General features: G+C 53.8%; 2 protein-coding genes across 5 annotated transcripts; both read right to left on the reverse strand.

Annotated features, from left to right (window-relative positions):
- Window positions 1-4,900: 4,900 nt before the first annotated feature.
- AHRR (aryl-hydrocarbon receptor repressor) lies at window positions 4,901-91,127 on the reverse strand. Its single transcript, XM_027520306.1, has 11 exons — window positions 90,731-91,127; window positions 80,586-80,658; window positions 72,246-72,427; window positions 48,159-48,274; window positions 25,647-25,736; window positions 18,441-18,570; window positions 17,493-17,629; window positions 11,914-12,113; window positions 7,262-7,323; window positions 6,922-7,063; window positions 4,901-6,591 (listed from the first exon to the last, which is right to left on the reverse strand). The coding sequence occupies exons 1-11, from the start codon at window positions 91,125-91,127 to the stop codon at window positions 5,622-5,624; spliced, it is 2,499 nt and encodes an 832-aa protein (XP_027376107.1). The 3' UTR covers window positions 4,901-5,621.
- Window positions 91,128-104,375: 13,248 nt separating this feature from the next.
- On the reverse strand, window positions 104,376-120,241 carry PDCD6 (programmed cell death 6). 4 transcript variants are annotated; one of them, XM_027520124.1, is made up of 8 exons: window positions 120,067-120,177; window positions 119,256-119,317; window positions 116,777-116,982; window positions 116,573-116,685; window positions 113,443-113,487; window positions 112,435-112,593; window positions 108,126-108,235; window positions 104,376-105,114 (listed from the first exon to the last, which is right to left on the reverse strand). In XM_027520124.1, exons 6-8 carry the CDS (start codon window positions 112,589-112,591, stop codon window positions 105,016-105,018), a joined length of 366 nt encoding a protein of 121 aa, XP_027375925.1. In that variant the 5' UTR covers window positions 112,592-112,593; window positions 113,443-113,487; window positions 116,573-116,685; window positions 116,777-116,982; window positions 119,256-119,317; window positions 120,067-120,177; the 3' UTR covers window positions 104,376-105,015. The 4 variants fall into 4 exon arrangements, with proteins under 4 accessions (XP_027375925.1, XP_027375922.1, XP_027375923.1 ...); XM_027520121.1 differs by lacking the exons at window positions 116,573-116,685; window positions 116,777-116,982 and having other exon boundaries at window positions 120,067-120,241; XM_027520122.1 differs by lacking the exons at window positions 116,573-116,685; window positions 116,777-116,982 and having other exon boundaries at window positions 112,441-112,593; window positions 120,067-120,235.
- Between the last annotated feature and the right edge of the window lie 5,412 nt (window positions 120,242-125,653).

Genomic DNA, 125,653 nt, shown 5'->3' on the forward strand with positions numbered 1-125,653 from the left:
ATCCCCATGGGCAGAGGAGCCTGGCGGGCTACAGTCCATGGGGTCGCAAAGAGTCGGACGCACTGAGTGACTGAACACTAGAGGAATGAAGAATGTAAACAAATTATAATTATGTTTGAAATTCTAACTGTACAGACATTTTGAAACATCCTCAGTGTACGAGTGGACCAGGGGAAACAAACAACAGAACCCCAATAAGCAATGTCTCCCAGGTGCTGGGGTCCCTGGGTCAGGAGAGGATCCCAAGAAGACAGAGCTGGGGGCCTGTGCCTCCCTGGGTTTGGTGCCTTCCTCAGCGGAAAAGCTCTCTCTGAAAGTCACCTCAGCAGAAGACACCAGGAGCAGTTCTTGAGAGGCTCTAACCCGGCAGACTAAAGAAGGGAGCGAGGTACATCTCTGAAGCGTTCTGAGAGAGCAGAGATCTTGTTAAGCTGTAGCTTACAGTTTGTTAAATATGAGAAGAAAGTGCAAGCAATGCCATAGTGATACTAGGAAAAGAAAAGCCAAAGGATCATCGGTAACTAAAACACAAAAGGAGGAGTGGAAACATGTTCAAATCTATCAATTATCAGAACCCAAGTTTAAAACAACTAGTTATTGTAAGAAAAATATGTGAAACATGAAAAAACAGGATGGTTAAGTTTGGAGGAGGTTTGCACACCCGTCTGGGCCCGAGAAAGCGGCTGTGGTGATGTTGCTGCTGCTGCTGCTGCTGCTAAGTCGCTTCAGTCGTGTCCAACTCTGTGTGACCCCATAGACAGCAGCCCACCAGGCTCCCCCGTCCCTGGGATTCTCCAGGCAAGAACACTGGAGTGGGTTGCCATTTCCTTCTCCAATGCATGAAAGTGAAAAATGAAAGTGAAGTCACTCAGTCGTGTCCGACTCTGTGCGACCCCATGGACTGCAGCCTACCAGGCTCCTGCATCCATGGGATTTTCCAGGCAAGAGTACTGGAGTGGGGTGCCATAGCCTTCTCTGGTGGTGATGTTAATACCAGACAAATGGGCTTTATGTCAGAGGCACTGCCAGAAAGAGTTATTTTAAGATACAAACACATAAACCACCAGGAAAAAGATAGTTTGCTGTGCCAAGATTTTAAACTCGTGTCTATTTTAGTCCTTAAATGAAAAGACAAGCCATAGACTGAGAGAGAAACTTTAACTGACAAAGCACAGCTATCCTGAATTTTAAAATAATGCCCACAGTTCAACTAAAAAGAGCAAACAAGTGCAGGACAGACAGCAGAGGACCTTTCACCTCACTGGGGAGGAAATCAAGATGAGGGTGCCTCGCGGCACCAGCATGGTCTTTGTGGAGGCTGGGGGCCCTCGCCTTCCTGTAGCCTATCTGGCCCTCAGACCACCGCCCGGCGTCATTTTCACCGCAAGCCCTCTGGTGGCCCCCTCACCCAGACCTGCCTGTGACCTGCCACCCCTGCCTGGCCTCTTCCCCACTCTCTCCTCATCTTCTCACTCCAGCTTCCTCCACGCGCGATCCGTGTTTCTGTCAAGTCTTGGCTGGAGGCCGCCTCACCCACAAAACCACCACCTGGGTCATCAGACCCCAACCGACCCGCCTGAGCAGCACCCAGCCCCTCCCCACGCACCACAGAACCTACGCAGTCCTTTGGCCACTTGTCTGTCCCTGCCCCCTGGCTGTGTGCACGGGAACGCGGCTTCGGCAACCTGACTCTGCGTCTCTTCTTCCCCAGCGTGGCCCCAGCACCGGCCCTGCGGCTGCTGCTACGTCGCTTCAGGCGTGTCCGCTTCTGTGCGACCCCATAGACGGCAGCCCACCAGGCTCCTCCGTCCACAGGATTCTCTAGGCAAGAATACTGGAGTGGATTGCCATTTCCTTCTCCACAGCGCCATCCCAGGACCTGGCATTCAGCATGGACTCAACAAGCCGTTGAATGAAGGAAGGAGATGCGCATGAAACAGCTGAGTGCCCCCTCACGCCTCAGAGAGACCCAGCGACCTGGAAGCTGGCCGTCAGCAGACCCTGCCGCCACCCAGGTCTCAGACTCCCGGCCTCCGAAACCGTGAGAAAGAAATGCTTGTTGTCTATAAGCCACCCAGCCTCTGGCGTCTTCATTCCACAGCCTGGAATGGGCTGTGCGTATCTGTGGCAGGGTCCCTTGGGTGCCGAGGAGGACGCCTGGGCAGTGCCTGGTGAGGGGAGTGCCATCAGCACCTTGGGGGGCGTCCTCAGTCTCACGGAAGCACACAGAGGGCGCGGGGCAGCTGCTGGGCAAGCGGAAGTCTGGAGACAACCCACACATCCGCTGGTGGCAGGCTGGGTGGTGGGAGAGTCATGCGGTGGGGTGACGCCAGCCTCCAGGTCTCCCCGTGATGAGACTGAAGAACACAGGGAGAGGAGGTGGGTGTGGGGACGGCAGGCTGGACTGCTGGCCCCCAGGGCCAGGGAGCAGTTGGCTGGGACCCAGCAGGCGGGGGCAGGCTGGCCTAGTCTCCCCAGGAGGGACACGGAGTCGTGGAGAAGGGAGGGATATGGCCTGTTGGGCGCAGGAAGGGGCTGGGCTGGGCTGGACTGGCACCGGGGCAGCTCCGAGTGCCATACGGGGCGCTGAGTGCTCATTCGGTTTGGAGGTGCTCTGCAACCAAACGAAAGAAATGAAAACATGACTCCCTTGACCCTGGGGGGGCGGTTTCTGCCTGGACCCAGATGACCTCCTGGCCCTTCCCACACACTGGTCCCCGGGTCCTGGGCAGAGACACATGTGACATTGGGCCAGGCGTCTGCTCCTCACAGCGCAGTCTGAGTCTGGGGTGTCCTCCAGCCCTCGGTGCTGGGCAGGAGGTCTGGCAGGAAAGGGAGACGGGCTGACAGCACAGCTGTGGGGGCTCCTCCTGGGACCCCAAGTCCACTCTCGCTCTTATCATGGCCCTGAGCCTGGCGGCAAAGGACAGTCTTAGAATGTAAATTTGCCTACACACACTGTAAAGGAAATAAGGTATTTCATTTGGAAAATTAAGAAGATGTTTCCATTTACAGTAAACACATACAACATATGATTTTATTTTACATCAATATCATAAATTTAATACAAACCACAGTATTGGAAATTGAAAGCTCTTTCTAAAGGCACTGAGGAAATAGTACGAAAGGCTGCATTATAGTGCATCTGTGTTTAAAAATTCAACAAGTCTGTCCAGATATTAAACACTTTTTTCATCCAATAGAAACTACAAAAATATAAACTATAAGTTGTGTTTATCGCCTCCCTTCCATCCCATTCCTACATCATCTTTGATTTTAATATTTTTCAGCTATATAGGCAAAAGCTACCAGCAACAGAAAATATAGGCCTGAAATTGGTGCTGTCACTGACATTTTAAAGCAGGGACGGCCACATCTGCAGAAATGGCCACATCTGACATTCCACGTTCCATCATCACCTTCTGCACAGTTTATCAGGGGGGCAAGGCTGTAAAACAGCAAAGTGCTGATGGAGGCAGGCTCTGTTGCCACTGTTCCAGCGCGTCAGGGCCTGGGCCTCCAGCGTGACAGCATCTCTGGAGCACGAGACTGGAGCGCCGATGTCCAGGCGCTGGATTCTGCACCAACAAAGCGTGAGTCGCCACGCGCCACGCACCTGCTGGGACCAAATCGGCGCACGTAGTCCAGGGGAGTGGGTGCATCTGAACGCTCGGGCACCATGACCCTGGGGGCAGACTGCTGCACCTCCTCAAGCCGCAGCTGTCCTTCGCTGGGTTCCGGCTACAGTGTGCAAACACGCAATGACGCCTCTCCACTCCATCTTTCTGGTCCAAGGTTGCACACATGCAGACTGCCGGCTACCACACCGAGACAGGAATGGGTGCCCCTGTGCAGAGGGTGCATTTGAGGACCCTCCCTTCACAGAGGGAGCTCCAGAGAGGCTGACAGTCACTTCTGAGAGATGGCACAGTGCTTCCATGAGGAGCTGGGCACTTGGCGTGAATAGAAAGGAAGGAGGAAGTTTCTGAAATTCCACGCCATATCTTAGGGATGAAATGTACACAGTGGGCTGGGCTCAGTATGAGAACCAAGAAGAGAGGGGTGCTGAGCCGGCTGAGGGTGGGAAGCAGGTGGTCCTGACAGGCAGCTGTGCTGCCATCAAAACAGGGGAGGGGGAGACTCTGGCAAAGGCGGGGGCAGCATGGCACCAGCGTCACTTTCTGTAAGGGCCCTGCAAGGGGTGGGCACAGAAGAGAAGGCTGCTGGGGATCCTATGAGGCCATGAATTGACAACGCCCAACCCGGAGTCTGACGGGTAACTTCTGTCACTCTGGGAAGAAACCTTCCACCCCCACCATGCCCCTGGCGAAGCCCTTCCAAGAAGCAGACCGCTGAGGGGTAAGAGCACCCCCAGGTGTGCCTAAGAGTCCAGCAGACCCAGTCCTGCTGGCCCTGTCCTGAGTTCGACAACGTGAATGAAGCAAATAGCTTCACCACCAACTCAGGAGCTGAACACTGACACCCCAAAGCCACAGATGACAGAGAGAAAGACCCCTTGCTGAATGCGGTGGGACTGCAAGTCCCCGCTGGGCTCCCGCACGTCCTGAGACTCTTGGGGCAGGGGGTGACTGAGGACAGATGCTCGTGCTGTAAAGAGGAAGGGTCTCCAACCAGCTTCCTCCTGCCCCGTGGTGGCTCTGTCCCTTGGTGTCACATCCTGCACAGACTGCACCCGTGGGGTGGGGTCGCCCCGAAGGTGTGGTGAACTTTGCCCTCCGCCAGAGCTATCCATGATGACTGCGGGTGGCCTTTGCCTTCTGATTTCTTCTTTTGCACCTAAATTCCCTACATTCAGAATGTGTTCCCTTCACAATTTTTTTTCTTTTTTTCTGGCCACACCCTGTGGCATGTGGAATCTTAGTTCCCTGACCAGGGATCGAACCCACACCCCCTGCAGGCATTTAACTGCAGGACCACAGGGGAAGTCCCCACAATTTTTTCCTTTTTATAAAATGCTGCCTGTCTGTCTGGTCTCGATTAATTCCTTCTGGGATGATGATCAGAGTCATCTGAAGACCTGCAGTCAGCAAGGCAGCCTGACACCTGAACCAGCTCCTTCCTTCCCCTCATGCTGTGCTTCTGGACTCCACCCTGTGCACCAGGTGACATGATGCAGCGGGGGGCAGATAAGCACAGACCTCCATCGGAGGCCGCTGAAACCCCAGAGACTGCAGCAAGAACCGCACAAGATCTGGCCAATCCCAGCTCCGGGCCTGCCTTGGCCTAGGCCAGCGTTTTGAGCACACGCTGTATGTTGGAGTGGAGGGTGGCCCGGCGCCATCAGCCTCTTCTGGCTGAACTTCTAGATTCCTCCCAGGCGTGAGCATGTGGCCACCTGCCATTCAGTGAGCCTTACTCCCAATTAGCTGTCTTGGCAGCGGGCCACCAGGGTGCGGCTGTTCCCTGAGGTCTGCTCCCTGCGAGGCGCTGGGGAGATGACCTAGGGTGGGGATGGGGAGCTGTGCTCCTCAGAGGAGAACCCTCCGCCCTTGAGCAGCTGACGACCACCCTGCACTTAGGACCTTCGGTGAACTTGCCATTGCATGTGCTTCCCTCGGGGAAGGCTCGGGCAAGAGCACTGTCCGTGGGGCCCGGCAGCTCTAGGGCAGGAAGGCGCACTGCGTGTCCCTGGGGGGCATCCCCGCGGCCGGGGCGCTCTTGGAGAACAGCCCAGGCGGCCCGCCCTGGCCATGAGCTGCCCACAGGGGCGAGTCTAGGGGCTCGAGCTTGACTGCGGGAGCTGGCCCGGGAGCCCGGCAGTTGCAGCCCAGGTTGAAGGGCTGGTGGCCCCGCATGCAGAGGCGGGGTGGGGGCTCCAGGCAGGCACAGGACGTGGGGTGCAGCGGGGCCAGCCCCCTGCCGGGTCTGGGGGGGGCGCCCAGCAGGCCAGGCCCTGGGGGTGGGGTGTACAGGGGGAGCCTGGCGCCCGGCTCCGTCTTAAGGTGCATCCTAGTGGGGAAGGTGACCAGCTGTCTCTTGGCCGGATTGCCGGCCCCCAGCCACACCTGGGCTGGGGACATGCGGTAGCCGTCCGCCGCGTCCTCGGACCCTGAGTCACTCTCCATCTTGATGGGCACATCGAGTGACAACGCGGGGTGACTCGGGGCTCCCGGGGGCATCAGAAGGCCTCGCAGCTTGTCCTCAGCGGGGTAGCCGCCCACCGGGAGACGCTGGACTGCTGGCCGAGGGACCCTGCTGTCCAGGCCCCCCTGGGGGAAGGGGCCGGGTGTGGGGGGCGGCGCTGGGCCCTGGTGCCCGTCCCGCAGGGCTCTGCTGGTCCGGCTGGCGCAGGCCCCGGGGGGCGGCCTGGGTGGGTGAGAGCTGGGTGAGCTCCGGAGGGAGTGGACGGTGCCTTGCGCACCCAGGTAGGGCAGGCAGGCGCCGTGGGCCGGGGCGGTGGGGAACGGGTCAGCCTTCCCGGGCTCCAGCTTCAGCTTGGCGCTGCCATCGTCCTGACCGTGCCTCCCGGCCGCCCAGTCCAGGTGCTTCACAGGGCCCAGGGACTCCAGGCGGCAGCTGTAAGGGGGCGCGTCCCGCGGGAGCCCCCCGAGCTCCTCTCCTTCCTCTGCCCTGAGGGAGGGGACTCCCGTCAGACGGGACAGGCCGAGGGGGCGACCCTGCATTGGGCGGTGCCACCTGCAGCTCCGGACCACGGGCCAGCCCCTTCCTTCCCCGAAGGGCCCTCCCACAGTCCCCCAGCACCCCGGGATGCGGTGGAGGGGCCTGGGATGGGAGTAATGAGGACAGAGGCTGGGGCGTCAGTGTCCCCGCCCAGTCCCCACGCGGTGAGGACAACCTCCAGGGCGAGGAGCGGCTGTGGGTGCCCTCTGTGTCCGCCTGTCCCACCCAGGGAAGCTCAGCTGCTGAGGGCGAGGGCTGCTGACGCCCTGACTCACTTACCCTGAGGTGCCATCGGGGTCAAGGACAAGGTCAGGGCCACCCCGGAGGCACAGGCAGGGGCCCCGGGCTGTGACCCGGCCCCAGCGGCAGGCGTCCTCTGGTGTCCTGAACAAGGAAAGGCCATTTTCTCCATTGCTTCTCCCTGTCAGGATTTGGGAAAGTGAGGCTGAGCAGAGCCTGGAGTGGGTGGACACTCACCTTCCACAAGGTGACAGACACCTGAGAGCCCGGCTCTGCACACCCGCCCCGTGCTCCGGACAGTAGTGAGCCCATGCCCGCCTCCAGGGATTCGCTCATTTCACCCATTTGAAAAGGTGGTCGAGAGAATTGTGAGGAGTACCTGCTGAGTAATTGGTGTTTCCAAGCAATTCTGATTCGCAGAGACTTGAGGCAGCTTTTGCTCTGCAAAGGACAGAAGAGAGCAAAGCAACAAGCAGATTAAATGTGTATCAAGGGCAGAAATTACACACCACGGTTTTGCTGCCACCCAAGAGCATAAGATACAGTAACTCCCTGTGTGAAAGTCTGTAGAGATTGGAAAGCCTTCTCTCAGTTACAGATTTGCTGGAAATTCCGATTCACATCATCTTTCAGGCCAGTGAAGCACTAGCGAATTCGCTTCAGAAAGCAGACACTCGTGGCTGCCGGAATGGGCTTCGGCGTGTTTGCTTTCTTCTGGATTTCAGAATGAAGACACAGATCCCTGTGACCTGCGGTAGCTGTTTGCTGTAGTTTACAAAGTCACTGTGAGCACTGAGCTAGTGACACTAAACACTGACCGCCCAGGGCAGTGCGCGCACACACACACACACACACCTGCATCTCATAGAACTTACAGTCATAGATCCTAGGGCAACTTGCAACTTGTCGTGCAGATCATATTTTGTTTATATTTCCAAAGAAAAAGACGAGGCTCTGAAGTGTTAAGCGACTTGCCTGAAGCTGCCCCCACAGCAGGTGCAGGAGTGGGATTCAAACCCTGGCCAGCTGGCTGCACAGCCAGAGCTTCCTGCCCTGCAGTGGCCCTGACTCTCCATCTCGTGGGTGTCTCTGCAGGAGCTGAGACGGAGACAGAGGAGGAGATGGAGACACGGGAGAGACAGAGATGGAGACAGAGATAGAGGAGAGACAGAGGAGGAAGACAGACACAGAGATGGACCCAGAGACACAGCAGAGACAGGACAGAGGTGGAGAGCATGCGGCTCGCACACAGGACCCATGAACATTCAGGAGCGAGGCTCTGTCACAAAGGCCCCTTCAGGAAGACTTGTAAAGGACCTGAACTGGGTCCAGCGAGCACGATGCTCCATCCAGAGCCAGCCTCCTGGGCCTCAGACTCCCTGGGTTCGCTCCTCACGGCCTCTGAGCTCAGAGGGGAGTGGACGGGAGGAGGTGCTCCAGCAAGGAGTTCAGCTCAGGGCAGGATTCGGTTCCAGAAAACCCCGAAGGCAACAGAGGATTCTTTCCCAAAATGTTGGAGGGCTCTTCCTCTCTTCCAGTTTTTTTCTTTATTTTTAAAATTTTTACAACGTTGGCTTCTGCCACACAACAATGTGAATCGGCCATAATTATACACATATCCCCTCTGCTCCCCCCAGCTGAACCTAGAGCTTGTTATACAGTGAAGTGAGTCAGACCGAGGAAAACAAGTATCACGTATTATCGTATATATGGGAATCCAGTAAGACGGTACCGATGAACCTATCTGCAGGGCAGGCATGGAGACGCAGGTGCGGAGAATGGACTTGTGGACCCAGTGGGGGAGGGGGGCCCGACGGGGAGGACTGCGTCCACACACATGCACCGTCCCGTGTAAAACCGAGAGCAGACACGAAGTTGCTGTTAACACAGGGCGTCCAGCCTGGCACTCTGTGATAACCTCCCTGAGTTTTAATGATATTTACAACATGTGTCTAGTATTCGCTCCACAGTCCCCCTCTGTACAGCATCCTAGCCTCACCGTGAAGACCCTCGCCAGCCCTCCGAGGGACATCCAGGCGTCCACGCCACCCGGGGCAGTGGCAGGTGGTCCGGGACTCCACACCTGCCGTGGAGGCTGGCCCACCTGCGCTTCCCCGCATGGCCGCCAGGGGACAGCACGCCTCCTGGAGAAGCGATCAGTCCAGTTCAGTTCAGTTGCTCAGTTTTGTCCAACTCTTGGCAACCCCATGGACTGCAGCACCCCAGGCCTCCGTGTCCATCACCAACTCCCGGAGCTTGCTCAAACTTATGTCCATCGAGTTGGTGATGCCATCCAACTATCTCATTCTCTGTCGTCCCCTTCTCCTCCTGCCTTCAATCTTTCCCAGCATCAGGGTCTTTTCAAATGAGTCAGTTCTTCACATCAGGTGGCCAAAGTATTGGAGTTTCAGCTTCAGCATCTTTAGGATGGACTGGTCGGAACTCCTTGCAGTCCAAGGGACTCTCAAGAGTCTTCTCCAATGCCACAGTTCAAAAGCATATATTCTTCAACTCTCAGCTTTCTTTATGGTCCAACTCTCACATCCATACATGACCACTGGAAAAACCATAGCTTTCACTAACAGACCTTTGTCGGCAAAGTAATGTCTCTGCTTTTTAACATGCTGTCTAGGTTGGCCATAGCTTTTCTTCCAAAAAGCAAGCATCTTTTAATTTCATGGCTATAGTCGCCATCTGCAGTGATTTTGGAGTCCAAAAAAATAAACTTTCTCACTGTTTTGCTTCCCTGATAGCTCAGTCGGTAAAGAATCTGCCTGCAATGCAGGAGACCCTGGTTCAATTCCAGGGTTGGGCAGATCCACTGGAGAAGGGCACGCACTCCAGTATTCTTGGGCTTCCCTGGTGGCTCAGCTGGTAAAGAATCCACTTGCAATATGGGAGACCTGGGTTCGATCCCTGGGTTGGGAAGATCCCCTGGAGAAGGGAAAGGCTACCCACTCCACTATTCTGGCCTGGAGAATTCCATGGACTATATAGTCCATGCGGTCACAGAGTTGAACACAACTGAGTGACTTTTACTTTCACTGTTTCCATTGTTTCCCCATCTATTTGCCATGAAGTGATGGGACTGGATGCCATGATCTTAGTTTTCTGAATCTTGAGTTTTAAGCCAGCTTTTTCAATCTCCTCTTTCACTTTCATCAAGAGGCTCCTTACTTCTTCACTTTCTGCCATAAGGGTGCATATCTGAGGTTACTGATATTTCTCCCGGCAATCTTGATTCCAGCTTGTGCTTCATCCAGCCTGGCATTTCGCATGATGTACTCTGCATAGATGACAAACTACAGCCTTGACGTACTCCTTCCCAATTTGGAACCAGTCTGTTATTCCATATCTGGTTCTAACTGTTGCTTCTTGACCTGCATACAGATTTCACAAAAGGCAGGTCAGGTGGTCTGGTATTCCCAACTCTTGAAGAATTTTACAGTTTGTTGTGATCCACACAGTCAAAGGCTTTGACATAGTCAATAAACCAGAAGTAAATGTTTTTCTGGAACTCTCTTGCTTTTTCGATGATCAACAGAGATTGGCATTTTGAGCTCTGGTTCCTCTGCCTTTTTAAATCCAGCTTGAACATCTGGAAGTTCTTGGTTCACATACTACTGAAGCGTGGTTTGGAAGATTTTGAGCATTACTTTGCTATGGAGAAGCAATGGAGGGAGGATTTTCCCTCCGTCTGATCACAGGGCTGGGAATTTGAGAGTTCAGCGTATGGGCTCAGTCACCATCGCCAGCCCAGAGAGTGTGAACACACAGAGGACTCTGAGAGGCAGGGGCAGGCGGAGAGTGCGCAGGTCTGGGGTGTGGGCAGGGCCGTCCCGCCCCACGAGACACGCCCAGGTGTGCTGGGGGTGTAGCCTCTGTGCCTTGTTGCACCTCATGTTTCAGTTGCTTCATCAGTTATTTTTACAGTTTTTTCCCATGAGTATCCTGTTTTTCCTTCCTCCTATTTTACATTTTCTACCTTAAAAAAAAAGCATATATATTTACTTTTTAAATGCTCCAGAACACTGCTGCCTTAGGGTGTGGGTCCATGGGACCTGGAGGCTGTGATGAGGTGCCTGTGCCTGAAGGCAGGGCTCCCCCAGATCCCCATGAACCCCAAGCAGGAATGGGAGGTTTCCCGGGCCTGTGAACTGGTGCTGAGGTCCAAGGGGAACCTGAGTGCTGAGGAGCGACAGAGAAGCGGGCTGGGGACTCGGTCTCCTAGGAGTCTGTCCCTGGACAGGGCACGGCAGGGGGCACTGAGGAGGAAGACAGGCAGACCTCAGACGTGGCCCTCCCCAGGGCCTCCTCACCCAGCAGCAGGCACAGTGTCCAGGCACACAGAAGCTCGACCTGCCCCAGAACCTGACCCCACGCAGATCCAGCCGTCCCAGAGAGTGTAGCTGGGAACCTCCTAGAAAACCTAACTCTCTGAAAGTGAAAGTGTTAGTCGCTCAGTCATGTTCAGCTCTGCAACTCCATGGACTGTAGCCCGCCAGGCTCCTCTGTCCATGGGATTCTCCAGGCAGAAATACTGGAGGGGGTGGCCATTCCCTCCTCCAGGGGATCTTCCCAGCCCAGGGATTGAATGCAGGTCTCCTGCATTGCAGACAGATTCTTCACCCTGAGCCGGAGGGACAGGACACCTGTGGAGTCCCTGTCCCCAGCATATGCCCCTGTGAGCCTGGAGTCCATGGAGGGGACAAACGGAGGCTGCAGCCTCGCCCCCAGCCCCGTGGGGTCCGGGGTCCCGGCACTGCCTCCGAGGCTCTGAGTGGAGGGTTGGGGGATGACAAGAGGCAGGGAGAAGTGTTCGCTGCTGCGGTTGACAAATACTAGTGACAGGCTTTCTTTTTTCTAATAGCTGCTTCTCCCATGATGTAGCAGCTTTAAAAACAGCCAACTTTTTTTATCTTACTCCTTGCTGGAAATGAAGTGAGAACAGGCAGAAAATGCACGTGTGCAGACAGCGTGTGTGGCCCAGCAGTAACGAGGACAGGTTTGGCTGCCGGGGCCTCTACTCACTTTGCGTCGGTAGAGGCCGGGACGTCCGCCCTGTGCTTCGCCCTCAGGTACACGGTCTTCACCCTCACCTCCACGCCCGGCGGCAGGGCCAGGGGGGCCACCACGCAGAACAGGGCCAGCCGCGGGAGCAGGGCTGCGCCCGAGGGCGCCCGCCTGTTCTGACCGAAGAGGAACTTCAGTCGTCCTTGAAACTGCATCGTCTGGTGTTTCAAAAACAGAAACGAAGGCACAGTCACAAGATGTATTAGCTAGGCTAACTGGTCAACGGCCAAAGGCCTCAGAACTCACATTCCCAAGGACGGAACCAACACGTCTTCCATGCCGGCCCCTGGGGACAGGTGCTCCCCACTGCTTTCGAATCATCGGGGTTTCCCTGTAGCTTTCTCTAAACTTCCAGTTGTGTGCATTCGTGGGCATGTGAGTCCTCATTCAGGCGCGTGAACATCCCTAGACTCGGCCGGAGTCACCAGGCAGCACCCTGGGAGGACGTGCTGGAGCCAACCACCTCTGAGGACTGGCCCCATCACCCTCCATTCCCCAAACGCCATCCACTCATGGCAATAAAACTCAGGGACAACTGGATTTTCCTGATCCAGAGCATATGAGTTCAGTTAGTCAGCTCAGTCGCCCAGTCCTCTCCGACTCTGTGATTCCATGGACTGCAGCACACCAGGCTTCCCTGTCCATTATCTCCTGGAGTTTGCTCAAACTCCTGTCCATTGAGTCAGTGATGCCATCAAACCATCTCATCCTCTGTTGTCCCCTTCTCCTCCTGCTTTCAATCTTTCCCAACATCAAGGTCTTCTCCAGTGAGTCAGCTCTTTGCATCTGGTGGCCAAAGTACTGGACATTCAGCTTCAGCATCAGTCCTTCCAATGAATATTCAGGCTTGATTACTTTTAGGATTGACTGGTTGGATCTTCTTGCAGTCCAAGGGACTCTCAAGAGTCTTCTCCAACACCACAGTTCAAAAGCATCAATTCTTTGGCACTCAGCTTTCTTTATAGTTCAACTCTCACATCCACACATGACTACTGGAAAAACCATAGCTTTGACTAGATGGACTTTTGTTGGCAAAGTAATGTTTCTGCTTTTTAATATGCTGTCTAGGTTGGTCATAGCTTTTATTCCATGGAGCAAGTGTCTTTTAATTTCATGGCTGCAGTCACCATCTGCAGTGATTTTGGAGCCCAAGAAAATAAAGTCTGTCACTGTTTCCACTGTTTCCCCATCTATTTGCCATGAAGTGATGAGACCAGATGCCATGATCTCCATTTTTTGAATGTTGACTTTTAAGTCGGTTTTTTCAGTCTCCTCTTTCACTCTCATCAAGAGGCTCTTAAGTTTCTCTTTTCCTTCTGCCATAAGGTTGGTGTCATCTGCATAACTGAGGTTTCTGATATTTCTCCCAGCAATCTTGATTCCAGCTTGTGGTTCATCCAGCCCAGCATTTTGCATGATGTACTCTGCATATAAGTTAAATAAGCAGGGTGACAATATACATCCTTGTCATACCCCTTTCTCAATTTGGAACCAGTCTATTGTTCCATGTCCAGTTCTAACTGTTGCTTCTTGACCCGCATATAGATTTCTCAGGAGGCAGGTGAGGTGGTCTGGTATTCCCATCTCTTGAAGAATTTTCCACCGTTTGTTGTTATCCACACAGTCAAAGGTTTTGGCATAGTCAATAAAGCAGAAATAGATGTTTTTCTGGAACTCTCTTGCTTTTTTGATGATCCAGCAGATGTTGGCAATTTGATCTCTGGTTCCTCTGCCTTTTCTAAAACCAGCTTGAACAACTGGAAGTTCATGGTTCACGTACTGCTGAAGCCTGGCTTGGAGAATTTTGAGCATTACTTTACTAGCATGTGAGACGAGTGCAATTGTGCTGTAGTTTGAGCATTCTTTGGCATTGCCTTTCTTTGGGATTGGAATGAAAACTGACCTTTTCCAGTCCTGTGGCCACTGCTGAGTTTTCCAAATTTATTGGCATATTGAGCGCAGCACTTTCACAGCATCATCTTTCAGGATTTGAAATAGCTCAACTGGAATTCCATCACCTCCACTAGCTTTGTTTGTAGTGATGCTTCTTAAGGCCCACTTGACTTCACATTCCAGGATGTCTGGCTCTAGGTGAGTGATCACAGTCATAGTGATCGTGATTATCTTGGTCGTGAAGATATTTTTTGTACAGTTCTGTGTATTCTTGCCACCTCTTCTTAATATTTTCTGCTTCTGTTAGGTCCATACCATTTCTGTCCTTTATGCCCATCTTTGCATGAAATGTTCCCTTGGTATCTCTAATTTTCCTAAAGAGATCTCTAGTCTTTCCCATTCTATTGTTTTCCTCTATTTCTTTACATTGATCACTGAGGAAGGCTTTCTTACCTCTCCTTGCTATTCTTTGCAACTCTGCATTCAGATGGGTATATCTTTCATTTTCTCCTTTGCGTTTTGCTTCTCTTTTTTCTCAGCTATTTGTAAGGCCTCCTCAGACAATCATTTTGCCTTTTTGCATTTTTTTTGGGGGGGGGTGGTCTTGATCACTGCCTCCTGTACAGTGTCATGAACCTCCATCCATACTTCTTCAGGCACTCTGTCTATCAGATCTAATCCCTGTAATCTATTTGTGACTTCCACTGTATAACTATAAGGGATTTGATTTAGGTCATACCTGAATGGTCTAGTGGTTTCCATACTTTCTTCAATTTAAGTCTGAATTTGGCAAGAAGGACTTCATGATCTAAGCCACAGTCAGCTCCTGGTCTTGTTTCTGCTGACTGTATAGAGCTTCTCCATCTTTGGCTGCAAAGAATATAATCAATCTGATTTCGGTATTGACCATCTGGTGATGTCCATGTATAGAGTCTTCTCTTGTGTTGTTGGAAGAGGGTGTTTGCTATGGCCAGTGCGTTCTCTTGGCAAAACTCTGTTAGCCCTTGCCCTGCTTCATTTTATACTCCAAGAACAAACTTGCCTGTTCCTCCAGGTATTTCTTGACTTCTTATTTTTGCATTCCAGCCCCCTGTGATGAAAAGGACATCTCTTTTTGGTGTTAGTTCTAGAAGGCCTTGTACGTCATCATAGAACCATTTAACTTTAGCTCTTTCAGCATTAGTGGTTAGGGCATAGACTTGGATGCCTTGTGAGCATTTGGTGAGAATTAAAAAGCCAGATAGTAACTCTGGAGTGTGTGATAAAGAAAATAAAAGCTCTCTCTATGATGAAAAGTTGATCTGTAACTGAGTAAGTTCGCATGGCTTCAGGGCACCCTGCCCTGTGTGGACAAGTAACGCTGCACGCTCTTCTTGCCCCTCACTTGTCAGTCAGTCTCTCCCTCCATCCCTCCATCTGTCCCTCCCTCCATCCACCCACCTATCTTTCCATCTCTCCATCTGTGCATGAATTTATGGGGTGAACAAATGCCTGAAATTCTCTATGTGTGCTGGCCACGAGCTTGGTGTGGAGCAGTTTCTGGCCATGCTGGGACAGCTTACATCCAGCTCTGGGGGAAAAGCTCTGATCTGTGGCACTGGACAGTTTCTTTGGTGTGAAAATTCCCGCCATGGCTGACTTAGAGCTAAAAACCCAACATCAACTGCATGTCCTGAAGTTTCGACAAGGGCTCTCGGGGGCAGCCCTGGCCGCTGGGTGTGAGCAGGCTGAACGCAGGCAGGGGGGCTGGGGTGAGCCTGGGATCTGAGCTGCCCACCCCACCCCGTACTTGGAGCCTCAGTCCCTACTCCAGAGCCCTTCCCTGCATGTGCCGTGGCCAGCCTTGTGGGAAATATGACAAGACACTCTAAACTGAGTTCTGTGCTCGTTTCCTCTACTCTGTGCTTCAGACATGGCCTCACTTCAACCTAGGTTTCAACCTCTGCCTCAGTGTTAGGTAAAATCTATCTACATCATGTGGAACAAAAATCATCTTCAGATCAGATCAGATCAGTTGCTCAGTCGTGTCCGACTCTTTGCGACCCCATGAATCACAGCACACCAGGCCTCCCTGTCTATCACCAACTCCTGGAGTTCACTCAGACTCACGTCCATCGAGTCAGTGATGCCATCCAGCCATGTCATCCTCTGTCGTCCCCTTGTCCTCCTGCCCCCAATCCCTCCCAGCATTAGAGTCTTTTCTAATGAGTCAACCAAGTATGATCAAAACAAAAGGCCTTCTGGACAACCAACCAACCGCCTGAATAAAGGATGAGCAGGGGTGGGGGGGTGTCACCCCTGAAGATGCCCCACTTCATTCTCATTAACCTGCCGTGACTCAGCCCTGCCCCATCGAGGCCAGATCCCCCCTCCCTGCAAGGCACCCACACCCCACCCCTTGCTTCGCCAACTGTTCCCATGGACCTTGGAGCCCTGTGCCAGGCCCAGGCCTGGACTCACGCAACACTGGCCCTGCAGCCACTCTCTCACCAGGAAGCCTGAGGTGCCATTCTGCACCCACTCTCTCATCAGGAGCCCCAGGTGCCATCCCCACCCTCTCACTCACCAGGAGCCCTGAGGTGCCATCCTGCACCCACTCACTCACCTGGAGCCCTGAGGTGCCACCCTGCACTCTCTCACTCACCAGGAAGCCCAAGGTGCCACCTTACAGCCACTCACTCACCAGGAAGCCCGAGGTGCCATTCTGCACCCACTCACTCACCAGTAGCCCCAGGTGCCACCCTGCACTCTCTCACTCACCAGGAGCCCTGAGGTGCCGTCCCCACCCTCTCACTCACCAGGAGCCCCAAGGTGCCATCCTGCACACTCTCACTCACCAGGAAGCCTGAGGTGCCATTCTGCACCCACTCTCTCACCAGTAGCCCCAGGTGCCATCCCCACCCTCTCACTCACCAGGAGCCCTGAGGTACCATCTCCACCCTCTCACTCACCAGGAAGCCCGAGGTGCCACCCTGCACCCTCTCACTCACCAGGAAGCCTGAGGTGCCCTCCCCACCCTCTCACTCACCAGGAGCCCCAGGTGCCATCCTGCACCCTTTCACTCACCAGAAGCCCGAGGTGCCATCCTGCACTCTCTCACTCACCAGGAGCCCCAGGTGCCATCCTGCACCCTGCCACTCATCAGGAAGCCCAGGTGCCATCCTGGACCCTCTCACTCACCAGGAGGCCCCCAGGTGCCATCCCCACCCTCTCACTCACCAGGAAGCCCGAGGTGCCATCCTGCACCCTCTCACTCACCAGGAGCCCCGAGGTGCCATCCCCACCCACTCACTCACCAGGAGCCCTGAGGTGCCATCCCCACCCTCTCACTCACCAGGAGCCCTGAGGTGCCATCCCCACCCACTCACTCACCAGGAGCCCTGAGGTGCCATCCTGCACCCTCTCACTCACCAGGAGGCCCCCAGGTGCCATCCCCACCCTCTCACTCACCAGGAAGCCCGAGGTGCCATCCTGCACCCTCTCACTCACCAGGAGGCCCAAGGTGACATCCTGCACTCTCTCATTCACCAGGAGCCCCCAGGTGCCATCCCCACCCTCTCACTCACCAGGAGCCCCGAGGTGCCATCCTGCACCCTCTCACTCACCAGGAGGCCCCCAGGTGCCATCCCCACCCTCTCACTCACCAGGAAGCCCGAGGTGCTGTCCAGCAGGCAGCGCACGCGGCAGATGAAGCAGCGTGTCAGGAAGGCCGAGTACTCGGTGGGCGGGTCTGTGCCCCCCTCCTGGGCCCGGAGCAGCCTCCCCAGGATGGCATCCTCTCCTGGGCACAGACGGCAGGTACCAGGGAGAAAGCAGAAACACACCCTGGTCAGCAAATTCGTGGTGCCAACAGCAGCTCTTGGCATGTAACGCACAGGCCTCCCTCCTGGAGCACTGCCCCCACTGGCCCCTCGTGAGTGTCTGTTAGCTTGGGCTTTCGCTCTGAGCTTGTGAAGCTGGCCGGCGCCTGGCACTGCATCTCCTCTGCCTGTAGAAGGCGACACGCGCTGCCGTGTGAAGGCGTGCCGGAAACTCCTGGAGTTCCTGACCGCCGTGGGGAACGCATGGTAGACCCAGGACCCCGTTTCCCTGCACTGCACCCCAGGGGCGGCCACTCACCCTGCCCCCCGAGCTCCCATCTGCTCTGCCATCTCAGGGACCTGGGCGCCTGCCTGGCATGTCCACTGGGCAGGGGCCACAGATCTGGGACACCTCGGGGGTCCTGCCCACAGGGGGCAACGTCCCCGAACAGACAGCAACATTTGGGAGACTGTTTCGGGTAAATCTCAGGTGGGTGGAGAGAATTTCCTAGAAGATGTGCATCTGAGGGGGCGTTTGCAAAACTAGAGACAGGGTCCCTGGCTTCTGGGCCTCACACCCTACAGAGCAGGAGACACAGGTGCCCTGGGAGCCAGAGAGCCCCCTGCGGAAACCGCCTGAGATGGGAGGGGGCATGGGAGGAGGTCTCCGAGGAGGAAGGGGTGTCAATGCCGCTTCAACAGGATGAGGGGGAAAGGGGCAACCGCTGTGGAGGCGTCCACGTGTCTCAGGAGCCTCCGAGTCTGCATCAGACCAGGGCCCCCCGGACCCACCTGTCTCCGAGAGTAGTGGCTGCCCGCACCCTGCCTGGGGAGGGTCCATGGCCCAGTGCAGCTGCCGGCAGAAGTCCTGGCGGTCATCCACGTGGATGTAGTCATAAATATTCTGGTGCATCACATCTGTCTGGAACATGAGTCAGTCATTTTAGCCTTACCCCAAGGGAATGTCCACACTGTATTCCAGGGTTAATGACCACAAAAACATCTCATCCATCTGTCAAAGGCAAGTCACAGCCGTGAAGAGAAAGTCCCTCCCCACAGGAGGCAACCAACACTGCCTGGAGTCCAGGCGTCCAGCCCACAAAGTGCCCCCCCAGGCCAGGCGGTGCCTCCAGGGGCAGATCAAGGGCTCAGAGATCAAACTTCATTTGGGATCAAGATTCCCACTGTTCAAAGCTGACTCCAACTGCATCGAGCTGTGTGCTTATGTCTGGTCACCTTCCAGCCTCTTTGTTACACTCGGATCACAAAGTTAATTAGGGAAGCACACCTGTACGGTGAGACAGGGCTGGGCTGGGGTCCCCTGGCCTGACCGCTGCCCCCGCAGGATGTTGCAAGGACTCTGACCCACAGCCCTCTCTCTGGTCCTGGGTCCCCCCACCTGCTCAGGCCCTGAGTGCTGCCCCACTGCCCAGGTCCACGCTGGGACCCCGCAGTCCGGGGCACCAAGGCCCTGCCTCGGGCTATGAAGGCAGATCTCAGCGGACTCGATTGTCGGTACTGTTGGTGAAACCATCCAGAGTGTCGAAAAACACCGAGGCTGGTGCATGTCTTCCCATCTAAACTGAACGGCACCGCTCATTAACCCCTGGGACCCCCGTCCCGCAGAAGCCCCTCGGCCCCTTCAACTGGCCCACTGCTGAGTTTCAGTTGTTTCTCAACTGGGTCACTGTAAAAACCAGATGGAGTAAAAGTTCCTGAGGATCAGGGCTTCACAAAGGATGCTACCTTCTTAGGAGGTAATAGGCAACCTCACTCAGAGTGGATGGGGGGCCACAAGGTGAGGGAAGAGCCTCCATGTGAGGGGGGGCTCCAGGTGAGGGGGCCTCCAGGTGAGGGGGGGCTCCAGGTGAGGGGGCCTCCAGGTGAGGGGGGGCTCCAGGTGAGGGGGAGCCTCTATGTGAGGGGGAGCCTCCAGGTGAGGGGGGCCTCCAGGTGAGGGGGCCTCCAGGTGCATGAGAATCAGAAGGTGCTGCAGGTGTCAGCAGGAGGGGTCTGGTGTGTCCCCGTCCCCCGTGAGTCCTCATTCATGCCAGAGCCCTGGACAACACTGACCAAGGACTACAGCACTTCTGACCTTAGCGTCCGCTTCTTTCTGTGAAACCTGTGTCTTAGACTGTGGGGGCGAGTGTGCGCACATGATTAGAGTTTAGCCTTCGAGTTACAATCACACTCATTTTCTACCTTCCTGGGGTTACCTGTTTGACATTCAAGGGCCACAGTTACAAGAGGAGCCCAAGGAGACAGGTGCCCACCTGGAGGCTCCCTCTCACCTGGAGGCTCCCCCTCACCTGGAGCCCCCCTCACCTGAAGTCACCCCTCACCTGGAGGCTCCCCTCACCTGGAGGCCCCCCTCACCTGGAGGCTCCCCTCACCTGGAGGCCCTCCTCACCTGAAGTCACCCCTCACCTGATGTCACCCCTCAACTGGAGGCTCCCCTCACCTGGAGGCCCCCCTCACCTGATGACTCCCCCTCACCTGACGGCTCCCCTCTCACCTGGAGGCTCCCCCTCACCTGGAGCCCCCCTCACCTGATGTCACCCCTCACCTGGAGCCCCTCCTCACCTGAAGTCACCCCTCACCTGATGTCACCCCTCACCTGATGTCACCCCTCACCTGGAGGCTCCCTCTCACCTGAAGTCACCCCTCAACTGGAGGCCCCTTCACCTGGAGGCCCCCTCACCTGGAGGCTCCCCTCACCTGGAGGCTCCCCTCACCTGGAAGCTCCCCTCACCTAGAGGCTCCCCTTCACCTGGAAGCTCCCCTCTCACCTGGAGGCCCCCTCACCTGGAGGCTCCCCTCATCTGGCGGCTCCCCTCACCTGGAGGTTCTAGAGTCATAAGGGCATGTCCCATAGTGAAGCTCTCCTCATGCAGTTTAGTGATGCAGGCGTAACACAGAATGTGAAACGTGCCCACATCATAGTCACGCAGCTTCCCCACCCAGTCAGGACTCAGAACCCTTCCCTCCGCCCTCTGTGGAGGCGACCACGGCACAGACCCCGCACCCCGGGCTGGTTCTGTTCTCAAACGGAGCCCTGTGCCCTCTGTGCCATCTCACGATGGTGGCGCGGCCCCTGGTGCCTGAAGCAGTGGTTCAGCCCCTCCGTGGTATGGCTCTGGGGAGGCCGCTGGGGAGTCCCTCCCTGCCGTCTGGGCCTCTCACCGGCGCGGCTGCTGTGTCTTCCAGGGCGGTTCTGCTGAGCCTGCACCCCGGCCTGGAATGTGGGCCATGGGGTGGACAGGGCCTCAGCCCCAGCAGAGCACGCCGCCAGCCGCCAGAGTGAGCGTGCAAGCACACCTGCTCCAGCCGTGTGCGAGCCCAGGCGCTCCGCGTTCTTTGTGAGCCGTGCGTCCCCACGTCACAATTTCTGTTTAGTGTTCAATCGGCACATCAGGAGGACTAACGAAGCGGAGCGCCTTCCCACAGGTTTATTGGTCTTCAGATGAATGTACGCATGCACACCGCCTGCTGCTGTCGTCCTCTCGAATCTCCACGGGGCCGCCTGGCTGCCCTGTCACCTTCTGCACCCTCCCGGGTGGGAGTCCTGTCTTGGGTGGACTCCTTGGCAGACATCTTCCCACTCCTGGGCCTGCTGTGCTCCTCATGGCTCTGACACGGCCTGATCTGTCAGTCTGTCCTCATGGTCAGGGCTTTAGGGCTTCTGTCCTCTCTGTGTGTTTGTTCCTCAGATACCTCCTGACTCTGCCCTGTCATCTTCTAGAAACTTCCACCATCTACCATTGACTCTGTGTGGTGTGAGGCAGGTGTCAAGATTCATTTTTTTCAAGAGGATCCAGTCCACGAGGCACCATTTACTGACAAGACCAGCACCTGCCCACCTCCTGGCAACTTCGGCTTCACTGTGAACCAAAATCTGCTGTGAACCTCCCCTGTCTTACGAGGCCGTGTGTCCTTCTTTGCACCAACCCCACTGGTCTCAGCCACTGAGCTGGACATGAGGTGCCGTGTCTGGGAGTGTATGTCCCAGAGACCATTGATGCCCTCTCCCATGGTGCTGGGTTTGCTCAGGTCTCTGCATTTCCAATCAGCTTGTCCAATTTCCTCCCAGAAAAGCACAGTGCTTGTTCTTTGGTGTGGTTGTTACGTCGCTAAGCTGTGCCTGACTCTTAGAGACACCATGGACTATAGCCCGCCAGGCTCCTCTGTCCATGGGATTCCTCAAGCAAGAAGACTGGACTGGGTTGCCATTTCCTTCTTCAGGGATCTTCCTGACCTAGGGATTGAACCTGTGCCTCCTGCATTGGCAGGTGGATTCTTTTCCACTGAGCCACCAGGGACGCCAGTTACTCTATAACTTGATCTGTCACCTTTATAATAATAATGTTAAGTTCTCCATTCACAGCATATCTTTCCATTTTCTTGTTGTTCAGTTGCTAAGTCATGCCCGACTCTTTGCAACCCCATGGAGTGCAGCACACCAGGCCTCCCTGTCTTTCCCTGTCTCCTGGAGCCTACTCAAACTCATGTCCACTGAGTTGGTGATGCCATCCAGCCATCTCATCCTCTGTTGCCCCCTTCTCCTCCTGCCTTCAATCTTTCCCAGCATCAGGGTCTTTTCCAGTGAGTCAGCTCTTTGCATCTAGTGGCCAAAGTATTGGAGCTTCAGCTTCAGCATCAGTCCTTCCAATGAATATTCGGGACTGATTTCCTTTAGGACTGACTGGTTGGATCTCCTTGCTGTCCAAGGGACTCTCAAGAGTCTTCTTCAGCACCACAATTAGAAAGCATCAATTCTTCGATGCTCTGGATCTTTAAATTTCTTTAAATAATGCTTTATATTTTCTGAGTGGAAGTACTATGTATGATTTGCTTGACTCATTACTAGGAATTTTCCATCCTTCTTTGATGGATGGCATTTTCCCCTCCATGGTTTTGATTAAAGGAAAAAAACTGTGCTGATGTCTGAGTGCTGGTATTTCTCACTGTAGACTAATAAGTAGGCACTGTGGTCCACATATTCCCTGGTGAGTTTCAGCAGAACCCCAGGGGCGCCCTGCTGCCCCATTTGCCGTCTCCGCACACCTCAGATAATCCACGAACGGCTGCAAAGGGTGGGTCCGCGGCTTAACTGACACAGGAGGAGATCGACTTGGAGGAGGACAAGCAGAGCTGAAGGAGGCATCGCAGATCAGGCGACTCTGAAGGTGTTAGAGAAGCCCGGAGGGTTACTGTGCACGGAGTCACAAAGAGTTGGACACAGATGAACAACTAACACACACACACTTAAATGTCGACACTTTCTGGGATGAGAAAACCGAGATCGTGGCAGTTAGCCTGGCTTCCCTTCGTCTTTCCTAATGTCTAGGGTTTGATTCCTACAAACGAGGTCAAGAAGAAATGGTGGGGGATCTGCGAAGCAGGGGAGAGTGACGTGTCAGCTGTTCACAGAGCACAGAACAAGCCCGCTCTGGTCAGGTCAGAGCGTCTCATCTTGGCTCCGAACCACCCTCCGCAGAGTTGAGGATAAAAGCACAGCCATTTTCACAAACAGCTCATTCCAGTAGTGACCATCTTTGTCTTTTGTGCAGAGAGAGCGTATATCCGCTCTCCATGCCCGTGGGCCCTTAACTGCTTCCTGCCACAGGCCCTCACATCCGTCCTGATTCACCTGGGGATGAGACGCTCCCACTGCAGACCTCGGAGAGAATGGACAACGTCTTGTAGCAGCAGAGGCCAAGGGCAACTAAAATATACATCTAAAGCCTATTTGTTCATCTCAAAGAGCACTGAAATGCAAGATGCTGAGCCGATGCACTCAGGTTGCCACAGGAAACGGCTGGTTCCTGACTTTTTGTAAAGCACTTTGCCCAAGAAGCTGACAATAATAGCACAGGGCTGGTCTAATATGTTCACGAAATGTTTTACATAAACTAGAGGCACTGCCTGATTTAATGGCATTTGGAAACAATTTCCTTATAATAAAAGGCAAAACTTTTTTTTTTTTTTTTAACTTCTAACACTTCAGAGGAAATAACCCAGTTCCAAGAAAACAAAAGCTCCAATTAGCAAGTTCAGACCTGGAATCGGGTCTCTACAGGGCACCTGCATTTCCCACAGAAACCCAACACAGGGGTGGGACCTTCGAATTACAGTCAAAGGCAGGTGGTGTGGGTGTCCCGAGAATTTACAGAGCAACTCAGGCAACAGCGATTGGGGCAAAAAATGAAAAGTCTCAAGGGGCACACGCGACCACATCACATTTTTCTAGATCCAGATGCTGCACACACCGTCCAGCGGCGCGAGGAAGGCTTCATTACTTGGGACTCGAATCGTCGCGCCCACGGCCTCGCTCCGCCCCGGCGGGCCTGGGAGAGGGGCGCTGCTCGAGAGGGGCCCGGCCCCGCGAGCGCGGCCTCCGCGGAGCGACCATGGAAGGAGGTCCCGCAGGACGCAGGCAGGTGCAGAGGCGCTGAGCGCGCGCCCGGAGGCCCGTCTGGCAGCTTGCGGGGGAAGGCCGGCGTCTAAGGGGCGGAGCCGGACGCCCGCAGGCCTCCCGACCTCCGACCTCCGGGCTTCTCCCCGAACCCCGAACCCAGGCCGGCCGGCGGCCGTAGCTTCTGGCCCATTGGGAAGATTTTCGGTATTAACTGCACGTCTTGTCCCCCATCTCCTTCCTCGCTGGGCTCTGACCCGGGTGCTGCGAATGTTTCGCCTGGCCCGCAGAGGTGCCCCGGCTCCGCGGGGTGGTCTCCAGCCTCCAGGAAAGCACACCAGCGGGCGGGCCCCTTGGTGGACTGTCCACCTCCCAGGGGCCACCGTGGCCTTGCCGGCGAGGGGGTCTCAAATATGCTCTAGGGCCGGCTCAGCCCCACTGCCCTCCACCCGCGGTGCCTGCAGCTCTCTCTGGCTCACCCTGTGTCTTTAAGCTTACAGTCATTCTCTATAGTCAAGTGCCCCCGGAGGAGGGCCTGAGCCCAGACACACTGTATTCTGGGTTTTTCCAGGTTCTGTCTTGTTCTCTCTCAAATCCACCTGTTTTTATCTTGAATTCCTCAGGGAAGGTGCCAGGGCTGGCAGTTGGTGGCTTCCTGGAGTTTATAACCCTGTGCTATGAGCTCCCTGCAGAGGGCTGGGGTGGGGGACAGGTTTTTTTTTTGGGGGGGGGGTGGTCACACTTGTGCCCAGCTTGTCCTCAGACCCCAGCCGCCCAAGTTGCAGAGCCAGGAGGTTTTACCAGTGTTTGACTCTGGGCTGGGATTGCTCGTGAGACTTTTCCCTCCCAGAGGCCAAGCTAGGTCCCACTTCCTTTCCTGGGGCTTCTCACTGAGCCGCCTCCTTGGACCTAGGGTTGGATGGACTCCATCCTGCTCTGCCCTGAGGTTCCTGCTCTGCCCTGAGGTCTGGAATCGTCCAGGCTGTGCTGACCCGGGGCAACATTCTGGGCAAGCTATCCGCACTCCAGCAAGAGCGGTTCTGGAGCACACTGCATCCTACTGTATGTCGCATCCGGGGTTTGAGACACTGAAGTGCAGCTCAGGACACGTCCCTGCCCTGGCCCTGACCAGCCTCTCGCAGCGAGGAACGCAGAGGTAGGGCTGCAGGCGCAGAAGTCGCTGCTTTGAGACCAGGAACACCCAAGACACCATCATGCCTCTCGCCATGACCCTGAGCCTCAGACAAAGCCAGGTGTGCAAAATCTCATCTGACAAAAGGTCGGTGATTTAAAAAAAGAAAAAGTTTGATTTTAGAGACATTTTAAACCTTGAAGTTTAAAAGTTCAAGGTCCTGGGTGGCTCAGACAATAAAGAATCCGCCTGCAATGCAGGAGACCCGGGTTTGATCCCTGGGTTGGGAAGGAAAGGCAACCCACTCCAGTATTCTTGCCTGGAGAATTCCCCGGACAGAGGAGTCTGATGGGCTACAGTCCACGGGGTTGCAGAAGCACACACACGCCTTGAAGACAGCGCGCCTTCAAGGCAGCGGGACTGAACCCAGCAGACGGGGCGCTGTGCTTACCTGGTGGAAGCCCAGGTAGTCCACGATCGTGGCCGACGCGTAGAAGATCATCCCTTCCGCGCTCACCACCAGAGCGAAGCCGTGGAGAGACTAGAACAAAAAGAACGCCGACGTCACTCGCATGACGTCACTCGCGTGACGTCACTCGCAGTAAAACCATCAGGCACTGTTTCTGGTTGGCTTTTCAACCATTTCCTCCCTGTTTTGTGGTCTGAATTCATAACCTCCAGAAAGGCCCGTGTTTAGTTTTTTATGACTATTCGCAAAGTGTCCTGAGCCAGCAGGTGACATGAGAAACTTGGTCACCATTTATAAGGCTCATGACTTGGGTTCTTTTTCTAATGATTATCAAACGATGTTTTATAAAATACAAACATCACCATGGTGAGATGAGACACATGGATACCTGGAACACAACAGGAACGTTTGCGCCACGAGGTGGGTTTTCCCGTCCTCTTCTATACCACGTTCTGGTTTGTCTAGGAATTTTTATCATGAAAAATGTTGAGCTCCAAAAAGGGCTATTTCTGTATCTACTGAAATCATCACATAGATTTTCTTTAGTCTATTAATGTTACACTACCAGATCTTCTGATGGTGCATCATTCTTGCCTATGGAGGGCAAATCTTATCTGGTCATCATTTCTAATATGTTCTTGGAACTGACGCATTTCACTTGGGAAATATTCATCTATATTCAAGGAAATCCACCTATAAGCTTCTCTCTTTATTTTGGTGTTCAAGCATACCTAAATCATTAAACATCCTTTCCCTCTTTTTTCATTTTCTATACCCACTTATTTATGATGAGAAAATGTATTCGTAGAACATCTGGTTCACCTCACCTCTAAGATCCTCCAGTCTGGGTGCATTTTGGGGAGATGGTGAGTGAAAAGGGGGTGAATTCTAGTATCATTATTCACAATATCTTAATGATTGTTAAATCTGTTATGTCTGTAACTATTGTGGCATGCACTGTTTGGGCTCATTTAACGTTTCCCTTTTTTTGAAAAGCAGGCCCTCCAGCCCCTCCTGCACAGGCTTCCCAGAGCCAAGGCTAGTGAGGGTGCGTGAGGGACCACAGGCACGTAAGCATGTGATCAGTGCCCACCCTGTCAGCCAGCTGTCTGCCTGCCCGTCTGTCTGGCGTCCTCCTCGTCCTGACAAGGCAGACAGCAGCCCAGGCGGTGTGGGTCCTGGCGAGTGCAGGTGCCACGTGTGGAGTGGCTCACTATGCTGTGTGCCACCCCCTGCAGGCGGGCGCGAGCAGTCTGACTCTCCGGGGCCAGGGCAGAGCCGGAGGTTAGGGAGGATTAGGCAGCTGGACGGTGGCGCTCACAATACCTCAGCTGGAATCTTTAACATGCAGACATTTAGAGACTTTGCATTAACTTCCATGAAGCTTGCAGCTATCAGCAATACATTATAATATTCATTTCTCTTAATTCTTGACCATGCTGGGTACTTCTTTCTTTTTTCTAATCTTTGCCAATTTTATGTGATAAATTATTTTACCATCATTATAATTTTCATTCTTTGACAATTAATTAGATCGAAAAACATTTCACACATTCATTGGTAACTTATATTTCTTTTTTGGTAAAATACCTGTGCATGTTATGTGCTGATTTTTCTATTAGGATTTATAAATATCAATTTCTAGGAGCTTTCAAATTACTGGTATTGAAGATTTCTAGGGAGCCCAGGATAATGTTGTTGTTCAGTCTCTAAGTCATATATCTTTGTGACTCCATGGACTATAGCCCACCAGGCTCTTATGTCCTCCACTATCTGCTGGAGCTTGCTCAAATTATGTCCATTGAGTCAGTGATGCCATCCAACCACCTCATCCTCTGTCGTCCCCTTCTCCACTTGCCCTCAGTCTTTCCCAGCATCAGGGTCTTCTCCAATGAGTCGGCTCTTCCCATCAGGTAGCCAAAGTATTGGAGCTTCAGCATCAGTCCTTCCAAAGAATATTCAGGACTGATTTCCTTTAGAATGGACTTTAGTTTGATTTCCTTGTAGTCGAAGGGACTTTCGAGAGTCTTCTCCAGCACTATAATTTGAAAGCATCAATTCTTTGGTGCTCAGCCTTCTTTATGGTCCAACTTTTACATCTGTACATGACTACCACTAGCAAAACCATAGCTTTAATTATACAGACCCTTCTCGGCAAAGTGACATCTCTGCTTTTTAATAGGCTGTCTAGGTTTGCCATAGCTTTTCTTCCAAGGAGCAAGTGTCTTTTAATTTCATGGCTGCAATCAAGGTCCACTTGGAGCCTATGAAAAGAGAATCGGTTACTGCTTCCACTGTTCACCTTTTATTTGCCATGAAGTGATAGGATAATGGCAGCCACCTAAATCCAAAGCCTCACACTTCTAAAAACTGATGGAGAACCACAAGGACAGGTAAAACTACAGAACTCTGCACCCCGTCATGATGAGGACACACAGAGGTGATGAACTGCAAGTTACATATAATCAGAAAAGGCACCGTAAAGTCCCAGTAAGCTTATGATGACTGCTTCAAAAGAACAAAGTGTGTAATTCCTCCTCAAGAAACTAGAGACAATTAAACACAATGTAAGGAGGAGGATAAAGCACAAGCTGGAATTAAGATTCCAGTATCAACATCAATAACCTCAGATACGCAGATGACACCACCCTTTTGGCAGAAAGCGAAGAGAAACTAAACAGCCTCTTGATGAAAGTGAAAGAGGAAAGTGAAAAAGCTGGCTTAAAGCTCAACATTCAAAAAATTAAGATCATGGCATCTGGTTTCATCACTTCAAGGCGAATATGGGGAAAAAATGGAAACAATGACAAACTTTATTTTCTTGGACTCCAAAATCACTGCGGATGGTGACTGCAGCAGTGAAATTCAAAGACGCTTGCTCCTTGCAAGAAAAGCTATGACCAACCTAGACAGCATATTAAAAAGCAGAGACATCGCTCTGCTGACAAAGGTCCATATAGTCAAGGCTATGGTTTTTCCAGTAGCCATGTATGGATGTGAGAGTTTGACCATAAAGAAGGCTGAGCACTGAAAAATTGATGCTTTCGAACTGTGGTGCTAGGGAAGACTCTTGAGAGTCCCTTGGACTGCAAGGGATTGAACAAGTCAATCCTAAAGGAAATCAGTCCTGAATATTCATTGGAAGGACTGATGCTGAAGCTGAAGTTCCAATACTTTGACCACCTAATGCAAAGAGCCAACTCATTGGAAAAGACCCTGATGCTGGGAAAGATAGAAGGAAGAGGAAAAGGAGACGACAGAGAATGAGATGGTTGGATGGCATCACTGACTCAATGGACATGAGTTTGAACAAACTCTGGGATATGGTAATGGACAGGGAAGCCTGGTGTGCTCCAGTCCATGGGGTTGCAAAGAGTTGGACACAACTGAGAGACTGAACAAGAAGAAGAAGAAGGAGAGAAAAATCAAAAATAAGAGAAGAAACGATGAAAACTCTTCAAATAGTTAAATAATAAAGATTGTTACAAAGTGGAAAATTGCTTCTTTAAAAAGATTAATAAAATTGATAAGCTCCTAGATGATTTATCAAGAAAAATACTACTGACACAAGGAGTTTTAAAGAATACATCATTACATCCCCTACAGATGCTAAAAATACAGTGAGGAAGTATTAAAAATGATACTCAAGAAATTAAATAATTTACCAGAATTAACCCGTTAGAGATGGAAACCTTGAAGCACAATTTCTGTAGAAGAAACGAAGTTATCAAGGCACTAACCCAGGATAACGTGCCTGACCCAGGTGCTTTAAAAATCTTTAAAAATAAGATAATAACAATGCCCCTAAATTGTCTCAGAAATAGAAAGTGAAGAAAAGTCTCCAATTCTTAAGAACTATAACATGGACAGTTAATTATGATAGGAAAACTCAATAAAAATAAAATTACAGACTTTGACTATTGATGCCAAATATGCTAAATAAAATATTAGCAAACAGATTTCAGTTTCACTTTATGAAAACAATACATTGTGACCAAGATAATTTACTCCATGAGTGCACGCTTGGCTCAGTATCGAGAAAGTCATCAATGTAATACACCAAGCTTATCAGTCCCTGGGTCAGGAAGATCCTCTGGAGAAACACGCTTGGCTCAGTATCAGGAAAGTCATCAATACAATACACCAAGCTTATCGGTCCCTGGGTCAGGAAGATCCTCTGGAGAAACACGCTTGGCTCAGTATCAGGAAAGTCATCAATACAATACACCAAGCTTATCGGTCCCTGGGTCAGGAAGATCCTCTGGAGAAGGGCATACCCTTCTCCCACTCCAGTATTCTAGCCTGAAACATCCTATGGGCAGATAAGCCTGGATGGCTACAGTCCATCTGACTCCAAAGGCAGACATGACTGAGCAACTAACCAGACAAGCAAGTTTATAGATTTAAGGAGAAAAATCTATAACTTTTGCCATCTTCATAGATGGCAAAAAAGCTTTCAACAAAATGCAACACTAATTTCTGATTAAAAAACACTCAAGAAAATAGGAATTATGAATACCTTGTAACATGATACTGCGTGTGGACGTGTGTGTGTGTCCACGTTATTCCTAAGGTAGCAACTTAATTAATGAGGAAAATGCTGGAAAACCCTGGCTTGCCTGGCTTCCTGATCTTCCAGGAGGATCAGGAAGCCAGGCAAGGATGCCCTGACATCCCTCTCCAGGGGTGTGTGACCTACAGTGCCCCTCCAGTCCACCGTACACTGTGGCCAAACCTGCTCATTTACATATGTGCACTACAAGAGCAAAGCTAAATAGTTCCGAGAGAGACAACATGGCCCGTGGAGGTTGAAACACCACCTGCCACTTACAGAAAAGGTTTGCTGAGGCCTGTCCTATAGTTTCTGGGGTGTTAACTGTTGCAACTAGAAGGGAGCTCAATGGGAGGTTTAACACTGAGAAGGTAAAAGGATTACTACCTGCAGAGGACTCCTTCGTTTATTTGGAAAACCCTAGAGAATCAATGATAAAGTGACCCAAGTGAAAGAATTTAGTAAACAGGAAGGATATAAAATTAAATACATAGTCAATAGCCTTTCAGTTCAGTTCAGTCCCTCAGGCGTGTCTGACTCTTTGTGACCCCATGAATCGCAGCACCTCAGGCCTCCCTGTCCATCACCAACTCCCGGAGTTCACCCAGACTCATGTCCATCGAGTCGGTGATGCCATCCAGCCATCTCATCCTCTGTCGTCCCCTTTTCCTCCTGCCCCCAATCCCTCCCAGCATCACAGTCTTTTCCAATGACTTAACTCTTCGCGTGAGGTGGCCAAAGTACTGGAGTTTCAGCTTTAGCATCATTCCTTCCAAAGAAATCTCAGGACTGATCTCCTTTAGGATGGACTGGTTGGATCTCCTTGAAGTCCAAGGAACTCTCAAGAGTCTTCTCCAACACCACAGTTCAAAAGCATCAATTCTTCGGTGCTCAGCCTTCTTCACAGTCCAACTCTCACATCCATACACGACCACTGGAAAAACCATAGCCTTGACTAGACGGACCTTTGTTGGCAAAGTAATGTCTCTGCTTTTCAATATGCTATCTAGGTTGGTCATAACTTTTCTTACATACTGGAATAATGACCATATTAGAGGACAGTCTGATGGATAAAGTCCTCTTTAGAAGACCTAACACTTGCAAACTCAATCAGAAAAACACAAAATTTATGTAAAGAAAACGTTAAAACATCTCAAGAGACACCAAATTATATGTGAACAATAGAAAGACATCCTTTGGTCTTGGACAGGGTGACTCACCATCATAAAGATGAATTTATCAATGGAGTGCAATGTCCCGCCCAAAAGGAAATTGTGTGTTCTGCCCAACCTGACATCACACAAGATTCCCAAGGAAACCCCCAGAAAGGGACACAGCCTCACAGCTGCACACGGGACCTTGCTCTGCTGTGAAGCCACACCTTAGCTGCTAGAGTGTAACTCAGAGAAGAAACATCACAGCACTCAGGCAAACATACAGTAAACACTCAACAAAAGATCTTATTCAAGAGGGAAGCACTAACCGGCTCCCTAGTGGTTCAGTGGATAAGAGTCTGCCTGCCAATGCAGGTGACACGGGCTCGACCCTTGGTCTGGGGAGATCCCACAGGCCAAGGGGCAAAGTCCACGAGCCCCAGCTACTGAGCCGGAGCACCTACAGCCCATGCTCTGCAACAAGAGAAGCCAGCACAGCGAGAAACCCAGGCGCCACAACTAGAGAAACCCATGTGCAGCACTGAAGACCCAGCACAGCCAAATAAAGGAATAAATAAACAAAAAATTTTTTTAGAAAAAGAGGGAATCACTAAGATGTTAAAGCAGCCTAAGACATATCAGAGATGCCAGGGGCTCACAGCTGAGATCAGATTGCTGCCTCAGATGCAGACGTCACATTCCCCCGGAGAATCCTTGCGCAGCCTGTGCCCACATGACTTGAAAAGCCACAGCCCACGTGAGCTGTGACACCCAGCGGCTCGCCTCGGTGCACAGTTCTGGGTGAGTTTCTGACACACAGGTGCAAACATCAGGGTGGTGATCTGCAGTCAAATTTAGACTTTGCGCTGAGTCTCCTGCATGAGCAACCCAAGCTCACACAGCCCCCCGAGGCACCCCTGCCCCCAGCAGTCTGCCACCAGTGACCACATCTCACCAAAAGCCTGTTATCAAAATACCAGACAAAACGCCCGGACTCCAGTGAAGTGACAGTCAACCCTGTGCACTCTGTGTCCACCGGAACATCCGCGTTCCCAGACGGCAGCATTTGTCACGAGTTCCTGTGCAGTTCCAGGGAAGTGCCTGTTCCCACTGCCCACACACCTTCGGGCAGCGGGGGGGAAGGTCCAGTGTTTGCCTGCACTCATCCTGGTGGGGGGGTCACAAGTCTGTGACCATGTCCGAATCTCCCCCACGTGCCTCTGCTAGGAGGCCCCAGATTTCTTGGTGGGGGTGGGGAGATCCGTGAAACATCTGGGCTGTTACAGGGTGTAACAGAGGCCAGGTTTTCCTGTGTGCTGACCGGCAGGGTGTGGGTAGATCTCCAGGACAGGAGGCTGGGCACGGAGAGCCCCGTCTGTGAGTGGTCCCCAGGCAGACTGAACGCACCCCCGCTGGGCGGTGACAAGTCCGGACAGTGCCCCTCGTGGTTTCTGCACCACTTCAGACATACTTCGCCTAAAAACACAAAACCTGCGTGTCCATGTTCACCAGCCTGGAGGACTTTTGGAAGCACTATCAGCCTCAGAATCTACGATGAGCTGGACCCCTGAGGCTTGGACGCCCATGTCCCTCAGACACCAACACGTACAAGAACCGCACTTCGAAATACCAGCTCTTCTCATGTTGTGGTAAAACGTATGCAGCAGAAAGCTCACCATTTTAGCCACACTCACGCGCGCAGTTCATCCCCACAAGCCCTGTGGTTGTACAGCCACCAGCGGCATCATCTCCAGAGCCTTCTCATCTTCCCAGGCTGACAATCCGGCCCTCCCCAGTCCCGGCAGCCACCATCTGCTTCCTGTCTCCAGGAGCCTGACTCCTCCAGGGGCCTCCTGAGTGGACTCACAGGACTGGCCCTTCCGGGCCGGGCTCGAGCTCTCAGCACGATATCCTCAAGCTCATCCGTGCAGAGCCTGTGTCAGAATTCCCTTCCTCTTCAAGACTGACTAGTACTCCACTGCACCCACAGGCTGCACTGCATATCCCCTGCCGCTCAACGGGCATCTGGGCTGCTCTCAGCTCCTGGTAGGGGCTCCCGGAGACACGCGCGTCTGGATGGAAGATGCTGCGTGGATGGATGATGCCTAAGGCAAGGAGGAAAGGCCACCGCCTTCCCTTGCTGCAGCGCTGCTGGGCACCTGCTGGGCACCTGCATGGTGGGACCTGCTGCCCCCAGAGCTGGGCATCCCCCAGGACGAGGGCGGTGCTGGTGCTCACACCGCTGCCCGTGGCCCTCCTGCAATGGCTTCCAGAGCCTGCCCTGCAAACCTGGCCTCCTGTGACCCAGGGACTCGGCAGAACACCCGCTCAGGGTGCCTGCCTCCTTCCCCACCCTGCCCCGCAGCCGGCAGGTTCTGGTGGCCGAGGCCCTGGGGGCTGGTGCGGCCTGCTGCCTCTGCCACTGTGACCAAGCCCTCTGGCCAGGAAAGCCGGAGCGGGCAGCCATGGGCCTCGCGCCTGACCCAGAGCTGGCAGGAACCTCTCAGGAAAGGCCTGCAGGCTGCCCATCTAAGTCCCACCCCAGTAATCTGGGCAGAAGCAGGGTGGCCATGCTAAGGCCACCGCAGGCTTTGGTGGCCTTGTGGTGTGGCTCCATTACTGTGGCAACGAGGTTACTGTCCCTCCTTCTTATAGACTCACTGACCAGTGGCCACGTGGCCCAGACGCGCACGCGGGGCTGGGCGGTGGTGGCCCGAGAGCCTTGTCCCCCTGCCCCGGGCAAGCTGCAGGCGTGGGGACCCCCACTCGCCCCCAGCGGTGGGAGTGGGCGAAGTGGGCGCCACCAGCTGTCCACACAGAATTTCCCATCTCAGAGGCAGCCCAGACTCACAACATCCCACTAATAAGAGTCCAAAGACCAAAGAGATGCTCATGGTCTGAGTGCATCAAATGCCGTCTCAAAAAAGATTTTACGAGATTAGTCACAGCCGAAAACAACCTTAATTTTAACTCACCAGGCAGAAATTTTAAAAAGAAAAACGACCGTAAACGCTGTTTGCCGAGTCATATGGATTCAATATCAGATCGACATTCTGGCCTGGAAGCCTCACGCCAAATACTGCTGCACATGTGGGACCGGCCGGAGCAAATATGCATCGCAAACATTTGTTTGTTTTCTCTCTCTCTTTTAATCCTGCAAGACTTTTGTGTTTTTTTTTAAATATGGTACATGGAAAATGAGATCACTTCTCCAAGTGGAGAAAAGAATTTGGCCCCAAGCTGAAGGCTGCGCTTTTTTAAGAGCAGAAACAACCGCGTCCGCGCTCAATGACAGCCAGTCACGGGGGCTGCACCTGCCTCTGCAGGGCCGGCCCGCGCCCCGCCCCCGACGCCGCCGGCGGCCCCGGGCAGGGGTCGGCGCAAACGGCTGAGCAAGCGGGACTTCCTCTGGGCAGCCCTTGAACATCCTGGTGTCTTCCAACACAGGCAGAAAAAATAGCCGGCGAGCACTTCAAAGATTGCTCGTCAAGGTCACAGCAGAGGAAAAAGAAGAGGGAAAAGGAACAGTTCCAGCAGCCCCTCTCCTCGCCCCTCCTTGGAATGAAGGGAAGTTGGGAGCTGGGCCCTCCCCTGAGAGCTGTCGCCACGGCAACGGAGCAACACCACAGGCCGGGCCATAGGCCGCCAGTCACGCGAGCGGGGCACCGGCCGCTGGGCCTGCTGGAGCCAGATCACTCGCTGGGCCTCGCCGCGGGGCCCGTGTGCGTGCGAGGCGCTTCTGCTGGGGATGGCTCGCCGGCTGTTTATAGATCCCACAAACAGTAAACTTGGCCTTGGGCTCCAGCCTCGGAAAGCGACAGCGCTTGCAAACAGTTCTTGAAAGAGGCAGTGGGCTGCCAGGGCAGAGCCACGAGAGTGGAGGCAGGTGCGGACCCCCGGGCCCTGGGAGCTGGCCCCGTGCTAGCCCGGCCCTGCTCCGCCAGCCACGGCCCCAGGGTCGTCCTCTCCAGGTGAGCAGCTGGACAGTGCAGGTGTCTGGACGGTGAGGCTGGCTCTGGGCCCTCCTGTGGCTGGTGGGAGGGGAGCCCAGAACCAGACACAGAATGTAGCCACTGCAGACGTTGCTCTCCTTCCCTGGGTGGACGTGACCAGTTCAAAAACACCTCAACCAAGAGCTGCTTTTTCAACAGCTGTGTGACCTTGGACAAACTACTTAACCTCTCTGGGCCTCAGGTTCCTCTTCTGAAAAACATGGATGACAGCAGGGACCGTCTCTGAGCTCAAATAAGCACCCACACGGAGTAAGGGCAGAATCAATACCGGTCCTGTTAATTTGAACCTGGGGCTTTGTGCTGGAACGAGTGATTTACCAAAAGTGTTGGCAGTGTTTTCTAAAGAGAAAACAAAGCCTTTTTGAAGATTGGGACGACTCTGAATGTAAACTTGGTTTAGCTCCTGAGAAGCAGTTATGGTCAATCGATAAACAGGTGCTCCTGATGACCCTGAAGGAGCGGCAGTACTCTGTCTGAGAGGCAGGTCCATCCTGCCCGGCTCCTGGGGTGGGAGGGGTTGCCCCCACTCACCCCCCCAAATCTCCAACCGGGAGCCACCAGCCTCAGCCTCATAGCCGAGGGTCACTCCAGACCTGTGGACACGTTCTAGACCATTCCTCTGCCCCTGGGGAGCCCAAGGGGGCCTGCAGGAGGGAGGGGTGCCACTGGGAGCCGGAGAGAGCCCCTGTGGAAGAGCCATCACACAGGAAAGCCCAGCCAGGCTGGCCCGACGGCAACAAAGTGTGCTGCCAGCGCAGCCCTCAGGAAGGAGCTGGTGTGAGCCCTCAGCCTGCACGCGGAACACACCGGGGCTGAGCTGGGCTCCATGGGGGAGGACTGGGCTCCACGTGGAACAAACTGGGGGTAAACTCAGGCTCCACGGTGGGGGAACCCGGGCTCCACGGTGGGGGAACCCGGGCTCCACGGTGGGGGAACCCGAGCTCCACAGTGGGGGAATCCGGGCTCCACATGGAACAAACCAGGGGTGAACTGGGCTCTATGGTGGGTGAACCGGGCTCCACGAGGGGAAACCCGGGCTCCATGGCGGGGGAGGGGGGGCGACCCAGGCTTCATGGTGGGTGGACCTGGGCTCCATGGTTGGGGAACGCAGGCTCCACATGGAACAAACCGGGCCACAGCCTTGGCTGTGGGACAGGCAGGTTCTCAGGCCCCACGACATTCAGCTGCTCCTCCATGAACCCAGGGTGACCCAGAGCGAGCCAGGAGCTTTTCCCTAGTGATTAAACCCTGCAGATGCCGCAGGCCCGCAGCGTCTCAGTGCCCAGTGGTGAGCGGCGAGGCTGACAGTGAGGCCATGCAGCAGGCGCAGCCTGGCCCGCAGGTCGTCCTTCATGGGGCCGGCCTGCGTCCTTACCTCTGCTCAAGTCCCCACTGGGACCCTCCTTATGACCATGGGCTCAGTGAGGGCAGAGCCTGGGGCACACACGTCCAAGCCCGGGAGAGCCCAGGGCAGAGCAGAGCTTGAGTGGCCACAGGGGTAAGCTGACCAGGAAGCCCTGCTTGGGGACCACGGACGATCAGGGGCTCAAGGTAGACAGCTGGAGTGACCATGGACGGCCAGGAGGCACATAGCAGAGAGCTTTAGGTCTAAAAGCCACAGAGTAGCCCCAAACAGCTAAACTTATCTTCAGGGGTGGGGCCAGGAACTGTGGGCTTCTGACCGCAGGGAGACTGCTGGATGGACAGAAAGCACTACCGTGCATCACGGTGGACACAGCCTGAGGCCGATACCGCCCTGGACACTCAATGGATGTCAGATAGGCCCTGGGGTGGGGCCCGGGGTCTGCTAGGCAGTGAGGGCAGCCTGCCCTTCGGGGCTGTGTCCACCCAAAGGCCAGCCCCCAGGGAATTTACACTTTTACTTATGTCTGTCAAGTCCCTGAAAGAAGAGCCACATCAAAGAAGTTTGGGAACAACAGGGTCACAGCAGAAGGTGAGACAGTATTTCTCGGAGCACAGAGACCAGAGTGGGAGATGGAGCAGCCCCTGCAGCAGCCCGCTCAGCGGATCCAGAAAACGCGTGGATGCAGGTACGCGGACATCAAGGCGCTCTCCCCAGAGCCGAGGGGTAGGAGGGCCTGGGATGCCCACGCCATGCCTCAGACGCATACCTGCGACCTCGCCAACACCACCCTCCAGCAGTAGGGACCCCAGGTGTGCGACGCTCCCTCCTGCAGCCTGCACTGCCCCCACCCCGCAACGGCAACCCTGAGACCCCTCCCCCAGGCCGCCCGCCTCCCACCCCTGCCAGCTCACTCTGTGCCCCACTATGCGGGCTCTGGGGTTTTGTACCCCTGTCCCTAGAGAACCCGTGGGCCCAGCACCAAGTGGAGGGAACTGCAGCAGGGAGTCCTCAGCCACAGCCACCAGGAGCGGGCACTCTTGGCCCCCGCGGTTCTCCCAACCAGGGGAAAGGGTTTCTAGGTCTTCCTCTAGGATCGGCCCCCACGTTCTCCCAACCAGGGGAAGGGGTCTCTAGGTCTTCCTCTAGGATCGGCCCCCACGTTCTCCCAACCAGGGGAAGGGGTCTCTAGGTCTTCCTCTAGGATCGGCCCCCACGTTCTCCCAACCAGGGGAAGGGGTCTCTAGGTCTTCCTCTAGGATCGGCCCCCACGTTCTCCCAACCAGGGGAAGGGGTCTCTAGGTCTTCCTCTAGGATCGGCCCCCACGTTCTCCCAACCAGGGGAAGGGGTCTCTAGGTCTTCCTCTAGGATCGGCCCCCACGTTCTCCCAACCAGGGGAAGGGGTCTCTAGGTCTTCCTCTAGGATCGGCCCCCGCGGTTCTCCCAACCAGGGGAAGGGGTCTCTAGGTCTTCCTCTAGGATCGGCCCCCGTGGTTCTCCCAACCAGGGGAAGGGGTCTCTAGGTCTTTCTCTAGGATCGGCCCCCGCGGTTCTCCCAACCAGGGGAAGGGGTTTCCAGGTCTCTCTCTAGGATCGGCCCCTGCGATTCTCCCAACCAGGGGAAGGGGTTTCTAGGTCTCTCTCCAGGAGAGCAACAGCCTGGAGGCAAGAAAGTCTGCACTCTTGTTCTCGGCACGTCTCTTGTGGTTCCTGAGAACTTCCCGGGAATTGTGCTGGCTTTTCCAGAAACCGCGCCAGCTCGGTTGGCACAGGTCAACAGCCTGCTGAGTGAGCGTGGTCGTCGGGGCTCCCAGACATGCAAGGCCCTCTCACGGCGCTTCCTTGAGGCCCATGGGTGCCACAGGGTCGCGTGAGTCACCTGCCCGGGCCCAGGGCCAGTGGCAGGAACAGCAAAACCCCCTCACTCGGGAATCAGCACGCCTGCCCATTTGCCACCCCTCCCCAGAGGATCTTGACTGCTTTAACCCAAGGACACTGCTGTGGCCTCAGAGGCAGACACAGCACAACCCAGAGACGCTGTGTGTCCCTGCCTGCAGCAAGGTTCAGGCTTCTGTGTCACAGGGCGAGCCAGCATAGGCTCCACGCCCCTTGCAAAGTCACCCCCCTTATCCTAGTGGGGGCCCAGGGCTGCCTGGGTCAGGATGAGGAGGGCTGCGGCCCGAGCCCAGGGCGGGCGTTCGGGGGGAGCAGAGAATAGAAGAAAGAGCCCTTTCCTCCTCTGCTGGGCCCCTTGGGTTGCCTGGTGGGATAAGGGAAGCAGGGCTTCAGGACACAGCTGAGCTGCACCCCCAGGCACTCACTCCCCCACCCCGTGCACACCCCAGGCCAGGGTTCCTCCCAGGGCAGCCCTTCCTAGAGGAGACCGTCACCCAGGAGGCAAGTCCACCCGGCCCACCCCCCCGCCGACCCTCTGGCCCCCACCACCATGCGCCAGGACACAGTCCGGGGAATGCTGGCGGGTGGGGCAGCACAGAGCAGAGGATTAGACGAGCATGAGTTTAACATACAGATTTAAGGAGGTAAACGAATAGCAAAATGAAATAATAGGAAGAAACTGAGCAAATCAAGGGGAACCACTTGCTAGGTAAGACAAGGCAGGGAGGAAGAGGAGACTGGCGGGCCACAGTCCGGGGGTGCAGAGAGCCGGACAGGACCGAGCGATTAAGCAGAGCACAAAGGACCGCGGAGGTCCATGTGATGGGCGCAGCCTGGAGGACTGGCCCTGGGGCAGCAGAGAAGGACAGCAGGCAGCACGGGAGAAAGAGCTGTGAGTGGGAGGACCGCCCAGGGGCCCCGGGCGCGGAGCTCCAGAGGTGGAACCAGTAACCGGGAAAAACATCCAAACTGAAGAAGAAAGACCTCAGATGGAAAGAACTCAGAGCACCAAGCAGGAAAAACAAGACAAAAGACACATCACAGTGAAATTCAAGAGTATCAGGCTCTTGAAAGACAGGCTCGCAAAAGTTCCAGACAGAGCCAGAGCGGACGTGCCACAGAGAACAGGTCGCAGAGCCCGGTGGCAGACTGGGCTGCAAAGCGTGGGATGGGAGTGATGAAGGTCGAGGGGAAAACTTCGAACCTAAAAGTCTATACTCAGCCAAATTGTGATCCAAGTGTGAAAGCACGGGTGTGATGCAGAAAGATTTCACAGGAGCTCCACAGGGAAGCGCTCGGGGGCTGTGGAGAGCGGGGCCACGTGCGGAGCCTCAGAGGGGCCTGAGAACTGAGGACCGCGGCAGGACCTGTGCCGGCCAACTTCTGGACAGTCACTGTGTCCACGCAGGGCCACTGGGCGGTCCCCGAGAACAAAAGCGGAGTGTGTGACTCCTTTAGCATGAGAAAGCGCGACCTGAATGGGGAGCTAGAGAGAAGGACAAGAAACCCAGGAAAGCACAGTCAATAGAAATTACAAAATACAAGGGCAGAAATTAGCCCTCAGCAAGAGTAATTACATGAAGAATAAAGACGCTAGGCTCCCAGCCAGGGCCCATGGTGCACTGGCAAGGCCAGTTAACGAGAGCGGGAGCCTGGCGGTGACAGCAAGGGGCCGCCGCAGCTGCAAGAGCCGGAGAGTGGGGCAACCTGAGCGTCCAACGGACACCCAGCAGGACGAGGGGCAGAGTAAAAGCTCAGAGTTTGAGGGCTTCCTGCTCCGGCAGCCGCCCGGAGCCGGGGCAGTGGAGCGGCCTGCTCGCAGCTCCCTGAGTGGCTGCCCCCGGCTTCCCAGGGTTTCAGGTGTCCGCATGCTCTCACCGCCACCACAGCTCGCTTCTGCTCGATTGAGCGGCATCACGGCTCTGCTAGAACCTGAGCTGCTCGGTGCTCCAGACGTTCCTCAGTGGGGGTAGGGGGGTGCACTATGCTTAGTGACCGCTGGGCAATGACTTACCCCTGCCTCCCACAGCGAGCAGTGCACCACCTTCTCCCCACCTCCCGGTGAGCCCCGGGCTCCAGGTCCCCACTGCCACTTGGTCATGGCCTGTTCCACGTGGAGAAAGTGGAACTGGGAGGCCCAGGAGTGCCCCCACCCCTCCAAGGCAGGCAGGTGCCCCCTCCCCTCAGGCACCTCCCCGTGGCCTTCCCGACTCCTCCTCCTTGTCTCAGAGCCGACCCTCCCGTCCTGGGCGTGGAGTTTCAGAGAGGCGAAAGCTTGGTGTTGGAGCTTTAGCTCTAGCATCAGTCCCTCCAATGAATATTCAGGACTGATTTCCTTTAGGATGGACTGGTCTGATCAATACCTGACTCCAATACATTGGCCACCTGATGCAAAGAACTGCCTCATTTGAAAAGACGCTGATGTTGGGAAAGATTGAAGGCTGGAGGAGAAGGGGATGAGAGAGGATGAGATGGTTGGATGGCATCAACGACTCGTCGGACGTGAGTTTGAGTAAGCTCTGGGAGTTGGTGATGGACAGGGAGGGCTGGCGTGCTGCGGTCCGTGGGGTGGGACATGACTGAGCCATTGAACTGAACTGACCTGAAACACTTGGTCCTTCTCATTCTCTGTACTGGTCACCCATGGGGCCTTTGGGCCGGAAACTCAGTCCCGGGTTCTGGGAATCTTCTGGGTCACTTCCTTGACCATTTCCTCCCCTCTGATCTTTCTGGAGCTCTGAGTGCACAGGTCCCCGGGGCCTGGTGACTTCCCCAACTTTCCTGTTTTTCTCCGCCTGTTCCTCAGTTACGCGCGGGAGGACTCAAACTCTGGACCTTTCCACGGATTTCCAGGTTTTGCTCTCATGCCTTTAAGTTTTGAGCGCTGTTAAGATCTCCAGCTGGCCTCTCACGGGCGCGTGTGTCCCCCTGTCTGAGGAGCCCGAGGGCCGCCTGGCCTGTCTGTGCACCCTCTCCTCTCCACACGGCCGTCTCCATGCAGCTGCTTTCTCGTGGTTCCTGGGTTTGGCTCCATCAGCCTCTTCCCAGAGACCCACAGCCTCTGAGTGTGCCGGACCCGAGGAGCGGGCGTGAGCCCCTGTGCAGCCTCGGAGCTGCGAGCCCCGCGCGGAAGCCTGGACGTCCACACCTTTAGTGCTGCCTTTAGTTTTGTGTAAAGTAACAAGTTCACAGGCTCCAAGAACAGGTCAGGAACCCGTGCCTCACTCAGCCAGCCGCACAGCCACAATTACTGCACATGTATAGACGCAGAATGTGCGGGTCACACTCAGGAGACAGGAAGCAGAGGCCGATGGCTGGTGGTCAGGGAAGGGATGCAGGACGGCCAGCCTCCTCCAGGAGAGAAGGGGAAGCACTGAGAAAGGAAAACACCAAGAAAGATGCAACATCTCAGAAGAGAAACAGACGCCATGAAAAAAACTGAGAATTTCAGATGAGAAATAAAATACATGAAGTAAAAATTCCACTGGACGGGCTGAAGAGCAGGATGGAGGTGACAGAGAAGAGCCAGTGAAGACAACAGGAAGCGATCAGCCTGAGAGAGAAAATACGGGGAAAAAGTGAGGGGTGCCTCAGTCCCTGTGGACAGGATGAGAAAGCCTAACAGCTGGGCAGGGGGCTTTTGAAGTGAAAGAGACTGGGGCAATAGAAAATATTTGAAGACTACGGCTGAAAACTTCCCAAATTTGGTGAAAGACATAAATTTATAGGCTCAGGTAGTTCCCGCATGCTTGCTGAGTTGCTTCGGTTGTGTCTGACTCTTTGCGGCCCTGTGGACTGTGTAGCCCACCAGGCTCCTCTGTCTGTGGGATTCTCCAGACAAGAATACTGGAGTGGGTAGCCATGGCACTTCTCCAGGGGATCTTCCAGACCCAGGGATCACGCGTGAGTCTCTTGTCTGCCGCACTGGCAAGCAGGTTCTTCACCACTAGCTCCACCTGGGAAGCCCTCAGAAAGCTCAGCGAACCCTAAATAGGACAGTCGAATAAACCCAGCATATACAAGCCCAAGCATATCAAAATTAAGCAGCAAAGGTCAGCAGACATACTGAACTGGAATACTAATAAGTATTACTAAATCACAAGGAAGGTAGAAGAGAAACAAAACATAGAAAAACTACAAAACGGTAGACTGAGATCCAGTAATATCAGTGATTACTGAAACCCAGTAATATCAATGATTACTGCAATATAAATGCCCTAAATACACCAATTGAAAAAATGATGCTGTAGGACTGGACTCAGAAAAACAAAACCAAAAAGGCCCCAAAATATACCCTCAATACATTAAATGTAATAATACAGATGGGTTAAGATGAAAAGATGAAGCAAGGTATGCCAAGGAAACATTAACCAGAAAAAAGCTGGCACGACTGTATTAGTATCAGACAAAGCAGACCCTGGGAAGACTACAATAAAGAGGTGTTTAATGAGATGAGGTGTGTAATGATAATGGTAGAAAGGTCAGTTCAAGAAGAAAACATGACTATCCTCAGTAAGACAACAGAACTCCAAAGAACACAGCAAAAACTGAGAGAACTTAAAAGAGAAGTACAGAAATCCATAATTACACTAGAAGGTATCTTTCAGGTGAAGACCAGACAGAAGATCGGCAAGGACATAAAAGTCGTCAGCGTCATCAGACGACTTGATGTGGCTAAAGTTTCGCAGACACCTCACCCAGGACCAGCAGTCGGGCTCACAGACAGCCCTGTCCTTCAGGAGGGAGGGGCAGGGCCTCTCTGGGGCCTCTTACAAGAGCACCAACCCCATTCATGACCACCTCACCTCCAAACACTGCCACACTGGAGGGAGGTCTCCAGTCTAGTGTGAATCTGAATTATATTAATTTTGGTGGGGGTCAGGGGGACAGAGTATCCAGCCCATAACAATGATCAGTGAAACTAATAGCTGTGTGTCTTTGAAAAAAATGAATAAAGTGAATATACTTCTAGCCCAAGTGACTAAGAAAAAAAACAAGAGAAAACACAAATTACCAATGAAATGAAAAATGAGACATAGCTACAGAACCCACAGACATTAAAAAGGCAACATGTGAAAACAGTGGACAGTGCTGTACTCACAAAATCAATAATGTAGATGAAGTAGACCAACTCTTTGAAAGATGCAAACTACTCAAATTCACACTAGAATAGATAACATAAATAGTCCTTATTAATTAAGGAAAATGCACTCAGTTTAATCTTCTATGATTTAAACTAAAGAAAATCTAAAGAAAATCCCCAGATCAGTTGTTTTCTCTGGTGAATTCTATAATCACCTGAAGAGGGATAACATTAATTCTACACAAGCTCTTTCAGGAAAAAGAAGAAAAGGGAACACCCCCAGCCAATGTCACGAAGCCTGCATCAGCACGCCACCACAAGCAGACAAAGACATCACGAGGAAACAGCATAAACACAAAATCTCCAAAATACTAGCAAGACCGAGTCCAGCAATATATAAATAAGGGCATGCAAGGTTGAGTAAGCATTTGAAAACCAATGAATGTAATTCACAATATTAAATATAGAAAGACTCAGGAAGAAAAACCACAATCTCACTAGATGCAGAAAAAGCATCTAACAACACTTAATATCCATTCAAAATAAGAACTCTCAGAAATGAAGGAATAAAGAGGAATTTCTTAATCTAAGACATCTATAGAAAGCAAAATGAGCATGATAAAAGGCAGACACAAGACTCTGCTTAGACTACTAAGCTACGGTTTCTCCAGTGGTCATGCATGCATGTGAGAGTTGGATCATAAGGGCTAAGCACTGAAGAATTGATGCTTTTGAACTGTGGAGTTGGAGAAGACTCTTAAGAGTCCCTTGGACAACAAGGAGATCAAACCAGTAATTCTAAAGAAAATCAACCCTAAATATTCCTTGGAAGGACTGATGCTGAAGCTGAAACTCCAATACTTTGGCCACCTGATGTGAAGAGCTGAATCATTAGGAAAGACCCTGATGCTGGAGAAGACTGAAGGTAGGAGGAGAAGGGGACGACAGAGGATGGCATCACCGACTCAGTGGACAGAGTTTGAGCAAGCTCTGGGAGATGGCGAAGGACATGGAAGTCTGGTGTGCTGCAGTCCATGGGGTGGCAAAGAGTCGGACATGACTGAGCGACTCAACAACAACAACACAGTAATCTAGACAGCAAGGTGCTTATTTGTGAAAGGTTAGACATATAACCTGGAACCCTCCAGTGTTCTTGCCTGGAGAATCTCAGGGACTGGCGAGCCTTGTGGTCTGCCGTCTATGGGGTTGCACAGAGTCGGACACGACTGAAGCGACTTAGCAGCAGCAGCAGCAGACATATAACCAATGAACCTGATGAGAGTCCAGAAAATGTGACCAACTGATTTTTTATGAAGGTATAAAGGTAATTCAATGGTGAAAGGATCAACTTTTGAATAAATGGTCTGAAAAAACTAGAATTCATATGCAAAAATAAACAAATCTTGCCCTATGTCTCCTACCTTACCCTAAGGTTAACTAAAAACAGATCACAGACTTGAGTGTAAAACTTAAAACTGAATGCAACAGTATGAAACATTGGACTCAAACATATAAGAAAAGTCTTTATAACCTTGGAATAAGTAAAGAGTTCTTATATCTGACACCAAAATCATCATCTATTACTAAAAAGTGGATAGACTGAATTTTGTCAAAGTTAATACTTTCACTCTGCAAGACCCTGTCAAGAATGAAGACCAAGAAGAAAAAAGAAAAAACAAAAGAAAAAGAATGAAAAGACAAGCCAGGCTGGGAGCAGACACTACAGACCTACACACAGGGAGACACGTGGGGCATTCACACGAGCTCAGAGCTCAACAGTTCAGAGAGCAAACAACCCGATCTGTGCTTAACGGACAAAGACTTGAGTAGACAGCTTACAAAGAGGACCTGTGGATGGCAGAGAGACACATGAAAAGATGCTCAACGTTATCGGTCATGAGGGAAACACAAATTAAACCCACATGTGGCCCAGCTCCTAAAATGGCTTGGTACACAGTGCAAACCAGGGACGTGGAGCAGCTTAGAGCTCCGTCCCTGTGATGGGGACGCACCAGCACAGCCGCCCAGGCAAGCAGCGTGGCCGTCTCTTGCAAAGTTAAGCACACACACACCGATCTTCCGAATCAAAGGAAAACCTGTGTGCAGAGAAACTTGTGTGTGAATGTTCATCACAGCTCTCTACTCACAGTCCGCACAGCCTGGAAACAATCCGGAGGCCTCAGCGGCTGGGAGGGCCAGTGCGGTGAGACACCCACACCGCAGGTGCCGGCCGCCTGGCCACAGGTGCAGGATGTGGAGCCGGGGGCAGGTGGGGGTCTGGCTGCAAACGGAGAGCAGGAGGGAAACTTAGGGGGAAGGACCTGCTCAGTGCTGTTGCCCTACACCGCCAGAAAGAGCACAGTTCAGAAAAGCCCGTGCAGCTCAGGACACCTCATCTCTAGCCAGGGTCAAGGGGTCAGGGTCTCTTCAACCAGACAGGAGACACCCTCCTTGGTGGGGGTGGCCCAAGGCCCACGACACGGCTGTGAGCACAGAGGCCCAGGCCTCTCTCCCCCATGGAGGCAGGACAGCCCGGAGACACTGGGGGAGTGTGGCCCCGGCGGTAGCCCCGGATGCAGGACGGCGCCCGGCACTCTAACCAGCACAGCGGGCTGTGCGCGTTGGCTCCTGCGTTTATAGTGCAGAGTGAAAGTTTAAACACGATTTTATGGTTAAGATGTCATTTTAATCTTGAACGTGAATAGGGAAAGAGCGATGCCAGCTATCATCTGGCGAGAATGAAATCCAGGCTGGCAGGACGTTCTCCATGTTCACTAGCACTAACAGAAAAAAGCAGCTTCAAAGGAAAAATAACATTTAAGATTTGCTTCCTACAAACCCGATAAGGAATGAATACGGGAACGTTTCCTCTTCCGAAAGCACAACATTTCCAAAAGCACTCCACCTCAGGCCTACTCTCTGCTCCACAGGGCCCCGGGGTGGGAGGCCCCAGCACCCTGCGAACTCAAACGCAAACCCTGTCGCCTGCGAGAACACCGTCTGCCCTCACGTGTTTTCACCTCTTTAGGAAAGAGGTGGTCTGTAAGCTCCTAGGGCCTCCGAGCATCCAGACCCCTCTGCAGGGCCGAGGCCCGGGGGCTGTGGGGCGGGGGTGGTGGGGGCCGTGTGGCCTGTACGAGAAGGTGCAGCGTGACGCGGGCCGTCGGGGGGCCCGACTGGGGGCGGAGGGCTGCTGAGCAGACACGGGCAGAGCAGGGCCGGGAAGCAGACCCCGAGGAGTCGGTCGGCCAGGTCCGCCTGTCCCTGCCGTGCGCTCTTCCACCCCCTCTTCCTCGTCCACACCTCTGACTAAGAGCTGAGGCAGGAGCCTGGCTGAGATGAAAAGATGTCTCCTGGGCCCCCCTTCCTCACAGAGGAGGCTGCAGGGGGAGGAGTTGTCGGGGCCATGGGGGAAGGAAAGCCCTGTGGCCACTGCCAAGGTCACTGTGTGTCCCCACGCAACATTCAGACCCCGAGGGGGCGCTGGCCCGGCGGGCGGGGGACCCGAGTGGGAACGAGCTGGGGAGCACTCTCACGCCCACATGACTGGCAGGGAGAGGGATGTGGGCTGTGGAGCAGCCTGGGGTGCAGACCAGCCGCCTGCAGGGACCAAGCGGCTCTCAGAGGCGGGGCTTCTCCCAGCTGAGCAGCACCTGCCCTCCGTCCCATCACCTAACAGAGATGCCGAACTGGGGGGCCACGGAGGGCACGAGGCTGCGGCCGGCTTCATCTGGGGGCAGAACTGCCCACCAAACAAGGCTGGGGGCCCAGAACCAGAGGCTCAGCTCTGGGCCCACGGGCAGACACGCAGCGGACACGCGGGCCCGGGAGGACAGCCAGAGCAGCCTGGCTGCAAGGCCACTGCGGCCGCCGGTTACGGGGCAGCCTTCCGTGGGCTGCTCCCTGCACCCCAACCCCCCGGGGAGGGACGGCCTGCACCGCCGCCTTCCCGGGAGGCCCTGCGTCTCTGGTGGACATGTAGCACTTTCACCCTATGAGCAGTGACTGATCCCACCCGGGAAGCCCCACCTCCCTCTATCTTGTCAGGAAAAGCAGTTCAGAACCACCCAGCAGGCCCGGCTCTGGTGAGAAGGCCCGCCCCGCCCGTGATGTCCGGTGTGTAGTGTCAACAACGGGGTCAACCCAGGACTCACAATGCATGATTTTCTGTCCTCAGTCTGAGGGGAAAAGCCTGCTCGGTATTTTATTAGGTTCTCCCATTGACAAGTAAAAGCTGAAAATGCAGAAGGGAAAGCGAGGTTCCCATCTGAAGCCCATGGGCCTGGGGGTCAGCCGTGTGTGCTGCCCAGAGGTCCTGGAGCCCACCTGCAACCAAGCCCTCCAGAGACTGAACTCCCTGGTGGTTGTGAATGGTCACGACTGACGCCACAATGCAGCCAGGAGACCCAGGGGTGCGGGGCGGGGAGCTCACCTCCAGCAGCAGCCTTCCCTCCAGCACGGTCGAGCCTGCAGACCCTCCGCGTGGACCCCGGTCTCCCGGCGAGGGGGCAGCAGCCACCGGCTGCCTCGGGCACCTCTCCTGCAGGGCTGAGGGGGGCATGGTCAGTCACACTCTTCCTGTGTCCCCGGCTCCCACCCTCCGCAGGCACGCCGGCCCAGGTCTGCTCTCCTCCCGGGTACCCAGGGCAGTGCCGGGCAGCTGGTGGGGGACAATCAGGGACAGGGTTTCTCGGCTGGCCGCACCTCGAGGACCCTGCCCCACCCTGCTCTCCGCCTCCCCCGGTGAGCCTCTTAACCACCTTCCCTGCTTCAGCGGCCCTTCAGGGGTCCCAAAGCTCCCCTCTTAAGACCCAAGCCTGGGCAGGGCCCCAAACTGGACACCACTGTTCAAGGGAACCAGTCACCAGGAATCCTGCACACCCCCTCCCGTCCCTCCGTCCCGGAGCCCCGGCCTGACCCAGACTGGAGCAGCAAGTGCCCCGCGGACCCCCACCCCTGCCAGAGCCCCCTGCCGCCTCTGCCCCGACTCTGGCCTCATCTGCACTTGAGGTGAAGCGCTCAGACAGACAGACAGACGTCCACATCCTAGCCCTGAACTCCATGCTCTGTCATCAGCTCCTGGAATTATGAGGGTCCCGGCCAGGAGCCGGCCTGGCGCTGATGCCTCCATGGAGGCCTCCAGGACTGCGCTTCCATTCCCCCTGATTTGGGGGGCGTTAGTGCCACCAAGGGCCCTGCAGGCCATCACCGCCTCATCTGGTGTTGGGGTAAAATACAAGCACACCGCAGAGCTCCCCAACATTTCTTCCCAAACCAGAAGTTGTGCTGAACACTCCCTCCAGGGGCAATGGGCACCTCCAGGAGCTGGTCAGAAATGCAGGGTCCCAGGCCCCCAGTGTGCCCTCCAGGTTGGGTGGGGACCACTGCAGACAGAGACCCCTCACACACACATTCACACACAGACATACACACACACACACAGAAACAGACACACAGACACATATAGACAAACACACAGACACACAGACACACAAAGAAACAGACAGACACAGACAGAGACACACAGAGACACACACGGACAAGGGGACACACACACAGACACACAAATACACACAGACAGACACATACAGACAGACATAAACACACACAGAGATACACACACAGAGAGATATACAGACACACAGGGACACAAACACACACACAGACACATATAGAAACAGACACACACATACAGACATACACACACACAGACACATACAGAAACACACACAGACATACACACACACGGAGACAGACACACAGAAACAGACACACAGACATACACACATATATACAGACACACAGACACACACAGAAACAGACACACAGAGACACACACAGTCACGTACACACACAAGGGGACACACAGACACACAGAAATAGACACACACAGAGAGACACACATAGACACGCACACACACAGACACACACACACAAGGACACACACATACAAAGAGACACACACAGTCATGCACACGCACACACACACACAGATATGCACACACAGACACATACAGAAACAGACACACAGACACACAGAGACACGCACACACACAGACACACACACACAAGGACACACACATACAAAGAGACACACACAGTCATGCACACGCACACACACACACAGATATACACACACAGAAACATACAGAAACAGACACACAGACACACGCACACACACACACACAAGGACACACAGGGACACACAGGCAGCAACCAAGCTGACCCCTCCTCCACGCCCCTGGTCCAGACTGAGGGTGTCCACAGGGAGAAAGGGCTCCTCTGGAGGCGCTCAGCCCCACCCGTGCGGTCCCCTCGGTGGCCCTGCCGTGGCCTCTCCATCCCTCCTCCTCAGAAGCTGTGCTGCATCCCCTCCCTCCTCCTCGGACTGTGCTCCATCCCCTCCCTCCTCCTAGGAAGCTGTGCTGCATCCCCTCCCTCATCCTCGGAAGCTGTGCTCCATCACCTCCCTCCTCCTCGGAAGCTGTGCTCCATCCCCTCCCTCTCCCGCACTAAATGGAACGAGAGACGAACCCGTTTCCTCAGCAGAAGGTACTGAGTTCCGGGAAACAGGACAGTCCACTGGGGGCCTGGGCAGAGACACAGACGGCTGGCCTCCCTGCCCCACGAAAGACAAGGTTCTCTCTCCCTCCAGCAGCCGAGCCCTCCTCGGGGTTGCTGGTTTTCAAGGCACCAAAAAAGCTCTGAGCTCAGAAGCCAGAGGCGCTAACACTTAATCCCTTGTGTGTGCCTCTCTGCTCAGAAAGCTGAAAGGTGAGTGCCCAAGACTCCTGGAGCCAGTCCTCCCTGAACAGAGGCTCCGTGAGACCGGGAGCCATGCTGGGGTCCACAGGAACCTCCTGGGGCCCAGGAGCCCTCCGCCTCTGACTGAGGACCACACAGCCCGGCTCCGAGGCTGAGGAAGACCCAGGAGGGTGCGGGCTGGGGCCCAGGCCCACTCCCACCCCTTCTGCGGGCTTCCCAGAAGGTCCAGCCCAACAGCCCACCCAGAGGCCACGTCTCCCAGGTGGTCTGAGGCCAGGAGTGGGTGGCAGCGGGGGGTGGGGGGGGAGGCAGGACCCCACTTCCCCACCCAGTGCACCAGGGCCGTCCTCTCCAGGACCCAGACCAGCAAGGCCTCCCACCGACCAACCGCAAAGCCCACTGTGGGGGCGCCCCCCTGCCCCTCCCCAAGGGGAAGGGGAGGTTTGGGTTCCGGCTTCCGGGCTCTCCTGCTTGTCAGCCCTGCAGCCCCGAGTGGGGGTGCTGTTGCCCGCAGCTGGAGGCTGGGGCATCCCCAGGTGGTGACATCACCAAACTGGGGATTCACTGACCCCTGCTGGGACCCTGCCCCCCAACTCCAGAACACAGGCTTGCAGGGGCCAGAGCCGACACAGGCGGCCGCGGGGAGCAGAGGTCGCTTCCAGAGGCAGAAGTGGGGGTCCCCTTCCAACTTCCCTCCGCCCCCCTCTCCGATGGCGCGGCAGCATCGCGTGCGCCCCCAGCGGGCACCCCCGCTTCCCGCCTCCGCAGCCACATTCCGAGGGGCACGCCCGGCAGGGCCTCCGCGGGCCGCTGTCACGCGATGGGGCGTCAGCGCCGCAGTGACAGCCACCTGGCCCCCGGCCAGGGCCTCGCGTGCGAGCAGGGCCGCCCGCGCGCCCCACCCCCAGGCCTGCGGCGAGACTGGAAGAAGCCAAATGCGATTCCGAGGCTGTCCCGGAGGCCCCACCAGGGCGGGGGCGGGGCCGGGGGGCGGGGCGCGGCCTTCCGAAAACCCTTCTGAGGCACAGCCCCCCAGGTCAGGGGGCCCGGAAGTTGCCAGGGCAGCAAACTCTGGTGTGGGTGGGGGTCAGAGCCAGGGCCCGGGGGCTGGGGGTGCCAGTCCTCTTAATGGGGGGGATGGCACAGCAGTGGGGAGTGGGGACGGAAAGAGAGTGGGGAGCACCCCCAGGGGTGCGGGGGGGAGCAGCCCGCACTCCCCGTGGCCCTGTGGCCAGCATCTAGGTCTGCTCTTTCATCTCAGCATCTCTCTACAGGGCCCGCCTCTCTCCCTCCCTGCCATGGCGGGCAGTGGGGGGGGTCTCATCCACGATGACCTGGGACTGAGCCCAGCTCCGTCTGAGTGGGGCCCAGAGGGGAGGCCAGGGCTGCAGGCAGGGTCTCTGCAGACAGCCCCCAGCCCCACTGCTGGCACCCTCCCTGCCAGGCCTCCTCTTAGACAAAGGGTGAGCCCACCACCACGCTCCCCTGCCTAGTGCTCCTGGTTGCCCCCGGTAACATGCCAGGGAGAAGAGCTAGCGGAGAGCAGGTGTGTGTAGGGTAGGGTGTCCAGGGGGAAGTTTGTGGAAGTTGGAGAGGAGTCGCTGTGGCCTCTGGGCCCCGTGAGGAAGGTCTTGGCAGGGGTGCCCCATGGCCCAGGGCTCCAGGAACCCCCTGGGGTCCAGCCAGGGATGGAAGCCCGCACGTCTAAGGGCCTTGTGCCCCCTCTGAGCTGCTGTCCCCCCTAGCCGGCTCCTCGTTGTCCTCAAAGAGGGCCAAGCCACATGATGCAGGTTCTGGCCAGCACCAATGACCCTCCCGCCCCACCCCGCAGGCAGGCGGGCTCCTCCCCACAGCCTGGTCTCCGAGGGACGGTGGGAGGGACCATCAAGACCCCCAGCCCCACAGAAGCCATCCTGGCCCAGGACAGAGCCTGGGATCAGCCTTCGCACCGTCTGTAGACACAGCTGAGGGCCTGCAGGCAAGGAGGCCGGTCAGGGCTGCCCCCTCCCAGGAATGCACAGACTCCCTGAGGCTGGCACAGCCCAGCCTGAGCCCTGAGACTGCCCGTACCCGGGGCTCAGCCGGAAGCCCTGGGTTCCGTCCCCTCCACAGGCCCCAGAGCTCCGGCCATTACAGAGGTTCTCACTGCCCTGTCTGACCCGTCCACCAGTGGTCCACAGAACCAACCAGAACCAGCTTCCCTCACTTCACTGACTCCCTGCATCCCTGAGAGGCTTCCCTGATAGCTCAGTGGTACACAATCCGCCTACAATGCACAAGACACAGGAGATGCGGGTTTGATCCCTGGCTGGGGAAGATCTCCTGGAGGAAATGGCAACCCACTCCAGTATTCTTGCTGAAAAACCCCATGGAGCCTAGCAGCCTGTAGCCAAAGGGTCGCAAAGAGTTGGACACGACTGAATGTCCAAGCACATCCCTGAGCGCCTTGCCTGGAGAAGAGAGGATGTGTGTGATTGTCGGGCAAATGGCGGGTGTCCCTGTGTGGGCTGGGCTGCACACCCAGCCTAGCAGGGAGACTGGAGAGGCCACTGCCCTTGGGGGCTCAGCCCTGCCATACCTCACCTCCTTCCCTGTCCTTCACGCAGAGGAGACTCAGGGCAGCTGCCACTCTGGGCCGAGCCACGTGCCACAAGGACCCAGTCCCACCTGTCGCTGCTCAGGGTCCTGTGCTCGGGTCCGGCCGCCGAAAGCTGCCAAGGGTCCCTGGTGGAGGAGAAACCCGGAGATGCCCCGTTTCTGCCTCTGCAAGTGCATGATGCCCAGAAGCCACCTTGCTCCCGGCCAGCTGCCCAGGGACAGGACAGGCGAGTCCAGATTATGGACACAGGGAATGTGGGGTGGAGGGGACTGTCTAGGCTCGGGGTGCAGGAGTTCCGCCACCAGGGTGACGAGAGAGGAGCCAGGGTACCCCGGGAAGCTGGGCTGGACCTCAGCTCTGACGAGCAGCAGCTCCTGGAGTGGACAGGTCACCACACACACAGCCCGGCTCCGACCCTCCAGCCCTGGCCCAGCAGTGCACCACCCCGGCCTGTGCACCCAGGGCTGGGTTCACGCTCAGCTGTGTGTCCCTCTGGAGGCAGCTGCTGTGATCACAGCGCAGCCCGGCTCCCTCCATGCTGCGGAGGCAGGTCAGCGTGGAGGGAGGCAGAGAGCTTGGAGCCCCGGGGACCCCAAGGAGCAGGCCTGCCCCCCACTCCTGCACGCTTCCAGCCCAGACGCCCTTCAGGGCCTGCTCGGCAGAGGAGCACAGGCTCAGAGCAGCGGTCCGGGGGCCTCGGCGCCCCCTGAGATGGGGGTGGGCTGCTGGGGGTCCAGCACGCCACTCACTTGAGGTGCTTCGAGAGGGGCCTGGCAGCGGCTCCCTGATGTTCCGTGTCTTGCTGGCACCAACTTGGCACAGGCCTCCACGTGGATGCCTGTGTGCCCACATTCCTGTCCCCTGAGGGGGAGGGGCTCTGGGCCACGAGGGGAGCCCCACCAGCAGGATGAGTGTCCTTATAACAGACTCCAGGGGCACCTCACCCCTTCCCGGGTGAGGACAATTCAGAATTCAGTCCTCACCAGAGCCCAGCCACGGGGCGCCCTGACCTTGGAACTCCGGCCTCCAGGACTGAATGGTGACGTCTGTGTGTCTGTCACAGCAGCAGAGCTGAGACGGGAGTGACCGCAGCCATGTCCATGGTGGCTGCTCTTGGCCGTCTCCTGTCAGCAGCTGAGACCAGGCCCAGGAAGCAGGTGAACTCGACCCTCCGATGGGCACCCTGTCACTTCCTTCAGGGACCGCATGCCCTCCTTGAGACAGGGGCCCAGGACATGGAGAACCAACCTTCCTGAGAGACTGGGGGGTTAACTGGCTTCGCTCACCCCTGCCCCCACCACCAGCCCCTCTGGGTGACCCTGGGGACACCACTGAGGGGTCCAGAGGCCCACGAGTCCAGGAGCATGTGTGGGTCCCATGCAGTGCAGTGCACCTGCCGAGGGAACCAGTGGCCAGGCCTGGGGGGCAGATGGAGAATGCGGGGCCCCAGTCTGACCCGAGCTCCCACCCCAGCATGCCTGCAGACCCCGCCCCAATTCTGGCATCAAATTTATGGAGCACCTCAGTTTTCAGACATTCAAACTCTCGCCCATGCCTCGCTTTTCAAGAACTAAAAGATAAACTCCTTGTCTTGCCGTTGGAGGATGACCGTGAATCACACAGGCTGGCAGAAAATGCTGTCCTGTGACTCGACAGCAAAGGGGTCCACAGAGGGCGGTGGTTTTCTGCACCTGTGCTGCCGAGAACAGATGTGCTCGCAGGGTTATGTGCTGTCGTGCCAGGGTCTACCCACCCAGCTCAGGAAAGGTGACCGGAAGCACGTGGGCATAAGTGGCTGGGGCTGGACCAGCTCTCATCTCAGCCCCAAGGGAAGGGGTGGGGGCGTGGGTGCATGTCCTTCTGAGCCCCACAGTTAGACGGGTGCGGAGGAGGGACTCAAACTGGACTCAGAGCCCCAGGCTCGGTTAGGTGAGAAGAAACATCATGCGTGTGAATAAACATGCCTATGTTTAGAAAATAAGAGTCCACCCCAGGACACAGACCACATCAGCTTGTGGGTTTTCTACAGAAAGAATTTCCCTGTTTTCCACAATGACCAGGGAAGCCCCAGAGGTTTCACAGCTCAATCCGGCACCAGGAAAGCGGAGCCCCCGCCTCCACAGGTGCCCAGCCCACCCCTCTTCACTGGCTTTCTGGTGTCCAGCAGACAGGAGCCCAGGGCCGCAAGTCCTGCAGAGGAACTGTGCTCTCTCCTTAATCCCCATGCTGCAGTGCAAGACGCAACCATTTTAGGGAAGTTTTCAACTATTATCTCCTTGACTGTTATCTCCTCAAATACAGCTTTTGCACAACAAAGGAAACTATAAGCAAGGTGAAAAGGCAGCCCTCAGAATGGGAGAAAAGAATAGCAAATGAAGCAACTGACAAAAGATTAATCTCCAAAATGTATAAGCAGCTCATGCAGCTCAATACCAGAAAAATGAGCAACCCAATGAAAAAGTGGGCAGAAGCCATAAACAGACACTTCTCCAAAGAAGACATGCAGATGGCTAATAAATGTGAGAAGACGCTCAGCACTGCTCATCATTAGAGACGTGCAAATCAAAACGGCAATGAGATTTCATCTCACACCGGTCAGGATGGCCATCATCAAAAGCTTACAAATAATAAATCCTGGAGAGAGTGTGGAGAAAAGGGAACCGTCCTACGCTGTTGGTGGGAATGCAAACTGATACAATCACTATAGAGAACAGTACGGAGAGTCCTTATAAAACTACCATATGATTCAGCAATCCCACTACTGGGCACATATCCCAAGGAAACCAGAATTGAAAAAGACACAGGTACCCCAATGTTCATTGCAGCACTGTTTATGGAAGTGCTGCCAGTTGTTCACGGAAGCAACCTAGATGTCCATCAGCAGATGAGTGGATAAGGAAGCTGTCGTTCACATGCACAGTGGAATATTACTCAGCTATAAAAAGGAATGCATTTGAGACAGTCCTAATGAGGTAGACGAATCTAGAGCCTATTAAACAGAGTGAAGTAAGTCAGAAAGGGAAAGACAAACACCATATATTATGCATGTATGTGGAATCGAGAAAGATGGCGCCAATGATTCTACGTGCAGGGCAGCAAAGGAGACACAAACATACAGAACAGACTTTGGGACTCGGTGGAAGCAGGAGACGGAGGGATGATTCGAGAGAACAGCACTGGAACGTGTATATTACCGTATGTAAAACTGATGACCACTTTGAGTTTGGTGCCTGAAGCAGGGCGCCCAAAGCCGGTGCTCTGGGACAGCTTGGAGGGGTGGGGGTGGCTCAGGATGGAGGGGACACACGTATGCTCATGACTGATTCATACTGATGTATGGCTTCCCAGGTGGCCCAGTCGGTAAAGAACCTGCCTGCAGTGCAGGAGATGCCGGAGATACGGGCTTGATCCCTGGGTTGGGAAGATCCTGTGGAGGAGGGCCACTCCGATATTCTTGCCTGGAAAATCCCATGGACAGAGGAGCCTGGCGGGCTACCGTCCATAGGTCACAAAGAGTCAGACACGACTGAGCGACTTAGACGTGGCAAAAACATCACGATATTGTAAAGTAATTATCCTCCAATTAAACTAAATCTATAAATTTAAAGAGAAAAAGAAAAAAAACACAACCAAAAGTAGATCTTTGGGAAGAAAAAGAAAAGGGGATTTTATTTACACGCGTTTTGGTTCCACACGCTGTTCGTGGTCAGTCAGTTCAGTAGCTCAGTCATGTCCGACTCTGTGCGACCCCATGGACTGCAGCCCACCAGGCTCCCCCGTCCCTGGGATTGTCCAGGCAAGAACACTGGAGTGGGTTGCCATTTCCTTCTCCAATGCATGAAAGTGAAAAGTGAAAGTGAAGTCGCTTAGTCCAACTCTTAGCAACCCCATGGACTGCAGCCTACCAGGCTCCTCCGTCCATGGGATTTTCCAGGCAAGAGTACTGCAGTGGGGTGCCATCGCCTTCTCCGCTTCATGGTAGAAGAGGTCAACTATTCGGGTTTCTCACTAAGTTTCAACAATCTGAAGGGAAGTGTACAGTGGCAAGCCCAGGGCTCAAGAAACATTTTGAAAAAGCAGACAAAACCAAAAAGAAAAAAAACAGTGCTATAAAGTCAAGTAGTTATTCCATGAGTAACTGCATGCTGTCAAGATAAGCAGGACACGGGGACTTGCCTCATGGTCCAGGGGTTAAGAGTCCACCTTTTAATGTGGGGGACGAGGGTCCCATCCCTAGTAGGGGGAACCAAAACCCCACAAGCTCTGGGGCAAATAAACCCACCCACCACTGAGGCAGGAGGAGATGCCACCCCGCAGGGTAAAGCAATTGGACAGTCATTCCCTGTGGACTGAAACTCCAAAATGAGGATAGCAGGACAATTAAGACAGGAGGCTGGGCCCTGCCCAGACCACATATATCTCATTCTAGAAGTCAGGAGACCTCCCCAACCACATATGCACATAAAGGCCCCTTGGAGGTCAAAGGGGGAGTTATGTCAAGGGATGTCCGTATGCCTTGTAAAATCCATCTTGGCTAAGGGATGCATGCAAACACATGGGGGGATCTTGAGATACATCAAATGTGGACTGTGAACCAGGGAGATCAAAATGATTGGCCAAAGGAAACCCAGAAGAAATGCCCCATGAAAGTAATTCAAACTGCCACGAGGGCACAACTCTAGAGACTCTGAGTTCGCCCCTGTGTCTATCCACATACACTGTACTCTTATTCCTCCTAATAAACACTTGCTTCACTACTTTCCGTCTTTGTGGGAATTCTTTTCTGCAAAGCTGAAGGGCCAGAGGCCTGGTCACTGACCACTGGTCTGGCGGCCAGGATCTGGGGCTCTCACCGACACTACTTGGCCTCTCTCTGGCTGGGGACCCAAGCCCCACTGCAAGCCGTCACAGGCCGAGGCCAACCGCCACCGCTAGAGAGCCCTTCACCACAGTGAAAGAGCCCACAGAACGCAACGAAGATGGCACTGCTGCAACTCACAGACAGACAGATAAGAGGGTGCTCAGAGCACTCGCTGCCCTTGCACAAGGACTGGTCCCTTCCCCCAGAAGCTCGAGGGAGCTCTAGGAGCACCAGCTCCTGCCCGCCCCCACCCAACCCTCCCCGCTGCGCCTCCTCCAGCTCCTGCTCATCTACAATGACATCAAGTCAGGGACGGGGCAGACTGTCCTCAGGGCAGCTCCAGACAAGGACAGGCCGGATCTGGAGGAGTGGCCAGCTTGGCTGTCACAGTGTCTAATGCGTGTGCATGGGATGAATTTGTAAATAAAGTTAGAAAGAAGCCTCCAAGTACAGAACTTGCCCGTCACCCAACCTGGAGCCCACCAGTCACCACCAGTGACTCCAGGGGTCGTTTCCACCAGAGTCCTGCCCGACTCACCACCCACAGGCAGGGTTGATTGGGCAGTGGGTGTGGGGAGGTCTCTGCCCAGGTGCTTGGGGCCTTCTATGGCCCGGTCAGTCTCCACCCCTGTCCGGGGACACAGCCTAGCACTGAAGGTCCCTGTGTGGCTGGAGGAAGCCTCCAAAGAGGTGACTCTGAGCAAACGCTTGGAGAAGGGAAACCCCGGGGCCCGGTCATGAAGCGGCTGCAGGTGAGCTGGGTCAGATGCCCCCAGAAGCCCCCTCCACTCCCTCCCAGCACTTGTCCCCTCAGGGGCCCTTGGCTCAGCCTGTGGAACTGCTGGTGGTAACATGGCTGCAAGAAACCCTGCTGCTGAGAGCACACTCTTCCCTTGCAAAAGGACTGGTTCCTTCCCCTAAAAATTCGAGGGGAGCTCTAGGAACATCAGCTCCTGCCAGCCCCCAATCCCACCCTCCCCACTGCTCCTCCTCCAGCTCCTCCCCTTGACTCATACCCTCAGCAATTTCCCAGGTCCACAGTTTTCTCTATTCCTTCTTTTTGTTTGTGTTTTGAGACAATATCAAGCTTGCAGAAATGTTGTAAGAACGACACCCAATGTCCTCTGCCCAGAGACGCCCCTCCACCCCGGGACTTCACCGACTGCCCAGAGCATCCTCTCAGCCAGGCACGGGCCACTCTTCATCCAGATGGCCTTGGTCCTTCTCGACTCAAGATGGGACAAGACGCTCTGTAGGCTGCCCTGAGGTCCAGTTTGCTGATGAGTCCTCAGTATGTCCAGCGGAAACATCACAAAACTAAGAAGTGTCCTTACACACCCTGCGGCCTGGCACACGGTGTCAGTTTCTTCCGGGACTGGTGGGGCCATGTTTGGTCACGGGGACAGTGTGTGCTGGCTTTCCCCACTGTAGGGCTTCCCTCTTTGTAGCTAATTAATACTTTGTTTTTCAAGACTCAAACATTCCATTTCTCACTTTCACCAATTTTAGCATCCACTGACATTTCCAGCCTGAATTATTCCTACAGTGGTTACCAACTGGGCATCTTATAATTCACCTCCACTCAAAAGTCACCCATCTAGAATCCTCTCTCCTGGTAGTCTGGTCAGATATCCTGGTGTCCATTTAGTTGTTCATTTACTTATATCCATGCGGATATAGGGAATCCCATCTCATTTGCTGGATTATCATCTGTCACCACCCTCGTTCATCTTAATGCTGAGACTGTTCCGACGTGGCCAAGGGAGGCCCTCAGGAGGTCTGGGTCCTGGGAGAGCCCCTCAAGAGACCTGGGTCCCAGGGGAGGCCCTCAGGAGGCCCGGGTCCTGGGGGAGACCCTTCAGGAGGCCTGGGTCCCGGGGGAGACCCTTCAGGAAGTCTGGGTCCCGGGGGAGCCCCTCAGGAGACCCGGCTCCAGGGAGGGCCCCCTCAGGAGGCCCGGGTCAAAAGGGAGGCCCTCAGGATGCCCAGGTCCTGGGGGAGACCCTTCAGGAGGCCTGGGTCCTGGGGGAGCCCCTCAGGAGACCCAGGTCCCGGGGTAGACCCTTCAGGAGGCCTGGATCCTGGGGGAGCCCCTCAGGAGACCCGGGTCCCGGGGGAGCCCCTCAGGAGACCTGGGTCCCAGGGGAGGCCCTCAGGAGGCGTGGGTCCCGGGGGAGACCCTTCAGGAAGCCTGGGTCCTGGGGGAGCCCCTCAGGAGACCCAGGTCTCAGGGGAGCCCCTCAGGAGGCCCAGGTCCAGGGAGGGCCCCCTCAGGAGGCCCGGGTCCTGGGGGGAGACCCTTCAGGAGGCCCGGGTCCCAGGGGAGCCCCTCAGGAGACCCGGCTCCCAGGGGAGATGCTTCAAGAGGCCTGGGTCCCGGGGGAGACCCTTCAGGAGGCCTGGGTCCTGGGGGAGCCCCTCAGGAGCCCGGGTCCCGGGGTACATCCCCTCAGGAGGCCCGGGTCCCGGAGGTACGTCTCCTCAGGAGCCCCGGGTCCGGGGGTATGTCCCCTCAGGAGGCCCGGGTCCCGGGGTTATGTCCCCTCAGGAGGCCCGGGTCCCAGAGGTACGTCTCCTCAGGAGGCCCGGGTCCCAGAGGTACATCCCCTCAGGAGGCCTGGGTCCGGGGTTATGTCCCCTCAGGAGGCCCGGGTCCCAGAGGTACGTCCCCTCAGGAGGCCTGGGTCCGGGGGTATGTCCCCTCAGGAGGCCTGGGTCCGGGGGTATGTCCCCTCAGGAGGCCTGGGTCCGGGGGTATGTCCCCTCGTGCTCTGAACACAGCCCTGCTGTCCAGCATGGACGGTCTAGGCTCATCTTGTCCTTTCTCTGCTCTCGTTCTGGGCAGAGGCCAGAAGGCACGAGTCCCTTTCAGTGGTGAACTGTGTCTGGAAACCGAGGTCTGAAGGCCAGCTGTGTCCCCTGTACTGGGGTAGCCCCTTCAGCAGGCAGAGCTGGAACACACATAACACAGGCACACACGCACAGGCACACTTGTGTGTGTGTGTGTGTGTGTGCATAATGTGAGTTCACATCAGAACCTTCGTTACAATTCTGTGCCATGGACTCAGTATAGGGTGGACTTATTTTTCCTTTGACATTTAGTAGAAATTGGTTTAAAACTGTCTGGGCCTAGATTTTTCTCTGTGGGAAGATTTTAACCACTCATTCAAATAGCCATATGACTATTTGGGTGTTTTATTTTTTCTTGAGTCAATTTTAATAAGCTGTATTTCTAAGCATTTACTATATTTTCAAATCTACTAGCACAAATTTCGGAGAGGGCGATGGCACCCCACTCCAGTACTCTTGCCTAGAGAATCCCATGGACGGAGGAGCCTGCTGGGCTCCAGTCCATGGGGTTGCTGGGAGTTGGACACGACTGAGCGACTTCACTTTCGCTTTTCCCTTTCATGCATTGGAGAAGGAAATGGCAACCCACTCCAGTGTTCTTGCCTGGAGAATCCCAGGACGGGGGAGCCTGGTGGGCTGCCGTCTATGGGGTCGCACGGAGTCGGACACGACTGAGATGACTTAGCAGCAGTAGCAGCAGCATAAATTTGTTCATAATAATTTCAAGCCATCTTTTAAATATCTGCAGCATATATCATCATGCTTTATATATAATATGCTATATAATGTTCCTTTTATTTCCTAATACTGTTTGCTATTTTTCCTTGATCAATCTCACCAGATCTTTACTGTTTTATCATTTTAAAGGAATTCTATTGTATGTTACCTTTCTATTTCACAAATACCTTCTGCTTTATTATTTCTTATGACTGTTTTTTATTTACTTCACTTTTTTTTTTAGCAACACTGAATGTTTAGCTTGTTAATTTCAGCCCTTCTTCTTTCACATTAGACCCTCAAGTTGATTTATTTCTAAGAATTGCATTAGCTGCAGCTACACATTTTGATGGACAGAGCAGCCTGGTGGTATTCAGTCCATGAGGTCACAAAGAGTCCAACACAACTGAGCTCACACATTTTGATTTGCAAACATTTCCTCAGTTCTGTCGTGTTTTCCACTTTGATCTATGTTATTTACAAATGTGTTTACTTCCAAATGTAAGGGCTTTCAAGTCATCTTTTCTACAGATTTCCAGCTTAACTGGCTTGAGGGCTCACCATGCATTCTTCATGATTTTGTCTTTTGAAATTTATTGTGATTTGCTTTATTGCCCAATATATTTTCAATATGGGCTTCCCAGGTGGTTCAGTGGGTAAAGAATCTGCCTGCAATGCAGGAGACACAGGTTTGATCCCTAGGTTGGGAAGATCCCCAGGAGGAGGGAATGGCAACCCACTCTAGTATTCTTGCCTGGAGAGTCCCATGGACAGAGGAGCCCGGTGGGCTACAGTCCATACAGTGGCAAAGAGTTGGACATGACTGAAGTGACTGAGCATGCATGCATATTTTCAGTATATTTACAAGTTACATGTGGGCTTGAAAAGATGTGAGTGTAAGTTTCAGAGATTAACCCTTTTTTGCATTGCTCAAATGTTCTTTAATTGTTACTGAATTTTATTTCTCTGATCTATCAAGTACTGAGAGAACTTTCTAAAATCTTTCTCTCTGATGATGAATTCATGTATTTTTCCTTATACTTCTGTCAATATTGGTTTCATATTTTTGAGGTGGTGTTATTAAAAACACACAAATTTAAAATTATTCTCTTTGCTTGATAAAATAAAATGCTTAATGACTTTTAAATGATAGGCTCTCATGATCTCAAGTAATATTTTTCACCCTATAGCTTTAGCAAATGTATTTCAGTTAGTATTTTTCCAATGTATCTTTTCCCATCCTTTTACTTTCAACCTTTCTGTGCCTTTTGTAAACAGAGATATTCACTCTAACAATCCTTATCTCTTCAGTTCAGTTCAGTTCAGTCGCTCAGTCGTGTCCAACTCTTTGTGATCCCATGAATCACAGCACGCCAGGCCTCCCTGTCCATCAACAACTCCCGGAGTTCACTCAAACTTACGTCCATCGAGTCGGTGATGCCATCCAGCCATCTCATCCTCTGTCGTCCCCTTCTCCTCCTGCCCCCAATCCCTCCCAGCATCACAGTCTTTTCCAATGAGTCAACTCTTCGCATGAAGTGGCCAAAGTACTGGAGTTTCAGCTTTAGCATCATTCCCTCCAAAGAAATCCCAGGGCTGATCTCCTTCAGAATGGACTGGTTGGATCTCCTTGCAGCCCAAGGGACTCTCAAGAGTCTTCTCCAACACCACAGTTCAAAAGCATCAATTCTTCGGCGCTCAGCCTTCTTCACAGTCCAACTCTCGCATCCATACATGGCCACAGGAAAAACCATAGCCTTGACTAGACGGACCTTTGTTGGCAAAGTAATGTCTCTGCTTTTGAATATGCTATCTAGGTTGGTCATAACTTTCCTTCCAAGGAGTGTCTTTTAATTTCATGGCTGCAGTCATCATCTGGAGTGATTTTGGAGCCCCCCAAAAAATAAAGTCCCCTGTTTCCCCATCTATTTCCCATGAAATGGTGGAACCAGATGCCATGATCTTCGTTTTCTGAATGTCGAGCTTTAAGCCAACTTTTTCACTCTCCTCTTTCACTTTCATCAAGAGGCTTTTTAGTTCCTCTTCACTTTCTGCCGTAAGGGTGGTGCCATCTGCATATCTGAGGTTATTGATATTTCTCCCGGCAATCTTGATTCCAGCTTGTGTTTCTTCCAGCCCAGAGTTTCTCATGATGTACTCTGCATAGAAGTTAAATAAGCAGGGTGACAATATACAGCCTTGACGTACTCCTTTTCCTATTTGGAACCAGTCTGTTGTTCCATGTCCAGTTCTAACTGTTGCTTCCTGACCCATATATAGGTTTCTCAAGAGGCAGGTCAGATGGTCTGGTATTCCCATCTCTTTCAGAATTTTCCACAGTTTATTGTGATCCACACAATCAAAGGCTTTGGCATAGTCAATAAAGGAGAAATAGATGTTTTTCTGGAACTCTCTTGCTTTTTCCATGATCCCGCAGATGTTGGCAATTTGATCTCTGGTTCCTCTGCCTTTTCTAAAACCAGCTTGAACATCTGGAAGTTCATGGTTCACGTAGTGCTGAAGCCTGGCTTGGAGAATTTTGAGCATTACTTTACTAGTGTGTGAGATGAGTGCAAATGTGCAGTAATTTAAGCGTTCTTTGGCATTGCCTTTCTTTGGTATTGGAATGAAAACTGACCTATTCCAGTCCTGTGGCCACTGCTGAGTTTTCCAAATTTGCTGGCATATTGACTGCAGCACTTTCACAGCATCATCTTTCAGGATTTGGAATAGCTCAACTGGAATTCCATAACCTCCACTAGCTTTGTTCGTAGTTATGCTTTATAAGGGCAACTTGACTTCACACTCCAGAATGTCTGGCTCTAGGTGAGTGATCATACCATCGTGATTATCTGGGTCGTGAAGATCTTTTTTGTACAGTTCTTCTGTGTATTCTTGCCACCTCTTCTTAATCTCTTCTGCTTCTGTTAGGTCCATACCATTTCTGTCCTTTATTGAGCCCGTCTTTGCATGAAATGTTCCCTTGGTATGTCTAATTTTCTTGAAGAGATCTCTGGTCTTTCCCATTCTGTTGTTTTCCTCTGTTTCTTGTCTCTGATCCTTATCTCTTAGTTGGCCTGTTCAGTCCACTTACATCGACTGTAACTAATGGCACATTGGGAATTCTACGCTTTCTATCTGTTACACTCTTCCACCTTTCTTTTTTCTTCTTTCCTGTCTTTTTCTTTTGATTAATTACATTTTCTCATTCTACTTTTTTCTCTCCATTATTTTGAAAGTTAAACCTTTCTGTTGTATTGATGACTATTCTGAAAATTTTATTAAGAATTAGTTACTCAACCTCCAAATTTAATTAATACAAGAAATGTTGACATCTTTAACTCAAATCTCCCTCTCCAAATTTATATGCTGTCATGGCCAGGGCTTTATTTTTCTCATTTTTCGCCCTTACCGTATGCCATTATTACTATTTCACACATCAGTGTTTGCTCTGATTGACACCCTTCTCCATCCCTCCTTGCAGCCCAAACCTTGCCTTCCTTCTGCATTTTAAAGGAGGTACATCTTTTAAAAATGTTTTTAAAAAATTTCTCTTTGGGTTCTCAACTGCACTTAGTTTTTAGTCTCTTTGAGTATTCCTTAATTTCCTGCCAACTGAGCGATACATGTTTAAAGGTTTCAGATATTTCATCTTGTATTTTACATGTCATCTGCCTGATGGCTACAGGTACTCGACATTGTATCTTCCGGAAATGGAAGAGTCTGTGTGTTTGGTGGCAGACCTTCCCCACTGGACTATAAATCCTGGGAGGTGAGGACCACAGCTGCTGTCTCGTTTACCTGCATTAGAGCTTGTCGTTAATGTGAAACTTTCAGCCTGAATTTGGGCCAAGGCCCCACGACATGTGCCAACTGTTGGCCTCAGATGACCTTGGCGAGGCTTCAGAGAGGACGTCAGAGGTGAGAGATGTTTGAGGCTGGAAGGAGGACTTCCTCGGAGGGCGGTGCTGTTGGTCTCACCCCGCCACACGCGCCAGGAGAGGGCTGGGGCCCCGCCCCTGCTGGCGCCCAGCGAGAGGAGCTTTGTGATGGCCCTGTGAAGCCTGCACGTGCCTCCAGAGGCCCGTGGGCCGGGTGTCTCTCTATATTCAAGAACTCCAAAGGCGTTTGGGCTGCAAGTGAGAAGCACCATGTGTCAACCAGGCCCGTCAAAGACGTACGTTTCCTGTGGAGTAGGTGGGGCCACAATATCCAAACACTGGCCGAGGGTATCTTAGCTCCTCCTGGGAGGATGCCTTTAGGCATGCAGCTGTCTGACACTTGTGTTAAAGAAGGAAGCGCAAGGAAGTGACTAGAGAGGATGACCCATGTCAGCCACTGAGACAGACAGACACCCCAGGCATGTGGTCCTCAGAAGCTGGGAAAACACCAAGACCACCCAGCCTGGGTGCCAGCTCCCGGCAACGCCAGGCAGACTTCTCCCAACCTCACCTCTTCTTCCTGCTGCTGCTCTGACTTGGAAAGGCCAGAAACCGTGGCTCTGGTGAGGCAGGACCTCAGGAAGAGGCAGCAAAGCTCACCATCAGGCTCCCCCTGCCCCAACCCTGCCTGCCAGACCCTCAGACTAGGCAGCGAGAAGGCTCACATTTGAAATTCTTTCAGAGATTTAACGTTTGGCTGGACTGATGATCATACAAGTACCAGGGACTGAGAGACCCTAAATGACCAGAAGGGACAGGGAAGGTCCGGGACTGCCCCCGGTCCATCCCACAGCAGAGAGAGAAAAGGCAATGCTCTTTCCTGTTTCCTGGGGGACAGATGCCCTGGGGGGACTCAGGAACCAGGGGAGTGAACAAATGAGGGAATGAACTAGGAGCCTGCTCCTCCCCTGGGCTAGACTCCGCCTCCAGAGGCAACTAAGAGACAACAGGAGAAGTGGAACCAGCACAAAACGATCCGGGGTGATCTTTCTGAATGATGGCTATGCAGGGGACCCGCCTAGGGTAAGAGGCAGGTGTGCACACAGCCTGACATGACCCAGAGCAGTGTGCCTTTGCTGGAAAGGCCCTGGGGGCCGTCCTTCAGAAGCTGTCCACGCTTGGGGGAAGGGGCTCCCGCAGCGGAAGGGCTGGAGAGGAGACACAGCCACAGCCACAGCCACATCCCCTGGGGAGGAATCCACGGAGCAGCCCCTTGAAGGCAGGAGAGTCCGGTCCCAACCCGGCTCTCAGCATCTCAGGCCTCGCATGCCTCGCCGCTCAGAGGCGGGAGCGCCTTGCTCGCAGAACACGATGGGGAGGGCCCCCTGGAGCCTCCACTTGCAGGGGCGCTCATTCTCAGGGACAGGGTCTCCTGCCCCAAGCCCCTCTCGGAGCCCTGTCTTCCCCTGCCACCCCCGGCACAGTGGGGCCAGGCCTTAGGACGTGCTCTGCAGGGTCACAGACACTCATTCCCAGCAGAGCTCATCAGGGGAGGATGACTCGTCAGTGAAAGCTGAGAACCTCACAGTTTAGCTCAGCCACATACACTGCACTCCTGGGTCACAGGTCCCTAAGTCTTGGGGAGAATTTCATCTCTGACCCGCAGAGGAGCACAGCATCCTGCGTGTCCCAGACACAGCTCAGGATGCGGGGCCTGTGGACCTGCCACCTGGAGGGGGTGAAGCAGACCCACCCAGCTCAGGCGAGCCCAGGGCCAGGGTCCATCCGGCACAGAGCGTGCAGGTGGGCTGACCCCAGGCCCGGGCCAGGCGGACAGTGAGCGGGGGATGGGTGCTCAGCACTCAGGGATCTCTGGATCATCCCTGGAGGCCGAACCTGTGCTTTCCCCTCCTGGTTCTGTCTGCTGAGTGTCCCCCCTCTCTGTTCATCCCAGCCAGGCTAGGGTGACTGGGGGTCCTTGGTCTTACCACCTGCCAGGCTAGGGTGACCGGGGGTCCTTGGTCTTGCCACCGGCCAGGCTAGGATGACCAGGGGTCCTTGGTCTTGCCACCTTCCAGGCTAGGGTGACAGGGGTCCTTGGTCTTGCCACCCACCAGGCTAGGGTGACCGGGGGTCCTTGGTCTTGCCACCGGCCAGGCTAGGATGACCAGGGGTCCTTGGTCTTGCCACCTTCCAGGCTAGGGTGACAGAGGTCCTTGGTCTTGCCACCTGCCAGGCTAGGGTGACGGGGGTCCTTGGTCTTACCACCTGCCATGCTAGGGTGACCGGGGGTCCTTGGTCTTGCCACCGGCCAGGCTAGGATGACTGGGGGTCCTTGGTCTTGCCACCTGCCAGGCTAGGATGACTGGGGGTCCTTGGTCTTGCCACCTGCCAGGCTAGGGTGACGGGGGTCCTTGGTCTTGCCACCTGCCAGGCTAGGGTGACGGGGGTCCTTGGTCTTGCCACCTGCCAGGCTAGGGTGACGGGGGTCCTTGGTCTTGCCACCTGCCAGGCTAGGGTGACGGGGGTCCTTGGTCTTGCCACCTGCCAGGCTAGGGTGACGGGGGTCCTCGGTCATCTGCACACTGGTCCCCATTCTAGGCCCTTGAAGCCCAGGTCCAGAGAGTCTCCTGCCCAGGTCAATGCCACAGTGCTGAGTGCTGGGCCTTAGAAGGGGGTGCCTGGGCGGCTGGGACCTCACGTCCTGGGCCACACGTCCTGGAGAGAACCTGGCTCCCGCTCCCTCAGGGTCCTTCATGTTCTCCACCCACCCTTCCTCCCTTTTCTGTGATCAGCTCCCAGTTTCCCCTCTTGCAAACAGTGAAACTTGCAAGAGTGGAAAATCCCTCTCTTTGGTACAAGCAAAGGGTTTATAACTAAGAAGCACCAGCCCTCAGTCTACGCAGAACCAAGTTAAGTAATTAAATAAGCTCACTGCCTTTTAAAAATTCATGAAAGTTGACACAAACATGACACTACAAGCAAATTTGCAGGCCGTTATTACTCTTGGAGGCTGGAACTTTCCAGTTCATGTCCTTCCCAAAGGTGACTTTTTATGGAAGCTTTAATGAAATTATCCATTTCTGAGTCAGGAAGCAGAGATTAAGATCCAATTTTTAAGCTCGACTTTTTTCTAACTATGCAGAGGGAATGAATTCAGGAAAATGTTTAGAATTTCCCCTAAAATGTAAAGCTTGAGGAAGATCACAACTTGGGAATCCTTGGGAGAAAAGGGTGATACAGAAGTCAAGTTCATTATCTCCCCAAGCTGTGACCAGCAGGGCCTCCCACTGGCAGCGTGCGGGCTCCGCAGACCTGATGGGGCATCCCCCTGCCTCGGGGCAAAAGGGATCAGACTCAGTGTGGGAGGAGGACTCTGCTCCTGGTTTAGAGGGACCATGCATTCAGGCAGACACCTGGCCGATGCCTGAACTCCTGGAAACAACAGAATCGAAGCCTTTCCAAGGCCACCAACCCTGGCCTGGCTGGACACAGCTGTACCCGAGGAAGTGACCAGAGAGGGAGTGACCAGTCCGCTTTCAGTGTCCCAAAGGCAGATGGAAGCCTCTGTGGGAGGAAGGTGAACAGAAAACCCCTACTGAGCAGCCCCAAACCTGGCCCAGCTGTCCACATGGGTCACTGAGGAATCCCTGGGCATGGGGAACCCCGGGGACAGGGATGGGGTCCCTCGAATGGGGGGTGGAGACCCCAGAAAGGGAATGGAGACCCCACAATGGAGATAGAGACCCCACAGTGGGGATGGAGGCCCCACAGTGGAGGATGGAGACTCCACAGTGGGGATGGAGGCCCCGCAGTGGGGATGGAGACCCCGCAGTGGGGATGGAGGCCCCGCAGTGGAGGATGGAGACTCCACAGTGGGGATGGAGGCCCCGCAGTGGGGATGGAGACCCCGCAGTGGGGGATGGAGACCCCGCAGTGGGGATGGAGGCCCCGCAGTGGGGGATGGAGGACCCTCAGTGGGGATGGAGACCAAGCCCTGGGAATCGGGGTCTGAGAGTTTCTGAAGATGGGCCCGTGAGGCCCCAGCATCCCAAGGCCTTCGGAGAGGGCCTGTCATCCCTTCACGGAGCTTTCTCCTTTGTGAGCACAGATGGGGCTGGAGAACCGGCAGCACCAGCAGGGCCTGTGGCTCCAAGACAAGGGCCCTGGACTCCACACCAAGACCACACCAGTGCTGAATAACTGCTTTTGCTGTTTCACACATTTGCATTTTTCCTACCTAAAGACCTGATGCATTTTCAGTAAGACTTAGAAACCTGGATAGTAAAACAGAACTTCTGTAACCGCCTCTTAGGGATAAAGGCTTATCTACAGCCATACCACCCTGAACGTGGCCAATCTGTTCTGACTCAGAAGCTGAGCAGGATCGGGCATGGTTAGTACTTGGATGGGACAGAAAAGCTTTAGCGAGTCTGTGCGTCAGCCCCAGTAGGGGCTTGGCCGGGTCTGCAGTGCCCCCACCAGGGCCCTGGGGACGGAGCCCTCCCCAGGAGGCACTCAGGAGGGGCTGAGAGATGCCTGAAGGCCTGACCCCAAAGCAGAAAGCTGGCCGCAGCCCCTGGTCTCCCGAAGCCCCAGAGAATTCAGCATCCAGAAACCATGGAGTCCACGGTGACTAGGAATCACATGCCCTGGGCCCCATGCCACAGGTCCCAGCAGCTGGAGGTACTGATGTTTAATTTAGAAGTAGTGTCACTGGAAGGCTTCCCCAGGGGCTCAGCAGTAAGGAATCGGCCTGCAATGCAGGAGCTACAGGAGATGTGGGTCGATCCTTGGGTTGGAAGATCCCCTGGAGGAGGGCATGGCAACCCACTCCAGTATTCTTGCCTGGAGAATCCCATGGACAGAGGAGCCTTGTGGACTAACAGTCCAAAGGGTCACAAAGAGTTGGACACGAGTGAAGTGACTTAGCATGCACACACGTCATGTGAACCCTGTAGACCTGTCGCTTTCAGCTTCTGCTTGGAATAGAGGAGCTGGGAAAGTGGCCACCCACTTCACACAAAGAGCCACATAATGCTCGAATTTCCCCATTTTCCTGGGCCCGTCACAGTCCCGGGCAACCATACCCGAGATCCAAGGAAATACAGGTGCTTAAAGGAGGGACAGGAGATTGTGGGCATGGGAGGGACTCAGACAGAATTCAGGCCCAGTTCTGCAAGTGGGCCAGTGGGACACGCAAGAGAAGGCAGGACTCCTGGCGGTTGCAAGAGGTGTAGACCTGGGAATCCGCAGGGGCCTCGGGGCTGACCGCAGGGAGGGGGACCAGCAGGGCAGGGCACCAGGTGCTGGGGGAGGGGCCCAGACCACAGCTGGGGAGGGTGGGGCCTTCTCAGTGCAGGACTGCAGTAGCAAGGGCAGCATAGAGGGTGGCCTGCACACCACACCGCCCCCTCGCCTCCTCCTGGAAGCCCTCCAGCCTGCACAATTCTCCTGGTGACCCCCCGAATTCCTGTCCCCATGGCACCCACCATTCTCTGCTGCCCTCCAAGCCTACTTTTCCAAAAATGCCTCCTAAGCTTGTGCCTCCAGCCACGGGGGGCCAGGGGGTCTGGGTGATTTACTGGGGGATGAACCTGGGCTGGTGCTGGGTGAATCCCAGGCCAAGCTGTCAAAACTCTGCCTATGTCCCCATCCTATGATGTCCACGAGCCCATGCGCCGGGGTGGGGGGTGGTGGTGGACACAGGTGGGCATCACAAGGAGCAAGGACCTCCCCGCCCCCAAAACCAAGCCTGGCTCAGCAGACACAGCTCTGAGCACTCAGCCTCCCCCAGGGACAGAGGTGCCTTTCCACGCGAGACAGCTCGGCTCACCGGGGCCAGTCCCACGCAGTGTGCCGTGTGTGCCCCCAGCACGGGTCCAGCCCCAGAGCAGAGCCGGACACAGGGGAGGGGCCACGGGACCCCGGGAGTGGGACCTAGACCCGTCAGGGTCCTCACACAGAGGGGGCTCCCAGGGCCAGCCTCAGCGGGACGACTGGGGTTCCCGCTCCTGGAGACAAAGGGAGGGCCGGGCAGGCCCTGTGCCAGGCTAGTCAGCGCTGGCCCAGCTGGAGGGCACGGCGAGCGAGTCCCTGGGGGCGTCGGGGTTGAAAGCAGCCTGAGTCCTCAGGAAATATGCCCGCCCAGGCCGAGAAAGCCAGCAAGGCACAGTGGCTGCCACACCTCAGGCACGTCGGATGCACGCACATCCGTAGCCCTGCGGCGGGGCCGGCGCTGCACAGGCCCGGGTCCCGTGGTTCTGGGCCGCAGCCTCAGCGGCCGGCCCTCCTAACCACAGCCCTAGGCGGGTTTCAGTCTCAGGAGGCTGTGCACGCGTTGACTCCCAGAGCCCTGAGCAGAGCGTGAGCGGGCAGTCGGCTGCCGTCCACCACCCCCTGGTGTCCACACGTGCCCCCTGTAAACACTCGTCTTACCTCTGCCCAAAGACACAGAATAAATGCACAGTTTTGTAAGAAGTTCAGACTTGGCTGAGGGCTGATGGCCGCGGTCTGGGCTGCTGAAGCAGGCCGGGGATAACCACATTTTTTCCCCAAGAGCTCAGCCAGGCCACGCGAGGAGTAAGGCTTGGCCGGGGGCACTGGACATAAGCAAGTACCCAGTGCACTGCGAGGGCCCGACGGACACATCAGCTGCCCTGCACCGACCCAGCACAGCATCCCCAGGGCTGGGCAGGCGAGCCAAACAGGGCGGGCCGGCCCGCCCTCCCCACCAGAGCTGCTCTCTGCCTCTAAAGGGTTCCAGACAAGGAGTGAAAACAGGCCCATCCCGGGGAAGCCAGGTGGGCCCAGGTGAGGCCCAGGGGACAGAGGTGAGGGTCCTACCTTGGAAGAAGCTTTTCACCCTGAGATAGCTGACGCTGAGACGCAGGACAGAAAGCTTGTCGAGCTTAGAGATGATGTCGGGCGGCAGCGGCAGCAGGCTGGCCAGGTGGTCCAGCTCGGCATTGAGGCGGTCCCGGTGCCGCTTGGAAGGGTTCGACTTCTCAGCGCCCACGGCAGGCCTCCTGTGAGGGGAAGACCACAGTCAGGCTGGGACTCCCAGGCGGGAAGTGTCCCAGGCAGTGACCTCAGGAGGAGCACTCGGCTCCAAAGGCAGCTGCCGGCAAACACGTGCCTCACGGGATGAAAAGGCACTGGTTCCCGGAGATGCACAAGCTAGACTGCGGCCATGCTGGCCAAATCGGCTACACCAGCCACAGAGGCCACGCCAGCCACAGAGGCCATGCTGGCCACATCAGCTACACCAGCCACGGAGGCCACACTGGGCACAGAGACCATGCCAGCTACATCGGCCACACCGGCAACACCAACCACGCCGGCCACTGTCGCAGCTCTGGAGGGAGGCCCAGAGACAGGGAAGAGCCAGCAGGAGGGCCGTGTGGCCTCTCTGTGACCACACCTGCCAAGGTAGCAATAGGCACCAGCCCTGGGCACACTGCTTAGCTCTCTCGGGAGCTCCACTGGGCCCTGCCCTCTAGGCCTGCGTGGCCCCTCTGGGCCTGTGTCCCCCTGCTCAGCAGGGCAGGAAGGTGCTAATAAGGCCAAGGTGAGCAAGGCGGCCTGGGCACCATGGTGCCCCCTCCCCACCCTTCCACTCAGGAGGGGGAGGCCAGGGCCCCACCACCTCCCTCCCTCTGAGGGAGCGGCCCTTCCTGAACGTCCTGCCCGCCACAGCTGCCCTCACGGGCCCTCCCACCCACCCTCAGCCCTGCCCCCTCCGTGCAGAAACGTCTCCTTAACCTCCTTCCTAGAAAGCGAGGCCAGGCCAGTCGGGCAGGGGCCGCCTCCCCTGGGCCCGCGCTCCCCAGGTCGGGGGCTGCCTTCAGGGGCTCTGGGCTCCTGGGTCCAGAAGGTCCTGTTTTTCTACCATGCACTCACTTGTAAGAACGTGGAAACCTGTCCCACACAGTCCTTTGGGTCAGAAACCCCCAGGCACCCCGCACCCCATGGGGCCGTGGGGGCCAAGACCAGACAAAACCACACAAGAGCAGAAGCTCCACCCCGGCTGCTTCTTTCTCTTGACTGAGCTGTAATTCATGTACCATAAAGCCGCTTTCAAGTGAAAGCGTGCTGGCATTTAGGACATGCACAGAGCTGTCGACCTCCACCAAGCTCCAAAACATCTCTTCACCCCCAAGTAACACTCCTGCCAAGCGGCTTCTCTCATCTCTCAGGCCCCAGCGGCCACAGCCGGTGTCTGTCTTTCTGGATTTGCTCGTTCAGACATTTCTGTAAATGGAGTCAGACTTCTCACACCCGGCATCCTTCACTGACCATCACACAGTCAAGCTTCTTCCATCAGGCAGCCTGTGCGGAGTGTCACTACTTCTCAGGGCTGAGTCATGTTCCATGGCCCTGCGATTCTATGTTTAACTTTTTGAGGAGTTGCCAGACTGTCTTCCACACCAGCCGTACTTCACAGCCTCACCAACACTTGCTATTGTCCTTTTTAAAATAACATTCCCACCTGTGTGATGGTGTAACAGTGTGATCACTCACCTAGAGCCAGACACCCTGGAGTGTGAAGACAAGTGGGCCTTGGGAAGCATCACCATGAGCAAAGCTAACGGAGGTGATGGAATTCCAGCTTAGCTATTTCAAATCCTAAAAGATGATGCTGTTAAAGTGCTGCACTCAAAATGCCAGCAACTTTGGAAAACTCAGCGGTGGCCACAGGACTGGAAAAGGTCAGTTTCATTCCAGTTCCAAAGAAGGGCAAAGCCAAAGAATGTCCAAACTACCGCACAATTGCGCTGATTTCACACGCCACCAAGGTCATGCTCAAAATCCTCCAAGCCAGGCCTCAACAGTATGTGAACCGAGAACTTTCAAGTGTACAAGCTGGGTTTAGAAAAGGCAGAGGAACCAGAGATCAAATTGCCAACATCTGCTGGATCATAGAAGAGGCAAGAGAGTTCCAGAAAAACATCTACTTCTGTTTCATGGACTACACTAAAGCCTTTGATTGTATGGATCACAACACACTGTGGGAAATTCTTTGAGAGATGGGAATATCAGACCATCTTATCTGCCTCCTAAGAAATCTGTATGCGGGTCAAGAAGCAACAGTTAGGACCGGACATGGAACAACAGATTGGTTCCAAATTGGGAAAGGAGTATGTCAAGGCTGTATGTTGTCACCCTGCTTATTTAACTTACATGCAGAGTACATCATGCTTAATGCTGGGCTGGATAAAGCACAAGCTGGAATCAAGATTGCCAGGAGAGAGATCAATAACCTCAGATAGGCAGATGACACCACCCTTATGGCAGAAAGTGAAGAGGAACTGAAGAGCCTTTTGATGAAAGTGAAAGACGGGACTGAAAGAGCTGACTTAAAACTCAACATTCAGAAAACTAAGATCATGGCATCTGGTCCCATCACTTCATGGCAAATAGATGGGGGAACAATAGAAACAGTGGCTGACTATTTTTTTCGGCTCCAAAATCACTGCGTATTAAAAAGCAGAGACATGACTTTGCCAACAAAGGTCCATCTAGTCAAGGCTATGGTTTCTCCAGTAGTCATGTATGGATGTGAGAGTCGGACCATAAAGAAAACTGAGCACCAAAGAACAACTGTACTTGAACTGTGGTGTTGGAGAAGATTTAAGAGTCCCTTGGACTGCAAGGAGATCAAATCAGTCAATCCTAAAGGAAATCAGTCCTGAATATTCATTGGAAGGACTGAGGCTGAAGCTGAAACTCCAATACTTTGGCCACCTGATGGGAAGAACTAACTCATTTGAAAAGAGCCTGATGCTGGGAAAGATTGAAGGCGGGAGGAGAAGGGGACGACAGAGGATGAGATGGTTGGATGGCGTCACCGACTCAATGGGCCTGAGTTTGAACAAGCTCTGGGAGTTGGCGATGGACAGAGAGGCCTGGCACGCAGCAGTCCATGGGGTCACAAAGAGTTGGACACGACTGAGTGACTGAACTAACTTAATGAATGAATGGCCAACAATGTTAGGCATCTTCTCACGTGCTTGTTGGCCATCTCTGTATTTCTTTGGAGAAATGTCTACTCGAGCCTTTTGCCCATTTTTAAATTGGGTTGTTTGCTCTTGAGTTGTAGGAAATCTTTATATATTTGGGATACTAGATCCTTAACAGATACACACATTTTCTCCCATTCTCTGGTTATCTTGTCACTTTCTTCAGTTTCTTTTCTTATTTCTTCCTTAATGAGGTGCCTACACCAACGCTGGTCATCTGCTAACAAAATGCAGAGCCAGGAAATGTGGGGAGACGGAGCAGCCTCGTGTAGACTGGACTTGCCACCCAGAGGGGAGCCCCGCCCAGAAGTGAGAGAACTCAAAGCCTCCCCAGAAAGCAGAGCAGCACCGAGGGCAGGTACAGGGGCCAGAGGAGGGCAGACCTGTGGGGAGCAGGCCCCCAGCCACACCTGGGATGGACTGAGCAGTGACTGTCCCCACCCCTACCCCGCGGGGCACCGGGGGACACTCCTGACTGAAGATACGGGTGTTGGGAAGGCCCTATTCCTTCCAGCTTTCTCAAACCAAGCGCCCGGCTGCCCCTCAAAGCCAGCCCAACATGCCTCCCCAGGCTTTGGTTCCAGGGGCCAGGGCAGAGACCCTCGCCCCCACCAGGTGGGTGAGGGGGCCACTGGAGGGACAAGGCCCTCTGAGCTGACCTTGGGTTTGGGCTCAGAGCCACGGTGGGAAGCCCCAGTTCTGCAGGGTGGAGACTCGGGAGGAGGTGAGGGGCCCAGAAACCTAAAACACCCGGGACAAGTCCAACAGGAGACACCCCGACACCTAAACAGCGCCGAGCAAAGAGACACAAACAATGGAAATTCAGCCAGTGAGGCTGGGTACTGTTCAGATGGTGTTACCCCCAAACTGACCTGTGGACTCGATGGGGCCTCGACGGAAATCCCAACAGGACTTTTTGCAGAAACGACAAGCAGTCTAGACTTTACGTGGACGTGCGGGGGATCATCAGTCAGAGGGCAGAGTCAGAGGACTCACCTGACTGACCATAATCCTCTCGGAGTTAAGTGTTTCATTTCGGTTTGGTTTCAGACAAAGATGGAAAAAGATCAATGGAACAGAAGAGAGGGTCCAGAAACAGCCACATGCTTTCGGTCAATTCACTTGACAAAGACGCTAACGGATTCAACAGGAAAAGAAACTCTTTTCAACAAAGGGTGCTAATCAACTGGACAGCCAAGAAAACAAGTAAACATCAACCCTTACCTCACACAATACCAGAAATTAGATCAAAACAGACTGTAGGCCTAAATCTAAAATGTACCATAAAACTTTACAAGAAAATATGTTAGAAAATCTTGGAGACCCTGGAAGGACTCTCAGGGCACACACTAAAAATACTGTGAAAGAAAAAAATGATAAATTGATCTTTCTCAAAGAATTTAAAATGACTTTTGAAAGTCACCATCAAGAAAATTAAAAGGGGAGCCATAGATTGATTGGCTAAAAATATTCACAAGAGCCTATATCCAGAATAGTAAAGAAGTTTCACAATTCAACAAGAAGACAAAAAGCCCAATAAGAAGACAGACGAACTCTTTACCAGAGGAGCTCTGTGGACAGCAGGTAAGCACAGGAAAGGCCACGAGCACCGTTCCTCACTGGAGAAATGCAATGCAAAGCCACGGTGAGCCTCCACCACGGCCCGTCGGGGAGCTGAGACCAGGACGGACACCCAGGTGCTCTGAGGAGGCAGACGAGCCCCGCGCCCCGCCACCAGCAGCGTGGACAGCGAAGCTGCTCAGAAAACCGTCTGTCTGGAGGATTCTCAGAAAGCTGAGCCCTTCTCGACTGCACACGGACCCACAATCCCACCCAAGAGAAATGAAGGCACACACCTGAAGACTCAAACATAAGCGTTCACAGCAGCTTTGCCAGTGACACCCCAACCTGGGACCCCCCGACTGTCACCTGAGATGAGTAACCACACGTGGTTCACCCGCACGATGGCACACAAGTCGCGCAGGAAGCTACTTCATCACCACAGGGGACTGAAGACCCCACTCGGAGAAGGTCCCCTTTGTGGAAAGTCCCAAGAAGTGCAGACCAGCCTGCAGGACGGGGGTGCAGGCAAGGTGCCTGTGAGGCCGCAGGAGGAGGGGCAGGCACAAGGAGCCTCAGAGCCGCTAACCTCAGTTTCAGGAGGGCCTTCTCAAGCTGCTCGTGTCCCCACATGGATCAGACCGTGTGCAGCGAGTGCTCTCAGCCCAGGGCACTCTGGTCACAGCCAGTCATACGAAGACAGAAGTGGAGACGAGGGGGAGCCCCGCAGCTCACACAGCTCTGAGCTCAGAGCGCAAGGTGCTGCCCCCAGAGCACGGGACCACCACCACCACAGTCACCCCCCACGGCGGCGGGGGAAGGGGCCGGTCACCCCTCGTGGCCAGGGGCGGGGACACGGTCACCCCCCACGGTGGGGGGCGGGGACACGGTCACCCCCCAAGGTGGGGGGCGGGGACACGGTCACCCCCCACGGTGGGGGGGAAGGGGCCGGTCACCCCTCGTGGCAAGGGGCGGGGACACGGTCACCCCCCACGGCGAGGGGGAAGGGGCCGATCACCCCTCGTGGCAAGGGGCGGGGGCACGGTCACCCCCCACGGTGGGGGGCGGGGACACGGTCACCCCCCACGGCGGGGGGGAAGGGGCCGGTCACCCCTCGCGGCAAGGGGCGGGGACACGGTCACCCCCGACAGGGAGGGTGGGGGGGGGGGCCGGTCACCCCTCACGGCGGGGGGTGGGGGGTGGGGACCCTGCAGCCCGCCCTGCTTGCTCTGGTGTGGGCCCACCCTGGGCCTCGGGGGAGCACGTTGTTACCCGGGCTTCTAGCAGGTTCCACCTTGCAGTCCATTGGCAGGCTCCAGACTTTCTTTGCCCACCCACAGCCCACAGCCTTGGCGAGGGGGCAGGACTGCAGCTGGCACGTGGGACTCACACTCAGTCCCAGGAGAGCCCAAGGGCTTTGGCCCAGGCACCAGGTACACACCCCAGCAGCCTCCCCAGCCTTTGCAACCCACAGACGCTGGTGCCCAGACAGGCCGGCAGGGCCATGTCCACAGGCACAGCTGAGTGCGTGTGTTCAGGTGTCCTTCACTGTCCCTGAAACCACAGACCTAAACACCTAATACCATGACAAACCGGTGAGGAGAACTCTGCTCATCCAACAGAAATCCTGGGAGCAACCAGCAGCCACAGGGCAGAAGAAACAGACTCAGAACACACACCTTTCACCAGGAAAGACTCCAAGGGCTCAGAACTTCTAAATGCATATTCAAGATCTTCTAGGAAAATTCTCCTAAACTTGACGCAGGGAAGACCTTTCTAAATGTGACATAAAATTAGCCACAGAGGAAAAGATTAATAAACTCAACTACATGAAAACTAAGTGCTTTTTGCATGGCAAAGAATACCACAAGTAAAATAAAAACTGACAGAAAGTATGTGAAACACGTTCAGGAACCTGTATCCCCAGTGTACAAAAAGCCCTCACAAATCACAAAGCACAAAAACATAAACAATCCGATAGAAAAGTGAGCGAAAGCTGTCAACACAGACAGTCACAGAAAAGGAGACAGCGTGTCTGCCAGGCTCGAGTCTGAGAAAACCACCCACATTCCCCAAAGCCCAAGGAGCACCGTGCACCCGGCGGGAATCGGTTCTAGTGCCGGCCAGTACGGTGACACCTGTGAGGTCACAAACGCCACACTCCTGGCCTGAGCGACGCCACTTGTAGGAACACGCGTGCCTGTTGGGTCTGGCCTTGATTCACCTGCTTGCAAGCTGATAGCTTGCTGCTGGCTACTGATCCTGGCTGAGGCACCAGCTCCCCCAGCTCAGCAGGAAACTCACTGCTCACAGCACAGTGGGGCACACCTCTCCGTCTGCATCACTGACCCACGCCCCCAAGTCCACGAGGGTGACACAGGTGCGGCCAGGCAGGGGCTGCAGAGCGGGCTCTGAGTCAAAGCCGAGGTGTCCACCACTCCCACCGTGAACATTCAATGAGCTTGCTCGGTCCACGAGGAAAGGCCAGCGCGTGGCCAGAGCCGCCGCCTCTGCAAAGACGGGTGAGAGCGCAACACAAGGCCCAAAGTCACAGCAGACACCAGTGAGATGGCCTGAGCAGGCGCTGGCAGAGGGCTGGGGCCAACACACCACGGTGCATCCTGAACTGCTGGACAAGGAACCCTCGAGGAACAACGTCACAGGCACACTGCCAGGTGTGCAAACACGGCCGGCCCCTCGTGCACAGAGGCAGGGAGCTGCCCCGATAAACACTGTTTTGGCTGGTTTGTGCGTTACTGCTCTCAGACCCCAGGTGTGGACATGGCCCCTGGGTCCTGGTGGACACACCCCTGCCCCCGGATCCCAGGGCACACAGCTGTGTCTCCAGGTCCTTTCTTTCCCTATCTAAGGAGACAAGTGTTCTCACCAGAGCAGAGGAGCTGAGGACGTTGCCCCACCTCTCCCTGGGTATACAACTCTGCTGTCCCCCCGCCTCCCGCAGACTAGGCTGCACACTTGCCCCCAGCCCCATCCCAAGGTCACAGAAGCCACACAGCTGACTTAGGTGACAGCCACTTTCCAAAGTCCAGCCTCACCAGTCTTGCAGCCCGTCCTTGGGGCTGGAGGGGCCCCCATTCCTGTCAACCTCTCACGGGTCCTACAGCCCCCAGGGGCCGGAGGGTGGCCTGGGTCACAGAAACCCACTGCCCACACAGACATGACTGCAGGGTGCCCTCATGGTGGCCCCGAGCTGCACTGGGCAGCCATAGACGGGGCTGGTGGGGTTGCGCCTGGGGTACCCCTCAACTCAGCCTCCTGGAGGCTTGGAGGATGAGCCCCAGTCTCCTTTCACTTGGGGTTAAGCCCTGGGGCACTGGGGTGTATCCAGCCGGAAACAGTCTCACCCCGGAAGGGGGGTACCCCTTGGCCGGACCTAAGCTGCAATCAGGGCTGGGAAGGCAGCCCAGGGTCCTGCCCCCAAGCCCGGCAGCCAAGACCCCAATGTCCTGAGGGTGCCTGGCCCTCAGGAAGGCCTGACAGAACCCTTGCCTCACTCGCTTTCTTCCTAAAATTCACTTTTTCCAATGAAAGCACAAGGCCTCCCCTCCGTCAGTAGGGCATCAGCAAAGACATGATACTTTACTGTTTCTGAACGGGCTTCCTGCGTTTTCTCCCGGCGTACAGGCACTCCCCCGGTGGGATCATCGTCTCGGGCCCTAAAAGAGAGGGAGCATCAAGTCGGTCATGTGAACGGAGCCGGTGTCCACCCTAACCCTAATTGCCCCAAACCCCAAGGCAGCGGGCGGGGCGTGCCCCCTCACAATGAGGCACGCGAGGGCATGATGCCCCGGGTGTGAACCATGGCCCCCAGGCCCAGGCCCTGAACGTGGGAGCTGGCTCCTGCCACGCCCCTTCTCCACACACAGCCCCTGGGCCCCCAGGGTGGCCCGAGCACCCGGTCCTGTCACCGCACTCCTGAGACAACAGCCCTGGCTGGGAGAGCTCCCGGTAGGTAGACCCCCTGAAGCGACTGGAAACAGGAGTCGCTGGTCCAGCAGGACACCAGGCTGCGGGCACAGAGGGCTGAGTGCTGGGTCGGGGCTCCGGGCAGGCGCCCCTCTCCTGCTCCCTGTGGCCCGTCTGTCCCTCCCAGCAGCCTACCTCCCCCAAAGCCTGCACTTCTGGGCACACGGGCTTCCTCTTTTCTACGTAAAATCTCTCTCGATGCCACCACACTGGGCATCCGCTTTGGCCGCTAACTCAGAGCTGCACTGAGCCTGCTGACCACGCCTGGTGGCCACCACCTGCAGTGTGGATGCGATCACTGGCTGAGGGAGCAGCCCTGTGACCATTGCCTGAGGCTGGGCAGCCTGCCCATCACCTCAGGACACACGTCAGAACCTCGGTTTCCCGTGCAGTGGGGCTGAGCCTCACGGACGCCCTGCAGACCAGCCCTCTGCGTCAGGCTCCGGGCCAGCAGACACGGAGAGGAGGCCAGCGGCCCTGCCAGGCCTCAAGTGTCCAACCTGGAAGAGGAAGCAGATTCAAACTCACAATTTCCACCCTTTCCTCCACGTTCAGCAAGTGACGTGAAAATGCCGGAAACGTCATGAATCCACTCTAAGCATAAGAAACACACTTTGACTACTGGCAAAAGTAGGTAAAGGAAATGGATCAAAAAGGATACACCGATCCAAAGTCCAGCTGGAGTAGCTGTGTGAGTAGCTGAGTGAGTGTCAGACAAAGCTGACTTCAGACAAAGGAGAGTCACCAGCACAGAAAGGGATGCCGCACATGAACGGGCCGTCTTTCTCAATGACGGGCCGTCTTTCTCAATGACAATACACCACCCAGAGCTTCAAAATGCATGAAGCGAAAACTAAAAAAAACCGAGAAGATAATTCATCAGTGACTTCAACATTCCTTTCTCACTAATCGATCGTGGTTCAGTCACTAAGTTGTGCCCGACTCTGCGACCCCATGGACTGCAGCACGCCAGGCCTCCCTGTCCATCACCAACTCCCAGAGTTTACTCAAACTCCTGTCCATTGAGTCAGTGATGCCATCCAGCCATCTCATCCTCTGTAGGGCCCTTCTCCTGCCTTCAATCTTCTCAGTAATCAATATAGCAAATAAACAGAAAATCACAAAAGTTGTGGAATACCCACACCACAGACGTAGACTAACGGAAGTGTATACAGACCACGCCACCCGACAGCAGCAGAGTCCACGCTCTGTAGTTGGGACACTCAAGACAGACCATATTCTGAAATGAGTGAATACAGACCACGCCACCCGACAACAGCAGAGTCCACGCTCTGTAGTTGGGACACTCAAGACAGACCATATTCTGAAATATAAAGCAATCCGTAACAGACTTAAAAGAATAAAAATCATACAAAGTATATTCTCTAACAATAATGGAATTAAACTAGAAACATATATGGAAAATTCCAAAGTATCTGGTAATAAAATAACCACCGGTCAAAGAGAAAGTCTCAAAGAAATTTAGAAGTATTTTGAATTGAATGAAAATACTTGATGGATGTGAGTTTGAGTGAACTCCAGGAGTTGGTGATGGACAGGGAGGCCTGGCGTGCTTCGATTCGTGGGGTTGCAAAGAGTCGGACACGACTGAGCGACTGAACTGAACTGAACTGAACAACACATCAGACTTTATGGGGCACAGCTGAGCAGTACTTTGATGGACAGTGGTAACATTAAATGTTTATAGTAGGAAAAAATTAAATGTTCCAGGTAAGTAACCTAAGCTTCCACTTTAAGTGACTACAAGAAAACCAATCCAAATCAAGCAGAAAGGTGGAAATAATAAAGAGGAAATATCAATAAAACTTATGTTTCTTCTGTTTGTTTATTTTATTTTGTTTTGTTTTGTTTTCCCTGGAGGCACGTGGGATCTTAGCTTGCCAATCACAGATCAAACCTGCACTCCCTGCATTGGAAAGCAATGTCCTACCCACTGGATTGCCAGAGAAGTCCCTCAGTGAAACTTAAAACAGAAAAACAGAGAAAAATAAACGAAGCCAAGAGCTGATTCTTTGAAAAGACCAACAAAATTGATAAACCTCTTGCCAGCCTGATCAAAAAATAGAGAAGAGACAAATTACCAATATCATGAATGAAAGAAGGTGAAACAGAGGAGGACCCTATGGTCCTTGGCCCCTACCAATTCCTCTGCCTGTCTTTTGTCTGCAGAAAACTTTAGTCAAAGAATAAATTTAATCAGAGAAGTGAGAAATGCAGAAACTAAGGAAAACAGACTAAATAATAATGCAGGCATTAAGCACAGTCAAGGACCTTCAGCTCTTTCTCAAAGGCTATATATAATATTCTGAGCCATATCCTGTGACCTGTCTTATAGACACTAAAATACCAGATGGAGAATTTAAACTACATGATGACCAGACTGTACCCAGGAATTGGCCTCAAAGAAATGGTAACAAACTGACCCTGGAGCTGAAAATTAACTGTACCTAAAACAACCAAGATGATGTTGGTCAGACCACCGATGACCAATTTGAAGATGACTGTCAGAGCTGACTGTGCTGTTTCTGCTGTTTCTGCATGTAGAACCTCCCGCCCAACTTCTGTCTGTAAAAGCTCTTGCCCTGTTGGTTGCCAGTAGCAGGGTGGGAGTCAGTCTTTGGACAGACGTCTGCCATCCTCTCTCCATCCCAGCTGCCAGCATCTGAAATAAAGCAAACTTTCCACCAACCTGGCCTGTTTACTGGCTTTTGGGCAGCGAGTAGCCAGACCCCATATACCTCTTGGTAACAGATTTTGCAGCAAGCAGCCCACCTCACTCTTTTGGTAACAAAGGGACATCACTACAGATCCCACAACCATCAGAAGGAAAGCAAGGGAACACGGCCATGAACTCAGCTGTGTGCCCTGCAAGTTCATGTGTTAAAGCCCTGGTCCCACATCTGAATGTCCTGGAGATGGGCCTTCACGGAGGCTATTAGGGTTAAACAGGGTCTTCCAGGTGGAACTCTGCCCTGCCAGAACTGTTGGCCTCACAAGAAGAGGGAAAGAGAGGACAACACTCTTCACTGCGTGTGAGCTAAGAAGCCCCTTTCCACCAGAAGTCAGGTCAGCAGGCACCTTGATCTTGGACTTCACAGCCACTGGAACTGTGAGAAATAAATCTTCACTATTCACAGGTGTTGTTTACGCCACGGAGTCTGTGTGTTTTGTTATGGTAGTCCAAGGAGACTAAGGGGGTTCCCTCGTGGCTCAGATGGTAAAGAATCTGCCTGCAATGCAGCAGACCCAATTCAATTCCTGGGTTGGGAAGATCCCCTGGAGAAGGGAATGGCAACCCACTCTTGCCTGGAGAATCCCATGGACAGAGGAGCCTGGCGGGCTACAGTCCATGGGGTTGCACAGAGTCAGACATGACTGAGCAATTAACACTTTCACTGAGGAGACTAAGACAAATACTCTCCCCACAGATTCAACAGTTTAGATGAAATGGACCAGTTTCCTGAACAACATAAACTAACAAACTCACTCAAGAAAAATAACCTGCTTAGCCTGTATCTACTCCTATGACAAACAAAAGCAAAAGCCCAGGTGGAGTCACTGGTGAATTCTACCAATTTAAGGAAGAAACCATACAATTCTCTGCAAAAAACTAAAAATCAAATTTAAAACTGGCAACTAATTTATTTAAGTTTGGCATTCCTGATACTAAAACCAAAGATGTTTTGGGTAAACTACAGACAAAAATCATCCCTCATGAACACAGGCACAAAAATCTTCAATTAAATGTTAGCAAACAGGAACCAGAAATGTATAAAGAGCACAACATATCACAAGTGAGGTTTGCTCAAGGAATTCAAGAAATGGAGTATAATTCACTTTATTTATGAACAAAAGAAAAATATATATGGTCACCTCAACACATATTGGAGAAGGAAATGGCAACCCACTCCAGTGTTCTTGCCTGGAGAATCCCAGGGACGGGGGAGCCTGGTGGGCTGCCGTCTATGGGGTCGCACAGAGTCGGACACGACTGAAATGACTTAGCAGCATATATAAAATGCTTAGTGACACATATAAAATGTTTAGCAACATATATAAAATGCATTAGGCCAAATCCATGTAAAATAATTTTTTAAACTCTCATTAAACTAGGAATAGAAGGAACTTTATTAACCTGATAAAGTGCTAGTCACTCATGTGTGTCCAACTCTTTGTGACCCCATGAACTGTAACTCACCAGGCTCCTCTGTCCATGGAATTCTCCAGGCAAGAAGACTGGAGTGGATTGCCATTCCCTTCTCCAGGAGATCTTCCCAACCCAGGAATCGTAACCAGGTCTCCTGCATTGTAGATGGATTCTTTACCATCTGAGCCATCAGAGAAGCCCAACCTGATAAAAGGCATCTTCGAAAAGATGCACAGCTGGCATCACACCTAAGAGTGAAAGGCAGAGCGCGTCCCCGGAGACCATGAATGAGACAGACGCCCGCTGCCATCACTCCCTGTGATGTTCACAGACAACACGATGGCACACACGGAAAATGACAAAACGTGGCTGCAACAAATCTCTTATAATAACTGAGTTCAGCGAGGTCACAGAGAAGAAGGACAATATAGAAAAGTCAACCGTGCTTCCATACACTAGCAACAAACAACTGAATACAGATAGTCAAAAAAAACCATACCATTTACAATAGCATCAAAATCAAAATTAAATATTTAGATATTTCAAGAGGCTTAATATGTGTAACTGGGGCCCTAAAGAATAGGAGGGCAAAGGAGGTGACAGAAGTAAGTAATAATAGCAGAAATTTGTCCAAACAATGAAAACTACGAACCTACAGATTCAAGAAGTCAATGTATCCCAAGCATAAGAAAGAGGAAAAAACTATACAAGGCACATCAAAATCAAACCACACATAACCAGCAATAAAGGGGTCAATCTTAGAAGCTGCCAGAGACCACAGTGTTGGGCACAAAGAAACGCAGGTAAGTGTGACCACAGACGCCTCCTGAGAAACACGGATGCGGAGGACGCAGTGAGCCGCATCCTTAAAGCACTGAAGGAAGAGGCATGAAAGTAAAATTCCTAACACTGAAAATCACTGCGAAAAATTAAGGCTAAATAAAGACTTTTTCAGACATGAAAAAGCTGAAGGATTCGTTGCCAGCTGACCCACACTATAAGAAATGTGAAAGAGTGTCTTCAGGCCAAAGGAAAATGATACCAGATGGAAACGTGGATCCACAAGCGAACAGAAAGCACAGGAAGTGGTAACTGCACGGGCAAAAATGCGGGACCCTTCTTACCGTTTAAATATCTTTAAAAGATAATTGACTGTTTAAACAACGACAACAGTGTGTTGTGCGGTTTACGACCTACGCAGATGAACACGGCAGCTACAGCACAGAGGCCAGGAGGGGGACGTGGCGGCGCCCTGGCAGTGGCGGGACACGGGGGATGGTCCCCAGGGACCCCGCGTGCCAGGCACCTGCCTGCTCCACGGGCCAGGCCCTCCTGGCACCTCTCCTCCGCAGTGAACGCCGTGGGACACCGGCCACCACCAGGGGCTTCTGGCTTCCACCACCTGCATGCTCCTGCTCACCCGTGTGGGGGGCCGGGAAACGGGGCGACCACCCCCACTCTTCTGGAGCCTGAACCCCCACACCCAAGCAAGCCTTCTGGGTGCCTCCCTGAGTCCTGAGTACCCTTTTGAGCTCTCTTTTCACTGTTGCTGATACTTCTTTCGATTAACTAAAGTCTCTGAATTTTAAAAAATTAAGTAAAAAAAACATAAAAGGCTAATTTTTAAAGTCTACACATTTTAGAGATACATATACGCTAACACCTGTGAAAGAATGACATGTCAGCGATTGTTTCTACGTAATCTGGGGAGTAGGGTGGGGTTTATGCTGCTTGATGAATAAATTGGGCTCGTTATAAAACCCTCTCCACATTTGTAGAAGGTCTGAAAACTTTCATAATAAAAGGGTTTTAAAGGCTTTGAAGAGAGATGTGGCGTAAGAATCAACATGTGTGGTCTATGGATTTTCAACAATGAGGCCCTTCGATGGGGAAGAAGGGCCCCCTCACCAAAAGATTCTGGACAACTGGACATGCACACACCGAAGGGCGGGGGACCCACCTACCACCGACAAAAATCAACCAGTTAGTTAAAGACCTGAGGGTACGAGCTAAAACTGTAAAACTCTTGAGGGAAACATAATGCTATGTTTCGTTCAGCCTTAAATTTGGCAATGGATTCTTAGATATGTCACCAAAAGCATGAGGAAGAAAAGAAAAATGAGATAAACTGAACTTCATCAAGATTTAAAACGTGGACTTCAAAGGACACTATCAAGAAAGTGAAGGGACACTCACACAGAGAATATTAAATACAAATCACATACCTGATAAAGTCTAGTGTCCAGGCTATAAAAAGAACTCTTAAAACTCGACGACAAAAAGACAAACAACCTAATTAAAAATGAGCAAAGGACCTGAACAGATACACACATGGTCAACAGGTACATAAAAAGACGCTCAACATCATGAGTCACTAGGGAAACGAGAATCAAACCCACAATGAGGCACCGCTCCACGCCCACGACGGCGGCCATAGTGTTTAAAAAGGAAAACGACAAATGTTGGTGAGGGTGTAGGGAAAAGGGGTCCCAAGTGCCTTGCTGGTGGGGATGGAAAATGGCACAGCTCCTGTAGAAAGTGTTTGAGAATTTCCTCCAAAAGTGCAACACAGAGTCACGATACGACCCAGCAATTCCACTCCTATCCCAAGAGAGCTGAAAACATGCACTCAAACAAAATCCGGCTCACAAATACTCAGAGCATCATTATTCACAATAGCCAAAAAGCAGAAACAACCCAAATGCCCATCAGTTGATGAACAGATAAAGAAAACGTGGTCCATCCACACTGTGGACTACCACTCAGCCGTAAGAAGGAGTGAAGCCCTGATGTCCCTACAACACGATGGAGCTTGGAAACATGATGCCACGGGACGGAAGGCAGGCCCCGAAGGATACACATTGATTCCATGTAGAGGAAACGTCCAGAAAGTAGATGAATGCCAGGGGCCGGAGGCAAAAAGAAGGGGGAGTAACTGCTTGAAGGGTATGGCATTTCCATTTAGGATGAAGAAAATGTTTTGGAATTAGAGGTGGGAGTTGCACAGCTTTGGCAGTATACTCAATAAATACTATGGTACTGTAAATTCTTTAATGGTCAATTTTATGTAATTGAATATTACCATACTAAAAACAAAGAATACAAATTTCTATATAAATAGAAATAAAGTGTCTGGAGTGGCCAGGAAAACAGGGAGTGGCAGAAAAGGACCAAGCAGTGGCAGTGCTGGTGGGGTGTTCCTGGCAGGGGCAGGGTGGGCTGGGCTGGGGTGTTCCTGGCAGTGCTAGGGTGGTTTCTGGCCAGGGGGGCAGCTGCAGGGCTTGGGGGGCAACAGCTGGCTTTGAAGCTGCAGGGTGACGAGTCTGAGGAAACGAGAGCTCTGGAGACAGGCTGGGGCGGTTGAGTGGGGCCTGGTGGCCGCAGGCCGGAGCAGGGACGGGTGGGCAGATGCTTGGGAAGGGTCCAGCCTTCTCAGCTCACCCGGAGCCACAGCTACCAGGCCTGCCCTTCTCTGGGAAGCCAGGTCAGAGCCTCGGGGGCTGGAACCCAGAGGGCGAGGCCATGCCATCTGAATTGCAAGGCCTCTCAATGCCGGCAGGAGAGGACTGAGCCGCACCCAGATCGGGCCCAGCCTCAGGGGACACTGGCCAGGGGCACTCCCCCGCACCCGAGAGGGGCCGGGCACTCAGAGGCCCGCTGAGCCCTGTCAGGACCCGCAGTGGCGGGGGGCTGACCAGCACTGGCCCCAGGAGACCCCTCCCCAGCACCACTATTCCCTAAATGAGCCCAAGGCTTGGATCAGGGCTGGCGCGGGGCTGGGGTGACAGGGAAGATGAGCTGGGGGATATCGAGGGGGTGGTGCTGACCCCTCAATCCCCTCTGTACAAACCCCCTCCAGCAGCAGGACTTGAGATGGATCCAGGCTCCCCGGTGTAGCCCTCCCCCAGCGTGCACACAGCCAGCCCACAAAGCCCCAGGATGGTAAGGCCCTAAAAATGCAAGTTATGGCAAAAAGCATCAGAACAAACAAGCACACGCCAGGCACCCCGTCAAGGGTGGGAGAGGAACCCCGGGATGCTGCTGTTCCCTGGAAGAGCCTCGTCGGGCCCTAGGAATCCTCACTGCGGGCTCCATTTTCCTGACCACTTGCACACTCTCCTCAAACAGATGCAGCCCTGGCGGGCCTGAACCATCCTCCCCAGAAACACACCACCGGGCGTTGCGGGGCCAGCCTCCCGGAGCTCTGACCCGACTGCTGCTCGGAGTAATCTGGGCTTTCCTAAGACCCTTTCATGGTAAAAATAATAGTTGTCCACTTCACAAAACACACATAAGCAAAAAACAAAAATAAAAGGGCCTCCCACACCACAGAGCGGTGCCCACAGCTCCCGCCCAGTGTGTGCGTGCCTGTCCACATGGCCGCCCCACTCTGGGGCCAAATCAAGAGGTGGACAATGCCCAAGGTCCAAGTTCAAGCTCTGCCCAGGACCACCCCGAAGTCCTCACCGGCACACAGACCACAGGCGTGGTCTGCTGGCCCCGGCAGCTGGAGCTGGCACAGACCGCCCCACCCCGGGGGGCAGAAGGCCGCTCACCTGCCCACGAGTGGGTCCCGAGACCACCGGGACGGGGCTTGGACCCAGGAGGCTGCAGAAGTCAGGCTGGAGGCCCTGATGGCGGACGCTGGGCGGAGACCCGCCGGGCTCAGGAGCCCGCCTCCGCCAGAGGCCCCTGGAGACGGCCCGGGTGGGCCGGGCTGCTGACCAGGCCGGGAGAGGTCCAGTCGCGACTGTCGAGTACCCGGAGCGAGAGGGCAAGTGCCCAGGGTGCGCTCTCACGCCTCCCCTCTGCGCCTGGCCCCTTGAGGGTCAGAGCCTGCGGCCAGTCACACAGAGGCCCCACGTGAGTCACCGGGCGGCCACAGCTGGAGACCTGCTGGACGCTTCCAAGGGGGCAGCCTCTGGCCCCAGCCCCTCAGACCAACCAGGAGACAGACAGAGGAACCCCAGAGCTAACCTCCCAAGGCCTCTGGCCTCTGACCTCTGACTGGTCACCTGCCCTGTGGGCAGCCCAGTGCCTTTCACAAAGTGCCCACAAGCTGGGGATTTTCCACCACTCAAAATAAGACTTTAGGGAGAAAAATGTTCTTGGTGCCACTAACTGAAGCCCAGCGAATTCCTGGAACACATGCCTTCAGCCTTCTCGAGTGTGAGAACCAAGGCTGGCGCTCCCTGCCGGGAAGGAAGGGGCTGAGCTGCACACCCCTAGCTCTGGGGCCCCCCACCCTCACCAGCTGCCATGGGGAGGGCTCAGGGGTTCGGTTCCAAGTCTCCCCCCAACCCCTAGCATCTGCCCCAAACATTTCCGAGGGAAACTGGCCCAATTCTCCCAAAGCCGGGGGAGGGGGCTGTCTGACGCTCCCAGGTCGGGAAACTGACTGACCACAAGCAATGGAAGTGCACTGGCGTCCCTCGAAAGTTCTTGTTTTATTTTTAGGTGAGGAGCTGCCGGTTGGACCCCCGGGCCTGGAGACGTGAGGATGGGGTGAGTGGAGGGGGACCCTTGGCGGGATGGCTCTGCGCGCGGGTCTCCACCGCGGAGCCGGAGTGGCGGAGCGCGCCCGGGGCACTTACCCGGCCGGCGGGGCGCGGAGGCTAGGGCGCGCCGGCGCGAGGCGTCCGCCGGGACCGGGAGCTGTGTTGGCACGGCTGCCGGCGCTCGCATCTCAGGGACCAGGCGGCGGCTGCGGCCGCGAAAGGACAGCTCCACCCCGGCACGCGAGCCGCCCCGCCCCGAGACGACCGAGCCCCGGCGGCGGTAGGGGGCGCGCGCGTGCACCCCGCGCGGTCCTGGTCCCCGGGTCGGCTCGTGCCTCCCCGTCCGGGGGGTCCTGCCCTGCGCCCCTCTCTCCCCGTGGTCTCCGAGTCCGAGTGAGCCACGGTGGGCTCGTGCCCTGCGTCTGTCGCGTCCTCGTGGAACACTCAACTCTCTGTCGCCTCCAGGCTGCGCTGTGCCCCTCGGGGCCCGCATGCTCCCCGCGGGAGCCCCGGACTCTATTCCTCGCCTCCAGTCGGGGGCCCCTTCCGCCCGGCCAGCTGAGGCAGGTGCGCACCTAACCGCGGTGCGGAGGTGCAGGGTCCGAACTCCCCTGGCCGCTGGGTCCATCCGGATCAGAATGTGTAATGTGAGCGTAGCATGTCCTGCTCTACCTGCTTCGGTGGGGTTATTGCTAAAACCAAAGGGTCTTACAGTTTAAGATATTAATATAGTACTTTTAACCTTGCACCTTCCAGGAGGAAGTCTTGATCCAGACTTTTCTGGTTCACAGGAGCTAAGGCCTCCAGCCGACCCTTCCCATCTTTCTGGCGCTCCTTCCCTCTCTTCCACCCTGACCCTGCTACCCTCCCTCCATCTTGGTGGACATGTCCGGACTTTGGAAGGCCCGCTTTCCCTCACTGGGTTGGAGCTGCATATCTGGCCCAGTGCCTCCCAGACATCCATGAGCCTCACCTGACACCCTGGGCTCTCCACAAAGTCTGAAGGGTCCCCGGAGACCTCGGCCCAGGGGACTCCTTGTGTTGCCGCGGCAATCCAGACCCTCCCTAGTCCCCAGGGAACCTCGCATTATCTTCATGCAAGCCCACAGCCAGCCCTGATCCCACCCCCACCCAGAGCCCCGGTCCCATCCTGACCTCACAGACCACAGGCCTCAGGACCTTGGCACTTGGCACTTGGCACTTGGTCCTGCTCCCGGATATCTCTTCTGCAGATACTGGCAGGACTGGCGCTCAAAGAACATCCACCCCAGATCAAACCCTGCTGTCCATCTCCTCTGCCTTTCACAGGGCTTATTCTTGCCTAAAATCACTCAGATGTTTCTTGCTCCAGTGTCTAATAGGCAAACTCACCAGGGCTATTCACTTCTACCTGAGGAAAAGCAGAGTCCCCACTCCAGAACAGGGACTCAAAGTGCCAGCTTTTATTATTATTATTTTACATTACCTTTTGACATGGAGCAACATGCAGCTATGTGGCTGTATTTTTTAAGTAGTTAAAATCAGCTGCTGTATCTTGATCCAATTTTTGTAAAGTGCATTATGCACAGAAAAACTCTGGGTGCATAACTCAGATTACAGGTGAACTTTCATTTCTTTTTCCTTATTAAAAGTTCCACAATTTCTGATTATTTTGCAGAAGCACGGAGTACTTTTCAACTACTTTCATTGTTTTTCCTTTTTGTTAGAAAGAAAGAGTAAACGCAGGTAAGACGTTGGGAGGGTACATCTTGGATGGCAGGGTAACAGGGTCCCCTCTGTGAAGGCCAGGCCTGTAGGGGCCCTCAGAACGGGACGAAGGGTAGAGACCCCTGGGTGGGTGCCCGAAGGACACGGAGCTTTGTTTACAGAGACCTGCATCCACTGCGTCCTCTCGAGCTTGCTGCCCGGGCATCGTTCCTACCCACCCACCAGCCCTCTGGGGAGCCCGCCTGAGTGAGACACCTCAGTGCTTCTTGCAGCCTCTTCCCAGGGCCGCCCCATGCCTAGTGCAGGAGAAGCCAGTGTCCACACCCTGCCCCCGCCCCCCGCCACTCCAGCCACCCCGTCGGCTGTGCCTGCCCCAGAGCCCACGGCCTCTGCAGACCTGGGGGCCGTCACTGGGACTGGACACAAACAGGGCACCCCTTCCCAGGCCGGTGCCCCCTCTGAAGTCCCAGGGACTCAGGGTGACCCCCTTTGTGAGAGTCCCTGGGTGCCATTCCCACCATGACGAGGGTGATTCCAGGCCTCCCGGGCAGTGTTCTCAGGAGGTCAGCGGGACACAGTCCACACAGATTGGGCAGACACACGACAGTTTGTGGGTGCCCTGTTTTATTCACCATCATGTGGAGAAGGAAATGGCAACCCTCTCTAGTGTTCTTGCCTGGAGATTCCCATGTACAGGGGAGCCTGGTGGGATGCAGTCCGTGGGGTCGCAGAGAGTCGGACGCAACTGAGCGACTGAGCAGCGTGACCACCCTGCCCTCTGCCCCCCACACTGTGTCCCTCTGGGGCTGCGACTCCGGCGGGGTTCTCTTCAGAACCTCCCCTCCCTCCGCACTCAGGAATCCCAACTGCAAATAGGCTCCAGGTTGCTGAGTCTTCCCCCTCTCTCCGCCCTCCTCGCCCCGGCAACGAAGGTCCAACCAGCCAGGGACAAATTCCTATTGCCTGGATCATTTGTCCTTCTAGGGTGGGAGGGCAGCCACTACCTGGCTTGGAAAAGAGACCACCCCCCAGGTGCCTTCGCTGCTCACTGGGTGTCCGCGTCCACGCCCCAGACTTGCCATCCTGGGAGGTGGGTGACAGGACGACTACACAAGCCTGAGTGCCATCCCCGCTGTGCCCGCCTGCCCTCCCCCAGGGGTTCACCGGCCTGCTCCAACCCCCCCCCCACCCCGCCCCCAGACAGCCAAGGCCTCCTCAGGGGCGGACAGGGGTGTGCGGTCACTCTGCAGGTGCCCAGCCCAGGAGCCAGGCCACACGGGCCCGGGGGACAGCGTGTTGCCCAAGCAGCCCTCGTTCAGGGCTGGGCTTTCTCTGTCCCCCCGCTTGGGGGGGCCCGGAGTGCCGCAGTGCCCCCTCCCTGCCTGAAGGCCATCCCTGAGTGTGCCTCGCTAAGTGTGCCTCGCTGAGTGTGCCTCCCTGAGTGTGCCTGAGTGTCCCTGAGCGTGCCTCCCTGAGTGTACCTGAGTGTCCCTGCGTGTGCCTCCCTGAGTGTGTCTCATGTGTGTCCCTGAGTGTGTCCAGTGTCCGGTGCATGGCCAAGCAGGGCTTCCCACTCCAGGGCACAGAACGGACAAGGGACTGTGCCCTCTGGCCTAGCAGGGGGTCAGGATCCCCAGGAGCCCTGCTTGTGAAGAGGGTGCGGCCAAGACCCCAGGCTCTGCCCTCCTCTCCTCTTGCTCCAGGGGCCTCGCAGGCGCTGCTCCTTCTGACTGGAATGCTGTCCTGCATTTCTTTCAGCTTCTGGCAGAGGCCACCCCTGCCTCCCTCACTCCCGACCTTTGGGTTTTTTGTTGAGGGGTTGGTGGGGGGGTATTTTCACCTATTAACTTCATCCCTAACCTGCTACAACCTCACAGCGCAGAACCAGCCACTGTGGGGGCAGAAGGGAGGGGGAGGGGAGGGGGAGGGGAGGGGAGGAGGGAGGGGAGGGAGGGAAGGAGGGGGAGGGGGAGGGGAGGGGGGAGGGGAGGGGGGGAGGGGAGGGGAGGGGAGGGGAGGACGGGCAGCTCGCTACAGCTACTTCCTTTCTTGCACAACCCGCTCCCTATGAACGATGACTCACTTGGTTTTCTTTGAACCTGCCTTGTCCCCCACATCCTTTGGTGTCCAAGAAGCGAGCCTTCCGCAGCTCTGTGAGTCAGGCTGCCTCAGCCCCCGCCCCGCCCCGGGGCCCCCCTCCAGGCTCTGTCCACCAGGGACCGGGCCCCTTCTCCATCTGGGCTGCGGAGCATCCTGCAGGAGCTTCCCAGTTCGAGGATCGTGGGGGACCTTCTCAGAAACTGTCCTGTTGGACTGAGGGCGGCTCCCCAGAGTTCCCTGCTCCTGTTTGCGCCCCTGCTCCCCTGCGGTCTTGAACGCACCTTAGATCTGGAAAAGGCTCTCTTCTGTTCTGAATTTCTATTCCCCACAGTTTGCTCTGTTCCCTAGCTTTTTCCCATCCAGATGTTCTACTTTCATTCTGTATCATTTCTTTTTTTTTTCTATTAGAAACTATTTTATTGAAGGATAGTTGATTTACAATGTTGTTATTTTCTGCAGTACAGCAAAGCAATTCAGTTATACATATATATATATGCATTCCTTTCTATATTCTTTTCCATTATGATTTATCACAGGCTACTGAATATACTTCCCTGTGCTGTATACAGCAGCATCTCATTGTTTATCCATTCTGTACATACTAGCTTAAATCTGCTTACCCCAAACTTTTACTCCACCTGTCTCCCTATCCCCCTTCCCCTCGGCAACCACAAGTCTGTTCTTTATGCCTGTGAATCTCTTTCTATAGAAACTTAATTTCTTGTTGGTAAGAAGAGGAATACTGTCTTATTAGCAGCATTTTATAATTTAATTTTACATTCTTACTTGTAAAATTTCATAATAATATCTAGTCTAATTTTTTTTTCTACTTTACAATATTGTATTGGTTTTGCCATACATCAACATGAATCTGCCACGGGTGTACACGTGCTCCCCATCCTGAACCCCCCTCCCACCTCCCTCCCCGTACCATCCCTCTGGGTCATCCCAGTGCACCAGCCTCAAGCATCCTGTATCCTGCATCAAACCTGGACTAGCGATTCATTTCATATATGATATTATACATGTTTCAATGCCATTCTCCCAAAACATTCCCCCCTCTCCCTCTCCCACAGAGTCCAAAAGACTGTTCTATACATCTGTGCCTCTTTTGCTGTCTCGCATACAGAGTTATCGTTACCATCTTTCTAAATTCCATATATATGCGTTAGTACACTGTATTGGTGTTTTTTGTTCTTTGAGTAGAAGTGGTTCTTTTCTAATGGACGCGATGTCTTCGGCCGTCTCCGAGACTGTGGACGTCAGGAGTTCTGAGCTGTTCCTCAGGTCCTTGCTCTGCCCTCTTACAGGTGCCGAGTGAACCGTGTGGCGCTTCTCACAGAGGGAGGCACTGCTCCGGGTGGACAGAGCGCTGGGCCTGTCGGGCAGTGCATACCTGTGGGCACTATCTCAGATGGTGGCTCCTGCTCAAGGGTGGAGGGGCTCCCTGTTCAGGGAAGCCTCAGCCCCCACCAGCCCCTGCCCTCCTGAGCCTCCCCAGGCTCTTAGGACCCTGACTGTCAGCTTTTCCCTGGAATTTGCCCTTCCTAGATTCTGGGGGCAGACGTTTACCTCTCTGTTTCTGCGCATTGTTGGAAGAAAATTTCAGTGAGACCTCATTGCTAGAAACTAGTCTGAACCTATATGAACCAGGTGAGGGCCCAGCACAGGCGGCCTGGAGTGGGGCCTGGTGGGAAGAGTGGCTGGGTCCAACGGGCCCCCTGTGCACCCACCTCTGCATGAATAGAGCAGGGCCAGGGCATCCTTCCGCCAAACCCCAGTCTAAGCACCACTTACCACATGACCTTGGCCAAATTATGGGTCCTCTCTGAGCCTTCACTTTCTCATCTATAAAACAGGTAAATATAGACCAACAAAACAGAGAGCCCAGAAATAAACCCTCACACTATAGTCAGGGATGCTTGACAAGGGTGATGTCTTTGCTTTTTAGTACACTGTCTAGGTTTGTCACAACTTTCCTGCCGAGAAGCAAGCGCCTTCTAATTTCATGGCTGCAGTCACTGTCCACAGTGATTTTAGAGCCAAGAAGAAGAAACCTGTCACTGCTCTCACCTTTTCCCCTTCTATTTCTCATGAAGTGATGGGACTGGATGCCATGATCTTACTTTTTTAAATATTGAGTTTTACATTGGCTTTTTCACAGATCATTAGGGAAATGCAAATAAAAACCACAAATAAGATACTACCTCACACTTATTAGGATGGCTACTGTCAAAACATTGTTCAGTTGCTTCAGTTCATTTCAGTCACTCAGTCATGTCCCTCTCTTTGCGACCCCATGGACTGCAGCACACCAGGCTTCCCTGTCCATCACCAACTCCCAGAGTTTATTCAAACTCATGTCCATTGAGTTGGTGATGCCATCCAACCATCTCATCCTCTGTTGTCCCCTTCTTCTCCTGCCTTCAATCTTTCCCAGCAATGAGTCAGTTCTTTCCATCAGGTGGCTAAAGTATTGGAGTATCAGCTTCAGCATCAGTCCTTCCAATGAACACCCAGGACTGATCTCCTTTAGGATGGACTGGTTGGATCTCCTTGCAGTCCAAGGGACTCTCAAGAGTCTTCTCCAACACCACAGTTCAAAAGCATCAATTCTTTGGTGCTCAGCTTTCTTTATAGTCCAACTCTCACATCCATACATGACTATTGGAAAAACCATAGCCTTGATTAGACAGACCTTTGTTTGCAAAGTAATGTCTCTGCTTTTGAATATGCTGTCTAGGTTGGTCATAACTTTCCTTCCAAGGAGTAAGTGTCTTTTAATTTCATGGCTGCAATCACCATCTGCAGTGATTTTGGAGCCCCCAAAAATAAAGTTTGACACTGTTTCCACTGTTTCCCCACCTATTTCCAATAAAGTGATGGGACCAGATGCCATGATCTTAGTTTTCTGAATGTTGAGTTTTAAGCCAACTTTTTCACTCTCCTCTTTCACTTTGATCAAGAGGCTCTTCAGTTCCTCTTCGCTTTCTGCCATAATGGTGGTGTCATCTGTGCTCTGAGGTTATTGATATTTGTCCCAGCAATCTTGATTCCAGCTTGTGCTTCATCCAGCCCTGCATTTTCCCATGATGTGCTCTGCATATAAGTTGAATAAGCAGGGTGACAATATACAACCTTGATGTACTCCTTTTCCTATTTGGAACCAGTCTGTTGTTCCATGTCCAGTTCTAACTGTTGCTTCCTGACCTGCATACAGGTTTCTCAGGAGGCAGGTCAGGTGGTCTGGTATTCTCATCTCTTGAAGAATTTTTCAGTTTGCTGTGATCCACACGGTCAAAGGGTTTGGCATAGTCAATAAAGCAGAAGTAGATGTTTTTCTGGAACTCTCTTGCTTTTTTGATGATCCAGCAGATGTTGGCAATTTGATCTCTGGTTCCTCTGCCTTTTCTAAACCCAGCTTGAACATCTGGATGTTCACGGTTTACATACTGTTGAAGCCTGGCTTGGAGAATTTTGAGCATTACTTTGCTAGTGTGTGAGATGAGTGCAATTATGTGGTAGTTTGAGCATTCTTTGGCATTGCCTTTGGGATTGGAATAAAAACTGACCTTTTCCAGTCCTGTGGCCACCTCTGAGTTTTCCAAATTTGCTGGCATATTGAGTGCAGCACTTTCACGGCATCATCTTTTAGGATTTGAAATAGCTCAACTGGAATTCCACTACCTCCACGAGCTTTGTTCATAGTGATGCTTCCCAAGGTCCACTTGACTTCACATTCCAGGATGTCTGGCTCTAGGTGAGTGATCACACCATCGTGATTATCTGGGTCGTGAAGATCTTTTTTGTACAGTTCTTCTGTGTATTCTTGCCACCTCTTCTTAATATCTTCTGATTCTTTTAGGTCCATACAATTACTGTCCTTTATTGTGCCCATCTTTGCATGAAAAGTCCCCTTGGTGTCTCTAATTTTCTTGAAGAGATCTCTAGTCTTTCCCATTCTATTGTTTTCCTCTATTTCTTTGCATTGATCACTAAGGAAGGCTTTCTTATCATCCTTGCTATTCTTTGGAACGCTGCATTCAAATGGGTATATCTTTCCTTTTCTCCTTTGCCTTTAGTTTCTCTTTTCATAGCTGTTTGTAAGGCCTCCTCAGAGAGCCATTTTGCTTTTTTCTGTTTATTTTTCTTGGGGATGGTCTTAGTCACTGCCTCCGATACAATGGCACGAACCTCCATCCATAGTTCTTCAGGCACTCTGTCTATCAGCTCTAATCCCTTGAATTTATTTGTCACTTCCACTATATAGTCATAAGGGATTTGATTTAGGTCATACCTCAATGGTCTAGTGGTTTTCCCTATTTTCTTCAATTTAAGTCTGAATTTGGCAATAAGGAGTTCATGATCTGAGCCACAATCAGCTCTTGGTCTTGTCTTTACCAACTGTATAGAGCTTCTCCATCTTTGAAGAAGATGCTTGGTCGTGTCCAAGTCTTTGTGACACCATGAACTGCAGCACACCAAGCTTCCCTGTCCTTCATTATCTCCTGAAGTTTGCTTAAACTCATGTTCATCGAGTCGGTGATGCCATCCAATCATCTCATCCTCTGTCACCCCCTCCCCCTTCTGCCTTTAATCTTTCCCAGCATTAGGGTCTTTCCCAATGAGTTGGCTCTTTGCATCAGGTGGCCAAAATATTGGAGCTTCAGCATCAGTCCTTCCAATGAATATTCAGGATTGATTTCCTTTATGAATGACATCACGGTAATCGAAATAGATGCCCCAACCACTAATGCCAAAGAAGCTGAAATTAAACAGTTCTATGAAGACCTATACTGTGGAAAATTCTGGAAGAGATGAGAATACCAGACCACCTGACTTGCCTCTTGAGAAATCTATATGCAGATCAGGAAGCAACAGTTAGAACAGGACATGGAACCGCAGACTGGTTCCAAATAGGAAAAGGAGTACGTCAAGGCTGTATATTGACACCCTGCTTATTTAACTTATATGCAGAGTACATCATGAGAAATGCTGGGCTAGAAGAAGCACAAGCTGGAATCAAGATTGCCAGGAGAAATATCAATAACCTCAGATATGCAGATGACACTTTCTTATGGCAGAAAGTGAAGAAGAACTAAAGAGCCTCTTGATGAAAGTGAAAGAGAGAGTGAAAAAGTTGGCTTAAAGCTCAACATTCAGAAAACTAAGATCATGGCATCTGGTCCCATCACTTCATGGGAAATAGATGGGGAAACAGTGGAAACAGTGTCAAACTTTATTTTTGGGGGGCTCCAAAATCACTGCAGATGGTGACTGCGGCCATGAAATTAAAAGACGCTTACTCCTTGGAAGGAAAGTTATGACCAACCTAGATAGCATATTCAACAGCAGAGACATTACTTTGCCAACAAAGGTCCGTCTAGTCAAGGCTATGGTTTTTCCAGTGGTCATGTATGGATGTGAAAGTTGGACTGTGAAAAAAGCTGAATGCCGAAGAATTGATGCTTTTGAACTGTGGTGTTGGAGAAGACTCTTGAGAGTCCCTTGGACTGTAAGGAGATCCAACCAGTCCATTCTAAAGCAGATCAGTCCTGGGTGTTCTTTGGAAGGAATGATGGTAAAACTGAAACTCCAATACTTTGGCCACCTCATGAGAAGAGTTGACTCATTGGAAAAGACTCTGATGCTGGGAGGGATTGGGGGCAGGAGAAGGGGAGCAGAAGATGGTGGATGGCATCACCGACTCAATGCACATGAGTTTGGGTGAACTCCGGGAGTTGGTGATGGACAGGGAGGCCTGGTGTGCTGCAATTGATGGGGTCACAAAGAGTCAGAAACGATTGAGAGACTGAACTGAACTGCTAACACCAAAAACCAGTCAAAACATAAAATATTGGCAAAACATAAATGTTGCAAGATATGGAGAAAGTGGAGCTCTTGGCCACTGTGGGTGGGAATGTAAAATAGTGCAGTCAAGTGGAAAACAGAATGGAAGTCCCTCAAAAAATTAAACATAGATCTACCATATAATCCACCACCTCTGGGGTTATGACTGAAAGAACTGAAAGCATGGTCTTGAGGAGGAACCTGTCCACCTGGGTTCACAGCAGCACGTTCACGACAGCCAAGAACTGGAAGCAGCCTGAGTGTCCATCAACAGATGAGGGATGAACGCATGGTGGTCCATTCATACAACAGGCGAGTACTCAGTCTTAAAAAGGAAGGAGATTCTAAGAAAGGCTCCAGCATGGGTAAGCTTTGAGGACCTGGTGCTCAGCGATGTGCACAAGTCACGGGAGGACAGACCCTACAGGACTCGCTCACACAGGGACCCAGAGGAGTTGGGTTCTTGGAAAACAGGAGGTGGTGGGCGGGGGCGGGGACTCAGTGTTCATGGGGACAGTGCTGCAGCCTCACAGGATGAAGAGTCACATGGAGGGTGGTGTGAGGCTGCACAACACTGAGTGTACTTCATACTGGTGAGCTGCGCACTTCAGTCCAGTCCAGCTCAGTTCAGTTCAGTCGCTCAGTCGTGTCCAACTCTCTGCGACCCCATGAATCGCAGCACACCAGGCTTTCCTGTCCATCACCAACTCCCGGAGTTCACTCAGACTCACGTCCATCTCATCCTCTGTCGTCTCCTTCTTCCCCTGCCCCCAATCCCTCCTAGCATCAGGGTCTTTTCCAACGAGTCCACTCTTCTCATGAGGTGGCCAAAGTATTGGAGTTTCAGCTTCAGCATCATTCCTTCCAAAGAACACCCAGGGCTGATCTCCTTTAGGATGGACGGGTTGGATCTTTGGATCCTTGCAGTCCAAGGGACTCTCGAGAGTCTTCTCCAACACCACAGTTCAAAAGCATCAATTCTTCGGCGCTCATCTTTCTTCACAGACCAACTCTCACATCCCTACATGACCACTGGAAAAACCATAGCCTTGACTAGACGGACCTTTGTTGGCAAAGTAATATCTCTGCTTTTAGCTGTGCACTTAAAACTGGTTAAAATGGTAAACTTTTCATTATGCATATTTTCACCATCGTACAACAGGTAAGAATCTCTGCCTTTAACCATTTTCCCAAGAGATACGTTCAGACTCTCACACAGGCTGGCTTCCTGGAGCCTCCAGCCTGGACACCGATGAAATCCTCACGCGTGCCCTGGCACACTTTCATGCTCACAAGTCACCCTCACACTTCCCCTTAAGGGGAGACGCAGTGATGCGGCCACGCCGCACACTGCTCCTCACATCAGCTCCGCCTGCAGCCCCCGACCCCCCACCCTGGGCCCCCGCCTGCTCCCACTTTGACCAGGCTTGCCTGGACTGAACAGGTGGCTCCCTCAGCTGGCTGTGGTGATGAGGGTGGTGACCGGACGACCACCCTCTTCAAGGAGAACTGGGCTTGGAAGCTGGATGAGAAAGGTGGCATCTCGGGCACATCCATCATGTTCCTGGGAGTCAGACAAGGAGCTATGCCCGTGGAGAAGGAGTGTGAGAGCAGGCAGCCAGGGGCGGGGGCTGAGTGACCAGGCTTGAGGCAGCAGATGGCCTGGCCCCCTGCACGGCCTCGCCCTGAGCCCCCCGAGGCTGGGCCGGCTTCCCAGCAGCCCTTCCTCTGCCCCATTCCCGAACCGACTCTCAGGGGCTCCGGGCCAGCCTGAGCGTGGAGCATCCTGACAAAGGAAAAGCCCCAGAGCTGTTTCCATCCTCACGACCGGTGACCCGATCCCTTGGGTTTCTCTGTTGCTTCTGGAAATTCCATGCCTGCGGTCAGGGCTCAGGTCTGGGTGAGACCCAGGGTCAGGCAGCCCTCCAGGCGGCACAGCACCGCCCCCGTGTGGCCAACTGGCACTGAGACCAGTCGGGTGTGGCCCTGGAGGGAAGGGGTCCCCGTCTTCCTGTGTGCATGCCTGGGCGGAGCTTGGAGACAGCCTTTAACCCACCTGCCTCTCCTGTGGCAGCCGCACTCCCAGCCCACACACCCCCACCTGTACATGCAGTGGTACAAACCCGAGAGTCCACTGAGAGGGTCCGTGCAGTGCATATACACCAGACCACCCCACCTGTGCGCCTGAACTGTCTGTGTGCACCCCTACTACCCACCTGTGTGTCTCCACCACCTGCTTGTGTACCTGCACCAACTGTGTACTGGGCCACCTGAGTACATCTGTATCACATCAGACCTCTTTGCAATTCTGCAACTTCCCTCTCCCTCACTTCCCTGAATCAGGGGACATCCCCAATCACATGTGCACAGGTTCCTGCCTGCAGCCGACCTGCACTGAGCAGATGACTCAATGTCTGCTCTGTCTGGGCACAGGCCCCAGAGATCTCCAGAAATTAAAGGCAGTCCGTGCACTGGGCAGGTTCCTCAGTGAAGCTGGGAATTGCTGCCACCCCAGGCCAGCTTCAGAGATCCCCGATCCTGGGGTCCAGGGGGAATCCAGGGCCTAAGGTACTGCAGGGGTGGGGGCAGGGAGGACAGAGAAGCCAACATGAGAATGGATGAGGGGCCCACGTCACAGGGGCCCAAAGTGCAAATGTGGGATGCCTGCCCTCGCTCTAAGCTTGCAGTCTGTGCAGGCCAGAGCTCACGGGACAAACAAGCATGGCACCTCCCAGGGGAGAGGGACCATGCTGTCCACACTTCCATCCACTGGAGACCAATTATCCACACCTGGGGACCCTCAGGGGAAGTGGGCCCCACTGTCTCCACCTCCATCTACTGGGGACCCTCAGGGGAAGTGGGCCCCACTGTCTCCACCTCCATCTACTGGAAAACCTCCAGGGGAAGTGGACCCACTGTCTACACTTCCATCTACTGGGGAACCTCCAGGGGAAGTGGGCCCCACTGTATACACCTCCTGCTACTGGGGAACCTCCAGGGGAAGTGGGCGCACTGTCTACACCTCCATCTACCCGGGAACCTCCAGGGGAAGTGGGTTTCACTGTCTACACCTCCATCCACTGGGGAACCTCCAGGTGAGGAGGGGCCCACTGTCTACACCTCTGTCTACTGGGGAAACTCCAGGGTAGGAAGAGCCAACTGTCTACACCTCTGCCTACTGGGGAACCTCCAGGAGAGGAGAGACACCACTGTCTACACTTCCATCCACTAGGGAACCTCCAGGAGAGGAGGGGCCCACTGTCTACACCTCCGTCTACTGGGGAACCTCCAGGGGAAGTGGGCCCACTGTCTACACCTCTGTCTAGTGTGGAACCTCCAGGGGAAGTAGGCCCACCGTATACATCTCTGTCTACTGGGGAACCTCCAGAGGGGAAGTGGGTCACACTGTCTACACCTCCATCTACTGGGAGACAGGGAGATAGACTAGAGGCAGTTTTGGCTGAGGCAGTGGGTACCAGGTACAAGATGAGTCCAGCTGCACACCCAGACGTCCCAGGCCTCAAGTCAGGAATTTGAGTTCCAACCTCTGGAGTACAACTTGTAATCGTGGGCTGGTGTCTTCAGAAGTATTTCGAAGTGCAGAGATCCATGAAGGGTAAAGGCGTGGAATCCTCAGAGAACCCCTTGGACCTTCGTCCATGAGCTCACAAGGCCAGTCGGAACCCCATAGATTCTTTACCTCAACCCCAAGTACTGTGTTCAATGACGTTCCTCGTAATCACACTGCAGATAAAATCCACAGTCCCCCAGGCTCCGATCTCCTACCAGCACAGGTCCCCCAAAATGGACCCCCAGTTTCTGGCACCCCAGATCCATTTATGGGTCGCTGACACCGCCCAGAGGCCCACCCCGAATCCTGGTTTAGGGAGGCACGTTTTAAAGGAGACGGGCACAGGAGCCCGAGGCGAGTCTGGGGGCAGTGGAGGGAGCCTGGGCCGGCTGGGCACCAAGCGCACGGGGAAGGGCTGGTGCACCCCCTGCACACCTTCACGCATGACAAACTCTGATCAAGCCCATCAGAGGGCAGAGGCACATCATTAGTAAGTGGAAGAAAAACCACTCCTTTCCAAATCAAATTTGGATCTGTATTTCCAAAGAAGTTTTACCAAATGTAAAGCAACTCCTGTCACAGAGGATGGACAAATCTTGGGATTCCCATGACCAGGGCCAGGGGACACCCCAGGCTGCCAGACCCCTCGGAGCTCCAGGTGAGCGCAGCTGAGACGGACAGGCACAAGGATCCGTGTGCTTTATTGCTTACGCTGCACGTTCAAGTGAATACAGTAAACCCCCTTTAAAAAGTAAGGCACATGAGTGGCCTTCTGTGCAAGTTCCATATTATTTAAAGTTCCCATTGGCTAATAAAGTATTTCTACTCTAGAACTAGAGCTATCTGAAAAAGCACATGATAAGTTTTTTGCAAGCAGAATACCTGAAACATTATTACATGTTACCTCATGGCACAATTAACAGCCTCGTATCAAACGTCTGTATCTGAGGAAAGATAGAACTATTGTTACAACTGGGAAACGTTAACTAGCTTATCCACATATATACAGTTGGGTCCCCAAATAATAGTTATACAAAATCTAAAGAAAGAACTGTATCTAACTACGTTGGTGCTTGTTTCATTAAAGGTACGAGATTTGGCATTTTCAGTCTTTTTTCCCATAAGTCATGCTGGTATTTGCAGAAAGGCAGGGTCATACGATGCTGAAGACCATGGACAGATACTGTTCATATGACACTTGGATCCAGCCGTCCTGGTCTGTATCGTAGCGTCTGAATATATCTGTCAACCTCTGAGAAGAAACAGCAGGTATTTAGACCTGACACTCACCAACAGAAGGAACACAATGTACTGGTAAACAGACATTCAGGAACCCAATTTCAGAAGAGTCCCTGTCTCCACGTCCCACACCCCCAGTGCAGGGACGCAGGGCAGGTGTCCCTGACCACCCACAGGGCAGGCCGGTCCGCTCACAAGATGGGGGATCAGGCAGGACAACGGACGATGGGGGGAGCCCAGTGTGTGGGCCACAGCCCCGGGTCCTGGCAGAACCTCTGGCCCCAGAACAAGGTTTCCCCACAGTGGGTGATGTGCCCGGGTCCTCCTTTGCCATCATAAGACCGTTCTCCCGGGGCCTTCCCTGAAGGCTCACCCCTGTTCTGGTGACAGGCTGCTCAGAACGAAGGGAAACCAACCCCCAGTGGGGCCCCCCGGGGGAGGCCTGGCTGTAGAGCCAGAAGGGCGGGGTCTCCTGTGCAGCCCAAGCCCTTGCCTTGATGCCCCAAGAAGGGTGGGGTCTCCTGTGCCAGCCCAGGCCCTCGCCTTGATGCCCACCCTCCCCATCTCCTCCTGGCTGACCAGCCCCCAGGGCTCCCCCTCAGTCTGTTCACAAGTCTAGCCACTGGACAACACAGACTGGGGCAGCTAGGTCAGTGCTGCCCTGAATGACAGAAGCTGGAAAGCACCATGGGTTCGGAAGAGCCCAGACTGGAGAAGACAGTGCCCAGGCTCATCAAGACCTTGGCCTGTCCACCTGCCCCAGGGCCGAGCAAGGCTGCAGCCTGGCCCGTGAGCTGAGCCTCCCGCTCCCGGCTCCAGTTCCAGCCCTCTCTGCCCTGAGCTGGGCAGGTCGATGGCCAACAGTCAACAGGCTGACACAGGTGACGGTCAGCGGGGGTGAACTGGAGCTTCCTATGTGGCCAACCCTGGTGTGACACAGACCACAGAAACCACAGCAGCAGTGCCCTCTGCTGGGAGGGCATGGCATCATTTCCCTTTCTTTGCGCTTGAAGATTTCTACCACTTTTCACATTGCTTCATATAAAAACAACTTTCAATAAGGCTTTTTCTTTCTCGAAAGGGGCAGATGGAAGAAGACCTCTGAGGGCTCCTGAGGACTTTCTGCAGATGGTCTGCAGCTGAGCCTTTCCTTTCTGACCCCCGTGTCTGTGCAGAGTTTGGGTTCCTTCTCCAGGGGGTGGAGGCAGGGGCACCAGGCCCAGACAGTGACAGGCCGCGGGCGGCCCGCGGTCTGTGCTCCGTCTGCAGGCAGTGGGGACTCCAGGGGCTGAAAGCGACATAGGATGACCTTTGCTTATGCGGACATAAGGGTCAGCTGGTTACTTAGGGGACACAACCTCAAGTGAAAATCCTAACCCCACAGATCCTGGTGAAATTTCTACACCACACCTATTCCTAACGTATTCTGACAGCATAAAAGTGAAAGTTTTGGTCGCTCAGTAGTATCTGACTCCTTGTGACCCCGTGGACTGTAGCCTGCCAGTCTCCTCTGTTCACAGGATTCTCTAGGCAAGAATACTGGCATGGGTTGCCATGCCCTCCTCCAGGGGATCTTCCCAACCCAGGGATCGAACCTGAGTCTCCAGCATTGCAGGCAGATTCTTACTGTCTGAGCCACCAGGGAAGCCCTGTAATCTCACCTCACCAGACCCTGAGAGGGAGACAGCTGGCATTCCAATGAGTCACTGAAGCACAGGGCCTGGCAGGCTCAGATTCCCCAGGAAAGAAATCAGGACAGCAGGTCAGGGAGAGCTCAGTCATTCAACCATCACTGCGACAAGGAGAGCCCTGAGAGTGCCCCCCAAGTTACCAGTTCCACTGACACCGCGTGCCCTGCACACCTCTCTGCAAATTCTGCTGCTGCTGCTAAGTCGCTCAGTCGTGTCCGACTCTGTGCGACCCCATAGGCGGCAGCCCACCAGGCTCTGCTGTCCCTGGGATTCTCCATGCAAGAATACTGGAGTGGGTCGCCATTTCCTTTTCCAATGCATGAAAGTGAAAAGGGAAAGTGAAGTCGCTCAGTCGTGTCCGACTCTTCGCGACTCCATGGACTGCAGCCTACCAGGCTCTTCCACCCTTGGGATTTTCCAGGCAAGAGTACTGGAGTGGGTTGCCATTGCCTTCTCCATTTCTATATTATTTCTATGCCTGATTTTAGAATCTTCTCTGCAGATTCTAAAGACAACAAAATTTGACAACAAAATGGTTTGGATGTAAACAGCAAGGGTGTCTTTCAGGGCCGGGTTCTACTGAAATACTTCTGGAAAACACATTTGCTTCCCATAAATGGAACTGTGTCAGAATTATGAGCGAGTGGAGTATTATATGGACTTGGCTGTGAGTTGGTAACTGCTGACTCTAAATAATGGGCACAGGGTTGTCTTCACTATTATTATTGTTGAGACTTCTCACAATAAAGAAAAGGTTTACACCAATTCACTGTGTTTTCTAAAGCTGAAATCTAAGGAACTTGGCCCCCACCTGGAGACAGGAGCAGGGCCTGTGTGGGAACAGCCAGGGGGGTCAAGTGCTGCCACCCCCACCCTCGGGGGGCATGCCCGCGCCTGGTTCCTCCTGGGTGAAGCCGAGGGACCGCAGGAGGAGCCAGCTCAGAGGGGCCTGCAAGGCAGTGGGCACTGCGATCAGCAGCGCCAGGCACTGCTCCCGACTCTCGCTGGGGAGCAAGCCTCCCGTGAAGGGTGCAGAGCAAGCCTCACGACAGAACCGTCTCCAATTCTCAGGAAGAAACACAACACACCACCAGGTATTCATGTGAACCGCCTGCTGGATCCCTTCCAAATGGACGGCTCTCAGGGTTTCCAGTGGAGGAGGGACACGCTGTCTACACCTCCATTTATCAGGAGAACTAGTTACTTCTCCAGGAAGCACACTCACTTCTGTAGCTTCTAGAGCCAGTCTTATGCGTCTGACTCGCTTCAACTGCCCAAGCGCGGGGCCTCGGGCGCCCACTGCCCACCACCCCGGGCCTTCCGGCGGCGGTACCTGCAACACGATGCAGCCCTGGATGAAGTCGTCGAAGGCGATCTGCCCCCGGCCTTGTCGGTCGAACTTCCGAATGAGGATGTCATGAAACTGGTCAGAGAGCCGGTACCCTGCAGGGAGGCAGGCAGAGTCAACCCCACACCCGCACCAGAACCCAGTCTCCCCCACCCAACCCCCAGGCACACAACGTGGGCCCCCCAGGCAGGCCCGGGGGCAAGCACACGGCAAGGCGCTGAGAGCTCCGCAGAGTCTCTGCACTGTGCCCTTGGCCCCACGGAGGTGCCCTCCTGGAGGGACCACGGAATCACTCATTCACACCAACTCCAGTGCTACAGTCGCCCTGCAGGGGCTTCTGGAATGTCAGCCTTCTTAAAAGCCTTCATTGGTAAATTTTACTTCATTGTTAACAAGCTAGCGGTGAAGTTGTGAATAACTCAGCTGTCCTGGATTATTCGCTGCTAGAGAATGCTTTGCAAAATAAAAGCTCACTAAGGCTCCCAAGGAGACAAAGTGTAAACTTAAGGACAGGAAGTTAACTGATGGTCCCTCCCCTGCATCAGCTGGTTGCTCACTGGCATCAAGACATCAAGGTATGAGGGCGCGGGATCCGATGGAGCTCCGGAAGGGCCATCCTGGTGCCTTGACTCCCCCTCCAATGCGCGATCGGCCTGGCCCCCAGCAGGGCAGCAGGGATGCCCTGGCTCTCTCAGCCCTCCCCTCCCCGCCCCCAGTCTCACCACCTGTTTGACCGTGGCTTCCTTACTTATTCAGGAGACAACATCCAGGTACAAGATATTTTTACCACTTTTCAGTCTCGCTAGAATCTTTGCAAGGATATGTACACCTATTATCTGAGTGAATGTCACAGTTAATTACCTCTATAAGCGCGTCATCACTTTACTGAAAAAGTCAAGCATGCACACACGTGACTGTACCTTCCAGAGTGGTCAGTGAGCTCCTCACATCCATAACTAATCCAGGCCCCCACCCTGCAGCTGAGCAGCAGACAGGACCCTCCTACACCTGGCACAGCCTGTGGCCAGACAGAGGCCAGGCTGGGGAAGGCCGGTGAGATGGCCACAGGGACACAGCATCATGGAGAGCGGGGCTCGTGGAACCAGGCAGGTGCCACTGGGCCCGATGAGCTGCTAGGCCGGCTCCGCCCTCCGGGTCCCACATGTGGACCCAACTCAGCAGCCTGTTCTCGGCCAGTGAGGCAGGTGAAGACCACTGTGTGTCCTGTGGCCAGCAGGAGGGGCTGGCCACCTCATTGGGTGTCATGCACGTCCTCCCAGAACGCCCCCTCCCCCAAGGCTGCACTCTCAGCGGAGGGAACTAGCCCTCCTTCCCCAAGAGCTAGCGAGGCGGCCTGCTGCCTCCAGTGGCCACCCAGCACCCACTCGCAGTGCTAGGAAGAAAAGCGGATGCCAGTTAGAAACTATGGCAGAGGACAGACAGGGCAAATGGCACAGAGAGGGGTGGGGGCTGCCGTGGCCCTGTCAGGGCCGTAACTTGGTCAACCTGACTGTAAAGACCCTGTTGACCTGGGCAGGGTGGCTGATGGCCCGGGCTCCGGGACGCAGAGTGGGTGTGTGGGTGTCAGGGCTTGGGCTCCGCTGCATTAAAAGGGACAGAGCAGGCGCAGCACAAGAGGGAAAGCAGCCGACGAGGGCGACGAGTGAGCAGAGGCTCACTGCCCCCGTGCGATGTCCCCTCAAACCACACTGGCTTCAGGCTGCCAGGGTCTGGGTGCAGGGCTTGGGCGGGAGTGCTGGACGGGTGCTTGTGGTGGGGAGCCTGCCTTTGTCAGGGACAACAGGACTGTTTGTCCCCCACGAGTGGAGTGTGTGGCCTTGCCTTACACACCTTGTTACTTTCTGGTCTCTGTACCTGGCATGCAAAACATGCTGTTCAGTCACTCAGTCGCATCCGACTCTTTGCGACCCTGTGGACTGCAGCACGCCAGGCCTCCCTGTCCTTCACCAACTCCCGGAGTTTGCTCAAACCCATGTCCATCGAGTCGGTGATGCCATCCAACCATCTCATCCTCTGTCATCCCCTTCTCCTCCTGCCTTCAATCATTCCCAGCATCAGGGTCTTTTCCAATGAGTCAGCTCTTCGCATCAGGTGGCCAAACTATTGGAGCTTCAGCTTCAGCATCAGTCCTTCCAATGGATATCCAGGCTTGATTTCCTTTAGGATTGACTGGTTTAATCTCCTTGCTGTCCAAGGGACTCTCAAGAGTCTTCTCCAACACCACAGTTCAAAAGCACCAATTCTTGGGTACTTAGCTTTCTTTATGGTCCAACTCTCACATCCATGCATGACTACTGGAAAAACCAGAGCTTTAACTAGACGGACCTTTGTTGGTAAAGTGATGTCTCTGCTTTTAAATACACTGTCTAGGTTGCTCATTGCTTTTCTTCCAAAGAGCAAGCAGCTTTTAATTTCATGGCTGCAGTCACCATCTAGAGTGATTTTGGAGCCCAAGGAAATAAAGTCTGCACTGTTTCTATAGTTTCCCCATCTATTTGCCATGAAGTGATGGGACCACATGCCATGATCTTAGGTTTCTGAATGTTGAGTTTTAAGTCAGCTTTTTTATTCTCCTCTTTCACCTTTATCAAGAGGCTCTTTTATTCCTATTATGGAGCACATAATAGGAATAAAAGCCTAAAAGATGAACAGATGGACCCTCAAATCCAGCAGGTGGGCCATTCAGGGTCACACAGCCCTGCCAGGGTCAGCCTGAGACTCCATGTAGGGGGGTGAGAGATCAGAGGGCACCTTAGGGCTTCAGCCACCCTGACTCCCTCACGCGTCTGCTGAGCTGCAATGCAGCTCCAGCTTGACTGACAGACACTTGTTCTTAGAAACCAAAGAGGAAATTTCACTCCCAGGGCAAATTCTTTGTCACTAACAAGTAACCGGCAAAAGGTTGACAAGTCACCTCGGGTGGGAGACGAGGAGCCAGAGGAGTCCTGAGAAACGGAGGACCAAGGGCAGGAAGGAACCCTGTGGCGTAACTGAAGAAATGCTGCAGCGGAGTCGGTCCTTTCTCCAGGAAAAGCTGAAGGTCAGGGAGGCTCCTGGCTCCGCCCCGTACCATGAAGCCTATCAGCGTCTGACCTCCTGGATCTGACTGGGACTTGCAGGCCCGAGAGCCAGAGACCGGCTGGTCAACCTCAGCGTTTCCAACCCGAGTCCAGGAAATGACGGTTGCTGGCACTAAGAAAAAGCGGGCTCCAGGCCTGACAAGGTTAGAAACACTATGGTCGGTGCTGAGATCACCAGCCTGGAAACTAATTCAGAGGGTCCAGGTTCCAGTCAGCCAGGCCTCCAGCTCCCTCCTGCCCAGGACTGCTCTCTGAGGGACGCCCCTAATGCTCAGCCCCCCACCTACTGGCACAGCAAGGTCAGCCACATTCCAAGTTCCAATCCAGAGAACCCAGGGCCGACATCCTGCCCAAATCCTGACCTGCGCCTGGTGGCGATACAAACTTCTGTGGGGTCTCACAGCCTCTAAAGCAAAAGAGACAAAGAGGAGAAGACACCCATAAAGGACAAACGCGGAGGAAGAAGGGTGGGGAAGAAGCACAGCGATAACCACAAGGACCAAAATGTACTTTGTTATTAAAACCAGAAACAGCCAGAATAAAATACACTGGACTCTAACAGAAGGGCCCAGAGAACACAGGGCCGGGGGATTTACGCCCGTCAAACCAGAATTCTGGTGCGATGACTGCGTCCCTCCTCACGAACCCTGAGCTCCCCGCAGGCCCACGTGGGCCCCAAGACCAGGCCTACTGACTGCTCTGGAAGGTACCACAGGAGCACTGCTCACGGCACAGCAAGCACACAGGCTGCACACACCTGAGAATGCGGGCTTCCGTGCTCACGCCTGCACTCCATGCAACCCACGGGCTCGTCTTTGTGAGCATTTTATCATTGGTCCGTGTATTCTCATGTCAGGGAACAGAAGGTGCTTTATATACGTAAGCTGTTTTATCTTGACTTGTTCACTTTAAACTTTTTGAAAGCCACATTCTCAGTGTGCCTGCGACACCACTTCACAAAAGAAAACTACTGCATAGCCCTTATCTCATTTTGGATGGAAAACCGCATAAAAGCCCCCAAGTCAAATATAAGCCTGTATGATAAAGAAACATCAAAAATGTACAACTGCAATGTAAACAAAAATTTCACATAGGCTACTTTCAAATGATTAAGCTGAACAAAGCAACAAGATACACCATATGGCCCTTGGCTCCAAAATGAAATAGCTACGCAGTCAAGACAAGTGTTTTACCGAAACCTGAGAGGGCTTGCTTGAGCTCGTTCTTGTCGATCATGCCCGAGTTGTCCCTGTCGTATGTGCGGAAGACATTCTGCCAGTCCGTGATGTACTTCCAGACGCCAGTGAACTCACTGAAGTTCACGCCGGCCTTGTTCTCTCTGTCAAACATGGCTGAAGCGAAAGGGCACGGCTCAGCAGGAACCAGGGCAGAGGCACACCCACAGCTCTGCAGGCTGGGTTCCTCCAGGACCAGCCCGGAGCTCGGCCAGCAGGTCCCGAGGGGCTGTGGTGACACCAGCCCTAAATTAGCCAGGCAGGCGTGAGGCAGCTGTGAAGAGGGATGTGCAAGCCGAACACCCTGATAGATTCACAATAAGAATGATTTACACCAAAGGATGTTCCTCAAAAGCTGGGCACGCCCGCTCTCGGGAAGGAACCGGGGTGCAGAGGGGTCAAGGGGCCTACCCCAACCCTCCAGGCTCAGGTCTGGTTTCTGGAGCTGCCTGTCCCTCCCCCAGAGGATCCGTGTCCCCGAGGAGGAGCTCTTTAGAGGGCTCGGTCAGGGAGGCCCATTCCAATGAGAAAAATACTACTGGCTTTTGGGTTTTTTTTTAAGCAAGACCCACCTTTCATTTTTAAAAAATCAGCCTCATTCCAGGTCCAAGTAAGAACTTGTAACTACATTTACATACAACTGCATGCAATGTGGACAGAGACGCCTGTAGGAAATCTCAGCCTGAGACACTGCTACCAAAACGTAGTGTGCCATCTGCCTCTTCAGGAAACCGAAGTGCTCCTGGTGTGCACAGAAGTCACTCCAGCTGAGTGACTCGTCACGTGACAACTCAGCTGCTTCTTCCAGTCACAGCCGCGCAACCCGGGGGGAACGGAAACGTGTGCAGAAATGAGGGTGGGGCGCACAGCGAATGCTGAGCGAAGGCTCAGGGATGGTGGGGCGGGCGGGACACCCAGAAGAGAATCAGCCGGAAGCGCAGGCCCGACAGGGTTGCCCATACTTACATATGATTGATCGGACAGTCACTGGATTAAACGGAGTCCAGGTGCCTGAAACAAACATTAGGAGTTAAGACAGAACAAAATCTCTGAATCCCGTCTGTAACCCCAGAAGCCAGAGAAAGTGAGTAGCTGTCAACATCAAGACCTGAGAGCCACGGATCTCAGCGGGGAGGCTGCCCCTGGACGATGGTCAGCCAGGGTCCTGTCTACGCTGCCTGAGAGTCACTCTGGTCCAGCCACACGTTCACAGCTGCTCATGACCTGCGCCTGGCAGCTCGCCCTCCTCACGTTATAACTAGAGATGGCCATCTTACCACTCACTGAACTTCCCAGGCCCACAGCACCAGGTGAGCTGAGAAGAGGGCGCTTAGCCCCACTAGGAGTGTCACAACTGCACTTCAGAAAACCCCACGCCCAGGGGCACCACCGCTGCAGGACCAGGGTTGTCCACGCGTCCACAGTGGCTGCACATGAGGTGAGCGAAACTGCCGGAGTGCTCGGGAAAGTACAGCGTGAAGACAGGCTTACGTGCTCCTCCTAAAGTAACAGGCTGGCACCACACTATCTTCTCTGAAACTGTGAAAAGGATGCATCATTCCATGATTCATTTCAGAACAGGAGTGGGATCTTACCAAACATTTGTTATGAAGGGAACTGTTCACTCTGACAGATTTGGTAATTTAGAACCCTTCATAAGCTGTGATGATGGAACGTTCACCAGGTAACTCTGTGCCCAAGGATCTGTTTTCAGAGTGATCTATGCTGACTAAAACCAGGGTAAACATTTTTTATGTGCCGTGTCCCCCCATCCCCCCTTGTATAGTAACACCCCACCTCCCCTCCTGTGTACAGACTGCTTCAGCTCTGGGGGCACAGGCCCCTCCCGACCCCACGCAGGGCAGCACCCCTGGGCTCTGAGCATGCCCAGTTGGCCCCCACACACCCCCGATACCCCATGTGGCCCCACCTTCACCCCACCCCTACTTCTCCTCAGTCTGTACGGGGCTTTGCCGGGGAAGCCGCCCTGAGCCCCGAAGTCACCCCACCGGCCCCTTGGGGCCCCGACACTCGTGAAACCGTCCCTTCTTCCTGAGCCAGGCCTGCAGCCAGGGCCCCTGCGCGCTGGGCAGGCATCTTTGGCTTCTTCGGGGTCAGAGGGAGAGTGGGTAGGTGGATATGAAGGTTCTGGGGAAGGTCAGCTCACTAAAACCAGGCCACAAAGGAGTCATACACAGAGGGGCCGAGAGGAGGCGCCGTCTGTGCACAGAAGGTTTCTGACGTCCCAGCTGCTCACACACTGGCCGCTGTTTCCACAGGATACAACCCACCCTGGACCAGGAGCCCGAGGGACCAAATGCAGCTGCTGGACTCTTCCTGCCTTTCTCAGCTCTGATGCCGGCTGTGTCCACACCAGGAGTCCTCAGGGACTGCCCGCTGGGGGCCTGGGTGCGGCCGCGGCGATTCCATAGACTGGAAGAGGCCGCACCCACTGCTCATCCCGATTGTGAGGAGGGCATCCTGGTCACGTCGGCAAATGAATTTTAAACACAAGTGACTTGAGTAAAACAGTTAAACGATGCTGCAAACACAGGCACTTTGTGAGGTAAGGGCCAGGCCCCTGTGGAGGCAGAGGGTGGGTGGATCGGAGCTCCAGTTGGCAGAGCTGGAGGACGGGAAGCTGGGGACAGCAGAGGCCACCCTGGGCCGAGCTGGGCATGGAGACAGGAGACCCGCAGGCTGGCCAGTTCGGGAGGCAGAGGCAGGCTCCTGGTCCCTTAACTGGCCCTTCCTGTCACCCAAACTGGGCCGACTCTCCACGGAAACCAAGGGGTAATGACAACCCCAACAGTGAATGGACTCTGTTGAGTGCCAGGTCCTGTGGTCTCAGACTGAACGACAAAGCTTGACAGCCCCTAGTGATTCTGCACTCAACACTTCAGTAACGCTAGCTGTTACACACACCAGAGCGTCAGCCTGAAGACCTACAACCTCTGTAAGAAAATGCACTGCGACACGGAGAAGCAGGCCTAACAGAGCCTGCCGGGTGCCCAGGACACACTGAGCAGGAAGAGTCCCTTCGGCACAAGTGACCCTCACATGGCTTTCAGGGCCAACCCCAATTTCAAACATTCCCACCCGCTTCCCTCGGTAACCAACGCGTCTAGGAATGTCACAGCCACCAGCCTGAGAAAGATTTCCTGTCAGACTTCTACTTAGAAATATATGGTCTCTGTTCCTCTAAGTCTTGCCTCAGTCTGATCTGAAAGAACCAAAGAAAACAGAAACACACACAGAATCTCCATGTACACTGAGGACACATAACTCTTTCCACCCATAATTTGAACATGAAAGGGCCACAGCTCCACGGCGGTGGGTCGGGGACGGGGGTCACACTGGGCGCTCAAGTGTTTTGCCTGTAACCCTCAGGAGTACAGATGATTTTAACAAATTTATATTGGACCCTTTCTTAAAGGAGAAAAACGCCACTCTGCTCTGTGATAATATATTCTTTTTGCTCTCCAGAGAGTTTTTTTTCTAGAAACTGCATCCTGTTAGCAGACTTGGATTGCAGCGAGAGGTGCACGGGTGGAGTCGTCCTGCACCCTGCAGCCACATGCAATCAGTGGACGAGCGGGCCTTTCACAGCACCACCGCCGTCCCCTTCCTCTTCACCGCATCAGAGCCGCTGCCCAGCCCTTCTGGGGGAGGCAGGAGCCATGCAGGCAAGCTGGGCGCACCCTGCAGGCTCACATGGACTCTGCCAGGACCCTGGTGGCTCTTCTGGATCAGGAATTCCGTACCCCACCAGTCACCTTCACCTACAGCCTCAAAGAGCCACGACTGCCGGGTCTCTAGGAGAGCTGAAGTCCATTTTGATAAAAACACCTCAAAAAGAATGTATTATATGACCTATTATTTAAAGTCCAACTAGGGCTACCCGGGTGGCTCATGGTAAGGAATCCACCTGCCAGTGCAGAAGACACAGGTTCCATCCCTGACCCAGGAAGATCCCTCAAAGCACGGAGCAACTAAGCGCATGCTCCATGGCTACTGCACGCCAGAGCCCATGCTCCTCGACAGGAGGCGCCACAGTGAGAAGCTGGGGCACCGTAACTAGAGCGACCCCATTCACCGCAACCACAAAGAATCCTCTGCAGCAACGGAGACCCAGAACAGCCATAAATAAATAAAGTCCAATTTGAAAAATGCCTTCTCCAAGTATACCAATGTTATGTTACTGCAAACCTAGAGAAGCACAAAAAAAGGGGCTTGAGCAAATTTAATTTCCAATAATTCTAAGTAACAATGTGGAAGTAAAAACTTTTTTAAAAAGTACCTGACTGAAGATGGTTTGTGCTGTGTTATTTCAGACGGCAAGACAGTCCTGCATCTCTTCACACCTCTTAACCACACCTCCCTGAGAGCAGCCATGGGAAAGTTCCCCCAGGGAAAGAAGACATAAGGGACTTGGTGTGCAGGGCCCACAAGGACTCCTTCAGCGGTGGTTTCATCTGATTTTAACAGCGCCTCAGAGGCACACAGCTAACAGAAGAGAGAAATTATGCTATTTTGTGCCTTCAGTTTTTCCACCAGTAATAAACTAATTTCCTGAAATAACTTAATATTCTAGTCCTAATATGAAAACAGGCTTTCCAGGTGGCACTACTGGTAAAGAACCCGCCTGCCAATGCAACAGACCCAAGAGATGCAGGTTCCATCCCTGGGTTGGGAAGATCCCCTGGAGAAGGAAATGGCAACCCTCTCCAGTATTCTTGCCTGGAGAATCCCATGGACAGAGGAGCCTGGTGGGCTGCTGTCCATGGGGTCACAAAGAGTCAGACCCAACTGAAGCAACTTAGGAATATGAAAACAGAGGTCCATTCCGGGGAGAAAACTGAAAGTCAAAATAACTCCAATGTTAACAACTCTGGGAATTCGAGGAGCAGGAAGAGAACTGACTTGTGTCCATCCTCAGTGACTGAGGCCGGGAAACACGACACAACCGGAAATGAGAGACCGGCTGGAGCTTCCGCTAGGAGCCAGAGACAGCTGCAGAAACAACTCCAGCAGAATGAGAGGAGCAAACAGGCAGCACCCAAGAAAAGGGAGGAGCCGTGGGTGCAGAGACAGGAGCCGCCCAGCTCCGGAGCAATGGCGGGTGTCCTGGCAGGAGGAGCGGAGCCCGCTCAGTTGGGGTGGGAGCCACAGCCAGCCTGCGCCTTCAGGGAGCCAACGGGAGGAGGCAGGCGGGACGGCACCAGGTGTGGGGGGAGCACCTAGCTATGCAGGCACACACCTTGATTCCAGTGTACGACCTACCTCTACTCTGGGGCTGAGAAAGGACGAGCGATCGGCACCCATTCATAACCAGACTTCCTGCAGAAAAAGCCTAACTGAATCTACAAAGATATTCACAGCACAGCAAAACAAAGCAAACTCTGGTTATGCAGGATGGGAGGACAAAAGCCTAAGAAAGTAAGGGGTCCCCGACTATCAGTAAAATTCACCTCTTAAAATTCTCAGCTTGCAGCACTGGTGAGCTAGAAATTTAAAAATTTTAGCAGCTAATTTGAAGAGGAAAATATGATTGGTTAAAAAAAAGTCACAGTTTATAAGATACACACAAAACAGGTAGAACAACCATCACAAGTTGCTCCACACAAAAACCAGCACACCCCCAGGGAGGAGAGAGGCAGCCACGGCAGGTGGGGGGAGGGAGTCCCTACCTCCCTCTGGGCTCAGTGACTACCAGTAAGCTCTTACCCAGCCCCAATAGAAGCCGAGGAATCCCTCAGGGCAAATCAAGAAAACTGACTCCACAGGATCACCGGAGCAGGCCCTGATACACACTCAGTGGCTGGGTTAAACACGCTCCCTCTCCAGCAGGCTCCTGCTTCAAGGCTGTGTTCCAACAGAACCATTTGCTTTAACAACCAGCTGAACTGTCAAGCCTGACATCCTCTAGAGACAGTATTACCTGTATGATCCTGTAAATACCAACCCCTCACCAATAGCAACAGAGGAGTACCCACAGTGGAGGCTCGCCTCCCTTCTGGCCCATACGCAGGCCTGGGAGGCACCGTCCACCTCCCACAACCCCAGCCTGCTCCCACTGGTAAGGTGAGCCTTTCAGCACTGTCATTACCTCTTAAAATCAATCCCTCTTCGGATTTAAATGGCACCCCTCTGGAAGACACAAATCTAAGGACCAGAAAAAGACAGTGGTGTCTGACAGATCAAAAGAAGGGCAACACAGTCAGGTATTTACTGAAGTAAGGTGTCCACGTCAATGGATTAATCACACTGAGACCAGCAAAAAGGTGACTCCAAAGTGTGCCCCCAGAACTGGCACAAAGTGCTGGGATCCTCTCGCCCCAGTCTGGATGACTAGCATTCATCCACTGAAAAGCCTGAGCCCCAAGATCTGGCTGCAGGGCCACCAGCATTCCCAGTTACTTCCTCTTCGGTGTCAGTGGGACCCTGGTGCCCCTCCCCGGAAGTCACAAGATGCAGTTACCAGAGAAATTCAACAGCCTTCAATAAAGCAGAGGACCGTCTGCTGTACAAAGCCAGGCTCCCTGTGCTCCTGAAGCCCACACCCCAGCCTCCAACTCTCAGGCTTTCCCTGTGACCTCCATGCAGCTGCCCCCCAAGCTCAGCAAGGACTCAGAGAAGCACTGACTGGACACCCAGGAAAGCCCTCCACAGGCCAGGGATTAAGTCTTAATGATTTGGAAAAGAAATCCAGGAAAGAAGTTATTTACTACAGGTGGTCAGGCCTGCAGTTCCGAGTCCAGATGGCCGGGTGCACTCACCATTGGACAGTGCTTGCTGAAGCTCGTTGTCAGATATCACACCGCTCCTGTCCTTATCAACCCTACAAAATTAAGATCAGTTAAACTGGCGATTCAAAGTGCAGGAAAAGCAATACAGGACCAGAACCAAGGTTTAACTCTCCTGTCAATCTAAATTAATTTCCCTGCTTCTTTCCCTTTGGCTGCTAGACTATCTCACTCCCATAGTCCGCTGGGGAATAAGCAAGCCTGTCTCCTTCACTGTCTGAGGTCCCCCTGCTGAAGGCCAAGCTGCTTCTCCCTTTCTCTCAAGCCTTTCTCCCACAGCCTGTCTGAATTCCACCCAGATCGTGTCCTTTTCACAAAGAGGAAAAGGTTCTCTTAGACAACTAAGTCACTCCCTGACCCTGAATCACTCTAGCATGGGGCGCCAACTCGCTGGAAGGACGACCGGGTACCGAAGACACTGCGGTGACGTCCCCTGCGCACAGCCAGGGCCTGGCTTCCCGTCTGGTGGCCGAGGCAGCTGCGGCGAGCCCGCGTTTCTGCTCCCCTAAGTGAATAAGCGTCCCCGGGAGACCCTCGCCCCTGAGCAAAGGCCCTGCTCTTGGGGGAGAAGGACGGAGGCCGAGCCTCCGGGCGGCCGCTCTGCGCTCCGGGAAGTGCCCAGGGGCGGAGAGGAGGTCAAAGCTGAGGGGACGGAGCAGGCCGGGGGGCCAGGGTGCCACGAGGGAGGCCGAACTGTGGGCCGAAGGGCAGGACGGGGAAGGCCCGGGGCTGACACCGAGGGAAGGGGAGGCCTGCCGGCGCCCGCCCGCCCGGCCGGCCGCACCTCTGGAAGACGTTCCACAGGAAGCTCTGGTCCGGCAAAGCGGCGCCCGCGGCAGGGCCGGCGCCAGGGCCCGGGCGGTACGGGTAGGCGGCCATGGGCCGAGGCGCGGCGGAGTTGAGGTGCGGCTGAGGGGCGGCCGGGAAGCGGGCGGTGGCAGGTGGCTCCACTTCCGCCTCGGCGGGGGCGGGGCCGGGCGCGCCACTTCCGGGGCGGTCACGGGAGCGAGCGCGGCCAATCCCGTCGCTGCCCCGTTGCCAGGCAACGCCCCCGCGTCCGGCCAGCGTGTCAGGGTCCAGCGAGCGGCTCGGAGCCTGTGGCCGAGGCCACGCGGCCTCCAGGGTCACGGACGCGCGTGGGAGATGCTTCTCCCGCGGCACAGAGTGGACGTGAAGAGCGGGGGAAGTTCCTTCGAGCATGGACCGTCCTTGCACCAAATGCAGGCCATGGAAGAACGGTGATGGAGCGGAAGAACGCGCCAGAGATTCCTGTGATTTCCGAACTTCTCTCCCGGCCCTGCCCGCGCTTCTGCGTTCCTTCCCCACACCCACTTTCTTCTCGGTACCACCCGACGTCCCCTCCGGCGTCTGACAGGGCCTAGAGCTCCTCAGCTCGGTCTGCACGTACGTGACCAGGCCCTGATGTCCCCTGCTGATGGGCGGCCAGCGTGTCCCTCCGGCCAGTTGAAGACGCCACCGCCTCTGTCTGGACTTCGACTGAGCGCAGCGCCCTCCGCGCAGGGAAGCCCAGCTTCAGGGCGCTCCCACCGCCTTCCAGGCTGTCAAGAGTGTTGAGCTGCTGATGCAATCTCGCTGACTCGGTTCATCTTCCTCCCCTGCTTAGTTTGTGGAAGGGCCGAGCACCAAGGAAGCCCCTGACCCTTCCTTTCCTGAAGGGATTTCATTATTCAGCACTCCAAAAGCTCTGCAGAAGACCCTGGTTCGATTCCTGGGTCCGGAAGAGCCTCTGGAGAAGTGATAGGCTACCCACTCCAGTATTCTTGGGCTTCCCTTGTAGCTCAGCTAGTAAAGAATTCACCTGCAATGAGAGAGGCCTGGGTTCGATCCCTGCGTTGGGAAGATCCCCTGGAGAAGGAAAAAGCTACCCACTCCAGTATTCTGGCCTGGAGAATTCCATGGACTGGATAGCCCATGGGGTCCCAAAGAGTTGGACAGGACGGAGCGACTTTCACTTTAATTTTCCAGGGCTCTGCATCTGACCTGTTGTTATTCTCCAGTTGTATTGTCCTCAGCCCCTTTTAACCACCAGACCATATGCTGGAGAGTTCTTTAAACTCTTCAAAGAGACTAAGGTATTCTGACTTGGGCACTCACACAGATTATTATTCTACAAACCTCAGCAATGTGGCTTTTTTCATGACTTAATGAATTCAAGTGTTTTCTAGTTTTATCCTCCTAAAGCATTCACATCACTTGCTGACTAATCCTTTCTACAGTTTTCCAAAGCTCTTTGATCTGTAGTTTCTGAAATTTGTTTATTCTGTCTCCCACCTCTGGCTCATTTTTCTCTAGAACACTACAAAATTAATAACTATAATTTTGCACCCAATTTGTAAGTTTTCCAGCACAGAGTGTACAGGGCAACTTCTGCAAGGAACTCCTCAGCGACTCTAGCTGGCCTTGGTCTCCCTCTCCTGACAGTGACACAGCCTCCACCAACTCTTGGTTGAGTCTCCAGCCTGGATTGCCACAGCCAACACCAACTGTGAGGCCCAGAATTACTCCATCCTACTTTCTGTTTAGTTCCAGGGGTTGGAAATGATTCATTCAAGGGAAGAATCAATTACTGAATCAACCCTAATGTTTAAATATTGCTGTGTATAATCCTTATACCAGAACCTCATGGCAAGGTACCAAAGTTCACATTTAACTGATGAGAAAACTATGCTGGCCTAAAATCTGTCAACTAAAAAAAGATGAACAACATGAGAGCTGCGAGTTTAGTTTTATCTGGGGCAAAATGAAGCAAACAGCCCAGGAAACAACACTTCAGATAGTTCTGAGAAACACCTCCAAAGAGGTATGGTGGTGGGGCGGGGGTCAACATATGTGATTTTGGCGAAGGGGGAGTTCATGCAATCAAGCACTTATTTTGCAAAAAGTGTTCTGCTAGTTACCAGAAGCTAACTTTACAATGAAGGGATTTAGTGCTTCTCTAGACATGAGATGCTGGGTTCCCTGATAGCTCAGTTGGTAAAAAATCCACCTGCAATACAGGTGACCCTGGTTTGATTCCTGGGTTGGGAAGATCCACCGGAGAAGGGATAGGCTACCCACTCCAGTATTCTTGGGCTTCCCTTGTGGCTCATCTGGTAAAGAATTCACCTACAATTCAGGAGACTGGGTTCAATCCCTGGGTGGGGAAGATCCCTTGGAGAAGGGAAAGGCTACCCACTCCATGATTCTGGCCTGGAGAATTCCATGGACTGTATAGTCCTTGGGGTCGCAAAGAGTCAGATATGACTGAGTGACTTTCACTTTCAGACATGAGATGCAAGGATTGGGATCAAAAATCAGTTCCTGAAAATATCTATCTAAAGACCTGTTCCACCATTTTTCCTGGAGCACAGCATGCCTCAGTCTCCACCCTGGACTCATTTCAGGGCATGTCAAAGGTCAGCAGCTGCAGCAACACAGGATTCAAGCCCAGCTGAGGCAGATAGCAGATGCCCTTACCTTGCTTAGTCGCTAAGTCATGACCATCTCTTTGCAATCCCATGGACTGTGGCACGCCAGGCCTCCCTTTCCTTCACTATCTCCTGGAGTTTGCTCAAACTCATCTCCATTAGAATCAGTGATGCCATCCAACCTTCTCATCCTCTTTCACCCCCTTCTCCTCCTGCCCTCAATCTTTCCCAGGATCAGGGTCCTTTCCAATGAGTTGACTCTTCCCATCAGGTGGCCAAAGGATTGAAGCTTCAGCTTCAGCATCAGTTCTTCTAATAGTCAAGAAGCAATAGTTAAAACTGGACATGGAACGGACTGGTTCAAAATTGGGAAAGGAGTACATCAAAGCTGTATATTGTCACCCTGTTTATTTAACTTATACCCAGAATACATCATGCAAAATGTTGGGCTGGATGAATCACAAGCTGGAATCAAGATTGCCAGAAGAAATATCAACCTCAGATACACAGATAATACCACTCCAATGGCAGAAAGTGAAGAGGAACTAAAAAGCCTCTTGATGAGGGTGAAAGAGGAGAATGAAAAAGCTGGCTTAAAATTCAGCATTTGAAAAACTAAGATCATGGCATCTGGTCCCATCCCTTCATGGCAAATAGAAGGGGAGTTCTTGGGCTCCAAAATCACTGCACATGGTGACTGCAGTCATGAAATTAAATGACGCTTGATCCTTGGAAGGAAAGCTATGATGAACCTAGACAGCATGTTAAAAAGCAGAGACATTACTTTGCCAACAAAGCTCTGTATAGTCAAAGCAATGGTTTTCCCAGTAGTCATGTATGGGTGTGAGACTTGGACCCTTAAGGAAAGCTGAGTGGCCAAGAATTGATGCTTTTGAATTGTGGTGCTGGAGAAGACTCTTGAGAGTCCCTTGGACTGCAAGGAGATTAAACCAGTCAATCCTAAAGGAAATCAGTCCTGAATAGTCATTGGAAGGACTGATGCTGAAGCTGAAGCTCCAATAGTTTGGGCACATGATGCGAAGAGCCGACTCACTGAAAAAGACCCTGTTGCTGTGAAGACTGAAGGCAAAAGAAGAGGGTGGCAGAGGAGATGGTCAGGTAGCATTACCAACTTAATGGACATGAATTTGAGCAAACTCCAAAAGACAGTGAAAAAGATAGGGAAGCCCTGCGTGCTTCAGCCCATGGGATGGCAGAGTCGGACATGAATTAGCGACTGAACAACCAGTTTGTCGTAGCTTTCCTTCCAAGGAGCCAGTATCTTTTAACTTCATGGCTGCAGGCACTGTCTGCAGTGATTATGGAGCCCAAGAAAATAAAATCCACCATCTTTTTCACTTTTCCCCCCTCTATTTGCCATGAAGGAATGGGACCAGATGCCATGATCTTAGTTTTTTGAATGCTGAGTTTTAAGCCAGCTTTTTCACTCACTCTCCTCTTACACCATCAAGAGGCTTTTTAGTTCCTCTTCAGTTTTGGTCATTGGAGTGGTATCATCTGCATATCTGAGGCTGATATTTCTCTTGGCAGTCTTGATTTCAGCTTGTGAGTTATCCAGCATTTCACACAGTGTACTCAGCATAAAAGTTAAATAAGTAGGGTGACAATAATATAGCCTCGGTGTACTCCTTTCCCAATTTTGAACCAGTCCATTCCATGTCCAGTTCTGACAGTTGCTTCTTGACCTGCATACAGGTTTCTCAGGAGGCAGGTTAGGTGGTCTGATGTTCCAATCTCTTTAAGAGTTTTCCTGGATGGTGAAGGACAGGGAGGCCTGGCGGGCTACAGGCCATGATCTCAAAGAGTCGGACATGACTGAGCGACTGAACAGACACAAAGGCTTTTGTGTAGTCAAAGATGAAGATTTTTGTGTGTGTGTGGGGGGAATTTCCTTGTTTTTTCTATGATCCGACTGATGTTGGCAATTTGATCTCTGGTTCCTCTGCCTTTTCTAAATCCAGCTTGTATATTTGGAATTTTTCAGTTCATGTACTGTTGAAGCCTGGCTTAAAGGATTTTGAGTATTACTTTACTAACATGTGAAATGAGTGAAATTGTATGATAGTTTGAATATTCTTTGGCAATGCCTTTCTTTGGAACTGGAATGAAAACCTTTTCCAGTCTCATGGCCAGTCTTAAGGGGAGATTAATTTAGGAAATGAAGATTAAATACCACCCCCTGCCCACCCAATGTATACCCCTATATATGTACAAATGAGTCTAGGATTCATCAGAGACTAGCCTGGCACTTTCACCTCAGCCCCGATGGCCCAGACTGCAGCTCTAGAGTGATGGGAGTGGCACCTGGACTGGTTCCAGCACAGGACTCAGCCTGCAGTCCTAGCCAGATGGCTGCCATCCACTTGGTGGGGTGTGGGGTGGTGCCACGGTGGTATCTTGTTGCCTGGAGTCCTGACACCACCTTACAAAGATGTACAGCAACAGTGACGACCACCCTCTGCTAACAGAAAGAGGCTGACCATCTACCCCTGGCTCTGCTGAAAAAGTGCAAGTCGCTCAGTTGTATCTGACTCTTTGCGACCCCATGGACTACACAGTCCATGGAATTCTCTGGGCCAGAATAGTCATTAAAGTATTGATGTGCTTGCCACTATCTCCTTGCCCATCTTGGGATTCAATTCCCTCCTAACTAGGTCTGTTCTAAGCTTTCCATTTAGATGGTGATTCTGGGTGGAGCAGAGAAATGAACTGAAAGACGACACTCCCCTAATTATTGGGTGTCTTTCCTTTGGTCTGATTTCTCTAATCAGAAAATGCCTGTTATCCCTAGGATTTTTCTGAACATTGGTTCTAAACAGAGTGCTAGCACTAACACGCTTAAATCACCCCTTGTTCATCTTTGGTCACAATAAACATGAAACATGAATGGACAACCAAGGCTATGCACCCTGGTCCTGTCCT

This window comes from Bos indicus x Bos taurus, chromosome 20 (genome assembly GCF_003369695.1).
Source record: "Bos indicus x Bos taurus breed Angus x Brahman F1 hybrid chromosome 20, Bos_hybrid_MaternalHap_v2.0, whole genome shotgun sequence".
Taxonomy (NCBI): Eukaryota; Metazoa; Chordata; class Mammalia; order Artiodactyla; family Bovidae; genus Bos; species Bos indicus x Bos taurus.

Excerpts from the sequence above, each read along its gene's own strand:
- AHRR (XM_027520306.1), bottom strand. The coding sequence starts at position 91,127 with ATGCGGGCCCCGAGGGGCACAGCGCAGCCTGGAGGCGACAGAGAGTTG. Across the intron at positions 25,737-48,158 it reads AGGGAAGGCTGCTGCTGGAG|TCTCTCCACGGCTTCGCTCT; the intron begins GTGAGCTCCCCG and ends TTTTTGTTCTAG. Across the intron at positions 7,324-11,913 it reads CCGGCCTCTACCGACGCAAA|AGCAAAAGCTGCCTCAAGTC; the intron begins GTGAGTAGAGGC and ends TGTCCTTTGCAG.
- PDCD6 (XM_027520121.1), bottom strand. The coding sequence starts at position 120,161 with ATGGCCGCCTACCCGTACCGCCCGGGCCCTGGCGCCGGCCCTGCCGCG. Across the intron at positions 112,594-113,442 it reads GACTGTCCGATCAATCATAT|CCATGTTTGACAGAGAGAAC; the intron begins GTAAGTATGGGC and ends CTTTCGCTTCAG. Across the intron at positions 108,236-112,434 it reads GCAAGCCCTCTCAGGTTTCG|GGTACCGGCTCTCTGACCAG; the intron begins GTAAAACACTTG and ends GCCTCCCTGCAG.